Source organism: Coptis chinensis, chromosome 2, assembly GCF_015680905.1.
Source record: "Coptis chinensis isolate HL-2020 chromosome 2, ASM1568090v1, whole genome shotgun sequence".
Lineage (NCBI taxonomy): Eukaryota > Viridiplantae > Streptophyta > Magnoliopsida > Ranunculales > Ranunculaceae > Coptis > Coptis chinensis.
In genome coordinates this window covers 78,423,036-78,567,214 of record NC_141457.1, presented here as the reverse complement: position 1 = coordinate 78,567,214, position 144,179 = coordinate 78,423,036, and the positions used below count along the sequence as shown (strand labels likewise).

General features: G+C 37.9%; 5 protein-coding genes, 3 long non-coding RNA genes and 1 pseudogene across 27 annotated transcripts; 4 read left to right on the top strand and 5 right to left on the bottom strand.

Moving 5' to 3' along the window:
* LOC147518036 (protein FAR1-RELATED SEQUENCE 3-like) overlaps positions 1-6,808 on the top strand; it is an 8,933-nt pseudogene extending 2,125 nt beyond the window's left edge.
* Positions 6,809-12,219: 5,411 nt separating this feature from the next.
* LOC147518035 (uncharacterized) lies at positions 12,220-16,586 on the bottom strand. The gene is made up of 4 exons (XR_015211704.1): positions 16,414-16,586; positions 16,222-16,300; positions 12,666-12,693; positions 12,220-12,572 (listed from the first exon to the last, which is right to left on the bottom strand). It is a non-coding gene; the product is annotated as an uncharacterized LOC147518035 (long non-coding RNA).
* A 2,153-nt stretch (positions 16,587-18,739) lies between these two features.
* LOC147518034 (uncharacterized) lies at positions 18,740-21,452 on the top strand. 2 transcript variants are annotated; one of them, XR_015211681.1, is made up of 5 exons: positions 18,740-18,970; positions 19,204-19,465; positions 19,617-19,712; positions 19,798-19,834; positions 20,009-21,452. It is a non-coding gene; the product is annotated as an uncharacterized LOC147518034 (long non-coding RNA). The 2 variants fall into 2 exon arrangements; XR_015211680.1 differs by having other exon boundaries at positions 18,749-18,970; positions 19,798-21,452.
* A 35,153-nt stretch (positions 21,453-56,605) lies between these two features.
* On the bottom strand, positions 56,606-57,547 carry LOC147518033 (uncharacterized). The gene has a single exon (XM_086593787.1). The coding sequence runs from the start codon at positions 57,545-57,547 to the stop codon at positions 56,606-56,608; it is 942 nt and encodes a 313-aa protein (XP_086449913.1).
* A 4,360-nt stretch (positions 57,548-61,907) lies between these two features.
* Positions 61,908-82,123, bottom strand: LOC147518032 (ribosome-recycling factor, chloroplastic-like). 8 transcript variants are annotated; one of them, XM_086590035.1, is made up of 9 exons: positions 75,973-76,338; positions 75,771-75,868; positions 75,560-75,676; positions 75,195-75,306; positions 74,404-74,445; positions 73,631-73,687; positions 73,469-73,519; positions 62,469-62,524; positions 61,908-62,148 (listed from the first exon to the last, which is right to left on the bottom strand). In XM_086590035.1, the coding sequence occupies exons 3-9, from the start codon at positions 75,571-75,573 to the stop codon at positions 62,139-62,141; spliced, it is 342 nt and encodes a 113-aa protein (XP_086446161.1). In that variant the 5' UTR covers positions 75,574-75,676; positions 75,771-75,868; positions 75,973-76,338; the 3' UTR covers positions 61,908-62,138. The 8 variants fall into 8 exon arrangements, 5 of the variants coding, with proteins under 5 accessions (XP_086446161.1, XP_086446160.1, XP_086446157.1 ...); XM_086590034.1 differs by having other exon boundaries at positions 76,018-76,338; XM_086590031.1 differs by lacking the exons at positions 75,560-75,676; positions 75,973-76,338 and adding an exon at positions 82,014-82,123.
* Positions 82,124-96,829: 14,706 nt separating this feature from the next.
* Positions 96,830-103,092, bottom strand: LOC147518031 (uncharacterized). 12 transcript variants are annotated; one of them, XR_015211669.1, is made up of 13 exons: positions 102,967-103,082; positions 102,842-102,877; positions 102,733-102,809; positions 102,548-102,650; positions 102,400-102,479; positions 101,987-102,316; positions 101,640-101,716; positions 101,511-101,553; positions 101,333-101,401; positions 100,954-101,026; positions 100,721-100,773; positions 99,889-100,000; positions 96,830-98,216 (listed from the first exon to the last, which is right to left on the bottom strand). XR_015211669.1 is itself a non-coding variant. In XM_086590029.1 (10 exons), exons 2-9 carry the CDS (start codon positions 102,787-102,789, stop codon positions 100,738-100,740), a joined length of 795 nt encoding a protein of 264 aa, XP_086446155.1. In that variant the 5' UTR covers positions 102,790-102,877; positions 102,967-103,090; the 3' UTR covers positions 96,939-98,216; positions 100,721-100,737. The 12 variants fall into 12 exon arrangements, 3 of the variants coding, with proteins under 3 accessions (XP_086446153.1, XP_086446152.1, XP_086446155.1); XR_015211671.1 differs by having other exon boundaries at positions 102,400-102,470; positions 102,733-102,877; positions 102,967-103,092; XR_015211668.1 differs by having other exon boundaries at positions 102,733-102,877; positions 102,967-103,091.
* A 2,494-nt stretch (positions 103,093-105,586) lies between these two features.
* LOC147518030 (uncharacterized) lies at positions 105,587-108,161 on the top strand. Its single transcript, XR_015211667.1, has 2 exons — positions 105,587-106,744; positions 107,391-108,161. It is a non-coding gene; the product is annotated as an uncharacterized LOC147518030 (long non-coding RNA).
* Positions 108,162-111,656: 3,495 nt separating this feature from the next.
* On the bottom strand, positions 111,657-113,505 carry LOC147518029 (F-box protein At5g49610-like). The gene is made up of 2 exons (XM_086590025.1): positions 113,359-113,505; positions 111,657-113,157 (listed from the first exon to the last, which is right to left on the bottom strand). Exon 2 carries the CDS (start codon positions 113,152-113,154, stop codon positions 111,982-111,984), a length of 1,173 nt encoding a protein of 390 aa, XP_086446151.1. The 5' UTR covers positions 113,155-113,157; positions 113,359-113,505; the 3' UTR covers positions 111,657-111,981.
* A 19,700-nt stretch (positions 113,506-133,205) lies between these two features.
* Positions 133,206-134,575, top strand: LOC147518028 (uncharacterized). Its single transcript, XM_086593785.1, has 4 exons — positions 133,206-133,276; positions 133,389-133,469; positions 133,570-133,996; positions 134,234-134,575. The coding sequence occupies exons 1-4, from the start codon at positions 133,206-133,208 to the stop codon at positions 134,573-134,575; spliced, it is 921 nt and encodes a 306-aa protein (XP_086449911.1).
* The last annotated feature ends 9,604 nt before the right edge of the window (positions 134,576-144,179 follow it).

Below are 144,179 nucleotides of genomic sequence, written 5' to 3'. Positions count from 1 at the left end.
CCTAGCTTAGTTAAGATGGTTGTCACTTACACTCTTCTTGTTTCACTGGTATATAGATTGCGTTAGCATTACTTGATTTTGTCTTATCTCTATAGTTGGGTAGTATTATTTCTCGTATCTCTATAGTTTCGCTTATGAATTATTGAGTCATATATTGTCGTTTTCTGAATATCATTTCTTAGATGACGCTGCATGCAGCTTCAGCTCACTTGGTTGCAGATAAATGCTCGGTTTCCAACCATGTAAGTGTAGCACCTTCATCTTTTCTGTATATTATTTTTCTTCTTTTCATTTTCACTATTAACTGTTATTATAGAAAAGAATGATATTTGTGTGTGGGAGACTCAATGTTACTTGTGTTTCTATGATGTGCACATAAGCTCTTGTGGAAAAATAATACTTGCAACACCATTACTTGTATAATGTGTCATAAATGTTACCTCTTTCTTATATGCATTGTTGGTTTTAATTAGCTACTTGAGTATAAGCTTTTTTTTAGTAATCTATTTATTAGCTATCATTGCTTTCTTGGTTTCAAATATATTGTCATTGTTAGTGAAAGAAATATGCATATGTTTTGAATCTGGCTAGTAGTTATCTAGTGGTAGCTTTGGTTGGTACCAATTTTGAATCAATCCTTAGTGGTATGGTCTCTGACTGCTTCTAACCTTAAATAAGGTATGTCTTTGTTAGTGTGAGTTGCCCTTAAATATTATGCTAAATGTATGCCCTATGGTGTCAAGGTACTTGGTTTAGAGTGTGGGAAGTAATTACTCATGAGCAATCAAGAATACCCTAGACAGTTTTTCCAGAAATTATTCAAGTGACCCCCTTGTCTCGATTTTCTTCCTTTTATGGGTTTTTATATCAACAAAAAAAAGATAGTTTTATTGATTGTGTTTGTGCGATTGAAGGTATGATCTATTCTAATCAAATCACAATCTATGGTCAGGTATCAATATATTCCCTTTAGTTTCTTCAAATCCGACGTTCTCTTTTCGTTTGCTAGAAGTAGTGAGCTTTTTTTTTTCATCACCTCATTTCAGCGATTAACTCCTCATTTCAGTGATTAACTCCTCATAAACCCTACAATCTCTAAGGTTAGAATCCAAAAGCTTTAATTATGATTTTTTCAGTTTTCTTTGTAGATTATTACTTTTGATTACTCTTCTATCAATTTACAGGTTCGATTCATCAGTCAAGCTTCAGGATACAATTGATTTGACAAGTTCAATTCAATATACATGTTTTCATTTTTGTTGAAATTCGTCCATCTATTTTCCAAATGGATTGTTGTTATTTCGAATCAAATATATTGATTTTTCTTTTCGAATCACAAATTTACTTGGGATTTTTGAACTTGTATTTGTTGATTGGATTCTTAGCTTATTTGATATGTTGTTTATTGTATGAATATTGTTCATAATGTATTGTGTCGGTTAAATGAATGAGAGTTTGTTGTTTGAGCGAGATCTTCTAGTAATTTAGACATTGAGTGCTTTATAAGTGTGAACGTAACTCATGTAGTGTGCGGTAATGGCTCGGTTGTGATCTTTTTAGTTGTACACGGACAACTTATGGGTGACTTGACCATTTTAGTATGTTACTAGTTTGGTATTCGGAATGAATTTAGCAAGCAATGGGATTGTATCATTTGTCGTAGATCTGTAGTGTCGGAGTTCGGGACTATCACTAGGTTGGCGCAATCGTGTAATCTGGATTAAACTAGTATTTTGTTTGGGCAAGACAATAAGAAATGAAGTCTAATGTGATTAATAGTTTAACTCTACTTATAAGAAAGTGCCATTCGTTATAGAGAATGTGCATTTTTGAAGACTTGGGATAATCTCAATAATAAAGTCTGTAAAGCTCTTGAGGTTGGTTTTACTCTATCTATCTATTTTACTAGTGTTTCAGTGTGTTCATCTGGAGAATGCAGAATTTATTTTATCCGATGATTGTTTCTTGCTCTGGCATTGCGCATTACTTTTTAGTGACCCAAGTTGAGTTGTTTCGCAGGCTGTAAATCTAAAGAGTTCTGAATTGTTGGATCACCCAAGCTCTGAGGTTAGACGCCATTGTATTCTAAATACTTATTTTCCTCTCTGCAACTACTACTCACAGGTATATGCATTAAAAGCAGATCTGCAATGGTGTGCGTCAAAATGCCCTTGTGGAACTGTTTCAAATATTGACCACGGTATGCGAGAGCCATAAATTAGCTTTAGCTCAAACCTGGGTTCCATGCAAGCATCGCAGGGTTGTAGCCGACGGTGGTGGTGGTGTGAAGAAGAGCTGCAGAAGCTTTGATGGAAGCTGTATGGGGCAAGTTTGCATGTGAACAACTGATGTAGCATTCTATGTAGTAGATGCTGACACGTGGGGTTTTGGCGACGCCTGGTCAGAGCATCACTTACAGAAGGGGCAGGGGGTTGGTGGGAGGGCATTTTCATCAAAAAGCTCGTGTTAATTCTCTAGTGATATGACACAGTTGAGCAAAAGTGAGTATCCCTTGGTACACTACGCACGCATGTTTGGGTTAAGTAGCTGCTTTGCTATCTGTTTACGTAGCACTTACACTGGGTTGTCTGGATGTGATGATTATATTCTAGAGTTGTTCCTGCCACCAGGCACGACGGCCTTAAGCAAACATCTGATATTTCTGGACTCCGTCTTGGTGACAATGAAGGCGAGCAACATTACCGAAAGAACCTCCATTGCTATCCATTCAAGTAAGATATTCCCCCTCTACCACCTTCCACCAACCTCCATTGCTAAGTCTTGGTTGCTGACAAATCTAGGTAGTTTTATGTTGCAACAGGACAATAATTATTAGTTTTGTTTTTTTTTTGGTTTGCATGGTGAATTTGGGTCAGCAGCAATTCGTTGTGTCATTTAATCGATCCTCATTTTCATCTGCAGCTGCCGCTCTTTCTCTTTCCAATAACAATAATAATAATAACACCGACAAAGAGCAGAAAATGGCTTCCATTTGAACAATTGGTTTTGAATTGAGTAATCCGATCTTTCGTGAAAATGCTCTTCTTGATTTATCCAAGGTTCTTTATTTAATTTAATTACTTACTTCTTTTTTATTTAATTATATATAATATTAATTGATTTCATCCTTTTGTTGAAGAGAGATTTTCCAGGATTTGGCTCCCTTTACCTTATATAATATTAAAGTGCATTACCTTAGACCTCGTAGTAGGGGTGGGCAATGGGCCGGGTCGGGCTAGCCCGGCCCTAAACATTTAAAGCCCTTCAAATATTAGGGCCGGGTCGACCCGGCCCTAAAGTCAGCATAGGGCCGGGTCGGGCCGGGTCACAAGTCTAAACCTCAAGCCTTTACCCTACCCTAAGCCCTCTTTAAAGGCTTTAGGGCCAGGCCTATATATATATATATATATATATTTTTTTTTACTACATCAGTTTTAAAACTCATTTATATTACAAAAATGTACAATAATCTACAAACTCAAAGTCCAACCAATCTAGTAATAATCTTGTATAAGTCCAAAAATTTAAAATGCACATCCACAATCTAATGAACTGAAGTACATCGAGAGTTCGGAATTTGTTCTTCCTTGTACTCAAACCTCACTAAAATTACATTTTAAATTGAAATACATAGACAAATAATTATATTATCATTTTAAAGGAAGAAGTAATAGATATAAAGAAGAAACATAATAGTTTTGGTTAAGGGTCATGAAAGTTGTTAAACTATTTGTAATATCATAAATTATTTCTATAATAGATTCAAACAAATATAATATTACCTTTCTTCTAATTTAAAAGTGATTCAAGCTTTGTATATGGAAATGAAAATATTGGCTTTTGAACAAGTGATGGAGAAAGGTTTGAGATTACAAATGTCATTTTTTTGACAAAGGTTGTTTTTGGTTTCTATGTTACAAAATGTCCGCTCTGTATTTTGCTTTAATGGTGTGGAAGGAAATCTTTAGTTTTAGACTTGGCTTGGATGTGAATAAAAATATAATTTATAAGAAATAAGTGAGAAAAGAAATTGAGAATAATAAGTTATGGACTTTGACTTGATGATCAAAGGAATAAAGTCTTATTTTTATTAGGCTAGTGCTCATTGTTCTTCATGGCTATTAAGTTGACAAGTTTTTGTTATATAAGACAAGTTATTGGAAGTACCCTTGGGTGTAAGTGATAAATTACAAAGGACAATGTTATTTTAATTGAAAATATTTAACAAAGAGTTGGACAATTATGGTATGTGTATTTATAGTGAAAGTGTGAAACAGGGCCGGTTAGGGCTTGGTTAGGGTCGGGCTAATGAGGGCTGAATTAGGGTCGGGCCTATGTTTTAGAATCTTAGCCCTAGCCCTGCCCTAGAAGGCATTAGGGCCGGGACGGCCCGGCCCTAAACTCTGTGAGGGCTTTAGTTGTGAGGGCTTTATAGGGCTTAGGGTCGGGTCGGTCAGGGCCGGGTTAAGGTCGTTAGGGCCAAATTCCCACCCCTACCTCGTAGGCATTTTGCAGGGGCAGCAAAGACCATTGCTGAAACTTATCAGGGGGTGGGAGTTTCCTCCGATGGGGTCATGTTTATGTCCATGGATGGAAACCGCGTCTCTGTCGAACCAAATCGCATCGCCAGAATGTTCCCCCCAGAAGCTAAATCGCGCAAATGAGAAATGTTGGGTCCTCAAGTTATGGTAGATCTTCTAATGAAAGGAAACCATTAGGAGAGACGCTTAGAATCTTCTGGATTATTTCAAGCGTATGCGGTGAGAATCGGCTTCTTTTACGCAATGCAACTCAACGACGCGAGGGCCATATGACTAATGTTTTTGGGCAGATGCAAGGTCAAGAAATGCTTACATTCACTCTGGGGATGTTGTTACTTTTGACACTATGTACGACCTAACCAAGATCGGGTTCCATATGGCGCCATTCATCGGTATGAACCATCACGGGCGATGGTCTTTGTTTTGGTGTGCTCTAATCTTTGATGAGTCCGAGTCTTCCTTTTTGTGGCTCTTCAAGACTTGGCTTGAAGCAATGTTTGGTCGTGCTCTGTTTCTCTAACAACAGATCAAGATAGGGCTATCTGAGGCGTGATTGCTCAAGTTTTTTCTGGAACTTCCACTTTGTATTTGTAAATGGCACATTTTAAGGGAAGGTCGGGAAAGACTTGGTCATGTCTCCGCCATACCCATCCAACTTTCCAAGGGAACTTTATAAGTGCATCAACTTGACCGAGACGATTGAGGAGTTTGAATCATCTTGGAGTTCTTTAGTTGACAAATATGATCTTAGGAAAAATGATTGGCTTCGGGCCTTGTATAATGCTCGTAGACCTTTGGGCCCCTGTGATATTTCCGTGATACTTTCTTTGCCGCTTAATCTCCATGAATCAAGGGTATGAAAGTGTTAGTTCATTTTTGATGGTTACGCTTAACCAACGGACCCACGCCCGTGTTCTTTTTCATTATATGAAAGAGCTTTAGAAAATTGGTTTGAGAAAGAAATTGAAGCGGATTTCGAGACAATCTGCACCACACAAGTACTGAAGACTCCTTCCCCAATGGAGAAACAAGCCGCAAACTTGTACACGAGGAAAATATTTGCAAAATTTCAAGATGAATTAGTTGAAACGTTTGTTTATACTGCAAATAAAATTGAAGGGGATGGTGCAATTAGCACTTTTCGGGTAGCAAAGTTTGAGGATGACGACAAGGCATACATTGTCACCTTAAATGTTCCTGAAATGAGAGCAAGTTGCAGCTGTTGGATGTTTGAATTTTCAGGCATTCTCTGTAGGCATATATTGATAGTTTTCACTGCAACAAATGTACTTACTCTCCCATCTCATTACATACTGAAGCGTTGGACAAGAAATGCCAAGACAGTCACTGGATCAGATGAGCGTAATGGGGAGCTCCAGGTTCAAGAGTCCATGACCTTGAGATACAACAATCTATGTAGGGAAGCTATTAAGTATGCTTTGAGGAAAGGGCAATAGCTACGAGACTTATCACGTGGCAATGAATGCCCTCGAGAGGGTACAAAGAAGATTGCTGTTGTGAAAAAAAAGTGTTGCAGTGGTCACGCGCCTCCTAGGTCTCACAGAGTAAGCAATCACGAAGATGGTAACAATAAAACCCCTACTTCTACCGGATATGACTCCTTTCGTGGCCTCGGCAAGATGAAATCCTGCGTAGATTCAATCTTAATGATTCGGAGCTTCCACACCGCCCGATTCTTGATTTGAATTTGCCTCGCGATGGCCCCTGTTTCTCTTCATCGGGATGATGGCCCTTCCGATAATATGGTATGGAAGGGAAATGCTTAACAAGTTCTTCATTCTATCTTTGGGAAGTTAATTTCATTGACCCATAGTTGATGGTTTTCTTTCAAGACATATTTGTCGATAAGTTTTGAAGAAGTTGAAATGAATTTGGACACCCGGACAACGTGGTAACTCTTTGTTTATTTGTTTCTTTCAATTTATGCGGTCGTTTTGCCTTGCCTCAAATCCATGACTTGGGTCATGGAGAATAAGAACTCACCGCGAATCGAAGTTCTTGTAATCAATTTGAAGGCACAAATTCTCTACCCTTGACTTCATTTCATTATTGCGTATCGGTATCATGACCATTAACCTATGTTTTAATTGCATAGCTATAGTCAACATGCTTATCTAGTTACGCTCATTTTGTTTCTCATTCCAAATTTGCAAGATTATAGCAAGAACCCTTCGAGGAGAATCGAGGTGAAGTTCCAGCTTTCAAGACTCACACTGGAGCCTATGTTATTACTACAGTACCTTTGAGGGATGAGTTTCTTGAAAATGCCCGTCTTTTCATATTTGAAACTTAGTGCAAATACATCAGTGCATTGATATAGGGTAATTAAATGCGACTTGAAGAATCAGTTTTATATGTAAATTAGTTTCACTTTGTTTCGCCTAGTAATTTGTGACGTCGCAGAAATTTAGTGTCCATTCATCTGTCTTTTCATTTATATCGTGAGAACACACCAAGGAAAAGTTGAATATGACTTATGACGAAATTTGAAAGATGGATAGTGAATCTTGTGCGAAATTCAAAGCTTGACGCAAAGATTGATTCCAAGTCGGGGGCTGTTGTCATGGAACCCAATCATGTGAATGTGTAAGTGTTCATTTGGTGTTCCTCCCGCTAAGCATTCATTTGCGTCTTTGTCGGCTAGCCCTTTCCAACTTACTCCCTTTCTTTCTCGATCCGACTTTGCAGTGTACGAACAGATTATTGAAAACACCAAGGCACTCTCTTTCCGTTACTTACAAATACGCTTAATCTCGTTCTAGAATCTGCTTCAAGTACAAAGCTAGTATAAGGTGTCGTGTTTGCAAAAATTTCTTGAAAGCTCCAAAGAATTGTTGTGAATGATTTTGTTTGTTTTTGTTTACTTTATTTAGCTATTTAACCTTAAAGAATTGTTGCAAATAGTATGATCATACCCGTAGATACACACTAGTAGTGGTCAGTAATCTTCAGCATATAGCTTTTTTTGGACTCCATGAGCTTCTTTAGTAATAATCAATAGAACTGTTCTCTTACTCTTCCCATGGATTTTATAGAGTCTGTAGGGTTGTATATGAGACGAGAGAACACCTCTTTGCGTTAAATATTTTTCTGGAAGGCACAAAAAAAGCGATTGTCAAAAGTAGGATCTTTGAAGGCGCTCAAGTGGAACAGTTTATTGGAGTTTGAATTGCTCATATTGTTAGGAGTATGAGACCCTGTTGCCACATTTTTGTGAGTTTGGTTATTGGACCCGGTGAAAATAAATCTTGAACTTTCCGATCTCTTGGAAGGGACAAAACATATCGCTACTTAAGAATTATGCTACCATACTCTGTTTTTCTGAATTCGTAGTTTGAGTATAAGGAGCTACTACTTAAGAATATGATATAAGTATATATCTATATATACATATTTGTTTTCTCTTGCTTTCGACTCCTTTTATTTATTTCTATTGGTGTATAGGATGAAAGGGACTTTTTCGATGATACCATCCCAAAGTCATCCCCCGATGCTTACAACTATTGAAGGTGCTAGTTTTGTACAAATGATATGAGAGCTTGAGTTTAAGGACAAGTCCCATTGATTTGGAAAAGCGATTGTGTATTTCATTTCGTGGCAAGTCCTATTTATGAAAGACGCGTTTTGGTGATGTTATTTTAATAAAAGATTATGTGATTGGATGTACTTGTAAGATTTCTTGTTTATATTATGGACGATTGTAAAATACCCAATAAGTGGGGGCATCTTTATGCAGGTTAAGTAGTCTCCCAAAAAGGGGGTGATTTTGGGGGATTTTTTTTACATATGAAATAGTTTTGTAACGGTTCTTCACCGTTACTAAGCTTTGCAATAAGTAACACAAAAAAGCGTTACTAATTTTATAAAAGCGTTACTAATGTTAGAAAAGAGTAACACAAAAAAGCGTTACTAACTTTATAAAAGCGTTACTAATGTTAGAAAAGAGTAACATAAAAAAGCGTTACTAACTTTATAAAACCGTTACCAATGTTAGAAAAGAGTAACACAAAAAAGCGTTACTATTTTTATAAAACCGTTATTGATGTTAAAAAAGAGTAACACAAAAAAGCGTTACTAATGTTATAAAACCGTTACTGATGTTAAAAAAGAGTAACACCAAAAAGCATTACTAATTTTATAAAACCATTGCTAAAGAGTAATACAATTGAGCAAAGAAAACCGTTAGTAAATATTTTAGTAACGGTTAGAAACCGTTACAATAAATAATTATGTAACGGTTATAAACCGTTCTGAATATTAATAACTAATTAGCAACATTTGTGACGCATAAAACCGTTACAAATATTTTTAGTAACGGTTTCGACATTAGGGATGTCCTATTTTGGTATAGTGTCGAAAGTGAAAACTTATCAAATGCACGCCATCATTATTTCATCAAGTTTTTCATTCTTACATCCCTTGACTCTCTATCGTTAAGTTCTTTTGCAATCAACTCTTTCAACTGTTGTTATGTTAGAGTTAAAATATTGGCTCGAACAACTGGACGCCCCCGGTCGTGCCCATATGGAGAAGGATACCTTCCATTATCTCTTATTGGAGTTAGAGATCTTTGGCGGTATGCACGATCAGCTCCAACCGGTGATTGTCTTTGTCTATCCCTGTAACCAGCCTGTCTAGGCCGGTAGTCACCCTTGGCCGGGTGGTCGGTATAATTATACCACTTCTCCATATTTTGTTGCTCTTGTCTGGGATGCCCGCCTTCCCAGTCATGTCGGACATATCTCGGATGGCGGTCTTCCATGATATTGCTTCTCAGAGATAAATCTTCCATTTGAGATCAGACATGTCTAGGGTTGTAGTTATCCCTACCAATCCGATTCTCCCCATAAGTACGGGTAATAGGGTTATTACTCTTAGAGTGTGCACTGATTGATTGTGTTTGAGAAATAACACGTTGTTGAGGACGATGAAGTGGATCTTCAAGACGGTCTCATACACTGGAATGGCATGCGTCCCTTCGTGGTCGCCTGATGTTGTTGAATTTGTAGCCTAGTCCACCGACCTTTGCCTCTTTGCCATCTTCCTTCTCAAGTTCCTATTTTAAATTTTTGACTTGTCGTAACTCACGCTCAACCGTATTAGGAGTGGCGGTAGCGGAGGCGGTGGTGGTGGCGGTGGCACTGCTACGGTTGGATGTTGAGAATTGATCTTACCACTAGGAGCAACTTGATTGTTCAACGGTTCTTGCATTGGCGATTTGAATTTCGAGGGTTGCAATTCCTATTAGCGGGGAGGAATATGTTATTTGTTTGGTCTAAGCTTCTTGTGCTTACCATCTTGATTGTTTCACGTGATAATGAATTCTAAATTCCCCACAGACGGCGCCAATTATGTTTCGGCAGTAAACTGCTTCAACACAACGAGAGCAATGGTAAAGAACGCACTAAGAAACAAAAGAATTTGATATTGGGGGAGATGAAACTGAACCAAACAATGGCTGCCTACGTACCCAAGATCTATTATCTAGGGATCAAGTTTCCACGTAGTTCCTTATGAAAAATAATGTGGTATTTATATAGGTAGAGTAGAGAGTCCTTGTAGCTCAAGTAATCTTGTTGCTTGAGTAGTTGTGATAGAATATAACTCTCAACTGATAATTATCTCTTTTGATAAGAAACGAATCTGGACATAAATCAATGTACATTAGTGGCAAGCCATGTGGCTAAGGTTCAGCCTTAGACACATGAGTTAATGGGCCTGTACATTGATCCATGATATTGCGAATTGGGCTTTAGCCCTGTCGATTAAATGAATAAAATAGAGACCCCTAGTAATGGATGTTTGCCACGTAGGTGGGGGTCGAAACATATACATTTTAAAATACATTAGTATTTTAAAATAAGTTTACTATGCTGGTGGTTTATATTTGTGCATATGCATTTAAAAATGCAAAATAGGTGGTTATAAACTTATAATTGATTATTTGTAAACTTTTCTAAAAGAGGTTCCCTGACCCAATTTCTTGATTGTTAATCTGCTTTTGTTATTCTTCCCTAGTCTAACTAACTGATTGAATTTACAGGGAAATAAAGTGATCAAGTTGGTTAACAAACATCGCAGTAAAGAAGGCAAAAAATTGTGGCCTACTGATTTGCCGATTCAAGTTATGGACTGCCCCCAACAAGAATCATCATATGCCCATAGTCCCAATACTTTTAAAGTTTCTGTAAATTATTGACTCATTATGAGGACTCTAATATCAATTATGATTTAAGGGTGGACTGTGCAATTTATGTATGCAAGTTCGTGCAATGGTCGTATAAAAAAAACAATGCCTTCTTATTCACAGCAAGCAATTGTGGAGAAAAAATTCAAAAAACTTGTGCAAAGTTGACATACAAGATCTTGTCTGACAAGAAAAGAAGTTGGAGCTTAAAGCTTGAATAAAATGCAGTGATTGGAAAGGAAGAATGAATCACTTGAAACTGAGTGTTTCGATTTTGGATTTCAAGTTTAGTTTATAATGTATGTGAACTTGAAAGTTTGGAATTACTGTAAATTGTTCCACTAGAAATTTGATTCCTATATCGATGCTTTTGACAAACACACACTTTGTTGTTATACTAGGGAATCATTTCAATCTGTCGCGGACTTTGTCATTGTTTATATAGGATCTGCTGCATTTCTTTGCAATTAAAAGATAATTGTTGGCATTCTTGAATAATCTATAAGTTACCAACATATAGCTAGCTAATATACACAAATAAGACAATTAACTCAATGAGAAAATAAACTACATTCCAATGCTACGTTAAAACTATAAATGTTTACTTACAAATATCGTTGCAGTACTTTGAAAAGCTTCACATTTATTTTTCTTTATCTCAGCATGAATTCAAACTATAAATCAAAAGTAATGGAGGTCAAAAACAAGCTATGCATTTCAAAATGCTAAGCAACATGACAGAGCCATTACTAATCCCCAAACCCACTAAACACCCATAAATCCTAAACACTAAACCATAAACCAACTAAAACCTATACCCTAAACTCTAAACCTAGTAAACAATAAACCCTTCAGCACCTAGACAATGCTCTTCAATTCACATTTTTTGCTGCACATTTTAAAATGCATTCACAGTAAACCCAGAAATCATTTACTTTGAACCCTACACCCTAAATACCTAAACCATATACTTCAATTCACAAATTTTGCTATGCATTTTAAGATGCAAACTACAGTATTTGTACTGCATTTTAAAATGCATCATGCTTGAGGTCTTGGTGCAAATAATTCGTAATTCAAAATTAACATCGTCAAGAGTAACCAAAATTTGACAGCTCTCGCAATTTTCTTAAAGTATATGAACATAAACAAGTGTATCCATACTGTATGAAACCACTGAACAACAAGCGTATCCATACTGTATGAAACCACTGACAACTCAATTATCCCATTGAACTGCAACACAAACAAAAAAATATGAATAAATAATTTGTTGTGTAATGTTGATTTAATGCATAAATAAAAAAATCTATAGTGTACTGACGTTAATATAATGCATTTTAAAATGAGAAAAGAGTTTGACCTCAATAATACCGGAGTACTGACGGAATTTGTGTACATTGAGATTGTGGAAGAAATAAATTTGAATAAATTCAGATCAAGCAGACTTTGTATAGAGAGCAATATAGTTCTGACATCATAAGCAGATGACCATTTATCTTACAAGAAATTCAGTTAAACATTAGATTCACCAGGAGGGGCTATCAGAACTAACGTCTAAGCTGTAATAGATTATCTCATAAACCTAAAGAATGTCTAAGCAGATGTTTCCATAGACGTCCACATTTGGATGAAAACAGGCAATGTCAAATTTAACTTTCGGAGACTTGAATGGATAATCTGTTGGAAAGGTTAGCGAGAGCTTGTACTCAGTTCCTTCGAACACGGTTTCTTTGCTACCAGTGATTGTTCCTTTCCAGCAAAATATGTTGTACTCTTCTGGAAAAGCCGATGTGCCAGGATCGCCACTCATCAGCAATAAACTAAGAAAATGGTATCCAATAAAGATCATTAAATCACCACTAGTACCAAAAGAAAATTGTTAAAAATGGGCAAAAAAAGTAATCCATTCTTACTATTAAAGACATGAGTTCAGATTGCAACCTGTTCCAAATAGCAAAAAACATCACAATTACAATCAAGACTCAAACTTAAATTTTGTGCTGATTCCGACCAAAATTTTATACCAAACAACTAGAAATGAGTGACAATGAATCAAACTCAAGAAACTATGCAACCCCAAAGAAAGCCTCGAAACATATAATTAAAGAAACCCCAAAAGAGTAATTTATACAAACAATTTATCCACATTGAAAAGTTAAATATACCTTTTAAGAACAGATTGAGTGTCAACAGTTTTCACAACTTGGGTAGGTTGTTTTGCGGATATTACTGACAGACCCATTGAAACAGGTGAAGAATATGAATCACAGAAACTGTGAAGTGATTTTTTTTTCTATGAAAAATGGTTAAAGGGTAAAAAGAGAAGTAAAAAAAGTTTGAAAAAAAAGGTTTCGCTGGTGGCCTCGAGTCATATCCCCAAATTCATAAATATTTTAAAAAATAACGACTTTTAGCAATGAAAATAACCAAAATGGTATTAAAACCCAAAAATAATACTTCCGGGTCTTTAAAAGTAATTTTATTTTTGAAGTAGCTTTGTAGCCCAATTTCTTGGATTTACAACCCCATTAGTATGGTGATTTAATCGGGCACTCATCAAATTGCATTGGGCAGCCTCTGGCCCAATCTCGACAACTAAGTCCAACAACAATAGCCCAATACACCCCCCACCTTAGCTCATACCGGCTACTCTTTTTTTCAAACCTTTTGTAGCCGGTATCATCTCTTGCAGATAGAAAGCAAAAAAAAAAAAAAAAAAACTTCGAGTTTTCTATCGTGTTCATACTTCGAGTGTTGAGTTGTGAATCAACAATGGAAATTGAAGTTGGCGACTTTACCCAATTCGAGTTGTGTCCCATTTGATTATATACTCAAACTTGGTTGGGTTGATTAAACTTGATTAGGTTGATTAAATTTGATTGGGTGGAAGATTGGATTGATTAAACTTGATTGGGGGTGGAAGATTGGGTTGATTAAACTTGATGATTTCAAACTTGATGTTTTTTTGGAGTTTGGGTGGAAGATTGGGTTGATTAAACTTGAGTTCGAGTTTTCCCAAGCTTGATGAAGTCATTTTCGAGTTTGAGTTCGAGTTTGGGTTGATTAAGTGGAAGTTGATTTTTAAAATGAACATCGTGACAAACAACCCGAATTTTTTATGTTCAAACGACCCAGCCATGTCGCCTAAGAAAGTCCCCAAATGACCTCGCCATGTCGCCCAAGAGAGTCTCCAAACGACCCCGCCATGTCGCCCAAGAGAGTCCCCAAACGACTTTGCCATGTAGTTTAGCAAAAAACTAAAATTTGTGTCTCAAATGACACGCGCAGACCACTTGAGTGTACACTCAAACTACGCGGTGAGGTCGTTTAAGTGTACACTCAAACTACGTGGTGAGGTCGTTTCAGTGTACACTCAAACGACCCGAGGGGTTCGTTATGGGGAGACCGGTTGGATTGGTGGTTGGGCTTGGGTTTTGATGGAAAACTTGTAATATGGCAAATTTGTAATATTTCTTTTTTTGGGGGGTTGCCCAATCCAATTTGATGAGTGCCCAATACAGGACTCATCAAATTGTTAGCTACTACTTTTCGATGAGTTTTTTTGGCAATACTAATGTTAGCTGCGCTACTACTAATTGTTAGCTAACAATACTAATGTTTCTTTTTCCAACAAACATTAGCTAACAATGGGGTCGAGTGTTTGTTGGAAACTCATCAAACGACCCCGCCATAGTATTAGTATGTTCTTTTTCCAACAAACACTCGACCCGTTGTTAGCTACTACTTCTCCTCAACAACTACAATCATATACCATTTTTTCATTTGCTAGATATACGCACTCCTTTTTTCCAACCAAAGGATCCTATCATGTCTTCCTCTTCCCTTAAATAAAATATTTCAAGTCTAAATTGGTAGGCTAGCTCTTGTTGTTGAAATGATATAAAAATAAGTTAAATTGATTGCTACTTGAAAAATATAGAAAAAAATATGAAAAGGTCCAAATCAAACCAAAGTCAATATGAAATGGAAACTGTTGAAAAGTCAACCAAACTTCAAACGAGTATATCTTTGGATTTAGGACTCTGATTTAGGCTCATTTTCTATCAAAAGTACTGACTCGGAAAGAGCTTTCTAGTAGTTCAGGCCTCGATCCATTTGGAATAGTAAAAGTTGACAAAAATGGCGTAACAGTAAAATGCTACAGATTTGGCCTAAGTTAAATTATTAAATACATTGGACCCTAGTATGTTTTTGAAGCCCATAAGCCTAGGTAGAGATAGAATTTCAACCACAACATGTAAAACCCTACTTGTTCTCTATAAAAGTAGAGATTAACTTCATCCGTAACCATCCATTGTACTATCCATCTTTAGTTTAGTTTTTTGGGTTAGAAAATTAAGATATTGTAGCCACCATTAATAAAACTTCCACGTTTCTTTTTCTATATAGCATAATGTCTTATTATTATTATTATCTTGATGATAATCTGATGATGCAAGACTAATTCTCCCATTAGGAAGAGTTATAATGAAGTCAAAGTGAGGATTTGAAGTGTTCAGTGTTAATTTATATTGTTTGTGCTTAAAATTTAATTATTGCATATTTCTAGAGATAAAAAGTGTTTGAATTAGGCTAGGGATTTGTGAGTTCATCAAGAGATTGATGAATAAAATTTTCTCTCATTCTAGTTAATCGATGACATAGAGATAGAGATTGTTAACCTTTTTTTTTTTTGCTAACCGGGTGTCTTGGCTAGCTTACGCGCACCTCGACTAATCTCGGGGCCTGGTTGGAAATTCGATCGGATACTGCCTCGCCATTGGCCTTGAGGGGAATCGAACTAGTGACCATTGGAGAGCAAACCCAAGGTCGGACCAGTTGTGCTACCCCTTCCAAGGTTAGAGATTGTTAACTAGGGATGATAAAATTTGAATATTTGTGTTATAACATTGTGGACATCACAAATGTAAGAACTTTGCAATAGTTTACATTAAACATATCAATTATTTGAAAAAGTAGATTTAAAACTCTCTTCAAACTTCTCTTCCATTAAAACTCTATTTTTATTAGATTTATTTATTTAGTTTTATTTGAATCAAGTAGTTTAATTAAAAAGAGTCAAAATCCTTCTATCTTCCCTACTGATTTGTTTCTAATTTTATTTCTTTTCCACATGTTTTGAGGTAGGTACGAAACCCTTACTTAAGCTATAACACAACATTTTTATTAGAGAGACGTAAGGTATTTACTTTAATAATATAATTCGTTTGTGTGTATTTTGTATTTCATCTTATATACATCAAATTAGGTTATATTAGTTACAAAACTTCAAATCTCCATAATCACGAAGAAACATCAAGCTTCAAATGAGAAAATTGAGGCCGCATTAAGCACAAAACAATCTTATCTTCAACTTAGACAAAACCACCAACTCCCTAGATCACCATCGAGAAATTACAAAGAAATACAAAAGAGTTTAAGGATGCTATAAGAAACCATAATGTGTACCTGATTCAAGGCGCAATCAGCTTGTACTACATATAGAAACAACAATTTCTCTTCTGCTACTACATCTCTAGGATTATAGCTACATAAACAAGGAAAACACATTAGAAAAAGTAAAATCAACAAAGTGGAATATATTGCACGATTATTAGTTTTTAAATACTGAATTGCAACCCTACAAAATACATTCCCTACCTTATAATAGCAAAATGAACGCTCTTGAGATAGCTCTCTGGAGAACCCATGCACAGTGTCAAGTCACCCACAATCCCACATCAAGGTTAGAAGACAAACCAAACTTCAAATAAGGTAACTGGATATTTTGGTTTATCTTGAGGACAACAATATCCATATAACGGTCCAAGTGTATTAACTTCGCAGGGCAATACAAAACCTTATTCAGCATCACGTACTATAACTTGCAATAAATCATAATAATAATAACAATAAGGGTTTTTTAGACATACCCCCCACTTTAACACCTTGATGCCGGTCAACAAGGTTTGACTGTTAAGGTTTTTTTTTTTTTTTTTTTTTAAATTTTTTTTTATTTTATTATTATTATTATTTTTTTTAAGTAAGAAAGTAAAGAATTGTTTATGTTTTTTTTTAAAGAAAACAAAGAATTGTTTATGTTTTTTATTTTTTTAAAAAACTTAATTAATAATTTTTTATTTTTTATTATTTATTTTTAAGAAGTGAAAATTTTATTGATAATGATAACGAGTTTTATAAATAATTAGGACAAGCGTGCAACAAACTGCGCCGCAAGTCCTTTCTGAATGGCAAATCTTATCCTCATAAATACAAATTCGTTAGAACCAACTAGGGGTGTAATACGGGGCTGGCCGGGTCAACTGCGGGTCAAATAGTAATGGGTCGGGGCAGAACGGGTCTAGGGGATACAAATCCAGTGGTCCCCGATGAGGCGGGGTGGGGCGGGTTGAAGTGTCATGTCTTAGTACCATCACCCGACCTGTTGGGTCAGCTTACGGGGTGGGTTTTGGGCGGGTCATCTGGGTCGGTGGAAATTATCATTTTAACCCAATTTCACCTAGGGGTGCAAGTGGATATCCAAATATTCGAATCCGATTCGAATTCGTATTCGAAAAATTGGATATTATCCGAAAATTTCGGATTCGGATATTTTTTTTATGTCCGAACTGGTTTCGGATACGGATTCGGATACTGCCATATCCGCATCCGATAATATCCGATCCGATTTAAAAAATTAATAGTTATTATATATAATTAATTTATTCATTTTTTATTGTATAAAATATTATATAAAATTATAAACTAATAATATAAAACTATAATAACAAAATAATAATAATAAATAACAAATATATATATTTATACTAGTTTTTATAGTGGTAAAATGAATTATTTAAAGCAAATAAAATTTCAATTAATTTTAATTTTCGGATCGGATATTATCCGATATCCATTTCGGATATCCAAAATCAGATTCGGATAAATTTTTTAATATCCATCGGATTCGGATTCGGATATCGGTATAAATTTTCGGATTCGGATATAGGCATATCCGCATCCGAACCTATCCGTTTGCACCCCTAATTTCACCAAAAAAAAAAACTTTCTAATTCTGCAAGTAATATATTTCCAATTCACAACATAGAGAAAAAAATGGAATCAATCAATAAAAAATAAACAAAAATAAAAAAAACTTGAACTTGAACCAAAATCTGTAATTTTGAAATTTTTTTCTCGTGATTTACCATTTGTAAATTGATTATTTTCCATACCATAATAAAATGAAGATGGGAGCGAGGATCTATGGTACAAAACAATAAAATATAAACTAAAAGAATTCGAAATTAATACAAGGATGAATGATTCATCTTCTCCAAAATTCGAAAGTTGAATTTGAACTTTTGATATTTGCCCAATGTTCAAACTTGAATATGTGAAATTGATGCTGAACTCGTAAGTTTATATTAATATCTCTCAAATTCCTACAAAAGTAAAAAGAAAATATAAACAAAATACAAAAATATTAGAGTTAGAGTCTTGAAATTGTGCGGGTCAATGGAGTTGGGTCAATGACTTTTGATACGGTATGTGTCGGGCGGCTTGACGGGTCGGGTTTGAGCATATAACCTACACCCATAGCTCGACCGCGTAAAAATAGTGGCGGGGCGGGCCGGGTCTATTTTCGGGTTGGTGCGGGTTTGGGTGGTGGGTGAAGATCGGGTCTCCTACTGGATGATGGGTCAACGGTTTTTTTTTACATTCCTAGAACCAACTGTCATTACGTTGCAGTTCATAACTTTCTGCAATCTCTTAAAGAGCTCAACCGACTATTATACAAAGAAACCAAAAGTGTTGAAACTAAACGGAATGAAACAATGCTGATTAGCCCTACAAGTCTCCTCGTGTTTCTCAATCTTTCCTGCCGTTACTCTATTTGCTGCGTAACACTAACAATTGCGTTTGTACGGAAAATGCAATAAAATCAATTGCGTTTTCTCGTTAGTGCTATAAATGACATGCCTTTGTCGGACTTCAGCCCAAAATTTCAGCCCACTTCAACTGAAATTCCCAAAAGCTGGAAGAGGCCCGCTTCTTTTTCTCTCTTTTCCCTCTTTCCCCAAACAACGACCACCATCTCTATCTCTAAGGCAAAACCCTCTCTTCACCACCACGTCCAAAATCTGAGAATGGAACTTAGAATTTTTTGGAGATTGAATTTTGAAACCATGGAATCAATCTTGTTGCTACAAGAAAAGTAAGTATCTCTTTTCGAACCCTTATCTATTTCTAACCCCTTCTGTATTTTAGATTTATATACATGACCATGTCAAGATTTCCAAATCGAACTACGCCTCATTCTTTAAAGTTTCACATTTATGTTTTAAATTCTAGATCCAATTCCACCTTCTGAAAAATGGGTAAAGAGAAATCTGTTAAAAAATTATGGAATTTATTTAAGTTTTTTTGTTAAAATTTGGGTGTTTGTAGGGTATTTTCTACTGGTTGAACTCCTGTATAAAGGATCTACGAAGGAGCGTGACAGTTAAGAGCTAAACAATTTATAATGACAACCAATATTATTCCTGTGATTTGAATGAAATTAATACATACCAGAAGAATGGTCAATAGCTGCAGAGAAAATAGCTTATGACTCAATAACTTCACCACCTCCTATTACTGTTATCTGTGGTCCTAAAAACAGTGGCAAGACTACTTTCTCTCACCATCTTGTTACTACTCTTATACCAAGGTATATAACTATTCTCAAGTGCCCCATCTTTATTTTTTTGCTTAAAGTGTTTTTTTTTTAATCTTGTTATGGTGCATTTAAATTGTCTTTGCTGAAAAGGGGCTTGTTGATATGTTTATGCTTATTTGGTTGTTGGTTTGTTCGTTTTTAGATATGATAAAGTTGCTTACTTGGATACTGATGTGGCAACCAGAGTTTACTTCTCATGGTTGTCTATCTCTATGTGTTATTGACAAACAAGATCCAGGTTTTTGTTTTTTTTTTTTTTTTTTTTTTAGTGAGGTAGCTTGGATTGTTTGGCTATGTATCTGATTAAATTTTATTGTTATTAGATGATTTGACAATTTTAACTCTGAAAGACCCAAAGAGGTACGTTTAACATGCCAAATTGTGTTACGACTATGGTTGTTGTTGGCATAATGCTACTGATGGTTTAGCAAGGGTTGATTAATTTTGTTATATAATGGGTTTTTAAGTCTTAGGAATGTGTTCACGTCTTTATATGAATTTCGGTCTAGTGATGGATGCCAAATTCAATCACAGCTTTGTAGCTTGCTAGACACAACCTGTTTGATTTGAAGTATAAAATCAATTTCATTTAATAGCACTTATAAAGGTACGTGACAGTTATCGTTTCATCTTTTGTACCCATCACTCTTGTCAATGATTTGAACTCTTTGAATCTAAACAATAATTTTGTAATTTGGATGGGTAGTTACTCCTGTGTAAAGATAATAAAAACTTTCGCCATCAAATATTATAACTTATTTGTTTAAGTGTCAATGCCTTGACTGTTCACTTGCTATTACTAAGTGTTGTAATCCTTTTTTTTAGGGTAAGAGTTGTAGTCCTTTTTGTCTTAAACTGTTAAAGTCTCAGTATTTGCATTTGCTTGCAACATTGTATAATTCGGAGGAACAACTTGTATGTGACTTTAGTAGATCCATTGCTTAGTTATATTCTTTTGGTTCTAACAGTTATTTTTAGAATAGTTGTTTTCACATGGCAATACATGCGTTGCTATGGCTTGATATCGTTTTGTCAAATATTATGTGTCCTTGTATAGTTTGCTGTGAAAATTTCTACTATTAGTGGGGCCATTTAAAGAATCAGTACAAGGCTAGCTCAAAAGCTTTGTGAAAGAGCATTGACCGTGGGCTTGAAAACTATGTTGCTGCCTATATTACGGAGATTTCTCAAGGACATTTCGGTAATATCGATATGGCAATGTAATTTATAGGGTGTAATTATTAGTATTTACTTGTTTAATTTATTTGGTTAGTTACACAAATACTTTAGACTATATTACTATTTGATTTATGTACCACCTGTTATGTTAGTGGGCTTATTCAACTGTATTGGGCCTTGTCTATTGTTTTGGTCTTTTGGTCCTGTTAATTATGTTGGGCCCTTTTATTGAATTATGGTTTTGGGCTTACTCTATTAATAATGGGCATGTTCTATTATTGGGCTTGCTTTGGTATTTTGGGCCTATTACATTATTGGGTATGTTTTAAATTTTTGGGGGCCTGTGTTATTAGTGAAGGAAGGATGGCTTCTTTTGGGGGGAAGGAATATCGTAAGTGGCTAGGAGGTTAGCTGTCACAGGGGGAGAGTGAGAAGTACACCTCCTGCTCAAACAAAAAATCTAAGTGTTCGGAATAAAATGAAAAAGGGGGGACTTTGGGGGTTTGCGTTGTATATAGATATGTTTTGGTTTTCAAATTATCTAAAGTTATATATAACTTAGAAGGGTTGATATATGAATATTAGGTTATATTGATTTTCAAGGTTATAACAGGTTTTAGGTATATTTTTGTTAAAGATACAAAGGAAGCTCTACCGGATTTTATTTTATTTTATTATTTTATTATTTTTTTAGAAAAAAAAAATATATGATGGTTTATTAACGTCTCGAAATCTTTATTAGATTTTGGAGTGTTACATTACATCTTTGTGATTTTTTATGTGAACTAAGGTTACTTTTTACTGGTTTCTTGAGTTCATTAAAATACTTAAGAACTTGTTCAAGTGATTCTTTTTATAGAAAAGTTAGGCCTGATTCTTATTAGTGTAATCATTTTATGAAGTGCACATAGTGTGATCAGTTTTTGTTTACTTCTTTGTTCTATTTTCAGTGACTTGTTTGTTATTTAGTTTTGGCGTTGGTTTATTTTTCAAGTGGCTCAAGTTCAACTAACCAAACGATACTCTGTTAGCTATAGTATGGTTTGTTCTTTAACAAAAGATAAGCACACTCAAGTGGTCGGTCGCTCAACTGAATTTTGCCTTGGTGTTTTTTAAGTTGTCATTTCATATATAAGAAGATATATTATATTGAGTACTTTTTTACATTTTGTGTGGTAAATATTTTTCATTCCTATGTACTAGTTCCTTATGTAATTTATATTGTGTACATGTATAGAATTACCTTATATTATTTTGAGTATAATTATATAACTACTTTTAAATCAAATGTATGTCGTGTTTTTTTTTTTCCATGGATCTATAAGCTCAATATGGGAAAGAGTGCTCACTCAATGAGAGGGAGAGGCTGATGTTTTGAATCTATCTGGATCCCAATAAAAATAAAAATTAATCGTGTTTCTGAGATAAAAAAGCGAAATTCATTACAAATGTATGTGATTAGGAAATGCTTTAAAATGGATAGCGCACAACTTAAAATGATATAGAATTGATAGCGCTAAAAAGAAAACGCTATTAATAAATAGATAGCAATACAAACAAATGCAATAAAATAGCATACCATTTCCATATTAAACGCTATTGTTATGTAATCAAATGTATGTCGTGTGTATTTTTTTCATGGATCTATAGGCTCAAAATGGGAAAGAGTGCTCACTCAATGAGAGGGAGAGGTTGATGGTTCGAATCCATCTGGATCCAAATTAAAATAAAAATTAATCGTGTTTCCGAGATAAAAAAGCAAAATTCATTACAAATGTAATGCTTTAAAATGGATAGTGCACAATTTAAAATGATATAGAACTGATAGCACTAAAGAGAAAATGCTATTAACAAATAAATAGTAATAAAATAGCATAGCGCTTCCATATTAAATGCTATCGTCCAATAGCTTTAAAATGCTATAAATATAATAGCAATTTTTTAAGAAAAATGCTATAAATTCAATAGCGTTTTTTCAGAAAACACTATCAATAAAAACATAGTACTATCATTAATAGCGTTTTGGAAAACGCTATTACTGACAATATCCATAACATTTTTCACATGTTATCTTAAGACTTTTCTGTAGTAGTGCGACCCTTGTTGCTGCTGGAATATATAGTTCAGCAGTACAACCTCTAACATGATCAAAATGAACTAACCACCGTACTGCGAGCATATATAACTTTTTTTTGCAGTTTTCCCAAACTCATCAAACACATCAATAAATCCATGAATCCGCCGCCTAATAAACAAAAAACCAACCTGTAAACCAACTCGTGCTACTCTCATCAATATAAAAACGTGGAAAGAAATAACAAACATAATAAATTTGTGGACACGCAACTGTTTGCTGTCCACAAGACATCAACTGCTAATTGGTGGAGTAGCTGCCCGAAAAAATTATTTAACTGCCCCTAAAAACTATTTAGCTGCCCAAAAGTTAAACTGACCAATAAAAATGTGATGTTTGTGAACAAGTCTGTCTACAAATTCGTTTTCAATAACAAAACGTAAATTGTTTGGGTTTGATTTGCGTAGGGCCCATATGAGAGAAAAAAAAAATGTCACCAACTGTTGTTTCGAGTTGAGTGTGCCACAATCATAACAAAGTATAAAATTACAAAAACAGCCTCTATTAGGTGGAGATATTACTCATATAAAACTTTATAATAGTCATAATAGAATATATTAATAAAGGGCAAAATTGGAAAAAAAAAAGTGTCGAACAACACCTATTCGGCTGGAATGGAGTAGATTTTCAAAAAAAATTCAAAAATTCTATAGCAACACACGCTTGTGAACCGAATTAGTGAACTTACTAACGTGGCTAAACAATTCACGTGATAGTCTTTTTGTTTTTTTTATCTTTTTTTTTCCTTATTTGTTTTAAACTTTTAAGTAACGTGGTTTATGAAAACTGTTTAACTTCTCTTTTCTCCACTCTCCCGTGAGAACAAAATGTCTTCTCTCTCTCACCATCTAAGTAGTTAGTTTTATTTTTACTCTCAATTTTGAACCCATTCCTTCTTGCTTTTCTATGATCAGAAATGGATAATGAACCTCTTTGCTTCGACTTGAATAGATATCATGAGGATGTTGAGGGAGATGCAAATGGAGGATATAGAATTTCAGCGGGACAATAAAAGAGATGAAAATGATGAAGTTACTCAAGAGAACTTGAATAAACCAGAAAGTGATGGTGACTGATTGTTCGAGAGAGCGAAACTGAAAGCGATTCCTCTTTCGGTCTTTGCGTTCTCTTTCTAGAAAGGAAAGAAACACAAAAAGAAAAAAAGAAAAGAAATGCAGGTTTATTTTATTTTACTAAAAAAAAAGGAAAATAAAAATAAAAATTATGAACATGCGTTTCTTTTCTTTAAGAGATTGTAGAAAGTTATGAACTGCAACGTAATGACAGCTGGTTCTAACGAGTTTGTATTTAGAAGGATATGATTTGTCATTCAGAAAGGACTTGCGGCGTAGCTTGTTGCACATTTGTCCTAATTATTTGTAAAACTAGTTATCATTATCAATAAAATTTCAACTTCTTAAAAAAAAAAAAAAATACTAGAGGGACTTGAACTTAAGTGCCACGTTAGTGTGTTCACAAGTTTCGGTTCATTTTTTATGTTGTTGTAGAAAAACTCATTTTTTTTTAGAACATCAATGACGAAGCCTATATTTTCAATTTATATTCTATACAAGTAAATATATAAATATAAATATATTTTATATTTTCAATTTATATAAATATAAATATTTAAATCGTATATTTTCGATCAATTTATATTTTATACGGTTAAATATAAATATATTAATGACGAATTCTATATTTATATATATTTATATTTCAATTACAATTTTCAATTTAGATTGTTACTAGATTTTGGACTCGGGCATACGCCCGGGATCTATTAAATATTTTGTGTGCTGAAAAGGCTTTACAAAATGTCTAACACAAATTTTCGAATCAGAATATATTTTTATTAAAAATAAACAGAAATACGTTAATGATCAGCGATTATGGTGCATAAGTACTTGGAAACTAAATGATCAAATTGAGATAGCCTCTTCACTCTGTGATTTAGGATATTAATCCGTAATTTTCAAATAGAATTATCTTAAACTCGATCTAGCTTGTATAATAGTTTTCTTAGATTTATGGTGATTTAGCGGCAATTTTTTGAATAAGAATATATTTTTATTGAAAATAAACCGAAATACGTTAATGAGTAGCGATTATGGTGCATAAGTATTTGGAAACTAAGGGATCAAATTGAGATAGCCTCTTCATATTGTGGTTTAGAATATTAATCCGTAATTTTCAAATAAAATTATCTTAAACTCGATCTAGCTTGTATAATAGTTTTATTAGATTTATGGTGATTTAGTGGTAAATCATCACCATTCAGCTTACGTAATGTGTACAAATTACTAAAACAAATTGATTGTTTCCATATCTTCAAAGAATACACTACTCCCACTTGAAAAGATTTATCATATGAACGTGTCCTACGAACGAGTGTCATTATATTAAATTATTCAAAAAAATATTAGCAACTATGCATAGCTATGAGATATGAAAATTATATTAATTACTCATTTAAATTTTTTGCACCACTCTCTATAAAAAGGAAGCACCAAACCTTGATAAAACTCATTGACTTATTTTTATTGTTAGGTTTAATAATAGAAGTTTGATTGAAGTTTTGTGAGAATGGCCAATGTGACGAAGATAATATTGAAACTACTTGAATAGCAAGGCATTCCCAATCACAATAAAAGAATTAGAATAAACACTAGTTAAAATGCAAAATTATATTTGTCGAGACATTTATTCCCCCTACATATAATACAAATATGTTTTAGGGTTATTAGTTCAATGCATTTGCATCAAGTTTCTGATTTTTCATTAATTATTCTTTGAGGTTAGTTTAATGTAGTACATTGCATCTAGTTTCCAATTTCTCATTAATTATTCTTCAGTTTTCTAGCTTTACCCCTCCAGTTCTTTCATCTAGAGGTTTACCCCCCCTAAGATCATACCAAATCCAAGTCAACCATGCTTGACTGTTATCTTTTTGGTCAATGCATGTAAAAAGACTTCATTGACCTTTGCTCTTTTAATAGTTTTCTAGTTTTACCCTTCCCAGAACTTAGGCCAATTAGCTTTACCCCAGTTTTTTAATAGTATTTTCTACCACATAAAAAGACTTCATTGCCCTTTCACAGTTGGTTTTCTCCTAGTATACATATAATTTTTAACAACCGTGAGGGTAGTGGTGTAATTTTATAATGTTAAGGGTGTGGATGCCATTTGATAAAGATTGGTGGTAGTAGTCGGATAGAGTTCACAAGATCATGACATGTGTCCTAGATGATTTGAATTCCAATTTTATATTTGCCAAAGTCACAGGGTATTTATGTAATTATACCTAGAAAAAGGCATTAGAGTCTTTTAATTTGTCTTGACCAAAAACATCATGGTCAAACTCAATTGACTTGGATGTGTTGTGGTCTTGGGGGTGGGGGTAAACCTCTAGATGAAATTGGGGGATAAGTTTTGGGAAGGGTAAAGATAGAAAACTATTAAAAGAGCAAAGGGCAATGAAGTCTTTTTACATGCATTGACCAAAAAGATAACAGGCAAGCATGGTTGACTTGGATTTGGTGTGACCTTAGGGGGGGTAAACCTCTAGATGAAAGAACGGGGGAGGTAAAGCTAGAAAACTGATTATTCTTTTAGGTTAGTTCAATGCAGTTGCATCAAGTTTTCGATTTCTCGTTAATTATTATTTGAGGTTAGTTCAGTGCAATTGCATCTACTTATTTATGATTTTCCGTTAGTTATCCATTAAAATTAATTCAGTACAGCTGTATCCAGTTTTCGATGTTTCGTTAATTAGTCTTTAAGATTAGTTCATTGCATTTGCATCTAGGTTCCAATCTCCCGTTAATTACTCTTTAAGGTTAGTTCAATACATCTGCATCCCGTTTCTGATTTCCCGTTAATTGTTTTTCTAGGTTAGTTCGATACTTTACAATTTGTTTGCATACATATAAGAGCCTATTTTTATAAACTCACTTTCGTTTTGGGTTCCTAATTACTCGTAATTACTCATGTGATAAGGCTAAAAAAGTGGACATTTATGCTTTGAAATCAGTGCGATACAGTTACATCCGACTTTCGATTTCTAGTTAACTATTTTTTGAGGTTATTTCAATGCATTTACATCCAATTTTTGATTTTCCATTAGTTAATTTCTGATTTTAGTTTAATGCAGTTGCATCCAGTTTTTGGTTTTTTGTTAATTATTCTTTGAGGTTAGTTCAAAGCAGTTGAATCCAATTTCCGATTTTATGTTAATTGTTCTTTGAGGTTAGTTCAATGCATTTGCATCAAGTTTTCGATTTCCCGTTAATTATTTTTTGAGGTTAGTTCAATGCGGTTACATCAAATTTATAATTTCCCGTTAATTATTCATTTAGGTTAGTTCAGTGCAGTTTCATCCATTTTTCAATGTTTCGTTAATTAGTCTTTAAGATTAGTTTATTGTATTTGGATCCAGTTTTCGATTTCTTGTTAATAACTCTTTAAGGTTAGTCCAATACATCTGCATCTAGTTTTTAATTATTTATGCTTTGAGGTTAGTTCGTTACAATTATATCCGTTTTTTTTTTTTTTTTTATTTCCCGTTAACTATTCTTTGAGGTTATTTCAATGTATTTGCATTTAGTTTACGATTTCCCACCATTATTCTATGAGGTTATTTCAATGCAATTGCATTCAGTTTTTGATTTTCTGTTAATTATTTTTTGAATTAAGTTCAATGTATTTGCATCTAGTTTCTGGTTTCCCATTAATTATTATTTGAGGTTTGTTTGATGTATTTGCATACCATTTCCGATTTTCCGTTAAATATTTTTCAAAGATTTGCATCCAATTTCTAATTTCCCGTTAGTTATTCTTTGTCATTAGTTTAATGCAATTTGTATAAAGTTTCCGATTTCCCGTTAATTACTCTTTGAGCTCAGTTATGTATTTGAATCCAGTTTCTGATTTCCTTATAATTATCCAATGTGGTGTGTAATACCAACTTATACTGATCCATCTGTAGTGTCCTTGCAAACATGACATAAAAAATAAATTATGTTTAATTTACTATGTGGGATCATCTAAGATTATCCAGTTCCCGATTTCCCTTTAATTATTCTTTAAATTATGCATGACTCACTATGTAGAATCTTCAAAGATTATCTACGAATGGGTGCTGTTATATTAATTATTCTGAAAAATATTTGCAAATATGCAAAACTATTATATATTGATCACTCAACCAAATTTCTTATAACGTGAAAACCTCACTCTCCATTAAAAAAAAAGAACTCGCCTTCGATAAAACCTCACTCTCCATTAAAAAAAAAGAACTCGCCTTCGATAAAACCCTTCAACTTCATTTTGTTGTTTAATAATAGAAGTTTGATTAAAGTTTTGTGAGATTGCCTAATAAGGAGAAGTTTATATATATTGAAGCTACTTAAATAGCAAGGAGTTCTCAATCATACAGAAAGATAGAAGATAAACACCATTTTAAATGCAAAACTATACTTATCGAGACATTCCCACAATATATAACCCAACTATGTTTTGAAGTTAGTTTAATGTATTTGTATTCAGTTTCTGATTTTCCGTTATTTATATTTTGAGGTTAGTTCAATACAGTTGCATCCAATTTCCAATTCCCGTTATTTATTTTTTGAGATCAGTTCAATGCAGTTGCATCTAATTTCTGATTTCTCGTTAATTATTCTTTTTCGGTTAGTTCAATACATTTGCATCCAATTTCCAATTTTCTGTTAATTTTTATTTGAGGTCAGTTCAATGTATTTGACCTAGTTTCTGATTTCCCGTTAATTATTCTGTGAGATTAGTTTAATGCATTTGCATCCAGTTTCCGATTTCTCGTTTATTATTTGATAAAGTTGCATTTGTATCTAGTTTCCGATTTCCCATTAATTATTGTTTGAGGTTAGTTTAATGAATTTGTAACTAATTTCCGATTTTCCGTTAATTATTTCTTGAGGTTTTGCATCCAGTGTATTTTTTGAGATTAGTTCAGTGTAGTTGCATCCGGTTTCTGATTTCCCATTAATTATTTCTTAAGATTATTTCCACTCATTTGCATTATGTTTCCAATTTATAATTAATTTTTCTTTGAAGTTAGTTCAATGCAGTTGCATCTAGTTTCCAATTTTCCGTTAATTTAATCTTTGAGGGTTAGCTCAATGCATTTGCATCCAGTTTCCGATTTTCCGACAATTATTTTTTAATGTTAGTTTGATGTATTTGCATCCAAGTTTTGATTTTCCGTTAATTATTATTTGAGGTTAGTTTAATGCAATTGTATCCATATTCCGATTTTCTATTAATTACTTTTTAAGATTAGTTTAATGCTTGCATTTGAATCCAGTTTTTGATTTCCCGTTAAATATTATTTAAGGTTAGTTCAATACATTTACATCCAGTTTTCGGTTCCCCATTAATTGTTTTTTGACGTTAGTTTTATTCAGTATTATACATATTTTAAAATATTTGTCATTATTGCTTTGTTTTTTTTTTTTTTTTTTTTTTTTTCCATTTTCTATTATATATTTTGTGATGTTATTTTTTGTATAATTGTTTTTAACTATGTTTTGAGGCTGTGTTAATGATATATTCGAAATAAGTCAGTGTTTTATCATAGACACTAAAATTGTATGATTTGTAATAGAGAATTAGTTTTTACAAATCACCTATTTTTTAGCATTTTTTTTTTATTTGATCAAATATATGAGAATTGGAACACTAAAAGTATTTGAGTCGTTATAGGAAATTATTTTCTACAAATCACTAGTTTTTTATCAATTTTTTTATTTGATCAAATATATAAGAATTGAAAATACACACAAATTCTCCAAATATAAGAATTAGAAATACACTCAAACTCTCCAAAGAGGTTCTATGTACGTGGGATTATAGGTTATTAGAAAATAATATATTTCATATTAGAGTGCCACATAGGATAGAGAAAAGGCTAACTCTCATATTAAAGTGCCACATTGGAGAGAGAAAATCCTCCTTTAAAGGTCTCTGCTTTAGTATATAGATAGTAGATGTAAAAAAAAAAAACACAATAACGAAGTCTATTGTATATATTTAGAGTTTAAGGGTGATGATGACATGGTGGAATCAGGGTGGGGAATTGGGGTTAAAGGGGTGAGTGGTTTTGAAGACTGAGTCATCAAATTCTTCTTCTTCACTACAACACCCCATATTTTTAAAAGGAGAGAGAGAAAAATCTGGTGGGAGATTTTTCTAGCTTGTGGTTGGGACTTGGGTTGGAGGAGAGGGTGAGGGTCTGATGTGTACTTGAAATACAATGGCAATAGTATCCTTACTTTTGGGTGAGCGTGCGGACTTATTTCTAGCTTATACGGTTTACACACCATTGGATGCCCATAGAAGTGTAAACTTTACATCTTATATTGTTATTTACACCCCCATTATTGGAGATACCTAGGGGTGTCTCTTTTTGCCGAATTTCCAATTTTGCCGAATTTCGGTCGGAAGTTGGTCCGGCTTTGTGTCTATTTTTCACGGTCCTATAACCGATTTTTCGATTTCTGAAAAATAATCGGATCGGATTCAGATATAACTTTCAAATCCGATCCGATCCGATCCGAAAGTTCTGAAATGTAGTCGATCCGAAATTTTCGATTTTTTGTGAAACCATGTACTTATAATATAACAAAACTCCATTGTCCATTTGATAAGATCATGACCATTCATTCATTTTCTAGTTTTCTACACTACCAAAACAAAACAAACAACTAAACAAATCTTAATAGCTACTTCACTCCCTCTCTCTCCCACTCCTCTCCCTCACCATGGTAAATAGGGTTTTTAAATTAGCTTTTCATAAGAACATTTCCTATAATCTTTCTTTTTTAGTTTTCTGACATGTAAAGTTTTGGTTTTTTGAAGTTCCAAATTGGTTTAGTCAAATTTTCTTTTCCAAAAATAGTAGAAAGTAAAGAGATCTATGAAATTTACCAAGAATTCTGAAATTTCTGAGTTATTCCAAAATTTTCGAAGTTTCTGAATTTGGACAAATATTTTGATTCTAAAAAAAATTGGATCGGATTTGGCTCGCATATTGGGTTCCGAAAATATTTGGAAAAATTTCTGAAAGAGGTCAATCAGATCCGATCCGAAGTCACCCCTAAAGATACCTTAGTATGTTCGATCTTTTTCCAACAACCCCTCAACCCCGTTGTTAGTTACTACTTTCCCTACACTTGATCTTAGCCAAAAGGCCAAGAAAGATATAGTCATGATCTCTCACCATACAAGGCACCTCATGAGCGTCTTTCATCGTGGAAACCTAGCTCTAGTAGTGCAAAAGGAAATTTTAACCTCAGAAATATCAAAAAGTCTCTATCAATAAGAATAAGATATGTCTACTGGCAAATGGACAAGAGAACATAGAATAATGGAGATTTACAACTTTAGGGAATGTTGTTTGGGTACTAACTCATCCAAACACACCAATGGTTTCGTTAGGGAGGTTGTTGTAATGAATTGTTGAGACTGTGCCACCAATGTGTTATAAAAACCTAACGTAGTTTTTATATATGTATGAATTTGGTTTTGGGTTTTGGTTTTAGGCTTTTTCTCTTACGTCACATTAGAAATAGTCAAACTACATTTTCTTCTCCACGACTCCACACACGATCTCCACACTACGTGAGAAGTGGATCTAGAGATTTTATCGTCTTACCTTCTTCTATAAAATCAGTTGAACTACACAAGAATCTTTATCTTTTGAACTCCGTCGTCCTTTACTTCTGTCTGTTTTACATAAACTATGGTTTTGCTTATATTGGAGTGCATCTGAGAGTTCTTAGAATCTGCATGAGTGTTGTCTTGCGGATCCTTAGTTGTTGTATCCTAGGAGGTGTGTGCCAGAGGCCATCAGCTTTCATACGGCGGCAATTTCACCTTTAGGGCATTATGTGGTCACAAGCCTCGACTACATTGCAATTGCTTTATTATATTGGTTCTTATTGATTACTGCTGCTGGACTTTAGGTAACACAATATTAGTTTTCCAACAATCTGAAGGTGAAATTCGTTTGTTGTACTCTTTTACTTCGTTACTAATCAATGGAAAAGCATGGTAAGTTGTCTGTCAAGCCTGAAACTTTCGATGGAAAGAATTTTAAGCGTTGGCAGATGAAAATGAAGTTTTATCTGACGACCTTGAAACTTGTTGAATGGACTACTGAAAGTAGACCAATTCCTGCTGAAAATGAACATGAGCATGCACGCTCTGATAGACTTGAAAAATGGGATAAGAAAGACTACTTATGCTGTAACTATATGCTTGATTGTTTAACTCCAGAATTGTATGATGTTTATACTGTATGTGCTTCTGCTAAATTATTGTGGGATGATTTGGATAAGAAATATGCAACTGAGGATGCTGGCTCTAAGAAATTTTTAGTAGCTAAGTTCTTGGAGTTTAAGATGGAATATAACAAACCTGTGGTTTCTCAAGTTGAGGAATTGCAGATTATCATTCATGAAATTATGCAAGAGGGTTACAATATCTGTAAGGGGTTTAAGGTTGCAGCTATTATTGAAAACTCCTTTCTTCATGGAAGGAATATAAGAATAGCCTGAAACACAAGAAAAAAGAGATGGCCATGGAAGACCTCATTGTGAATCTTCGCATTGAGGAAGATAACTGTATTTCTGAAACAAAAGAAGAGACTTCTGAACTGAAGTCTAAGGATAACCTTGTTACTGGAAAGGCTGGTAGTGCTAGTTCTTCTAAGAACAAAGCCCCGTATACCCAGACCAATAAGAAGAAATGGAACAAGAACAAGCAGTCCCAGTCTCAATTCAAGAAAAAGCCATATAATCCTGATATTTACTGTTATGTGTGTGGTACTCGTGGTCATACTGCGGTTGACTGTATGCACAAGAAACTTCCAAATGATGGAAATAAAAATAAGGATAAGGCACATGCCAATGTGGTTCAGGATGACAACTTCTCTGCTGTTGTTACTGAGGTGAACCTGGTTAGCAATATGACAGACTAGTGGGTAGACACTGGAGCTACCAAACATATTTGTGGCACTAAAAGTGCTTTCTCCACCTATACTGTTGGTGGAGACGATGATAGTCTGTTCATGGGGAATTCCTCTACTTCCAGAGTTGCTGGGAAAGGGACTGTTGTTCTGAAGTTCACTTCTGGGAATATTCTTATACTGAAAGATGTGCTGCATGTTCTTGATATCAGGAAAAACTTAGTGTCTGGTTCCATGTTGAGTAGGAAGAGGTTTAAACTTGTATTTGAGTCGGACAAGTTTATCCTGACTAAGGGGGGATCTTTTGTGGGAAAGGGTTATCTTGATGATGGTCTGTTTAAGCTGAATATAATTGAATCTGAGATTAATAAAGCTTCTATTTCTGCTTATATCGTTGACTCTTTTGATTTGTGGCATGATAGACTTGGGCATGTTAATAATGCATCTATTAAAAAGTTAATGCATATTGGTAGTATACCTAAGTCTATTGCTTTAGATAACAAGAAATGTGAAGTATGTGTAGAATCAAAATATGCTAGAAAACCTTTTAAAAAGGTAGATAGAACTTCTGAAGTGTTAGCATTGATTCATACTGATTTGTGTGACCTTCATGGAAATGTTACACGTGATGGCAATAAATATTTTGTTACTTTTATTGATGATGCTTCACGTTTATGTTATATTTAGCTTGTGAAAAGTAAGGATGAAAGTCTATCTAAATTTATATCTTTCAAAACTGAGGTTGAGAACCAGCTAGAAAGGAAAATTAAGATACTCAGATCTGACAGGTGAGGTGAATTTTCTAGACCTTTTACTAAATTTTGTGAAGATAATGGTATTATATATGAGACTACTGCCCCTTATGCTCCCCAGTCTAATGGGATAGCAGAAAGGAAAAATAGGACTCTCAAAGATATGGTTAATTCAATGATCAATGTCTCAGGAGCACCTAAGAAACTGTGGGGGGGAGGCATTACTCTCAGCATCTTATATCCTTAATAAGATACCTTTTAAAAACACAGACAAAACTCCATATGAGATGTGGAAAAAGAAGACACCTTCTTATAAATACTTGAAAGTGTGGGGGTGCTTGTCTAAGGTGTCTATTCTAGCACCCAAAAGGACCAAACTTGGCCCTAAAATAGTTGACTGTGTTTTTATTGGTTATGCTCAACACAGTAGTGCTTACATGTTTTTAGTTTTTAAATCTAAGAATCAGTTTATTGATGATAATACCATTATTGAATCTAGGGATGAAGTCTTTTTCGAAGACAAGTTCCCTTTTCTTGAGAGGTCTGAAAGAGCTTCATGCTCTATTAGACATGTTCCTAGAGTTAGAGAGGATTCTCCGTCAGGAGATGAATATGAACTCAGAAGGAGTAAAAGAGCCAGAACTGGAACCTCCTTTGGACCTGATTTCCTTACTTATATATTTAGTAGAGGATGACCCTCAGACTATTTCTGAGGCTATGTCCTCACCTGATGCTATATTTTGGAGATAGGCCATTCATAGTGAGTATGATTCCATTATGACTAATCACACTTGGGAGTTAGTGACCCTACCTCCTAGTTGTAAAACGATTGGTAATAAATGGTTGTTCAGAAAGAAACTAAAGGTTGATGGATCCATAGATAAGTTTAAAGCAAGGCTTGTAGCTAAAGGCTATAAACAAAGAGTAGGAGTTGATGTTTTTGACACCTACTCTCTTGTGACAAGAATAACTTCTATTAGAATGTTAATTGCCTTTGCTTCTTTACATAATCTTGTAATTCACCAAATGGATGTTAAAACAACATTCTTAAATGGTGACTTAGAAGAGGAGATTTATATGGATCAGCCTGAAAACTTTGTGATCAAAGGCCTAGAGCAAAAAGTTTGTAGACTAAAGAAATATCTTTATGGTCTAAAACAAGCTCCTAAACAGTGGCATGAGAAATTTGATTATGTGATGACTTCTAATGGTTATATTATTAATGAGGCAGATAAATGCATATATTGCAAGTTTGAGAAACAAATTATTGGTGTTATTATTTGTCTATATGTGGATGATATGTTAATCATCGGTACCAGCTTAGAAGTAGTCAATAAGACTAAACTTTTCTTGGAAAAGCACTTTGACATGAAAGATTTGGGTGTTGCCGATGTTATTCTTGGTATAAAAATTATTAATAGGTCAGATGGTATTACTTTTACCCAATCTCATTATGTGGAGAATGTGCTTAGAAAGTTTAATCAAGTTGACTGTATACCTGCTAAAACACCATATGACTCTAGTAAACACTTGAGAAAGTATACTGGACTTGGTGTATCTCCTTTAGAATATTCTAGAGTAATAGGCAGTCTCATGTATCTTATGAACTATACTAGACCAGATATTGCTTACGCGATAGGCAGACTAAGCAGATACACTATTAATCCCAGCTCTGAGCATTGGGAAGCTCTTATTAGGGTTTTGATGTATCTGAAATGTACTTCAGATTTTGATGTTTATTATGGCAGATATCCAGCTGTACTAGAGGGGTATAATGATAAAACATAAAATCGATAATTTACCTACGAAATGAACGATGAACTCAAAACGTAAGTAAACTAAAACTATCTTATGTGCCTATATATTTATCAAAGAATTCTACTATCAATCCTATGAGATATAGTGGAGTAGGAAGTTCGTTCCACTCCTAGTCCTTTCGCATGCTGTGTTTTCTAGTCTAATTACTCTACTTAAGGTCTAATGAGAGATTTTCGAAGTGGCAACTAGACTACGATGCAACTACCCACAAGATGCAATTAGTCGATTATCAAAATAACTATGGTTATGCTACGTTGATTCGATGATAAGGAGTTAGAGGGGGATTAATTCCACCTTAACTCCACTTAATCCTATTAACGACGAATCGTCGAAATCCGACTTGAACTGCTTCGCAGAACAATTAGTTCTTCCTAATCCCTAATTACATATGGCATTTCTACCAATTCATAATTAGCATGTGAACGATTAAACCCATTCTCATGGTGAACTAATCGTTTCTAGAGTGGAAAGGAAATTACGACAACTCTACGATAATCGGAATTAAGCTTTCATCAAGGCTTCTCAACCCCCTCTAATGGAGGTTTAGCCGAGAATCATTACGCAATCATTTCCAATTAAAATAAAACTAAACATAATATAAAGAATTGAAATTTTACTAATCTAAATTAAACAATAATTAAAATCTAATTAATAACTAAGAACTGAATAACAAGTAATAAATGAAATCAGATCTAACACAAATGTAAATGACAAGAATCGAAATTAACAAACTAGATATTTTATTAATCAAACTAATTAAGAGTAATGATTCTAAGAGTTTAATCTAAAACAAGGATTGGATTTGAAACTAAACTTAATTAAAACTAATTAAATCTAGATCTAGAAGCTATTCTAATGGCTACTTTCTATCTACTATTCTCTACCTCCTATCTACCATTAACAAAAAGCTAAGCTTTGGTTTTTATACTTTCAGATCCAAAAATCGTGCATGGGCTTGGAGCCATGTTTTGAGCCGGAAAATCGGGCCCAAAACCCAATTTTTTTAGTCAGAAAAGGGCTCTTCAGCTGGAGTTGGCTTTGACAAACTTTTCGTCCACTTCTACTCCTCTGATTGGGTCAAGGCTTAGACCATTGGAAATCTCTTTCCGAGCCGGTCGTTTTGACGTAAGGTAGGCCCAATTCCGAGGTCTGAGTCCAAAGATATGGTCTTAGGAAGTTCTCTGCGACTTTGTGCACTCATTTTACGCCCCGTGGACTTTGACTTTTCATCTTTTGACCGGGCTTTACAGAGGCTTTGTCTTCTTGAAAATTGGCCTTTCATCACAGAACTCCTTAGCAACCAACCTTTGCTCCTTTATATCATTTGAAGTGGCACATTTACGCGCATAATGGACTTTGAAGCTGAAATGCATAAAAACACGAATCGGTGTTAACTCTTAATTATTACTCACAATATTGGTCTAATAGTATGACTGTTACAGGGTTAAAACTACAGTTTTGGGCTCTTATCAAACCACCCCCAAACAGCATTTTGCTTGTCCTCAAGCAAAGATGAGAAATTAGAATAAGTGACCAAAAATGGAATTTTAACTACTCTCGTTTCGCTGAGTGCGATTGCATTGACCATATGCAACAAGGCCTTAAACTACTAGGAATTCTCTAGTGGACGAGTTATAGCCTCGTGAGAGTTTTCCAGTGAAGGTACTCACAAACTTCATCTATACTACAACGACTAAGAAATAAAACTATTGTTTCCTTATCCATGCTCTAAATTAAGTATACCTCTCACTAGCAATGCATATAGAGTAATCAAGTTGAAACCTAAGATAATATATGCATAATAATCAATCATCTACAATAAACATATATACAATGAGTAATACTATGAAATGCCTAGCAGGTCCGTTTCTGAAACTCGGAATAGCGTCCTTAAATAGGTTCTCACAATAATAGTCAAGATCTGACACACTCGATTTTTCCACTCAAGTTCATTTACTCCGATTAATGCGGTGGGCACACTTTACCTTACAATCTCAATGACAACAAGGAAGCCGGAGTCGATCAAACACATCTGCCACTTACTATCACACTAACATATTCCTAATTGAGCTAGAGGTCTTTATTAGGTCTTGCGGGGATTAGGAGATGGTTTAAGAAGGAAGGAAATTGATATTCAAAAAAGACAAGTCTGAGATAATAGAGTTTTCATATTATGTAACTTAGAGAAAACCTTGTTATTTTCTTTTGCTTCTATACTTTGTTTCCATCCTTAGCCATATTTTTCTTTTTCTTTTCTTTGGCTTTTGACTCCCTTTTATTCTATTTTTGGAGTTTTTATTTATTTCTACTTTTTTTTTTTCTTTTCCTTGGATGGAAACTTCTTTTCTTTTTCTAAAGCAACTAACTAATTTTTGTTTACACAGGTTTTTCTCTTCTTCTTTCTTCACTTATTCTATTCTCAGACTTATTCTAGATTGGGTAAGTTGAATTTTTTATTTTGTTTTGTTTTGTAGCGAGGGTAAAGGATTTGTGGTTTTATGGAAGGCTAAAGAAAGGCTCGGAGAGGCGACTAGCGGAAAATAATTCATAGGGTTGAATTTTCGGCTATATCGATCCAAAGAGGGCCTAAATTCTCGCTTAGGATGTGGTTTAGTGATCAAGCAAGTGGGCGTGTGATTTCTCTATCAGATTTTACTTCTCCCTTGTGTCATTTCTCAAATGTTTTAGCTCATATAAGGCTTTTTAGGCTATATTCTCACAGGATTTGTAGAATAAGTACTCTAGCCTAGATTTGAAACTTATCGCTAACAATCATAGATACTCATGTAATATATTTATAGATAGATGCAAAGATTATTACCTACATATTAACCTAAGTTTCTAACAATTATTACGATGCAAAAGCTCATTGAGACTTCTAGATTGTTAAGAGCATAGAAAGAAAACAATACCACTATTCCTAAAGTGTATAGCATAACTTATTTATTTATATTTTTGAATTTTTGAAATTTTAACTAGAAGACAAATGCATATTATACATATCTATATCCTAACAGATGCCTTAATTACCGTGTTTCTATGCCCCCAAACAAGAAGCATGTTTTGTCCTCAAAGTATTGTAAATAAAAGGGTAGGAAAAATACCATTGAAAGCGTGTGAAATTCGGGAACATCGCAAAACAAAGTTAGAACGCGTACTAATATAGGAAATAAAAATTGACACAACTCTATACGAGTTCTACCCATTATGGGGTTAACAAGAATGAAATTGCTTGGGACATAAGCAGACACTAGCTAGAATGAAAACTTACCTTATCTCCCGCATTACTCATCATCTTCCTCATCCTCTTCTTCCATAAAGAAGTGAGGTTCCTTTGCGTCCTGCCATGCTATGATAATTTGCCAGGCTTCCCGCCATTTATCATCTATTATTGCTAACCTATTAAGAGCCACTTGGTCTGACGGGGTGTAGGGTGCAACCTGATAAGGTTGTATCCTCCACCTTTGCCAAGTCATTGCACGGAAGGATCGAATAATACTATTGGTGGGTCGCATGCGATTAATCGGGCCGTAATCCAATCGTGAAGCGTGTACAAAAAACAGGAAAGAAACATAGCATAATACGGGAAACTAGAACAGGCATAAGAAGGAACTTATGCCTCATGCTATGGGATCGAGCTAAACTAGACATCAAGGTTCGGGGAAGGTCATGACACATACGTCCCGTGGCTAAAGCAAGGAAAACGCTGCAAGTGGCATCATTCACAGAAGAAAAACGCCATTCCCCTAAAATGTTTAGCATGATCCAAAACATAACAGTTCCTATGTTCATGGACAGGCTACCAAAAGCGACGTTATAGTCCCCTTGGTCCTCGATACGGAAAATGCCCGCCCCATACGACTCATGCAAAAACTCATAAGTGTAGACATACATATTATCTACCCAATAACACCATAGGTCTTGTATTTCAGCGGGCATAGGAAGTCCAAGAACAAATGCTAGCAAGAACCTGGTAATTTCCATTGGTTCATTATCAATGTTGATGGAGAACACTTGTTCTCCATCTGGTCTTTCAAAGAAAATGTAGTTATCGTCAAAATAAGATGCTAGTGTTGGAGAATAAAGTGCATCAGGTCTTACCATAAGCGGCTCCCAACCAGCGTATGTGATGACCCTTGTGAAACCAAGCACCATAAGTAGTGCTTTGGAACAAATCTTGAAAAGACTGTTCGGTATCAATGTTGGAGATGTCATCTCAAAATTACGATCTAGAATAGCTGCGAATGATCCGGAAACTACCCGCAGAAAACTGGAATTTTTCAGGTCCACGGAAGTCAGGGCATGAGTGCACTCTCTTAGGGCGCGAGTGCGCTCTGAAGAATTGGAAATCCAGTGTGTTTGGCTGGTCGCTCACTTTGTAAGCTTGAAAGCAGCGCTCGACAAAAAAACTGAAAAAATTGCGAGGCCTGAAAGTGCTTTCGGAGTTCTTGAAACTTCGGAAAATGAGCCGAAACGAGGGAATCGCGGGAGTGAAAGGTGAGTGATGGAGGTTAGGTGTAGTGTGAGTTGTGAGTGTAGAATGTATGAAGTTTATATAGGTTTTAAGTTGCTAAAGCGGATCGGAAATTGCCAAAAGTATTTCTGGCGGTTTAGGAAATCCTAAAATTTCCAAACTCGAAAACGAAACAAATCATTTTCTTGATTCTAAATCAAACCTAGTATCTTTTAGGTTGAATTTATGATAGAATCTACCTATTTAATCGATATTTCATCCTACTATGATACTTATTCATAGATATGCCTAAACGGCCATATTTTCACCTTGACTCCGTAATAAATTCTAAGACGAGGGTCATATAAAAATCATCTTTGGAATAGATAAAACCACCCCAAACAATTTGGGAAGGTGGGATCAATATTAAACAACCACGATAATGAAAATAACCGCATTATATTAAAAATTTCATTCGAAGTACATTTCACTACAAAATTCAAATTAGGGAAATAAAACTTACATTAAAATAAATGACAATAATGAAACTACAAATAAACATAGAGCATCAAACTATACTATCCCTAATCACTCCTCAGATTGGTAGCGGAGGGCCTGCGGTCGGAGATGGCTCCGAGCTCCCGATGGGCCAAAGCACCATCCGATCCCGGCGGCGGCGACGCTTCGTGCCTCGATAGTGTGTCCTCGGACGGAGAATCCCGTGAGGAGGTGGGAATCGTGTAAGCATCTCGCCTCGGCGGCGCCGAGCTTTTAGCTCGGCCCTCATCTGTTCCCACCTCTCATCCTCTCTCTGGTATGCGGATCTCGGTTATGATGCATCGTTGCCTGTCGAGTCCGGAGGTCTTCGCAGATAGTGTTGAGCGAACGCATGCCACGATGAATCACAGCCATGCGTTCTGCATCTGACCAGCACCTCTCCAAGGCATCCGCATCAAAACACGTCAAGTCCTCCTCATCCTCCGAGGCATTCTCATTTCCCCCATCATACTCATCGTCCTCTACCCGATCCTCAGGCAACCTCCAAACCCGTTGGACACACTCCTTATAGATGCGAGGGTTACGGTGTAGGGTGATGTAAGTCCTATCAGTCGCCTGAGCTGCTCTCAACTTCAGCATGATCTTGGTTATCAACACAGGGAGAGGTGCAATAGACTTCCCTACTCCCCTAATCATGCTAAGGAAGAACTCCAAGATACAGAACTCGTACTTCTACTCCTGGAGTATCCATAAGATGTGGACGCTTGATTCAGGCCGATGTCGTGACGACCTTCTCCTTCCCGGACGCGTTAGACCAATCCATCGAGCTGCAACCCGGTGGTTGGTCCTAAAGGGATGCTCGACGAACACAACGCGATCTCGCATTGTAGTTCCCTTTTCAGAACGGCCACGTTCATCAATGACTCTACCCCATTATATTGGGACTCCTGCAACGCGTGACATCGGATGGATTCTAGGCGGAATGCCTAGAATCTCAATAACAACCCCGTCGTCACTTCCTTCCTCCTCTTCGCCACCACAACAAAAATCCTAGTCCCTTCCAACTCCCTCAGATTGTAGAACCGTCGGACTAAGTCCTCGTGGTAATAGGCTTTAGTCGAAAGTACCACAAGCTATTCCGATCTCTTACTGATCATTTTCGTCACCGAAAAAAGCGGCAAAGTGGTCGCCGGTAAAAGCTTGCTCGCAAAATTCGGCGTTGTTGAGCCATTTTAGTGTTTGGAATGTAGTGGGGGTTTAAATGGGGATGTGGTGGTGGAATTTGTATCGACCGATTGGAAACAAAGCGGTGGTGGTGGCGCGACGGGATTAGCGACAACACCAAAATTTTTAATTTAATTTGATTTTCCGGTGGTTTTTGTTGATGTAAATCGGTGTAGGGTGTGGGGCGGTGCGGTTGGAGTCGATTTGGGTTGGGTTTTGATTGTGGGCGTGGGTAAATTTAGTTTTCTTTTTAATTTTATTTTGTTTTAGGTTTTTGGAGCTTTGGTGGCGTTAATGGCGGTTTTGAGAAGATGATCGCGACTGTTGGGCTAAGGTAAAGGCTGAGTCGAGTCGCGTGCAATGGGCGGGTTGGGCCCAAGCCCAAATCGAAATTTGTGAATTTTTCGATTTTTTTGCGAAACTTCAAATCAAAATTGTCGCTTCGTTACCGGTCCGATTTTTGCGAATGAGATATGAAAATGATCAGGAGAGAATTTCCAATCCAATGATCCATAAAATACTCTATTCCGACTGTAGATGACATATAAGATAGTGTAAAATGCCTCAAAGTGCGTGCATGATGTACGTTATGCGAACGACTGAACTCTAAATTCATAGATTATGTCAACCCGAATCGGAATACAATTAAACGGCCTAAGCAATTCTAATGGGACATAAAACATTTTAGGACGGAAACACGAACACCCCACCCCCAAACAAATTTTTTACACGAACAGCCACACACTCCGTAGGGAGGGCCCGGTTACCTTAATGGTGCACTCACCAATATATGGAAATGAAAGGAAATGCACCAAACACAAAAGTTGAATCGTTTATAGTCAGATACTCGAGACTTTATCTAAACATATGTATGAACATGCAGTTTATCATATATCAACAACCGAAATAGTTGTGGATCATTCCATAAATAAATATCACAGAAAACATATCCAAACACAATCAAGCACCAAGATTTCCTATGACGCAACCTAGTAAAATGAAAGCGAAGTCGGATAACCCTATTACTTAACCTTGCATGCACCTTCTTTTTCATTTTTGAACGAGAGGGTGTCCTAGTGAATAAGTGTGGAAGAGTGAATGGTTGTGTAGAATATGGTGGATATGGGTAAGTTGTAGAAGGAAAGCATGGAAAAAATAAGGATGTGGGTTTAGCACAAAACTCATTCATAGTGTAGGTAGGGACTGTCTCAAGTCTGAAAATGAAGGTGTTAAACGCTTTTGTCTTCTGAAGTATTTGTTTTCTAGGTGAATTTAAAAAATTATGAAGCACAGAAGAAACAACCGGATCGAGTGCAAACTTGAGATTCCTTTGAAAGGGTGGAAGGAGGGGAGTCGAGGTGGATGTTGTGCAAAGTAGTTCTTGATAGGGTGAATCATCACCTGCTCTAAGAAACTCATCGAATTGCTCATCTAGATTGGTCATATCCTCGTTACTATGATAGTCCTCTACATCTTTGAGAAAGTCATCTATCTCATCCTCATCCGTAATATGTGTATCGACTAGTGTAGGGATGGAAATGTTGGAGTATGAACTTCCAAAGGAAAGAAATTTGGGCATATGATTATCAGGGAACGTGTTGTTGAAATAATCTCGAGCAAAGCTCTCGATCATGCTAACCTCTCCATCCATAGGCGTTAATCGAAAGTAAGCGTGGTGTCTTTGTTTTAAAACATTGACTTCAACAACAAGATGGCCAAAAGACATGGACATTGAACCATCGCGGCAATTAATGGCGCATTGGCGGTTGCCGAGGAAAGGGCGCTCTAAGATGATGGGGACAGAGTCGTTAGCGACTTCACGATCGAGGATGACAAAATCAGGTAGGATAGTAAAAATCCTGAATTTTTACGAGAACATTTTCGACGACACCCCTTAGGATACTTAATAGACCGATCGACTAATTGCAACATCATTTTAGTGGGTTGCATCTCGCCTAGACCTATTTGTCTATACAAATAAAATGGGAGTAAGTTAACACTAGCCCCCAAGTCTAATAACGCCGGGTCGTCAGATAAGAATCTCCTAAAGTGCATTGTATGATGGGGCGACCGTGGTCCTTGTACTTAACAATTCCATTATGTTGGATAGAGTTGGGAATTGTTACGTTAAAAAGGCGTCTTTTGGTATATTGGTCTTACGCCTAGTAGTACACAATTCCTTAAGAAACTTAGCATGGTGTGGTAGCTTTTTAATAGCTTCAAGGAAGGGAAGGTTTATAGTTAGATTCTTGAAAACATCCCTAATCTCCTCATAATTTGTATCCCTAGTTAACACGGCTAATTTTTGTGGAAATGGTGGTTTCTGTCTATATTTAGCAATGGTATCACCTGGATGTTTAACCGTGGCTTTCTGTTTCTTAGGTTGTGTTGTAACTGGTACCTCTACAGTGGTAGGCTCTTCAGTTTCTATTTTAGTATCTAGTAAAATAGCAGGTGTAGGGGCTACTGGTGAGGTAACTATAGGCATAGTTACTTTGTTATCAACCACTCTGCCAGAACGGAGAGTGGTGATGGCCTTTAGCTCACCTACATTTCCATATTCATTACTAGTATTATCGGTTACCTCAAAGGCTGTGTTTGTTGTTTTAGGATTAGGTATTCCGTGACCGAAACACACCTTTGGGTTGGGCTTTATCTTGAGCCATTTGTTGGGTTAAATTATTAACGGATTGTAGAAGTTTGTTGGTTAGATTGAGCCATGGTTTGGAAAAGTTTTTGGCTCACTTGTATGAAGGTGTCAAGACGATCCGGTTGTGTGGGTGTAGTAGTCACGGGTGGTGTGTATTTGGAACTATTTCACGTGAATTATTTATGGGTGGATTTTGATAGTTATTATTTGGGAACGATACCTCTATTAGCATTATAATTATTATAACTACCTTGACTTTGTGCTTGACCTTGTCGAGGTTGCATTTGGTTGTTATAATTATTAAGATTACCCCGACCCATCCTTGTCGTGGTGGAGCTTGGTTAAAACTTTGTGTTGGCCTAACATATTGATTATTGTACCACGGAGGTGTGGCGTGTTAGTTATTTCTCCAACGAAGTTGGGATTTTGTCTCCAAGGGCGTTAGGTTCACTATTAATGGAACAAGCATGTTCATAGGCAATAGGGGCCGGTGGGAGTCGGGATGCTTTCGAGGGCTCCAATGAAACTACATGGATTTGAATTTACGTTCATGACGGGGGATATGCTTTTGTTGAGCGAAATGGCCTCTACCTTTTAGTGAGTGATTCGATTAGAGTTTTAAGCTCGGGATCGTGTTTAATTTCAAACATACCGCGGCCTTAAGCTGTATTAGAAGAACTAGCGGAGAGGTGGATATCATCACTACCCCCAGTTGTTATTTTTCGCTTAGTTTGATCCTCTAAAAATTTATAAGCCTCAGAGGCTCCTTTGCTTAAGAAACTACCCCATTCATTATGTCTAGGACTTCTTTATGGTGGTGTAGAAGTCCTTTGAAAAGGCACGAACTAACGTGTCTTTCGCTAAGTTATGATGTGGACACTCTATAAGGAGATCGGTGAACGATTACAAGCCTCCGAAAATGATTCATGAGGATTTTGTCGAAAAGAAATGAATCTTGGAAAGCATCTCATCCGTCTTTAGGGGTGGTAAAAATGTTCCATAAACAATTTGAACAAGTTTAGCCCACGAGTCCCGAATTAAAAGCGTTTGGACAGTTAACCAAGATGTCGCCTTATTGGCTAAGGTGAAAGGGAATACCACGAAGTTTAATTTGTTACGCACCAACCGTAGGATGGTGGAATGTTGTTAGGACTTGTTCAATCCTACGCGACATGTGCTGATAAGGTTTTTCATGGTCTAATCCATAAAAAGCGGGTAACAAATTAAAATATTTGGGGATTCGAAATCCCCCAGATCGCTAGAAGCGATGCATGCAAGATTTGGGGCTATCGCTCAAGGCTTTGTAGAAGTCGAGAGAGAGAGTCTCTTCTTCATTCGGGCATTGTGTCGGTGATGTGTGTGAAATAGTAGCTAGAGGTGTAGTGGGTGGTATACTAGATAGACTTGTTTGTTGGCGTTGTTGTGTAATTACGTTCGGTGTTTTTGTTCGCCGGACCTTAATCTCATACAAGGCTAAAACCAAACTTAGCTAAACACATAAACACTCCAAACAATTCGATATACTAGTATAAACCCTAACGAGGAGATCGCGAGGTGTGGAAGAAAGGAATACCGATTCGTCCTTGCTTCGCTTTTATGAATAGCGACTTGTTTCGCGTGTTCGAGTGTATATAACAAGTTAGAACACTGAAAAACTTGAAAAATCAAAGTTCGAAGTCAAAAGCATTTGAATTCGGAAAAATTAGCAAAGGGCACGGGTGTGCTCTCATATAGTATGATCGGCTCCGTGTAGTTTTCAAATTACAGTGTTTTAGGTATGGTCGCGCTTTTAGTGTTCAGGTATAGTAGCGAAGGCCGCTCCTTCCGACGGGTGCGCCGGTGTAATTTCTGCAAAAAATTTTCAACGATGAAACGGAAAACCACAGTATGAATTAAACACGGGTGGGTGGGTGAAATGGGACTTTAAGAAAAGTACTTACACTATGAAAACAATGCGAAAGTGCAACTAAAATGGCAGCGGCGCCATTTGATAAAACATAAAATTGATAATTTACCTACGAAATGAACGATGAACTCAAAACGTAAGTAAACTAAAACTATTTATGTGCCTATATGTTTATCAAAGAAATTTACTCTCAATCCTATGAGATATAGTGGAGTAGGAAGTTTGTTCCACTCCTAGTCCTTCCGCATGTTAATGTTCTCTAAGTATAAGTACTTTTGACACTAAAGTCTAATGAGAGATTTACGAAGTGGCAACTAGACTACGATGCAACTACCCACAAGATGCAATTAGTCGATTATCAAAATAACTATGGTTATGCTACGTTGATTCGATGATAAGGAGTTAGAGGGGGATTGATTCCACCTTAACTCCACTTAATCCTATTAACGACGAATCGTCGAAATCCGACTTGAACTGCTTCGCAGAACAATTAGTTCTTCCTAATCCCTAATTACACATGGCATTTCTACCAATTCATAATTAGCATGTGAACGATTAAACCCATTCTCATGGTGAACTAATCGTTTCTAGAGTGGAAAGGAAATTACGACGACTCTACGATAATCGGAATTAAGCTTTCATCAAGGCTTCTCAACCCCCTCTAATGGAGGTTTAGTCGAGAATCATTACGCAATCATTTCCGATTAAAATAAAACTAAACATAATATAAAGAATTGAAAATTTACTAATCTAAATTAAACAATAATTAAAATCTAATTAATAACTAAGAATTGAATAACAAGTAATAAATGAAATCAGATCTAACACAAATGTAAATGACAAGAATCGAAATTAACAAACTAGCTATTTTATTAATCAAACTAATTAAGAGTAATGATTCTAAGAGTTTAATCTAAAACAAGGATTGGATTTGAAACTAAACTTAATTAAAACTAATTAAATCTAGATCTAGAAGCTATTCTAATGGCTACTTTTTATCTACTATTCTCTACCTCCTATCTACCATTAACAAAAAGCTAAGCTTTGGTTTTTATACTTTCAGATCCAAAAATCGTGCATGGGCTTGGAGCCATGGTTTGGCCAGAGAATCAGGCCCAAAACCCAATTCTTTCAGTCCAAAAAGGCCTGTTCAGCTGCAGTTGGCTTCAATAGACTTTTCGTCCACTTCTGCTCCTCTGATTGGATCACGGCTTAGAGCATTGGAAAGCTCTTTCCGAGCCGGTCGTTTTGACATAAGATAGGCCCCATTCTGAGGTCTGAGTCAAAAGATACGGCCTTCGGAAGTTCTACTTACTTGTGTGCTGTTTCTGCCCGCGTCGACTTTTCAGCTTTTGACCGGGCTTTAGAAAGGCTTTGTCTTCTTGAAACTTGGCCTTTAATCATGGAACTCCTTAGTAACCGACCTTTGCTCCTTTATCTCGCTAAAGTGGCACATTTCTGCACATAATGGACTTTGAAGCCTGAAATGCATAAAAACACGTAATCAGTGTTAACTCTTAATTATTACTCACGATATTGGTCTAATAGTATGACTATTACAGGGTTAAAACTACAGTTTTGGGCTCTTATCATATAACAATGCTAACTGGATTGCTGATTCTACGAAAACAAAGTCCACAAATGGGTATGTGTTTACCTTAGCAGAAGGTGCAGTGTCTTGGAAATCTACCAAGCAAACCTACATTGCTCGTTCCACTATGGAATTTGAGTTTATAGCTTTAGATAAAACTTGTGAGGAGGCAGAGTGGCTCAGGAACTTGTTGTTGGATATCCCTATTTGGCCTAAGCCTGTTCCACCTGTTTCTATTCACTGTGATAGCCAAGCAGCTATTATGAGGGCCCAAAATAATTCATATAATGGAAAGTCTCGACATATACATCGTAGACATAACACTGTACGACAGATGTTACACGATTGGATCATAGCTTTTGACTTTGTGAGGTCAAAAGATAACATGGTTGATCCACTAACTAAAGGCCTAGCTAGAGAGCTTGTCTTTAGTACATCGAGGGGGATGGGGTTAAAGTTTATTAAAGAATGAAGCCTATTTGTTAAAATCACCGATAACTGTCACCCAACCTTATAGTGAATGGAGATCTCATAAACAAGGTTCAATGGGAAAACAAGTTATTCGAGTGATTTGTAGGGGTACTACAACCTAGAGTGAAAACTTTGTACCCATCCCTATGATGTAGTAGTATCTTCTGTATCTTCTTAAGGATGAGTTTTAACTCTTAATGTTTTCTATAGCTGGGATCCAGTAGGGTGTAGTTATACAGTACACTCCTGATAGAAGCACATTAGATATAGTCAAACCACGTTTTCTTCTCCACGACTCCACACACGATCTCCACACTACGTGAGAAGTGGATCTAGAGATTTTATTGTTTTACCTTCTTCTATAAAATCAGTCGAACTACACGAGAATCTTTATCTTTTGAACTCCGTCATTTACTTCTATCTGTTTTACATTTATTGCATTGATTACTGCTGCTGGACTTTAGGTAATACAGTATTAGTTTTCCAACACAATGCTGCCTACGTACCCAAATCGTTCTCCGGAATCCAATGTCTCAAATAAATGTAGTTCTTTGTTGTAATGAAATGAAGTATTTATAGATGAGAAATAAGTTAAGTTTTCTTTTTTGCTAAAAGTCATTTCCTTACTTGGTTGGATATTTCCCTCCTTGAATAAAGATTTCTCCAAATGCTTTATATGGAAAAAAAAATCCTTTGATATATTTTAAATTTCTCCTATAGACTATATATAACTTGTTATACCATTTTAGTGGGCAACGCATGTAGCCACCTTAATAGGCACTCAAGCAGGCCATGCTAGTGAGCGGGGTTATTGTGGTGCCCAATGATGCATGGTCATATGCAGGGGTACATACACCGCCCTCTCTTCGTAATTGGGTGGAATGTGTTCCTTGCGGCGAAGAATAATAATAAAAAGAACATGAAAGCAATAGAAAGATATATGGTGGGTGTATAAACCTAAATTACAACCTTCAGTCTCCGTCCTCTTTTTTCTCTCTGCCTCTCTTTTTTTCTTCTCCTCCACTTTTTCTCTCTCCAGCACTATTCTTTTTATACTCCCCCCCCCCCTCATCGCAGCCGTCCACCTCTCTTCCCATCTCTCGTCTCTCGCTCTTCCACATGTAGGGTTTTTACTATTCCCCTGTGCTCCGCGGTGTGATACCATGCTCTCGAATCTGACTCCGCTTATTTAGCGTTGGGTCCATTCTTCCCAACTATCCTCTACTTCCCGATGCTGGCTACTTCGGCCCCTTGACCTTTGACCCCAATAGTCGTGGACCACACCACTACAGATGCCCCTTCTCGACACCACGGCCTTCGGTGACAGGCCCGGGGTCGAGAACCTTCTCCCCTTTTTCTTTCATCGGCCTTTTTGGTCTTGCGTTGGGTTTAGGTAATGCGCCGTGGGCTACTTTCATTCGCAAGCACCATTTCGCCCTCCTCGAGTTCCACACTTCTACGTGTCCTGCCGGTTCCTCTGTCGTCCCTTCGATTTCCGCACCTATGTAATTACTATTTTACCCCCCAGCACTATTTGAACTCCCGCTCCCACTCTCTCCCTCACTTTCTTCTTCCAGTTTCTCTTCATCTGCCTCTCTCTCCATTGCCCAACCTTGTTGGCTCTCCCTTCCCCTGAATCCTTCCCTATCAGCGCTTGCTCCGGTCGGATTTCGTCGTCGTCGGTCTCCGGTGCAGGTTCGTTTCTCTTGGTTCCTGTTTTTCTTATCTTATTGTTAGCATTATCATTCTTTCTCTCCCTCTATCTTGCGTCTGTTAACATCTCTTCCTCCCTTCAAGTCTATTCATCTTTTTCTCGATGTCGACGACGGCCTCCGAGAACCCTTCCCCCTCTCACTCCGATGGTTCTTCATCTTCTAGGTCTACCGAGGTGGCCTCTCCACCTCCTGTGGCTGCGATGGCGGCCCCATCCACTTCTGGTTGTTTTCTTACCCCCTTATCGCCGCCGTCCCGATATCGTAAACCTAATTTAGGTGCAATTAGGGCTGCCTATGGAATCCCAGCAGACATTCTGATAGAGCACGTGCCTTCGGTCACCCATTATCCTCATTTAGTACATCCACGGCCTGGGTGTTTAATCGCGACAGTAGGCCAGATTGTTGCTGGGTTGCAGCTCCCTCTCACCTTATTGGATGTGGAGGTGTGTAACCATTTCAACATCCCCCCTTGCCAAGGCATCGGCAATTTCTGGAGAGTCATGTATGCCGCAAACTATTACAACAGGACCGGCGATCCCCAGATAACGAGCCGCGATATTATCTCCCAGTATTTCCTAAAGAAAAGTACCAAGGATGTTGGTGTGGGATACCAATCCTTCTGTGTCCGTCCCCAAAATAAAACTTTCTTACTCCGCATCACATCTTCAGATAAACAGTGTCACCATTACCCGCTGTAGATTTCCGGCAACTTCCTGCCCGTGGACGTCCCTGCTGGGATGATGCTCAATCACCTCATTTTTCAGTCTAGCGGTGAGTTTCGTTGTTGTCTCCCCCTTTTGTTTTTCTTTTCGCAGACTAATACTCTCTTGTTGGTATTCCCTTGCAGGTTGGCGACCCGATTCTAAATCAAGGATATACGCCGGCTACATCTGTCCAATCTTTGATAGACTCCGTGATCTGGGTACTGCCCAAGCTGACCGTTTAAACATCCACCCCTCCACTGGCACCCCTCTGCTCGAGGCTCCGCGGCTTCGTGACTTCTTAGGGTTTTCTGCACCCTTTTACCGTCTGCCCCCTCCCAAAGAACGTAGGCCACGAGCCTCTCCTCCTCCTTAGAACCGTTCCTGTTCTCGCTCACACCGCCGCCAACCGACCCAAGGTTCCTACCCTTCTTCCACAGTTCCTCCACCTTGTGTTCCCCGTCGTCCCTTGGCTCCGGCACCCTTGCCTTCCTACAGAACCATCTCCGCCTGGGAAGATCAATACACTCCTCCACCCTCTCCCTCCGCGAACATGGATCTTTCTCAAATGAAGTTGTTCGATAGTGATGATGAAGTAACGGAAATCTCGCCTTCCGCAGTGGCTATTCCCGCCGATGGGCTACCGAACAAACGTCAGAGGACCGTAGTGTCCGAAGACCCGATTCCCGTCATCCAGACGTCTGAAGAAGAAACTCCCTCTGTCCCCACCCGTCGGCCAGGCAAGGAGGTCGCTGTCTCTACTGACCCCTGTATCACCCCTGCTGATTTTGCCCCAGTCTTCAAGGTGTGCCACCGTCGGGTCAATATCACTGACTCAGCCCTCGAAAACCCAGCCGTGGCCTCCTCCATCTTTAATGACCCTCATTTACCGAAGGACATGGCTTACGCAGAAACTGGCACCTTCGAACATCATTGCACCTCCTTGTACACCAACTGGGAGAAGGTACTTACCCTCCTTTCTACTCTGGCTCCATTTTCTTTCATTTTTGATTTGCTTGCTCCTTTCTTGCTTAGGTGAGCCTGGACATATCATACTTGATCTGCGGCCTATTCAGTGCTCGGTCCAAGGTGGATTCATTGGACAAAGAAGTCAGCGGTCCATACGGCTTGCGAGCTACTTGTGTCAGACTCCAGCAAGAGTTAGAAGCTGCTGACTTAGCTAAAACCCGAGCCTAAGATGAACTACGGGTCGCGGAAGAGAATCATCAGGAGTATATGGATTATGTTAATGACCGTTTGAGTCAGCAACGCGCCTCTCTCCTCCAGCAACACCAACAGGATACCGCAGCACTTCTTGCTCAGCATAAGATAGACATGGCGACCCCTTCAAACCCATTACCGGTCCCTGGCTGAAAAGAGGGTGGCCAGGAAGATCCAGGAGGAGCATGCGTGACTTCTCAAAGAGGGTCGCCTCCTCCCTAAGGTGCCGCTGATCACTGCCACTGCTGACGAGGAAATGCACATCGATGACCTGTCCAATCTTGGAGAGGTGGCTGAAGCTGGGGAGGTTGTTGAAGAAACTGTGGAGGAGGCCCGTGTTGAGGCCACTACTCCTTCTGCTGAAGAAGTAAACACCGAGGACCCCGTCGATATCATTTCAGAAATCCGTTTAGCTCCCCCTTGAATCTGTATTTTCGTTGACTTGGTATTTTGATTATGTGTATTGGTTTTAGTTAAACATTATTTTATACTTTCCTGCTGGCGTGTTATGACATTACCCTTGAGGTGTGCCTTCTATGTGAAATGCTCTCTTTAATCATGTTAAGTTCAAATATGAATTTTACCATCTCTAGTCCTGTGCTTACTCTTTGATCTCCTGATCATGGGTGGATGATCCGGCCGGGGAACCGCCTTGCCCCCACCATTTGATTCAGATGTATCGTCCGCGAAGAGCTCTACCCCTGCTCTCCCTCTGCGCCCGCTGAGCCTCTGGGCATTGCCTCGCCCGAAGTTTGATAAGCTTGATGGGGCACTGCGTCGCCCCTAAGTTTGATTTGGACATGACGTCCGCGAATGGCTCTTCCCCCCCGCTCTCTCTTCATGGCTGCTATGCCCGATGGGGCACTGCCTTGCCCCTAAGTTTGATTCGAACATAACGTCCGTGAAGGGCTCTTCCACCCCCCCCGCTCTCTCTTCATGGCTGATAAGCCCGATGGGGCACTGCCTTGCCCCCCCCTGCTCCATCTGCGGCTGATAAGCTTGATAGGGCATTGCCTTTGCCCTCGGCTTTGATTCGACGTGGCGTCCGTGGAAGGGCTCTCCCACTTTTTCTTTGACACAGATTGCCCAAATATAGCAATAGTGGCTGATTTTTCAAAAGTGCCATTGTATTATATATGTGCAAACAGCCCAAGTCCCTTACCCCGGATTGGTAGTACATTTAAACATAAAACTTTTTCAACATTCTTACATTCCAAGGTCTTTCTACCAATTTTCCTTCCACGGTCCACAGCCTGTAGGTACCAGCTCCTCCAACCTCCACCACAGTGTAGGGTCCTTCCCAGTTAGGCCCCAACTTTCCTTCACTTGCCTTTTTAGTGCTTGGAGTCGCTCTTCTGAGAACCAAATCCCCCACTTGAAATTGACGGGGCTTCAATCGCTTGCCATATTGTCTTTGTAGACGTCGGTGGTATTCTTCTAACCTGATGTGCGCGGTATCTCGCTTCTCCTCTATCAAGTTCATCTCTCTGACCAGTATGCCCCAGTTCAGTCCGCCGTTAACCGCCTTTGTGCGTGTCGTAGCTGCTACCAACTCCGAAGGGATCACGACTTCTATACCATATGTCAGTGAGAAAGGGGTCTCTTCCGTGGAGGTCCGTGGCATGGTACGATACGCCCACAATACATGACTCAGCTCCTCCGCCCATGCTCCCTTCCGATCCTCCAATTTTCTCTTGAGATTGTTCATGATCATCTTGTTAGAGGATTCGGCCTGCCCATTACCTTCTGGGTTGTACGGAGCCGAGAATCCTTGTTTCACATTGTAGACCTGCAATAACTCTCTCACTTTTGACCCCGTGAACTGTGTCCCATTGTCCACGATGATGGTATGCGGCAATCCAAACCTACAGATAATGTTCTCCCATAAAAACTTAATCACTTGCTCCTCCTTGACTTGCTGCAAGGCCACGGCCTCTATCCATTTAGTGAAATAATCAGTAGCGGCCAGCATGAACCTTCTCTTACCCTTTGTCATTGGTAATGGACCCACGATATCCATGGCCCACATGGCAAACGGCCACGGGCTGGACACATTGTGCAACGGTTCCGCTGGTGCAAATATTCTACCGCGTCCCTCTTCATGTGAGGCCAGAAATAGCCTTGCGTTAACAATCGGTGTGCCGTTGTTCTCCCCGCCGAATGGCTCCCACAGTCTCCAGCGTGAAGTTCCGCTAACACTTCTTGTGCCAGGTCCGGCCCCAGGCACCTTAACAGCGGCCCATCAAAGTTCTTTCGATACATCTCTCCTTCTACTAGAGTGTATCTTCACGCCATTTGTTCTAGTCTTTTTCTCTCCTTCTCATCGGTCACCTCCCCTCCCAACAGGAAATGCTTGATAGGGCTCATCCACCCTGCTGCGCCTTCCGCAGCCTGGCACACTTCGACCACGCCCTCGATTCTTGACCTCTCTAACTTTTTTACGCTTATGACTCTCTGTTCAGACCCCGACATCGCGGTTGCGACGTATGCCAGAGTGTCCGCGTGCCGGTTCTCTCCCCGGGCCAAATGTATGGATCTGATTGTCTTGAACTTGGTTGCCCTGCGATGCACTACCTCTAAGTATTTGGCCATTCGGGCACACCTAGCAACGAATCCTCCGTTCACCTGACATACCACTAAGTTGGAATCCAAATAAACCGTCAACTCCTCCACCCCCAAATCCTCTGCCATTCTCAACCCTGCTATCACGCCTCAGACTCGACTTCGTTGTTGGTAGCCACTTAACCCGAAGCCTTATAGGACGGCTCGACTTCGGTCATTATCCGAGTGACCAAGATTACACGCCTATTCCATCTGCATCTGCATGTTGCGACACCCATCCGAACACTCTCCACCCATTCCTTTTATCCCAGGGATCTAACCCATCTGGCCCCCCATCCTGTTCAGGCTTCATGAGCATTTCTTCCCCCCAATTGGGATCCTCTGCTGGGAACTCTGCTAGAAACTCCGCTACTGCTTGAGCCTTTTCCGTGGTTCATGCTTGATATTGTATTTCATATAGGAGCTCAGCATCACCACCCATTTGAGCATTCTTTCAGACTTCTCCGCTTTTAGCGCCTGCTTAAGGGGCAGATTTGTCACCACCACCACTGAATGTGCCTCAAAGTATGGTTTCAACTTCAATGCCGAGAATATCAGTGCCAATGCATACTTCTCCACTTTGCTGTACCGTGTCTCTGCATCCAACAATGTTTTGCTCTGGAAGTATACCGGTCTTTCAACCTTGTCTACCACCCGGATGAGAACCGAGCTTACCGCGTACTCGGTCACTCCCAAGTACAAGTACAATCTCTCCCCTTGTTTGGGCCGCGATAGCAAAGGCGCCCGGCCCAAATACCTCTTCAATTCTTGAAAAGCCTCCTCGCATTCCGGTGTCCACACAAAGTCCGGTGTCCTCCTCAACAGTCGATACAACAGCCTATATTTGTTAGACGATTTAGATATGAAACGGTTTAATGCCGCGACCCGTCCTGCTAACCTTTGTACTTCTTTAACGTCCTGAGGCTACGAAATCTCCACTAGTGCTCTAATTTGCTCTAGATTGGCTTCTATTCCCCGGTGAGTCACTATGTAACCCAGAAATTTCCCTGTGGTCACTCCAAACGTACATTTCTCGGGGTTCAGTTTCAAATTGTGTGCCCGCAATATGCTGAACGTTTTTCTTCAGCCCTTCCAAATGTTCCTCTTCGGACATGCTTTTCTCCACCATATCATCGATGTATATCTCAATACCCTTACATATCTTGCTCGTGAACATCTTCTCCCTCACTCGCTGGAAGGTGGCCCCTGCGTTCTTCAACCCAAACGACATCCTTGTGTAGCAATAAGTACCTCCCTCCACTATGAGCGATGTCTTATCCTGATCCGGTCCATACATCGCGACCTGGTTATATCCCATAGAGGCGTCCATGAAAGAGAAAATCTTGAACCCCACTATCCGATCCACTAGCTCATCCACCCGCGGCATTGGGTAACTATCCTTAGGGCACTCGGAGTTGACATCCGTGAAGTCCACACACATACGCAACTTTCCATTCTTTTTAGGTACCGCGACTATGTTGGACAACCAGTCAGTGAACTCCACTTCCCGAATTATGCCTGCTCCTTTTAACCTTGCAACCTCTTCGCGGATTCCCTCCGCATACTTCGGCCTGACACCGCGCATTTTCTGTCTCACCGGTTTGGCATCTTCCCTCATGTGTAACCTGTGACATGCGAACTCCGAGTCCAGGCCAATCCCGTGACCTCCTCAATCGTCCAAGCAAAGACATCTTTATTCTCTGAAAGAAACTGTATCAATTCATTTTTCCACTTTTCTGGCAAATTAGATCCCACCGATGTGAACTTCTCCTCTTCCCCCGTTCCCACGTTTACTGTTTCAATCTCGTCCAGCGTTTTTGGTATTGCCGGCGTCTCCACCTCTTTTTCCACGGAGGCGCACTGTAATTGCTACGCCTGTCTCTTCCTCGGTTTCGAGGTCTCTCCCTCGTCTCCTCAGATCAACCTTTTCACCGTTCCCTGATGGCTGTTCCTCGCTGTCACCTGATCTCCGCGAACTTCATGCATCCCTGTGGGGGTGGGAAATCTGATCACCTGGTAATATGTGGATGGTACTGCCTTCATCTCATGGATCCATCTTCTCCCAAGGATGGCGTTGTACTGTGAATTCGCGTCTATCACCTTAAACCAAGAGAACACCGTCACTGGACCGGTGGTCACGGGCAGCAGGAGCTCCCCCAATGGTTCAGTCATACTCCCATTGAACCCGTACAAGTTGGTCTGCGAAGGCCTCAACTATCTCCTATCTATCCTCATTTCTTCCATCGTCCCCACGAACAACAGGTCCACAGCACTGTTGCAATCGACCAACACCCTTTTCACCATGTAATTTCCCATGACCACAGTGATCACCAAAGCATCCTCATGTGGAGAGTCGACCGTCTTCAAGTCTACATTTGTAAACACTATGCTTCCTTTTCCTGCCGCGAGCCAGGGGAATGACCGCGAATAACCTGCCACCTCGTTAACTTGCTGTATGCTAGCTGTTTGCCGTATCCTAACTCGGTGAGCGTTGTGACACAAAATTTCTCCACTGAATATGACATTTATGGTACCCAGTATTCTCCCCTGGTTTGGCAGCTGCTCCTCCTTCCCTTTCTCTTTGGTAAAATCTTTCAGTAGCCCCCTCCATATCATCCTTTGTACCAACCATCTGAGGGCGTAGCATTCATTCGTTTCATGATTCTGTACCCGATGATAGGCACAGTATGGCTTACCCGGTATTTCGTCTGGCTTGCTTCGCGGACTCTCATAGCCCTTTAAATCCTGAATCAGTGGCAACAATTCACTCAACGGCCGATCTATTGGTATCGGCTCCATTTCTCGATAAGGCTTCCGTTCTCTATTTTCCCTTCGAGCTTCGACTCTTCCCCTTTCTGGCCACGAAACTTCGCTATGGCATCCACCGTTTCCTCTGTCTGATGACTCGTATCTTCCGCGACCATCGTTTCGATCCAAAGCCAACATGGCCTTCCCCGGCCTCCTTGTTTCTTTCTGCAACGTATCCTCATACCTTATATATTTCTCCACCCTCGGATATAAGTCCTGCAATGTCGCGATCTCATTCTTAGCCACGGATTCGTGTACTCTGGTTCTTGGTCGCAGCCCTCTCTCAAAGGCACCGCAGTCCTCTCGTCCAGGTTCTCCACCTTTAGTGTTTCCGCCTTGAATCTGCATAGGAATTCTCTAACTGACTTCACCGTCCTCTATCTCACATTGAATAGGGTCGCTATGTCCACCACTCGCCTTTTCTGATGTATGAAATGGTCCACGAAGGCTTGCTCTAGCTCGAGGAAGTTGTTTATACTCTTCGAGGGTAGCCTATAATACCAATCCGAGGCTCCTCCCTTCAAACTCGCTGGAAACATCATACACCGTAGTCCATCGTACTTGGGTTCTTACCACAGCGGCGGCATCTGCTGCCGAAAATGGTGGATGTGGTCCGCCGGATCTCCCATCCCATCATACCTCTCAAATCTAGGCTGGTTAAACCGCTTTGGGACCTCCGCCCTCCAAATTGCATCGGCCAATGGGTTGCGGTTCAATCCGGCCACCACATGGTTCGCAGCCCCACCTGTGCTTTTCGCTTGCTCCAAGTTTGCTTTCAAATCATTGGCGATCATCTCCTTCACCTGCTCTCTAGTGAGTCCTGGCTCCCCGTTCTCCCCCACAGCGGGTCTCCTTTCCTCCTCTCTCACCGTCTTTGACATTTCCCTTTCCAATTCCTCTACGGTCTCCCTCTCCCTTCTCAACTCCTCATTTTCTTCCCTCAACTTCGCCACTTTTTCCCTCAGCTGTCTCGTTTCCTCCGACGACGATCGCGGGCGTCTCTTTCGCCTCCCCGTTCTCCCCATCGCCCCCATCGACTCGCCTCCTCCTCTACAACCGGCAACTTCCTCGGACGTCCTACGCCCCTCTTTGCTTTCGTTGCCATACTTACTACTGTTCAGATCGTTCCCCACAGACGGCGCCAAATGTATAAACCTAAATTACAACCTTCAGCCTCCATCCTCTTTTTTCTCTCTGCCTCTCTTTTTTTCTTCTCCTCTACTTTTTCTCTCTACATCACTATTCTTTTTATACTCCCCCCCCCCCCTCATCGCAGCCGTCCACCTCTCTTCCCATCTCTCGTCTCTCGCTCTTCCACGTGTAGAGTTTTTACTATTTCCCTGTGCTCCGCGGTGCGATACCATGCTCTCGAATCTAACTCCACTTATTTAGCGTTGGGCCCATTCTTCCCAACTATCCTCTACTTCCCGACGTTGGCTACTTTGGCTTGCTTCGGCCCCTTGGACTTTGACCCAATAGTCGCGGACTACACCGCTAAAGTGGGTGAGATACCAGTAATGCGAAATAACACTCATGTTCCGTAATATGGTCGTTGGTGGTAGAGATGGAGAAATGAAGGCAAGGCCTAAAGTTAACTTAGTTAAGGTTAATTTAGCCAGAACCCAATGTTTGCCAAATGAAAGAGCTTAATATATGGTTACTTCGACCATGTGATATAAAATAAATTTTAATTTAGTTAATTTAGTGAATGAAAGCAGAAGGTTGCCATGTGAACCTATGGAAATATAGATGGCGGCATATCAATTTATGGAAAATGCACTCCTACTGATAAGCTTGGTATTCGCTTGTTTAAATAAGAAGGAATTAATCTATAGAAGTTTGTGACTTTAAAAGAAGGTGTGGCGAGAGTATGGGTTTGGAAACATAAAAATCCAAGTCTGGATATTTGCATGATTTGGAATTTTGATATAGAAAGATATGTATGTGAAAATAGAAATATATATACCGACCTTTGAATTGTGAAAACCGTGGCTGCCTATAATAAGGTGCTGTTGTCGTGTACTTCTGTGCTAACCAAATTGAGGACGTGATACAGGGGCAAAATACAAAAACATTTCCTAGTAGGCTAGTAGTGAAGTTTCGTACGCCACAAGGCAATATGGGGAATGAGAAAGAAAACGCTTGGGAGATGAAAGCTAAAGTGGTGGCAATGCACGATTGACGATGACGAGTTTCTCTGGCAAGATGTTGCAAACGTAGGTGGATAGAGCGTACGACCTTACCAACAAACAAATTTGCTCGTAATACTACCGCTGATGAACTGAAAAGATTGAATATTCCACTTGAAGAACTTTAAATTGAGCAGCTTTCTGAATTTGACTAAGAACACTCATTTAAGGAGGTGGAATTAGTGGTGACTTTTGCACACCTGAAATACGGTTTGGTGATACCTCTTGCCAAGGAGGTGGCTGGTGCCCTTTCGGTGCAGATGAATTATTTCTCTTGGTACGTCCCCAATGCTATGAATAAGAAGATGGATCCATAATGTTTCATGTGGAATGGGCAAATCCAGATATGAAATTTAAAGGATTAACAAAAGGGCATCGAAACTGGGATAAGGATGGTTTCTTAGTACGTGGAGATTGGAACCCTTATGGACCTTGTGAAGCTTTGGACCATCTCAGATTTTACTTTAGCAGTTCCGGAACCCTTATGGACCTTGTGAAGCTTTGGACCATCTCAGATTTTACTTTAGCAGTTCCAATCTCTACGTACTAAGAAACCGTTCTTATCTCAGTTTCGATACCCTTTTGGTAATCCTTTAAACTTCATATATGGATTTCCCCATTCCACATAGCGTTGCGGACGTACCAAGAGAAATAATTCATATGCACTGATATACTTTAGTCAAAGTACGTGCCGGCGCAAATACCAACCATAATATGTACACTTGAATCGGTGCAATTCGCCATACAGATAGCACTCGAGCCACCTCCTTGTCAAGAGGTATTACCAAACCGTACTCCAGGTGTGCAAATTCCACCTCCTTAACCGGGTGTCCTTTGTCAAATTCAGAAAGCTACTTAATGTAAAAGTTCTTCAAGTGGGAACATTCTTGTCAGTTCATCAGCGGTCCGTATTAAGAGCAAATTTGTTTGTTGGTAAAGCCATACGCTCCCCAGAGAAACTCGTTATCGTCAATCGTGTATTGTATTGCCACCACCTTTAGCCTTCATCTCCGCAATGTTTTCTTTCTAATTCACCATATTGACTTGTGGCGTTCAAAACTTCACTACTAGTAAAGGTTTTTGTATTTTGCCCTTCTATCACGTCCTCACTTTGGTTAGCACCTTAATATTTAGGAAGTACAAGATAACAGCACCTTATTATAGGCAGCCACGGTTCTCACAATTCGAAGGTCGGTATATAAATATTTCTATTTTCACGAACATATCTTTCTATATCAAAATGCCAAATCTTGCAAATATCCACAATAGATTCTCGCCGCACCTTCTTTTAAGGTCCCAAACTTCTATAGATTAATTCCTTCTTAGTTAAACAAGCGAATACCAAGCTTATCAGTAGGAGTGCACGTCCCATAAATTGATATGCCGCTATCTATATTTCCATAGGTTCACATGGCAGATGTGTTTTGAGTTAAAAGCAAGAAATGTCGGGAGCGTGTTACTTGAAAAGTTGGAAAAGGTTTTTCCTTTGAAAAAATCGTGGTAGAGTTGACTAATTTTTCGTTTCTTACTTTTTATTTACGGGTTTTTTTAACCCCCCCCGCCACCCCACCCCCCACCGACCCACCACGGATGTACCTTTTTTTGAGATAACTTTCTATTTTAAAAATCATTACTGATTCCCCTATTTCAGAGTTAATTTTGCATATTGACAATTTTACTCTTATGTCAAATTTGTAAAAATCTCTCATTTTTAACATATTTCTTTGAAAAATTCAAAAATAAATAAAAATATGAAAACTCAAAAAATCAGGAAAATTGGAAAAAAAAAAAATGACAAAAATAACAAAAGCTCGAAAACAAATTAAAAAATATTCAATAAAAGGAAAATTCAAAAAAAAAATCCGAAATTTTCCAAAAATTGAAAAAAAACAAATCGGGAAAAAAATTTGAAAAAATAATAAAACAACTCAAAATTTTTGAAAAAATAATAAAATTCATTTGTTTTCCTATATTTTGAGTTGTTTTATTATTTTTTTCAAATTTTTACGCATTTTTTTTATGTTATTTTATTTTGCCAAAAAAAATTCGAATTTTTTTTCTGATTTGTTTTTTCAATTTTTGGAAAATTTCGGATTTTTTTTTAGATTTTCCTTTTATCGAATATTTTTTAATTTGTTTTCGAGTTTTTGTTATTTTTTTCAATTTTTTTTTTCAATTTTCCTGATTTTTTTGAGTTTTCAGATTTTTATTTATTTATTTTTTTTTAATTTTTAAAATTTTCAAAAACACATATTAAAAATGAAAGGTTTTTACAAATTTGACATAAGGGCAAAATTGTCAATTTGAAAAATTAACTCTGAAATGGGAGGCAATTAGTAATGATTCTCAAAATGGGGGGTTATCTCAAAAAGGGGTACATCCGTAGGGGGCTAAGTAAAAAAAACCCCTTTTATTTATTATTTGTTTGTTATATATATGATATATCAATTGGAAGAAACTATTAGGTTAATACTATTTTTGGTTTTGCAGTGTGGCAAGCCATGGCCTAGTGGCTAGTACATCCTCAAACCTTGATATTTCTTTCACTCGTTTTCTGATTGTAACTACAGTATGTGCAATTTTTTACAACAAGAAATAAAGTGTTGTTGAAGCAGTGCATGTTTCACAACTAATTGCTTGAAAGAAAGGAAAATAAGCGAATAGTAACTCAGCGTTGCAGTCAAAAGTTGGATTTGCCTATCTATATCTGTTTACAAAAGTGTTTCTAGACCGAGTACTCTTCTAGACTTTCAGCAACTCCTGAACATCAGACACAAGATGAGAGCATGTCAGAAAAAGAAATTAAAATTGAGAAGACCTTCAACAGAAAATCCAATGAGATCGCTAATATGTGAAAATGTGGAGCATATCAGAACAATACGAGTGACAATTGACTTGAAAACAAGCTAATGTCTAGAAGGCCATACATGACCGACTGAGTTGTAACGTTCTTTGTGCTATGAAGTGTTGTTATCGTTAGAGTTAATTTTTTAAATTAGTATACAGTAACACCCGATTTGTACCCTTTGTTGTGAGTCTTAAATAGTCAGTTTTAGAATTAGATATTAAGTATGGTTTACCTTCTCTTCTGTCTGACGATTGAATCAATCTTTTTCATGTATTCATCTGTCATTTTCTGCACAGAAAACCAGTATAAAATGTGAGGGAGGTGTTTCGACCAAATATGATCAAAACACCAAGTGTTGATGAAAAAGACGAAGAACGTAGAAAAGTAATTAGAAAAATGATGGTGATCGGGGGAATGATGAGACTGTACCTTGCGGTTGCCTACGTACCCAAATTATCGATGGGATCAAGTCTCAAGAACGTAGTTCTGAATGAAAAATAGTTTGGTATTTATATAGGTAGAGTAGAGAGTCCTTGTAGCTCAAGTAATCTTGTCAGAAGCTTGAGTAATTGTGATAGAATATAAATCTCAACTGATAATTATCTCTTTTGATAAGAAATGAATCTGGACATAAATCAACGACATTAGTGGCAAGCCATGCGCAAATTTTACCTTTAGCCACATGAGTTAATGGGCCCATACATTGATCTATGATATTGCGAATCGGGCTTTAGCCTTGTCGATTAAACGAATAAAGTGGAGACTCCTACCAATGGGCGTTTGCCACGTAGGTGGGGTCGAACACGCCTCTCTTTGGCATGCGAACAAAGTTCATATGGCAAAAGAAGATAAAAAATGAACGGAATTATAACGGCGTCGCGGCGAAAAGGAAATGATAGGAAAATTGACTGTCGAAAAAAATCGTGAATTATCGGGAACGAAAAAATGTCAAACTAACGGATACGAAACGCAATGTAATTAAATAAAAGATGGCCGAAAATGCATAGAAAAAAATAAAAATAAAAAATAAAATATGCACAGACATAATTTCAAAAGAAATTGATTGCCGAAAACTGTACCGAACGCATTACGTAAAAATACGAAATTTGAATACGACGATGCGTGCCAGCGGAATATCGATACGCGGATTATATCGTTAAAAATTAAATGGAGGGGCAGTTTAGTAATAATAGTAATAAAAGGAAGTTAAATACTAATTGGACTCAAAGTGTGCGGATGAGATAAGAATGTGGAGGAGATAAGAATTGAGATTAGAGATGGAGTTGGATTAGTAAAGAATCATATCGGAACTGAAAAACAGCTCGACCTTATATAAGTGCTGATGCTTATCAAAACAGTCGTGGTTAAGAAAAAGGTTTGAAGTCACAAAATACTCGCCCTCTTCCGCGACATCGCCGCTCGTAAGCGTTGTGTGCCGTCATCGCTAGACTAGTAGGTACGCGTTTCCTTACCATCAAGCTCTTCTCATATATAAAGTTGTATCGGTTTCGGGGGAAGGCGCAGGGTATCGGGCCGACAAAGCAACAGGCCATGATAGAAACACCGATGAGAGAAGAAGAGGACCTCATCCGAGAAGGTCGATACCGGCCCTATAGTCATAGAGTAGTGTCCGGCTCTTTCAATGATCCGCCTTCACCGTGTAAGCCTTTGCCATAGAGTTATGAAGTTTGGTCTTGGCATGACCATGCAAAGTCGTTCTTGACTTCCAGGCATGAAATCATTGCCGTTTCTAAAAAAGAGGCACTCTGAGCAGATAGATCCAAGTCACGCATGTATGCCTTATCCTTTGGAGTGTGGCAGCCAGAAGAACCTGTAGACTCCGGTCTTTTCCGTTGTTGTGCCTTTGGAATTTCGGGGTAGTTATTCACAGGAGTTGTAGTGGCAGTCCTATCGGAACTCAAAAGATGGGATTCCTCAACAATTTCGTTAATCTCAGTTGCAAGTTCCTGAGTTGGTAGTTTACCACGTCCCTATAATGGATATCCGAATTTTGTACTGGTGGTAGCATGTTTGAGTTATGGAAATCCGGATTTTGAATTTGTGGTTGAACGTCCTCACGCATTGGTGGTGTGACCATAGTCTCTTCCTTAATGAAAACTGGGACACATCTCTTTGAGTTGACAAAACAAAAAAGGAGTGAACTTTATCAAAAACTGGTGTAGAAGACGCTGATATGGCGAAACTGATGGCGCCACTTATTCAAAAACTTGTTTCAACAAAAACATGATAACGTGCACTGCCCGTAAAGGAGGGGTATCGTAACCGCTGTTATATAAACTGGTTTGGTGCATCCGGAATTGAAATAACAAATATAATACGGTGCAACACCAGCGAAAGAAGGGCACCGTACCTGTGTGACACCGATATGGCCCAGTGAACCCGGTTTTTGAGCTTTCTGACCCGATTTTTGTTGTTTTTCCGCAGGTAGAAACGACTCTATTACACGGGCGAAATATAATCGAGAAGAAGAAGATGCGTTGACGATCGTAGATTTGATAAGGTGGAAAGAAGGTGACAGATATAACGAATACATACACGAGGCCACGGCATAATCTAGCTCAGGCTCGAGCAGCTTCAAATTGGATCGGCTAGGATATTAAACTTAAATTATTGAGTTTCGATAAAACTTAAATTTGGCCTGTCGAAGAAGACGAAGAAACGGAGAAAAGGGCGGAGAATATGACAAAGCAGTGTGGGAAACAGATATGTTAGTATTTTTTATCAGTTATCGTAAAATTTTGGTTAAGTCTAAAAAACTTACGAAAAGTTTATTCTTGTCGTCGCAGGTAGAAACGACGACATTACAGGCAAAAAATATCGAGGAAAAAGTCGACAAAGAAAAGATTTCGAGCGGAAAGATCTCAATGCCTTATAAAAAAGAAAGAAGCTGGAGAAAATTTTCGCTCAGAAAATTTGACATTTGACGTAATGCGAAGTTTCGCCACACGTAAAAACGGTGGTTTTACAAGTCAAATATATTTACAAATAGTCAACGTAGAAAAGTTTCGTGCAGAAAGGTGTCAGTTAATGCCGTTGAAGAATTAAAGAAGCTGACAGAAGTTTCGTCGAGAAAGATCAGCTAAATGTCTTAGAAAAAATAATGAAGCTGTCGGAAAAAATTTAACCGAAAGCGCTAAGCGAAGCGAATGAAGATTTCGAAGAAGAAAACGAAGATTGAATCAAGCGACCGTAAGAAAATTGTATGAGTTGTATAAGTGAAAACTGATAAGAAACCATTAGATTTTCCCAAACCAATGATTATGTGATTACGTGAATGTAATACCATAGAGCTAAAAATTCTTTTTTAATAAAACAAAGTATGTGTTGGCTATTAAATATCATTGTGTTGTCAGATAACATACCTGTGGAAAACTGACAATGTTGTGGAATTATATAGATGACACGAAATAGAATGAAACGCCCCCAATGCTAACTTTAAGCTTGCAAAATTAGATGGAGCTTAAAAATGCTCCGACGCAGAACTGACGAAACGAAACGGGGTAACGTCATCAGATGATGACATAACGTGAGTAACTGACTAAGCGAGCGTAAAATCGTTCAATTTAGATTGACGAAATTAAACGTGGTAATTTCGCCATATTTTGTCAGAGCGATATTAACGACCAAGCGAGCGTAAAAGCGTTCGACTTAGACTGACGAAATTAAACGTGGTAATTTCGCCAGAATTTGTTGTAGCGATAATACGACTAAGCGAGCGTAAAAGCGTTCGACTTTTAGGACCGGATTTAAATTAAACGTGGTAATTTCGCCCGATTTTGTTATAGCGATAGTAACGACTAAGCGGCGTAAAAGCGTTCAACTTAGATCGAATTTAAATTAAACGTGGTAATTTCGCCGGATTTTGTTATAGCGATAGTAATGACTGCTTGGCGTAAAAGCGTTCAACTTAGGGGGCGAATTTAAATTAAACGTGGTAATATCGCCGATTTTGTTGTAGCGATAGTAACGACTAAGCGGCGTAAAAGCGTTCAACTTAGACTGACGAAATTAAACGTTGTAATTTAGCGGATTTTGTTATAGCGATAGTAACGACTAAGCGGCGTAAAAGCGTTCGACTTAGATCGACGAAATTAAACGTGGTAATTTCGCCATTTTTTGTGAAAGCGATATTAACGACTAAGCGAGCGTAAAAGCGTTCAACTTAGACTGACGAAATTAAACGTGGTAATTTCGCCAGATTATGTTGTAGTGATTATAAGGTTCGCTAAAACCAAAATCATACCATTGAAACTGAAGTGAAATAACTGCTTCTTTATTGATTACCGAGTCTTAAAAAATGCAAAGATAACAACGGAAAATACATGCCTGAACTGGAAACAAACTAAATATTGTATTATTTTATTTCTCCAGGATAACGGAAAAACACAACTAAAATCTACTTATAGAACTTGCGCAGATGAAACGCATTCCACGGCTTTTCGAGAACATTCCCATCTAAATCTCGGAGAAAATAAGATCCTTTGGTGGCAGGGCGATCTATGATGTATGGACCTGTCCAATTTTCTCCAAATTTACCGGAATCTATCAACCTCGTCTTTCGACAGAGTACCCAGTCATCTTTCTCAAATACTTTAAGTCGAACTTTCTTATCATATTTTCGTTTCATATCGCCTTTGATAACGATTAATTAAGCTGTTGAAGACCAACATCTCTTGTCTCATCTATCAAGGCTTTGGCTTGAGCAAGTGCTTGATCATTCGACTCAATTCCACGTTAGAAGTTCGTGTGGTTGGTGTCATCAACTCTGTAGGCAAAACCGCTTCGCATCGTAAAAGCAAGATTAAACGGAGAAAATCGGTTGAATGCTTAGGGTGTGGTTCGATAAGCCCACATAACCATGAGGAAGTTCCTTAACCCAATTTCCTTTGGCCTGTTGAAGTCGTCGCTTGAGCATTGCAAGAATGGATTTGTTAGTAGCTTCAGCTTGTCCATTAGCTTGAGGATGGTATGGTGCCGAGAAATTGTGATTAATCTTCAAGTCAGAACAAAATTGTCGAATTTCTTCAGCATCAAATTGTTTGCCATTGTCGGAAGTCAATGATGTTGGAATACCGAAACGACAAACAATGTCTCGCCATAAGAATTTTTAACATCCGAAGCATGGATCCGGGCTAAGGGCATAGCTTGACCCATTTGGTAAAATAATCGGTTCGCGACAGTAAGAAACTAACACCGCGGGAGCTTTCGGGAAGAGGACCGGCGATGTCAAGACCCCACTTTGCAAACGCCAAGGGCTCAAGATTGGATGAAGTTCCGTTCTTTGGAAGATTTCCCATGTTAGCATATTTCGACAAGGAACACACTTCTCGGACAAACGCTTTAGCATCCTTTTGCATGTACGGCCACCAAAGTATCCTTGTGTCATTGCTTCTATGAGCGAGACTTCCGCCCGGGAGTGGTTCCTACATAAGCCTCGAATGAATTTCCGCCGGATCGAGCAAACCTTCGACTCTGGAGACAACGGCATATAGGGTTAAGACTTGTGCCTTTGCGATAAAGTTGCAAATGCACCGTTGAAGTCGATATGAGACAATATTTCCAAGCATCGCGTTTGACACGATCACCCACTTTATGACCGGGAGGCAAGATGTGATCATGTAAATATGTGATATAAGGAAGACGCCAATCATCTTCGTCACAAGGTGTAAGTGGAAAACTTAGCTCTATATCAGGAACCTCTGGAGCATTGTCAGCTTCATGATCGTCGTCGGTATGGACCGAGACAATATCATTGATAGGATCATTATGGTCATCTGATAGCATAAGTTGTGGATCAAGCGTTTTCTCTGCAATGATAGCTTGATTATCAAGATCACGCTTGCGCTTCCGAGTCAGCACAGGAGATATCAAATTAGCATAACGTGATTCCTCAGAAAATGTCTTGATGAAAAAACAACTCTGAGTGATGTACATATCGCGCACATCCTCGATGGACAGATCGATACTCGGTTCCTTTTGAAATTCAATGGTAATCTGCCGAGGCTTATCTGACTTAACTGCCGCGGATAAATAAGCGAGAGAATCCGCGATGTCGTCGACGCCATGACGCTGGACGCCGCAATCTTGATAGAATCAAAATTTCGAAAGCAATCCGATGAATTAAGTCCACATAAGCGGCCATTCTATCGTCCACGAAGCTGCATAACGATCCACCAAATTGGCTAGCGACTAACTTAGAATCGTGAATAATTGTAGTTTAGTCGCCCCAAGTGAAGAGCGAAGACGCCAAACCGCAAATGATGAAAATTTTCGGCCTCATTATTTGAAGCGTCAAAACCCAAACGACCGACTTCTCAATTTTTTCTCCATTCGGTTGCAAGATTACACACCGATACCGAGCCATACTTATTATGCGAACCATCGGTGTAAATAATCCAACAATCGCCAGATACATCGATAAGTTTGGCAAATCATCGTCCCCCGAGGTAATGGCGTGTTGTCGGCGACATTCTCTTCGCCTAGTAATCGTCGGACATAAGAATATCCTCAATTGGAAAATCAGCCATTAGCGAAGCCAAAGCTTGTCCTTTTTCTCGGTTGGCGAAGTTTCAAACACAATGCTATAAGCGCTTAAGGTAACTTTCCCATTACGCAAGACGACTTGATTCCCGAAAGCATTACGAAAAAGCTTTTCGCGATGGATATTCCAGATAAACTTTGACGACTTCGCCCACGGAAATAAGGTTTAAAGGCGTCGGGCAAAGATGAACCAAAGCCAATGCAATTTTTCTCCACTCGAGAAAATCTTGTTTCAAAGCAGATTGTAAAGAGTCTTGCTAACAAAGAATATATGACGCCCATCGCCACCGTTGACAAATAAGGCGGCACTTACGGCATGATCGATTGGCGGCTAAATACTGAACCTATAGGCTTCCCCGTTCTTTGGATGGCAAGAACCGGAGGTTGGACTAAGTATGCTTTCAAATGACGAAATGCAACTTCACAGTCCTCCGCGTCAAATTGCTGCGTCTTTCAATGTTTGGAAAAAAGGACGGCATCGATCAGAATACCGAGAGATAAAGCGATTTAGGGCAGCCAAGCGTCCTGTAAGTCGTTGAATTTCTTTCTTTGACGTCGGAGAAGGCATTTCAAGGACAGCTCGAATCTGATCCGGATTTGCTTCAATTCCGCGTCTAGTCATCATGTATCCTAAGAATTTACCAGATGATAAACCGAAAGAACACTTAGCCGGATTCAAACGCATGTTGACATTGGAGAGTCTGTCGAAAACAGCTTGCAAATCAGTAAGATGATCAGGTGCTTTTGTAGATTTGACAACCATGTCATCGATGTATGCTTCGACTGTCTTTCCAAGTAGGTCAGAAAAAATAGTGTTGACTAGCTTTTGATATGTGGCTCCAGCATTTTTCAGACCGAAAGGCATTACCTGGTAACAGTAAATGCCTTGGTGCTCAGTAATGAATGATGAACTCTTGGTTCTCAATGAATAACGGAATCCGATGATAACCAGAATAAGCATCCAAAAAAGACAAACGCTGAAAACCAGATGTTGCATCGACCATTTCAGATATACGAGGCAATGGATATGGATGAACCGGACAAGCCTTATTGAGATTTGTGAAATCGATACAAACACGTAATTTGCCGTTCTTTTTAGGCACTGCGACAACATTTGACATCCATGTTGGATAAGTCACAGGCCTTATAAAGTTAACAGACAAGAGACGGTCGATTTCGTCTTTCACTTTCATCTTTCTATCGGGGGCCATCCTTCGGGGCTTTTGTCGAACTGGTTTTGCATTAGGATCAATGTCGAGTTTATGACAAGCCACCGAAGGATCTATACCAGGCATTTGCTCTATTCGCCAAGCAAACACATGATTATTCTTCCATGATAACAAAATAAGCTCTTGTCTCTCCCTCTTACGGAAGTTCTACTGAAATAAAAGTAGTCTCTTCAGGGAGTTGGCCAATTTGAACTTCTAAAAGTGGATCGATTGTCGGGGGTCCTTCAACATTTCTATTGGCAGAGTAAACTGAAGGTCCCGGATGCTGTAATTGCTATTTGACGGCGTTGGAACTCGAATAGTTCGATCCAACAACCCGGACTTCTTATAATCATCGAGAACATTGTCGTGGCAAATTAGAGATGCCGGTTGATCATTCGCAAGACCTTACATACTTTTTATTGAATGGGAACTTGATGGCTTGATGATATGTTGAGACGACGGCTTCCATATAATGAATCAATCTCTACCAAGGATGACATTGTAAAGGGGATTTACAATCCATCAATAAGAAATCAATATTGACTTCCATCGCATAAGAGTGACCGGAGAGACACCTTTCCAACGAATGAGTAGCGGTACCATCAAAACCAACGATAGGCGATTTTCAGGGTGACCAAGTTATCAATAAAAGGAATACTTTGCGATAACACCGGAAAACATGACGCTTAGCTGAACTACCGATTGTCGATCATTATATCGTTGTACACGATACAACCGATATAATGCAGATTATCACGACAAACATCATAATGAGGAACATGCACGCCCATTAGATCTTGGTCGCTGAAACATAATGGTTCATCTTCAATAGTCTCCGTCGAAAACCTTCCACGAAATTGATCCCGTTAACCGTACCAATTAGACCGGATATTTAACTTTAGAACGACGGCGGTTTTTCGAGTATTGGACAATGAATCAATGATGGCATGTCCAACCTTAATGACATTGTGATCGGTGATAGTTAAAGCTTGAGTTGTTACTTTCTTACGACATATTGATCAAGCTTTCCATTCTACGCACAAGCTTTTCAATTCTTCCCATAAAGACCGACAATTCTCCGTCTCATGACCATAATCATTATGAAATTTGCACCATAATGATTTATCACGAGAGTTGATTTAGTGTCGCCGCTAAGGGAAACGGCGGAGTGAAGCGGACTCTTATCCTTGATTTTGTCGTAAACTACCGCGATATTTGGTATTAAAGCGGAGTTAATTCAAAATCGGTAAAAGGCTTTCGATCCCGCCGTGGAGTCTTTTTTTTATACGAAGGCTTCCGACCGGGTTCTTTGTTGATCAAAAGTCGGATTCTTCGTTTTATTTATTTGATCATTGAAATCTTTTCCTTTATTATCTTTGTCACGAGAAGTTCGAGCGGTACCGTGTCGTCTTCAACATTGATAAATTGTTGAACTTCATTTGGTATAACGACGCGTCGGGGAAGATGGAATATCGAACAAGAGAGTTGTATAACCCATCTTTATCAAACAAGATAGCTTCTTTAAAAGCGTAAACCACCATTAGATCGGATTGCTCGTAAATCTCATTTGCGGCTTGGCGGAAACGCGATAAAACTACGGAGTTTTCCTCGCGTTGTTGCTTGATGTTGAAAAGAACTTCGGACTCCATTTGGACGTTTGAGATTATGATGAAAACGTCTTGAAAACTTTTCGGTTAAGTCCTTGAATCGACGAATAGAAGCGGAGAGGTAATTCGCTAAACCATACCAACGCTTCCCCTTTTAATGTAGAAGGAAAAGTTTGCATTTTAAAAGCGTCATCACCTCCGATAAAACCGGTTTGTTTGTGAAATTAATCACATGAAGCATAGGGCAAACCTCGACATCATCATATTGATCAAACTCGGTTGTTTGAAGTCTTTGTTATGAGTAGCCCTTTGGGCGAGAGAAAATTTGTCTAAAATACCATCTTCAACCGCCGGATTTTCTAGTGTCGATTCAAAAGGATCATTTGGCCCGTAAGAGCTTTTTAATCATTTCTCGACACGTTGAGGAGTCATCGATCCATTATCGTTTGATCGTGATCATAGTCACGATGGCGCTATGGGAGCGAAACGAACGAGAAGAAAACGGCGAAGATTCATCGTTTCCATGTCGAGATGATTGTGGATGGCGTTGGGCTTTTCGATGACGATAATGTTGAATGATAAGAACAGCGTTCTTTGAAGTGTTTCACCATACCGATGGTTACGATCATGAATGCGATCATTATTACGTTTCGCCATTTGAATTCCTCGGGACTTGCCGAAAATTTGTAGGACCGTGGGGTGCGGTCGGACGATTATGAAGCCTTTACCTTGCCCGAGAACGTGACCAAGTGGGTGGAGATTTTCGGTGGAGGTCGGGAATTAAATTCGCCCATTACTCTTAACTTGTTGATGGTCATTTGCGAATATTGCGAATCTCATCCTCACCACTTAAACGATCCCACACACTATTATGTCGTTGGCGTGTGTGACGTTGTGGTGAATGATACAACATCATCTACAAGTGGATAGCGTCGTTTAAGATGGCGCTGTAGTAGTAATTATTCCGTTTTGCGGACGATCTTTAACTTTTGAAGAAGTGCTTCTCGAGACATATGACTTACATTATCCGCGATCGATAATCTTGGAGAATCGTCGAAGCAATAACCTCATTAATCAATAATTTGGCGCATTGGTGGAACGACGGTATTTGAAGGTATTATCTTTGTCGGCCAAGTTGTCCTTGACCATCATGTTCGTGATGATCGCCGAATCACATCGGGACCTTGAGCTCTTCGGTATCGTCATAACTTTCGCTGAGCGTGATCGAGGGTGTAGTATAAGAACCGCAGACGGCGCCAATTATGTTTCGACCAAATATGATCAAAACACCAAGTGTTGATGAAAAGGCGAAGAACGTAGAAAAGTAATTAGAAAAATGATGGTGATCGGGGAATGATGAGATCAGACCTTGCGGTTGCCTACGTACCCAAATTATCGATGGGATCAAGTCTCAAGAACGTAGTTCTGAATGAAAAATAGTTTGGTATTTATATAGGTAGAGTAGAGAGTCCTTGTAGCTCAAGTAATCTTGTAGCTTGAGTAATTGTGATAGAATATAAATCTCAACTGATAATTATCTCTTTTGATAAGAAATGAATCTGGACATAAATCAACGTACATTAGTGGCCACATGAGTTAATGGGCCTGTACATTGATCTATGATATTGCGAATTGGGCTTTAGCATTGTCGATTAAACGAATAAAGTGGAGACTCCTACCAATGGACGTTTGCCACGTAGGTGGGGGTCGAAACAGGAGGCAATTGCAGCAAAGAGGAACACAATCAAACTTATTGGCAAGTTAAAGCTGAGACAGATGGAGAGAGATGGCGTGTCACCAAACCTACGACAAAAAGTTTTGAACAATAATAGAGTCAAAAGTTGCAAGCATACCTGCAAGTCACCTGACAAGTCTTTAACAATGTCTTCAGATAGTTTTTTCTCCTGGTGGATAATTTTATTAGAGTAGAAGTCATTTAATCATCAATACGATCTCAAAATAATATAGAATGAAAGTGACTTTCTATACTTTCAAGTAGTATTAGAAATGCAAACCTTCTCGAGTTTCTCGTAGGATTTTATGGCATCTCTTCTGATATTCCTTATTGCAACCTGCATAGATTAGATATGTGTCGAAATACAGTTGCAAAGATACGACGACTTCTCAGAAAGAACCATTCCCTTCAAGCTACCAGCGGAGTGTATCATATGGCACATATATGGAAAAATATAGAACCTTATAATATATATTCCTCACTTTATTATAAAAGGACTCTACCTAACAAAGTTAACACTTTGGGAATGGGAACTACCAAATAGCCACTTGCTGTGGCCCAAACTTTGAGAATTTTGGCAAAGATTTCATACCCAAGCAGCAGCTATGGCCTGATTCTCCATACCAGATTCCCAAGCACATAGCCGGCTGGGACTAAGCAGCAGAATACCTATGTGGTTGGGACCAAGCAACAGAATTCCTACGTTGAGCCAAAAAAAAGGTTGAGCACCACTGTCAACCTTATTAAATTAAATGTTGGTCAGACTGTAACAACGGTAGGAACTATAATAGCTCTTTCATGGGCTGCCACCTTGAAGCATGTATTACTCCTTCTTTCTTTCCCTTTTTTTAAAAAATAAATTAAAAATCTGGTAAAACAAGATTTAAATATATAATAATCTACCATGCTCATCCTGGGCAAATGCAATTCAAAGCCGAAACACTCACCAGACCCAAGGCTTATTTATTTGGGTCAGAATACACCCAAGACTCATGGGTGATGCAGATTACATTGTAAAGTTGATTACTGAAAATCGCCAAGAACCATACATACCTTTCCTTCTTCAGCCTGTTTAGCCACGACCTTTGACAACTCCTATATCTATATAGAAGAACAAGGGATTAGAAATGCATGATGGCTTTCACGAGTATTAATCAATAAATATGTGTTCGTAAGGAAAATCTATTCATCACATTTGTTTATGACGCATAAAATCTCTCTCATATGATTATCCAAAAGTATCATTAGAAATAGTGTATCAATAAATTACGGCAGTACTATTTAACCAATATAACATAGGAATGAAACACATGAAGATGAAAGTACCAGATCAGAGATGATTTTTCCATTCAAAGAGGCATAAATAAAGGGCATTTGAGTGGTCGAGGAAGGAAAATAAACCAAAAGGTAAAATCTTTTCCATTTCTTTCATTGTGCATTTCTTGTCACAGTTGAACAAAGTTCTAATAGCCAAATCATATAATTACAATATATTCAGAAGGCTAATATGAAAGAAGGAATTAATAAGAGATAAAGATACAAAACACGCTGCATCTTCCATGCTTGGCATTAATTCTGCATGGACACTGATATCTTCATATTTACCCCTAAACAAGAACGGTCGAAAGAAACTGCAGTCATTATAGGGGTGAGATTTATTCTGGATATGGGTACACTTCAGATAATCAATCAGTGTACCGCGTGTAGCATATAATAAACAGCAACTGCAAGCTATGTGGCAAATGAACCACAAAAGATGGGTTTAAAATTAAGATTTTCCTGTTACTAAATTCTTAAAAATTTATCGAGAATTCTTGAAGCATGTGATTGATAATATTACACACCTTCCTTCTATCTGATGTCAACTGGGGACCAGATAACGGGATAACTTCTCCATCATTGTTGGGATTTAAACTAAGATCAGAACTGACTATGGCCTTCTCAATGGATTTTAAGCTGAAAACAAGTGAAATGTGTCAGGGAAAAAATACATACAAAACAAAAAGATGTCTTACCAGGCTTAATGTGTTAATCATAAAATTCAAAATTATTCTCGAGATGCCTGAATGAGTCTCCAGTCTCCCCAATTCCCACTCCGTAGACTTGGCACCACAAAAATAAAAGGTCCTAACAGGGAGTTTTGTGAATAAAATATGATAGGAATTTCAACATATCATGCCTTTGGATAGAATAGATGTGATTAACAAACCAGAAAAATGACATCCGAGTTATTGTGTCTTCAAACAGGTGACTTCCGCCCCTCCCAATTCAAATTATGTAAAATGAATTCAAACATCAAATTCCCAGTCTTCAGTCACCCACATCTCTGTATGCAATATTCACCTTGGGTGTAAAGGGAACAGACAGAAAGTCACATCTCATAAGTACCTAGCATTTCAACCGTGTCACAAAGTTTGTACCTAGATTTGTCGTATGGCTGAATGAGGAGAGAGCTTGCGTCTGGAGAACTGATCTGTGCAATGCTCTTTAAGCTGACTGGTGTTCCGTAATACTCAACCTAAAATTTTGTGGAACATACGAGAAAATTCAATGAATTTAATAATTGACTAAAAAACTATGAAAACCGGATAAGAACAGTAAGGGATAAAAATAATCGCGTACCAACAAACTATCAATTTCAACCTACTTAATTGTTGAATAACACACCTAATAAAGCCTAGCTGAAAGTTAAAATAAAGCCTAACAGGCTGACGCCAATGAGATCAAAAACCATAAACTCTGATAAATCCTTCTAACCAAAATCGGATTGAATTTCATTGGTCCATGAAAAAATCCTGAATCTACTTAGCTGGAAGTAGTTCCAATTAAATTTCTAAGATCCTTCAGCATAAAACAAAACAATGAAATCCCTAGTAAAAGAATTTTCAGTTTCAACAATTCTTCAATGCAAAGCAGTAACAAGAACTTCAGGGACATCATATATAACACCCCTATTTTTATTCTCCTTTTTAATTAAATATATATATAATTAAATAATAATAATAATAAAAATAATAATAGATAAAAATAAAAAAGATAAATATTTGAAAGAGATAAGTTAAATAGGATAAACCCTATTCCCTATTTTAAAGGGTTTTTGGAAAAAAAAATGTTTACACAGGAGTTTACACGGGAGAGTTTTAAACAGTGGAGAGAGAGAGTTTTACTCAAACAAGAAAAGAGAGGGGATTTGCTGGCAACAGGAGCGTATCACATGTGAGTAGATTTTTACTATTTACTGAACTATTGGATTTTCCGGTGGCTTACAACCTATACTACACTATACTAGACTTTTGTCGAGAATACAAGTTTTATATTCTGTTTTGTTATGTTTATTTTCAAACCATGCCGCATATTCTTGAAACGCTAATCAAAACTTTAGTGATAAAAGATTTCGAATATAATTAATTAACCTAACCATTTAGTTATTCGTATATACTGTTAAGATACACGGATGTCATTAGAATTGTTGATTCTCTGTTTGAGTGTGGGTGTGTTAAATTTATTGTTTGGATCGGACTGTTGGTGGTTGAATTGGGTTCTGGTTGAACTGTGGTTGGTGTCTGTTGGTGGTTGAATTGGGTTCTGGTTGAACTGTGGTTGGTGTCTGTCGGGTTAATTTGTGTGGATGTTTGAATGGGATATGTTGGTTAATGTTTGGGGGGCTGTCGAAGCTTTGAAAAACGTTGTAATGGCGTCGAGACCAATTGGTAAGGAGTGAGGATGTTTGAGGTTTGATTAAGGTTAGGTTTTTGGTGGAGATCAAAAGTGGAAACCGATTGGTGGTGGTTGGAGGTTGGTAGTGGTGCGGGTGAAGCTTTGACAGACGTTAATGGCGGTCGAGATCTCGACAATTGATAAAAGGGTGTGGTGTGTTAATTAAAGGTTGTTGGTTTTTTATGAGGAATGAAACCGATGTGATGAGGAAGGGAGAAGTGGTGGCCGGAAACCGAGCTGGTGTGGTGGAGGGGATGACTGTGATTTTGATCCAGTGCTCCCATCTCACCATTTTAGTTTCTTTTCGGTTGGGCTTGGGCTTTAGACTTGTTTTGTTTGGGCCAAAAAGAATCTATTCTTTTGTTTTGTATGGGCCGAACCCATTAGTTGATTTGGGCCAGTTTATTTTCATTTGTTTTTGGGCTTAATCTATTTATCGATCCATAAGTAGCTTGGTCCACCTGTATTCCATTTCATATACGCTTGATGCCTTGTCTCTGCCGCAAACTGGGATAATTAATGAACCATCATTTATAGACTTTGCACATGACATGATCAATCCGGCTAGAAAGAGATTTTTTCCCAAATCTAAAGAATAGGCTGAAGTGTTTATGGGCTGGGTTAAGACTTAAGTTATTTAACTGAGTCAGGCTAGCCAAGTTGGTTTAGGACTTATAAGTTCACTGTTTAGTTAATGGGTTATGGGATGAGTTTTGGATTAACTGATTTTGGGAAATAACCCTTTGACTGTTGAGTATTGGGCTTGACCCTTGACCAGAGTTGACTTTGACTAGTTGACTAGAGTTGACTTTTAACTCGGATGATGATTTGGTCTATTAGGATAGGTCTAGGGCTATTAGCATGTTTGGATTTAGGCTAAGACATTTCTATATATATGTGTGTACTAGGGGTGGGAATTTGGCCCTAACGACCTAACCCTACCGACCGACCTCGACCTAAAGCCCCTATAAAGCCCCTCACAACTAAAGCCCTCACAGAGTTTAGGGTAGGCCCGGCCCTAATCTTTCTAGAGGTATGGGCTAGGGCTAAGATTCTAAAACATAGGCCCGACCTAACCAAGCCCTAACCGCCCCTGTTTCATACTTTCACTATAAATACACATACCATAATTGTCCAACTCTTTTGTTAAATATTTTCAATTAAAATAACATTGTCCTTTGTAATTTATCACTTACACCCAAGGGTACTTCCAATAACTTGTTTTATATAACAAAAACTTGTCAACTTAGCGACCATGAAGAACAATGAGCACTAGCCTAATAAAAAAAAAGACTTTATTCCTTTGATCATCAAGTCAAAGTCCATAACTTATTATTCTCAATTTCTTTTCTCACTTATTTCTTATAAATTATATTTTTATTCACATCCAAGCCAAGTCTAAAACTAAAGGTTTCCTTCCACACCATTAAAGCAAAAATACTGAGCGGACATTTGTAACATAGAAACCAAAAACACCCTTTGTCAGAAAAATGACATTTATAATCTCAAACCTTTCTCCATCACTTGTTCAAAAGCCAATATTTTCATTTCCATATACAAAGCTTGAATCACTTTTAAATTAGAAGAAAGGTAATATTATATTTGTTTGAATCTATTATAGAAATAATTTATGATATTACAAATAGTTTAACAACTTCCATGACCCTTAACCAAAACTATTATGTTTCTTCTTTATATCTATTACTTCTTCCTTTAAAATGATAATATAATTATTTGTCTATGTATTTCAATGTTAAATGTAATTTTAGTGAGGTTTGAGTACAAGGAAGAACAAATTCGAACTCTCGATGTACTTGAGTTCATTAGATTGTGGATGTGCATTTTAAATTTTGGACTTATCTGATTATTACTAGATTGGTTGGACTTTGAGTTTGTAGATTATTGTACATTTTGTAATATAAATGAGTTTTAAAACTGATGTAGTAAAAAAGAAAATATATAGGCCGCCCTAAAGCCCGACCCTAAAGCCCTTAAAGAGGGCTAGGGTCGTGGTCGGCTTGAGATTTAGACTTGTGACCGGCTGACCCATTACTATATGTCGACTTTTAGTAGGGGCCTAAACCCTAATATCTGAAGGGCTTTAAATGTTTAGGGCCGGGCTAGCCCGACCCGGCCCATTGCCCACCCCTAGTGTGTACATGTATTAACTACTATGTGATATTTCAGTCTTTTATGATATACGACGTTATAACACTTAGACATCATAAAAATGAATAACGAGTGAATAATGAAATACGAACAAGATACTTCTCTTTACGTGGAAAGAATATAAGAAATACAATTCAATAATGTTGCCATGACCTTAACTATGAACCATGACTGACCATGAGTCTATTGACCATGAAAATGATAAGTTGACAGTCGACTTTGACTGTTGACCATTGACTTTTCAGACTTTTGACATATTGAACTTTGTGGACAAATCCAATAATAGGATGTTGTTGAAACTTGTATAAACATGTTTGTAATTATCTAATAAAGATTTGACGTGGTTTTATGCAATTATATATATTGGCATTGATGGACTTTGATTTTGACTATATGGCTGATAAGAACTACGAAGGCTTGATTCCAATCTTAAAAGATTTGGATATGTAGACAGCTTTGAGCAAAAGTGCAGCCACTACACTATATTATATATTATATATTAGTTATTAGTTATTGTGATAATTAACTATATGTGTATAATGTTAGTACTTAATTGTGTACGTGATTGTAGTAGTTTAAAATGTATTCACGAGACATTTAACTAATGCGTTATTCCTGATTGAACATTTTGATATTTATGATTTATATAATGGATAATGAGGTGAGTTGATTGGCTATTGTGTTTAGAATCTTTATTAATGATTCTATTGCTTGAGACGATGTTTATTTTATAATATAATAAAAATATTATAATAAATGATAACTTTTGAGTGTTAAAATCCGGTATAAAAATGTCTGGTGAAAATTTAATGTGTCGCCCACATCTTTAGATCTCTCCACGCCTCTGTGATGAAAAGAAATGTTTATGACTAATGATGTCATGTGAAAAGCCGCCTTAGAGAAGAACTAAGGCATTCGTCTTGCGGGTGGGCTGTATTCCTTGATTGTACGAGAATGTAGGTCTGTATTCCTTGAATGTGGCAGGAATGACCTAAGGTATTCATTGAATGTGCCATGAATGACCTGTTAGTATTATGATGGGTATTCCTTGAATGTGGCGGGAATGACCCAAGGTATTCATTGAATGTGTCATGAATGACCTGTTAGTATTATGATGGGTATTTCTTGAATGTGGCGGGAATGACCTAAGGTATTCATTGAATGTGCCATGAATGACCTGATATTTTGTTATGCCCAAAAGAGATTTTGTGATTATGTGTATGGAAAGCCCAGAGATGGCTGTGACTCACAAGTTACGAGTTTACAAGATGAAAGTATGTTTTCTAGAGGCGATATCCCACTTGGGACATATGTCTTGTAGTGGTACTCAGTGTGAGTGAGGCACACGGATATGTGTGATTTGGCAAATGTGTGTAGTGCAAATCGTGGAGTAGGAACTAAAGGTTGGGCCGTGTCTTTTATTAAATGAGTCAACGAGATAATTAATAAGTAAAGTAAAATATTGATTTTACGTGTGATGGAGTTATTGCATATGATTTATATGATTTCTTATGAGAATGTTTATGTGGTTTGTGTGAGTTAATACTCACGAGGGATGAATGTACTCCCTGGTTGTGATTTTTCCTCGTTCTCATAAGTAGACGAGTGATATTAAAGTAAAATATTAATTTTACGTGTGACTGAGTTATTGCATATGAATATTTATGTATTATGATGTACATGATTTCTTATGAGAAATGTATACGTGGTTTGTGTGAGTTAATACTCACGAGGGATGAATGTACTCCCTAGTTGTGATATCGTTTCTCGTTCTCATCAGTAGACGAGTGGTTTTTAAGAAAAATATTGGCTTTAAGTATGAGCGAGTTGTTGGATATGATTGGTGATATATTATGATATGATGCATATAATTTCTTACGAAGGAATGTGAATATGGTTAGCGTGATATGATTGATATGGTGGTGTGATATGAATGTTAGTTAATATTGGCGATATATTATGCCAGATTATATATACCCATGATGGTTACAGTGAGAATGAAATAAATGTATACTATAAATGATTACGTTTGGGAATCTAACTTTGTTTTGTAAGAGGATAGGACTTATTGACTTTTATGCAGAGACGTTGTCCTACCCTAAGACGACGTGCTGGCTTAAAGGTAAAGTGTATCAAACTCATATTTAAATAAGTTATCATATGTGTATGTAATAAGTTAAATGTAAGTGAAAATTATATTGTGAGTTATTTTGGAAAGTGAGCATGATGAATACTATTGTCAGAGATTTCTTGGAAATGTATATTGGGGGTTGAAATTTTACTTGAGAAGAAACTGCATACCGTTTTAAGAATACGGAACTAACTTGTCTTCCAAGTTGAAATGATTGAATAGTATATTTATTTATTCAAAAGATATGAACATATTGCTATTTTATATTTAGTCTTACTCATACCAGCAAATTCAATTTGCTAACCCATGTTTGCTTTGTTTTGCAACGTGAGTGTGTTTTTGGAAACATAGATGGTGGAGTGCAGTGGATGAGGACACGTGATTTGGAGTTGCTCTTGGAGTCTTCTGGTTTAAGTTTTTCTGAAGTGTACGGTTTTGTTTTGAGACAGATGTAATAGAGTTGGTTAGTTTCTTTGTAGTTTAATAATGTGATGAAGAGTTGTTTCTTTTAGTTTTCTTTTGATTTTAGTTTTTTTTATATCGTGTTTGATAATAGGGTATTGGGTTTTGTTTCACCCCGGGTTTCCAGATGATTGAATATTATTGTTTTTAATATTGTCTGGAAATTTGGGGTGTGACATCATACCTCGACCCGATCAAGCATGGAAGGGTTTGCTCTTCCCGTTCTGCCAGCATTGAAATTTTCTCGAACTGATTCAATTGTCTTTTCCATCCTTGTTTTCTAAAGAATAATGAAAATGATGAATGTTTACACATAGTTAGAACTTAGAGCACCTTTTAAAACACTTACTAGCATTGATCATAATAGGAGTATCTACTTCAAATTTATGCAGAAAGTTTGGATTTACAACATCTTTCTCGATACTAGACTTCTCAGCTTCTATTTGGTCAATTGGTCAATTGTTGCACGCTTCCAAATTCCTCTTGAAACAAAACGTAAAACTCGATTTATGGGGATAAAAGTCCAGGTGTGCATAATGATGAACTTGCTGCACTTAGAAGTTGCAAACAACAAGAGCATCTTACAAAATTAATTTATGCAGTTAGACTCATAGTACAAAATATCAGGATATGGGTATTTATTGATATTCAATTTCTGGATATGTATCGTAGATATATCCCCCTCTTTAGAGATATTTGACATTGTTTCATATGTAAATATCGATAAATATCGTGGATATTGTGGATATTTATTGATATATCATGATACATTATTTATATTTATTTGAAATATAATGGTAAATATTAAATAAAATTGTTATATATACAAAATATTATTAAATATCACCAAATATCGTTAAAATATCACTGATATTTGCAGTCGTATATATCTCTGAACATATTATGATATTTATATATCTTTCTCTGAAATCTAGATAAATATCTCTAAATATCGCGATATATTGAGATATTTTGTACTATGATTAGACTTACCTTTTATGCACCAATGGCTCTGTGCCAAAGGGCTTATTAGAAAATTGGATGGCTCCAACCGTAAGTCTCACATAATTTGAAGCCGAGCTCCATGTGTACGCATTCTTAGAAATGGGAAAGCAGTTCGCCGTACTCACTCCTCGTTTATAAGAATCTGAAAATGTCATCCATCACCCATTGCTGCTTTGCAAGCATATTTGTCCAAAATTGACAAAGAAAGCCAAAGAAGACATACTAAACCCAAATCAAAAGCAGGCAGTGTTTTCGATGCAAGCACGTGTTAGCACTATGAAAGGCAATAAAAAGCCCCGAAGTTGAACATATCCCACCTATGCATACAAACTTCGCCCAAATGACTATACACATTCGCAGCTACACACTTTTCAACCTAATAACTTGATTCAATGAAAGTTTATTACTTGTTGTACTTAGGGTGTGTTTGTTAAATTTTAACTCGTGGAAAGGAAAGGAAATAAAATGGGTGGTCCACTATGGAATGGAATGGAATGGAAAAGAAATAATTTTAAATGGTATGTGTTTGGTAAACTGGGGAAAGGAATAATCATGTTTGTTTGCAAAAGCTATGGAAAGGAATAATTGTATTATTGGGTCATGAGTGTATTAGTAGTAAGTCCCTATCTATTTATTTCCTTTCCTTTCCTTTCCTTTCCACAAAAATTTCAGGGGTTAGCTAAGGACACAAAACCTTTTCCATTTCAATAATTTTGTTTCCATATGGAAAAGCCCATTTCCTTTCCATGGGTAAACAAACACCTTATAAACTATGGAAAAGGTGGACCACTCTTATTTTCCTTTCCTTTCCATAGTGTTTCCATCATAACAAACACACCCTTAAGCATGTTTTCAAGTACAACCAAGTGATAATATGTTTTCTAGCCTAGTTTATATTCTTTTTAACGACTCTATAACAATGCTTGATTCACCACTACTGTTCATTCTCATTATCATACAATAAACATAAAGTAACATTTTCAAGTGTGTGTGTACTCACCTTGAATTGGTTTGTAGAGTGAGACTGCTGACGACAGCGAAATAGCCATTTAAGCTTACAAGAAAATTATGGAACCGAACTCAACTTCCTTTTTAAGGTGGCGAAGTCCCGAGCAGGCCTTCTCTAATGTCTCTAATAAATTATACACAAAACGAACGAACGAAGGAGGAAATTTGGATAAGGTGGACTACTGGGGGAACTTTACCTCAATGTTACTTTTTTAAGGTGATTCCATTGGGCACTCATCAAATTGGATTGGGCAACCCCTAAAAAAAAAAAAAATTTTTACAAATTTGCCATATTACAAGTTTGCCATCAAAGCCCAAGCCCAGCAACCAATTCAACCGGTATCGCCAAAACGAACCCTCCGGGTCGTTTCTGTTTACACTCAAACGACAACTTGTCGTTTGAGTGTAAACAGAAACGACATGACCTTGTTGTTTGAGTGTAAACAGAAACGACTTGGCCAAGTCGTTTGAGTGTACACTCAAATGTACACTCAAACTACATGGCCAAGTCGTTTGAGTGTATACTCAAACGATATGGACAAGTCATTTGAGTGTTACTCACACTAACACTGAAACTACGCGGCCATGTCGTTCGAGTTTACACTCAAACTACGCGGCCATGTCGTTTGAGTGTACACTCAAACTACGTGGCCTTGTCGTTTGAGTGTGCACTCAAACTACATGACCACATCGTTTGAGTGTGCACTCAAACTACATGACCAAGTCGTTTGAGTGTATACTCAAACTACATGGACCCATCGTTTGAGTGTTACAACACACTAACACTCAAACGACATGGCCGCGTAGTTTGAGTGTTAGTGTGAGTAACACTCAAATGACGTGTCCATGTAGTTTGAGTGTACACTCAAACGACATGGCCGCGTAGTTTGAGTGTACACTCAAACGATATGGCCTTGTAACGATATATGGCGTAGAAGTTTGTGTGTTAGTGTGAGTAACACTCAAACGACTTGTCCATGTAGTTTGAGTATACACTCAAACGACTTGGTCACGTGTTTGAGTGTACACTCAAACGACGTGGACACGCACTCAAACGATTCCAAACGCACTCAAACGATTTCAATTGAATTAGAAAAATTGAAATCCGATTTAAAAAATTGGGTTAGAAACAACACAATTACATCAATAAAACTACATGCACTCTGCACTCTTTATCTGTTATGACATAATATCTTTATAACCAAGTTAAAACATGTAATCAAACATGCTACATGTAATCAAACATGCTAAAATCTAAAATAATAATTTGTTTTATATCTAAACTTGTTATTATTATTATTTTTTCAATTGTTAATCATAAACTAGTTTGGGGTTTGGAGTTCAGGGTTTAGAAATTTCGTGACATAGTATCTTTATAACCAAGTTAAAACATGTAATCAAACATGCTATAAAATCTAAAATAATAATTTGTTTTATATCTAAACTTGTTATTATTATTATTTTTTCAATTGTGAATCATAAACTAGTTTGGGGTTTGGAGTTGAGTTGGGGTTTAGAAATTTAGCATACCAACATATTTCACTTAATTATTTGAAATAATAATTTGTTTTATATCTAAACTTGTTATTTTTTATTTTATTTTTAAAATTGTGAATCATAAACTAGGTTGAGATTTAGGGTTTAGGGTTTAGAGTTGTTTACAAATTTCGTGCTAACATATTTTACTTAATTATTCAAAATAATAATTTGTTTTATTTATAAACTTATTATTTTTTATTTTCTTTTCAAATTTTGAATCATAAACTAGTTTGGGGGTTTGGGGTTTGGGTTTAGGGTTTAGGGTTTACAAAATTTTAAATTGACAAAAAAAAAATTTAATTTCAAACATATTTCACTCAATTATCCAAATCTAAAATAATAATTTGTTTTATATCTAAACTTGTTATTTTCCATTTTTTTTATTCAATTATAAATAATAAACTAGTTTGGGGGGTTTACAAATATATTTCACTCAATTATTCCAAATATATCAAAATTTCAAATATATATAGAATACTCATTCACTCAGTTTAGAGTTTAGGGTTTACATAGAATACTCAAGTTTCTCTAAATGGAACATGAAGATGAAGAAGAAGTATTTGAGGTAATGTTTGAGGTACAACAACAAATTAGAGAAGAACAACAAATTAGAGAAGGAGAAAATAGAAGATATGTTGAAAGTGAAGAAGTGGAACAAAATGTTGAAGGTCAAGGTGAAGAATTTGAAGATGCGACAAGTCGAGCAAATGAAATGCCGAGAAATCGTCGACGATAAAGTGCAAGCCTAAATAATGAGGTAACACTTGATTAAAATGAATACAAAACACTTGATTGATTGAATGAATGAATGAATGAATGGATGCAAAATGAATGAATGCAAAACCCGAGCCCAAACGACATGGCTGGGTCGTTTGGGAACACTATCAAATGACATGGTCGTGTACTTTGAGAACACTACAGAACGACATGGCGGTGTAGTTTGAGAACACTACAGAACGACATGTCCGGGTCGTTTGATTACACTATAGGACTACATGGCTGGGTCGTTTGGTAAAACTATAGAACGACTTCTCCAGGTCGTTTGGGGACACTATAGAACTACATGGCCGGGTCGTTTGGACCCTCTATGAAACTACATGGCTGGGTCGTTTGGACTAAATTTAATTAAAAGTTTTTTTTTGTGACTTTGAAACTAAATGCAAATTGTTTGAGATTCTTATTTTATTCTTCTATATATAGAATTCTTTGCCGCTATCCGGGAACCGATCCTCTGCAAACTCGAATGATGTGGATTGCCAACCGATTTTAAGTGATACAATAGAAATTTTTACTACGGAAGAGGTATGATTGAGTAGGCATTGATTTCATTTTTTTTTTAAATTTTCTAAATATAATTTTATTAGTCTATTAATAATAGTTGTTGTTTTTTATGTGTTTAGGTCTTTCATACACGTAGCGAGTCAATCGGTTGGGCAACCGCTAGAGGAAGACAAGTTAATGTTGTTATGGTCATTGAAAAGTCGGAGTGTGCCAAAGGAAACCGAGTAGCAAGATTGAATTTGGCTTGCGAGTGCTCGGGTGTGTATCGGTCACACAAGAAGGAAGGCGAAGAGAGGGCTAATAAGAGAAGGTCGGGAACCAATAAATCGGGATGTCCATTTAAGTTAAAAGGTGTTTTCCAACGCGGCACTGTCGATAGTTGGAAAATTGTCGTTCTTAATGGTGTTCACAACCATCCATTGGCAAAGACCCTTGAAGGACATGCATTTGCTACTCGACTAACCGTTCCAGAGTTCGAGTATTTGTCAGAGATGAGTAAGTGTGGAATAAAACCTAAACAAATATTGGATTCCATCAAGAATATGTATCATGATAACATCTCTAGTATATCCCAAGTCTACACTGCAAGGCAGAAGGTGAGGAAATTGGATATGAACGATCTCACACAATTGCAGAGATTGCGTGAGTTGTTAGCAAAAGAACATTATTTTGAGGAGTTGAGACAGGATGAGAATACCGAGGAGATAACGGGATTGTTATGGGCCCATCCAGAAGGTGTTAAGTTGGCTCGGACTTTTCAACAGATTTTTCATGTTAGACGCTACCTACAAAACTAACGGTATCGGTGGCTTTTTTTATGCGGTTTGTTGGGGTGACTTTAACGTGGAAATCTTTTCACCGTGTGTCGGTCTTTGCCTTGATCAAAAACAACGGTCGACTATGAGTGGGCCTGCATCATTTTAGTGGCTTGCTTGGTGACATAAGCCCATCTCGTGATCGTCGGTGTCGGCGGGGGACTTATACGATGAGTGGCCTTGTGAGTTTTCCCTAACGCACACAAGCATCTATGTAGATGGCATATCGCCACGTCGTCCTTTCAAAATGTTACGATATTTTTCCAACTCTGAGAACTTGTAGAAGACCCAGTTCTCGTGGAACACTTTAGTCAAATCGAAAGGAGAGGTTATTTTCAGTAGATGGGATGCTTTGGAAAAATATTACAAGGTTGAGTACTCAATTTTGTTTGTTATTTCGCGAGAGACTTGGTTTCCTCATATGTGGGGGATCGATTCAGTATGTTGTTGGGTGACCAACACATTCACTTTGGGGAGTACAACGACCAATAGAGTTGAAGGGTCTCATGCTTTCGGTGAAGCGTGTACTAGGAAATGCAAACTGTCATGATTTTTTGAGTATGTTTAGCTTAATCCACCCGATTCTAGAGATCTAGATGTCGAGATTAGAGCTACAGCCGAGAAGTATGATTGTAACTCAGCACCACCACCGGATTCCTTTGTTTTGTGAACTCAGAGGCCTTGTCTCACGCAAGTGGTTAGACTTGTTATTTGAAGAAATAGATACCCGTGTAAAGCGTGTTAAAGATGGAGAGATAAGGTGTTGGTGTTATTTGCGTACGAGCCATGGACTGCCATGTGCTCATGAATTAATTGAGTTTGAAGAGCAAGAGCGGTCCATCCCTTTGACTGCTATCGACCCTTTTTGGAAAACATTGTCTGCTTCTCCCAATGTGTCAATGGGTGTTGGTCCCGATGTTGCACCTTCGATGGACTTGTTCATGAATATGTTTGCAATGGTTTCTGAAGAAGAGCAGAGGGTTATGATTAGGAAGCTTATGGAGATTGTTGTACCAGAAAGTACATGGCTAGTACCGCCTTGTGAGGAAGCAAAAACCAAAGGTCGGCCGAAGGTAGGCTGCGGTGAAAGCTTCAAACTGGAGATGATAACTCTTCAAAGGGAGATCCATCTCATTTTGAACATTCTCAACGTGACCATGAAGAGTGGGTCTCGTCACAACCAAACACTACGCCCACCCAAAACACCCACACTACACCAAGAAAGAAGTCTTCTCCAAAACTACCAACCCAAAACATCCACACCACACCAACAAATAAATAAGCTTCTCCAAAAACACCAAAACAACCACACCAAGAAATAAACCTTCTCCCAAAACACCAAAAAACAACCACACCACGAAATAAGCCTTCTCCAAAACAATCACACCACCTAAATGTGAGAGATGGCTTAGACTTTGGAAAGACGGGGTCCTAAGGATTACGGGTTGGATATTCTGAAGAAATGCATAAATACATTGTTAGAGTCCATGACCACCATTGGCATGGCAAGCTGCGGTTATAGAGCTTTCTGCATTGCATTAGGAAGAAGTCAAGAAGAATGGTTACAGATGAGAAGGGAGTTGTACGAAGAGCTTATTGACAACCTCCCCCTTTATTGTACTTTGTACAATCAAAGTGAGGTTTTTTATTTGATGAAGGAAATCCTACATGAAGAAGGTTACGCACCCTTAAATAAGTGGATGAGCATGTCTTTTGCTGGATACTTATTTGCTTCAAGATTTAATGTTGTCCTTATGCATTTAGGAGCTCGTCAGTGCTTCCTTCTCATGCCGCTGAGAACCCAAGCAAATCCTGAGAGAGTGACCCAAGTGTTGGGTAGCGCACATGTTGGTGGAAATCATTTTCTCAATGTTGAACTTGTTGAAGATTGTCCGGTTCCTCCAGTAATGCGCCAATGGCTTAGAGCTCGATATGATATTGCTGACAGTTGAAATTTGGCCTTGACAGCAAGCCAATTGCAATTTATGGCATTGAACATTCCCAATTTAATATGGGAAAAGGAGCTCGTTGAAGACCTAACAGTACATGTTATTGACTAAGTTGTTTGTATGTTGTCGATATGATATTTTGATGTAATTTGTATTTTGATGTAATTTGGAACAAGTGTAATTTGATTTGATTTTTATGTTATCAATGTTAGGGCTTTTATTTGATTTGATTTGGAAATCGAGTAATCGACTAAGTTGATTCGGACGGCAATCGAGTGATTTTGAAATCGAGCGATCGACGAAGTGATATATTGATGTAATTTGATATTTTGATGTAATTTGGAACAAGTGTAATTTGATTTTATTTTTATGTTATTTGGAAATAATGTTAGGGCTTTTATTTGATTTGATTTGGAAATCGAGTGATCGATTAAGTTGATTCGGACGGCAATCAAGTGATTTGGAAATAGAGCGATCGACTAAGTTGATTCGGACGTCGATCGAGTGATTTGGAAATAGAGCGATCGACTAAGTTGATTCGGACGTCAATCGAGTGATTTTGAAATCGAATGATCGACTAAGTTGATTCGGATGGCAATCGAGTGATCGACTAGTTGATTCGGACGGCAATCGAAAGTGATTTGAAATAATGTTAAGTATGTTGTCAATAATGACCCGAAACTACAACTGTCAAGTCGTTTGGCTTTAATCCCAAACGACCCAGCCACATCGTTTGGGATTAAAGAAAAACGACATGAACAAGTCGTTTGGCCTTTAGACCAAACGATGTGGTCATGTCGTTTGGCCTTTAGACCAAACGATGTGGCCATGTCATTTGGCCTTTAGACCAAACGATGTGGGTGGGTCGTTTGAGATTAAAAGAAAACGATCTACCGTGGTCGTTTGGTATAAAGGAAAAACGATCTGCTGAGGTCGTTTGGCCTTTATGCCAAATGATGCGGCTGGGTCGTTTGGAAATTTTTTTTTTCAAAATTCATTTTGTTTTTACAACACTTTCATATTCATCAAATTCCACTTTTCCATTCAAACATCAAATATCAAATACTCTCATTCATCAAATTCATCCATTCATATTCATCAAATTCCACTTTTCCATTCAAACATCAGATATCAAACACTCTCATTCATCAAATTCATCCATTCATATTCATTAAATTCCATTCAAACATTAAACATCATTCATCCATTCAAACATCCAACATTCATGCAAACATCATATCCATCAATTCATTCGAAGTTAACAAAATTACAAACCTTAAACTGAAACAAATTACATCCATCAAACTAAATTACAAAGTTACAAACCCTAAACTGAAACAAATCAACTATAGCGCCCACCAATGTACTTGCACCTAGTCAAGTTGTACGCCTGTTGAAGGAGGACCTTGCTTCCTCGGCATATCATTCCCAGCCAATTGCAGACCTCTCTCTAGCAAACGACTGGTTTCATCGATGACGTCGTTCTGTCGAAAAAAGGAAAATCAAGATAAGTTACCAATCGAATGCAAAAAATCACAGTTAGAGAAAACTCAATTAAAAATCACAATACTTACAATCGGTGAACAGTTAGGCAGTGTCTCCAGGGAGGGATGAATAGGAAGAAGCTCAGGGTTCACCAAAACTACATGAGAATTCCTCGCATACCAAGTCATGTAGTTTTGATGACACTCCCATGGATAAGACGAAATAGGTCCTCGGTTGCGAGAATTGGATCCGTGATTACGCCACGACTCGATAAAGTGGCCCAATATTGGTCCAGCTCACCTCATACCCGCATCCTGCCACAGTTCTTGTTCTCCAATTTGGTATTGGAGGATCTTTAGGTATAAGTTGCACGTGACCCAACTGACGCATCACCCTTGCGACAACGTAAACCTCGACAATGTTGAAAAAACATAACAATCCCTCAAAAAATGCAATGTCATCGATCGGGTTTGTATCTCTGATATTTTTGTAGGGATGTCAAACAACCTGAAACAAAATCAAATGTGTCATTAACAACTCTAATGATCAATTACTAAAAAATAAATATAAACAAACTTAAATACCAAATTGTCATTGAATTTAATACTTACATTGAACTCATTCAAATCATCAATTATAATTTCGATAAAAGCGCAATGCATAACGTTGTGTCGTAATAGTGTGGAAGCGACTGGGATGTGTCTATGAGCACGCGGTGAGGCGAGATATAGTTGAAGTTTGGGATTTGTCATGAATACCGAAAATACTCATAGATCCATGCCTAGATATACACAAATAGTTAACATATTGATAGAGTAATAAAATTAACATTAAAAAAAAATAAACTCTAAAATACTCAAGTTTTACGTAGAAGAGTCATATAGCTGTAACCCCTTTCACCTTCGCAGCACATGTGGCGGCCGAGACCTCTATATAAAAACGCCAAAATTGTTGCACCCCATGCATACTCTTCTATCTCACTGAATTTCAACAACGGCCTCAGATAACATATAGGGCTATCATGAACCTTGTTCGCAAAATGCTTCCGGATGAATTCTAGCCTTACTTTTGAAGTGAACCTGCTAGCTTCCATCTCCGCCCTAATCAAATCAATAGGGAGCCCCAGACCAAGATGTAAGAGATTTATCGATTGTTGTAAGTTCAGCTCACTGTCCCCTTGCACCGCTCTTCCTCTAACTGTGACTCCACAGATTTGGACAACATCGTCTAAAGTCACAGTCATCTCCCCAACTGGCATATGGAAGGTGTTGGTCTCCGGATGCCATCTCTCCACAAACGCAGAGATCAATGGTGGATCCATATGCTCGTGATAACCTTCCACGAGATCAAACAACCCGATCCTTCTCAATCGCACCGCGGCAAATCTGGGAGACCTTTCACATTCATTTTGAAATTCCATTGGGATAACTTCGCTAAGTGTGAAACACACTTCAACGCTCCGTGATCCTCCGAAACAACCGAAAGCACGGATTAGATATATATGAGCGAAACAAAAGATTTTGTAAAAGAAAATCAAAGTACACAAGAAAAACAAAATATTACCCTTCTCTCCCAAACATCGCGAGCGACATGCACCGCATAGTCATACAACAACTCTGACTCATACGGGCCTCCCCTATACACACCTCTTTGAAACTCCAAATCATCATTGGATTTTCTTACGAAATCCAATACCGGAGGTGCTTCTTCCACTGGTGGTACGTCTTCTACCACATATTCTTCAACATCATCATCCTGCTCATCCTCCTCCTCACTTTCCTCACTCTCCTCTTCTACTATACTCTTCCCTTTGTCTATATTTACATCTAAACCTACATTAGTATCACTATCTACACTATCTACACTATCTTCACTAAACGAATCAACCTTAGGAACCTCAGGAACCTCTTTTTCCAAATGGTCCCCTCTCTGATCTTGGATTAAAGCCCCCGCCTCTATGTCTTTTTCTTCCAACTGCGTCACCGCTAGAGGAACCGCCACCAAACAATTTCTTAACACCCTTGAATGTAGTTTTCGCTACATTCTTCACATTCTTTGATCGAGGACCCATCGCTACAAAGAAAAATAAAACAAGTATTAGTAAACCATATTTAAATAAACAATGTACAAAGAAAACCACTAGAAAAAAGATATCATCCTAGTCGTAAAACTAATATACTTATAAGCTTGCTATGATAACTCCAAGTATTTATGAAGAAATAGAATGAGGCGTTACACTATCCAAATTCTATCGAATTTTGGGCAGAGTTTCCTTTGTTTAGTCAACATTTCGTATACTTAAACCTGTCATAACCTGGAAATCAATAATGACATCCTTCCAACAACCATATGTACATAACACCCTATAAAATATTCAACCCACAATACAATTTCTTAGTACCTGGTACTAGTAGAACTAAAAGTTTTTGAATCTATCCAGCATTCTTTTCATGATCCTAAACTTTACATAAACTGGTACCTGGTACTAGTAGATATAAAAGTTTTTGAATCTAGATTCTAAATCTTAAGCTAGATGTAGACCACGTCATTTAGATATGGTCCGTAGACATGGAGAGAAGTGAGAACTCACCCCTTCTTATAGTAAGATATTCACTATAAACTAAAAGGAACATTGCATATTTTTCTCCAGATACTAAGTATAGATAGTAGTCGTGGTATCGAAAAGCACATAATATGATATCTAAAGTACCTTTGTGAAAGTCTTTGAGAAAGTCCAACACACTCAGTTGAGCTGGTGTGTGCCAGCAGAGAATTTATAACCTGCAGAGGGTAATAATAATAAAAGAATAGTTTCAATAACAATATCGAATAAAAGTTAGAGTGCAGGGCAACAGAAAGTATCAGCAGCAAAAGACTAACAACTAAAGTTAATCAAGCTTTTTCTACTCTAAATGCGAGATCCAAGTACAAAGGGAAGTTTAAAGGGAAAAGGTTGATATCTTCAAACTTCGAAATTTTGGCCAATTTCCGACGTATAAACAAGGAATCAATGAAACAGGAAGCAATTAACAAGGAATCAATGAAACAGAAAGCAATGAAAACTTGTGAGAACACAAAAACCATAAAAATAACAAACCAAGAAAAACGAATAAATAAATAAGAGTAGAGAAAGCAAATGATAGGTGTAGAAAGCAAATCATCCCCACCGTGCATTCTACATGTCCTTATTACTTGTTTTGCAACATGACATTTATCAAAAAACAAAAACAAAGTTACATGTACCAAAATAAACACTCATAACTATATGATTACCCTACCACAATGGCTTGCAAAAAATATATATATATATATTCTATTTGAAACCTTTGGAGCATCATATTCTAAAGAGTCCTATTATCAAACGAGTTGAGAATACCCTCTGGATTGATAAACCTGCTACCTCAACTTCTCCCACCATTGTTTATGATTCACAGCCATGGTTTTTTTTATATTGAGTAGTTAGAATTTTAGACAAGTCAGAGATTTACATTATCTGTTGAAAAGTAAATAATAACTTGATAGTTGACTGTTTTCGTTATTATTACGTACAACAATCATGCAGCAATTATAAATAATGTAAATGAAGTGGGACAAGAAAGTGATATAAAGAAAGTATAGCGAAGAATGTAAAACCTCAAAAGAGAAAGCACCTACACAAATCATGCAGGTTAAAAACTACTCAGCAAAATGAAAGTGAATAGGCAGAACTGAGTGAAACACAACAACACAAACATAGCAACGAGTGAAATAGTCAATGACGAATAGAAAGAGAGATAAAACTAAGGGTGCTACACTACTACCTAATGTTTTCTATAGCTAGCATCAAGGACCACACCAAAACTCAAACTGTACATAACACTCAAACATTAAGGTGATGTGAACGACCTGAGGTCATCACCTTTTGAATTGTTGCTACAATAACCTTCAACGACTCGACCTGTATTGAATATTTCAAAACATGAAAGCGACCTTAAATCTAACCAATGATGAAATGGATCAATACACTTGGGTGAACCGTGACTGATCTAACCAAGAGAGGGTTCTCTACTTTATATTCCTAAGTCCATTACAGATTATAAGAGAACAATTAGTCAATAGGCTCTTGCTCTGTATCATAAAATATGCTTTACTAACTCATCCGAGTAACATACGAGCAAACCAATTATACTGTGATTCTTGACCTACCATCTTTGTCATTCTCTATCTCAGGGGATAGAACCGAAAATGAGATGATCCCCCCGTTAACTTCAAGTAGGAGGTGTATTTCTAACTCTCTTCTTGAGACACCTAGCTAGTAGCTTGATCTTCTATCCTGATCAAAACTATAAGCCGCCTTATGTAAACACCAAGTAGGAGGTATATTGGCCACTTTACCAAGTGACACTTGAATTAAGCCAAACCATAAAACAAATTCAATCTTTCAAAATCAAGAAAGAAACAGAGTATCTGAACTCAATCTTTTAGGCATCGCAATACCATTAAAAACTCTCACCGAATCCCAAACACACCCACAACTTGCATACATACTCGCAACTCGCAACTTGCATACACACCCACAACTCGCAATACATACTCACAAGTGCATTTTCAACTAAGAACATGAACATGAACAACTCAAGATATATACCAAGAACTTAACAGACTAAGAACTCAAGATTTTTTGATGGTTCCAAACATACTAATCTAAAAAAGAAACACACAAAACACAAAAACAAACATGATTTCGAGTCTGTTGTAGATGCTCAGGAAATTCAAAATCACTAAAATATTGTGATCAAAATTCAAAAGGGCTACCTCGGAGGGCTAACAATGGCAAAATTTGGAGAGTTAGGGAACCAAGTCAAAACAAGCCCCGACAATCGCCAGGCGTGTTGTAGATGCTCGGAAATTCAATACTCCATTGATGACCAATTCGTCTACCCAATTTTCAATATGTGTCTACCCAATTTTCGATTAGATTCGATTAGATTGAAAACCGATCTAATTTGGTTAGATTGAAAACCGATCCTGTATGTGTCTACCCAACGAACGAATCGAATCTAGTTTTCAATGGCAACTTTCAACTTTCAATTTGGGGTTTTTTAACGGTGAGAAACTCGATTGTTGGAGATTTGTGGTAATTCAATCGGGCACTCGAAGGTTTGCACACGAATTGAAGTTCGAATTTGGAGTTTTTTTGTTAGGGTTTCGAAGGGTTTGGGTGAAAGAGATGACCGGTAAAGATAGGTTTTTCCGGTTTCAATTTTGGGGGGGGGGGGGGTATTGGGCTTTGTTGTTTGGACTTGGGCTGGAGGCTGCCCGATGTAATTTGAGTGGCGCCCAATACAGCACCCTTTTTTTAATGGTAATGGGAAATTATAGTGCAACACAATGTGTTACCCTTCTAGTATGACAGAAGGCAATGGGAAGAATTGGTAAACCACTAAAAAATAAAAAAAAAACCATCTTCCTCTCCACACTGCCACCACAGCTACTGGTCAAATACAAGTGCCTCCATTCTCTCTCTCTGCCTCTCACCAGTCACCACCGCCTCAAAGTTTCTTAATTTGGGTAACATTGCATCAAAATAAGAAATTTCAGAATTCTTTGGGTCTTAATGTAAGATGCTAAACCCAACATGAAAAACATGTTTTAACCTTCTTTGGAAACCGGATGTGGCAAAACATTATTTGCTCGTGTTACATGCTAGTGTAACACACTGTGTTACCCTAGAACGACTCTTGATTGAAATACCTTTCGATATGGTTATGCCCAAAAACTAAAGAGGACGGCGTACGGTCAGTCAGTCGACAATGAAAATGAGATTGAAGAGTCTAAGGAGGAAGGTTGGGTAGTGCAAGCACGACTTCTGTCTCACAGTTCTAAGATTGTAGCACGAGCTGACACATCTACACATGTATTTATGAATGGTCAGAAGATGCAGTGCAAGATAAATGATGATCATCAGAAAGCTTAACAATTCGACTACCACGTAGTCACGTACATAATCAAAAAGTGGAGTCCCTACAAGTTTGAGACTGACAGAGGTGCACGAGTCAACGAACTCTTAAATATATCAAAATCTAAAGCATAAGATTACATCCCAAAATGTGGCAACAGTTGCTGACATTCAATAGTTTTCAGTGTCACTTGAGCAGATCCCAGAGGTGCCAAACTCATGCAATAAGGAACTGTTCTCAAGAAGCCAGTGCAGGATCCCAGTTTGTCAATGTTGAAGAGCTCCTCCATCTTTCTCGTATCAAAGTTATACAAATACATCTTGGTGCCAGTCTCGAGCTTTTCATTTTCAAAACTAAAATGATGACGCAATTTAATAAGCAAAATCTCATCCTTGTAAACTACAGGCTCAATCCATGTTGGAATAACAATATTAGTGGGAGCCAGACTAGCAGTTATTTTGGCGTCAGTATAAAGGAAATGTGGGTACTCTTCCTCTATCCTGGACAGTGATACCCAGTGTTTGACTACCCATTTCTGTCCATCGCCCAGGATCCAAACTCGGAGACCAGCCTTAGGTATGACAATCAAAAGAAGACGGCCTTCAGACTCTCCGATGCAAACTTCACAAAGACCATAATTTTTGTGTATCCTTTCAACCGGTAAACTAATGAAGTAAGGTTGCTCTGTTTCCACATCAAAGGCAAGGACGTTCCCATTAGTCAACCAGTGTAACACTCCGCTAGCAAAAACCACTTGGCCATCGGGCCAACTAATGCGATTATCATAGCCAAATTTGTAAACATCCAATTTTCTCCATTCTTTCGATTTAGATGAGTAAACTTGAAACAAACAGCTAAGCATATCTTCCTTACTCATGCAAACCAGTTTGAAACTTGACAAATCGTCCATAGGATAGTGAAACGGATTGAAAGCCAATGCAAAGTATTGATGCTTATCACTGCCATTAGGCCACTCTATTTGGACATACTCCTGATTGGCGGGGTTGCAAACATAGATAAGATTGTCAACACGAACCCCAAGTTTTTGAGAGTGATGACAACAAAGAAGTCCATTGCTTGAGGCAATAACCTCGACCTTCTCCGGAAGGAAATCCAATATTTTGTCTTGCACAACAGCCTGATCACTATTCATGATAACATATTTGACCGGAGTGGGACGGGAAACTGCCATAGTAGCCTGGAAGAAGAAACCAGAAATGACAGCCTTTACCCTATGACATTGAAGTCTTCGAAGTGTGTCATCAGAAATAAGGTCACGCCACCCTTTTGAAACAGACTCAAACCTGAGTAGAGACTTAGCTGGCAATCGAGATAAGAGTTCACTTACAGCTTCCCCCTCCATTTCCTACAATGTGAAAAAAAAAATTAAAAAAAAAAAAACATATAAAAATAAATAATGATATACAAATAAATAAAAATCTCACAAAAAGGTAAGTAAAAAAATAAAATAAAATTAGCCACCCATTTGAACGGTCCATTGAAATAACTTATCCATTTTGATTATAATATACATGAAGTCCTGACCTAACGTTTCAAGCTCAGCACAACCCTTCTCAAAACTTGGAATGTATATAGCTAATTAAACAACTGTCAAACTATTTTTAGTTCAGTTTCTTTTTCCCTACCTTCATCAACCCTTATAATTTCATTTTTACTTTTATTTTTATTCTTTAAAATTCCACAAGAAAATGGAAAACACATTCTGCATAAAATAACAAATTTCACAAGTTTTTCTTTTTGAAACAATTATGAGGTTAGGCAGACCTCAACCAGTATTGATCATTGATACAGTCATTTGCATCCTCCTCCACAATACATAACAACCTATCATCTAGGGGAGGCTACATCGTAATAACATTGTTGGAGATATACACCTAAACTTAAACAAACGGAAAGGACATGACTACCCTTAAATATATCTAACACTCTTAACCCATAGTGTACTAAACAAGGCCGAAGAGCTTGAAGCTTGCTTCTTATTGAATTCACCATATTCATACAGTACCTAAATTTTATTTGTACGTATTTTTATCCAGTACTCCCCATAACTTCAATTTCAACTTGACCAGTAAAAGTTGAAAAAACAAAGGTACCAGAGAGAGAGATAAGAGAATGCTTACTAACTGTGTAATCCAATGTTGCACAGACGAAGTTGTACGGTACAACTGCTCACTTTCCCTACTATAATGTTTTTCAGGTGAGTCGGGCTTTAATGCCTTTATGAGATGGTCGAGTGTTTTCTTGGGTTGTACACCTTGGGTCAAGTTTGGGCTGGACTCGGGTTAAACCAATAAACCCCAACCCAAAACTTAAACTGGGCACAGCAAACAAAACCGACAAAACCAACCTAAACATAAATTTTCCCACTTGAAAAAAAAAACTCAATTTTGGTTTCAAAACAATGTTAAAAAAAGAGAGTAGCAGCTGCTCTGCCCTTAAACTTAACCAACAACTACCACGCATGTAACAACGACCCACTAAGGGCATCTCCAATGGGGGGTGTAAAATTACACCTCCACGTAGATGCCATTAGGATTTTACAACTCTAATTGCATACTATTGTATAGCCTATAAAAAGTAAAGTGTCTACCAAATGATATGCGCTTTATTCACATTACATATGTAATACTCCTAACTTGTCACCTAAAATTTTATTGTATGAATAGAAATAGTAACTGAACTGTTTTTCTTTTTCAATTCCTAGTTGGTGCAAGTCCGGTGAACTATTGTCCTTCAAAGTTGTAATGATTTGGAAGATGACATGTCAGAAACTAAGTTATCTGTGTCTCTGTTCTGCCTATGTAGTGCAACCTTGATCAATAAATTTAATGACCAATTCTGTATACACATACTCTCTCTCTCTCTGTGTCTCTCTCAAACCCCACACACGAGAGAGATAGAGAGCATTGTGTTTCAGATATTTAATGGTCTCTGTAAAAGTAAGTGTAAACATTGTGTTTCTGCCCTGTTTAGCCAGAACTTCGTTATATGCAACATTTGGAAAATTAAGAACTCACCTAAAGTTGTTAAATTGCTATAATGCAGTTAAAGCGCAAAGACAAGGCGAGAGTCTAGGCGGCCTTAGAAGTGAGGTGCTAGGACGAGCATAGAGCCATGGCGTGCTTTTCACTGCATAGTAAATTGAATCAACTCAAATAACATAATGGTTTACATGATGTCAATCTCAAGTAACTTAAAATGAAAAGGGTCTAAAAGGTTCTGTTTTATATGTGGATGAAAAAATAGTCTTTAAATTAGATCATGAGTTCATAATCCCATATGTGCTAACACTCTATTGACCAATTCTTCATGTTGACCCATCAATTCAAGCCCAAATTCAAGGGATACCAACTCAATTCGACTCGGATATGTCCTGAATTAACGAATTCGATGTTTACTATACCCGCTGTGAATATGATATGTCATGCAACTCAAATTTTCAATAACAATGTCTCTAAAAAAAAATTCCTTCTAATATCCATGAATGCTAAGAGGTAACCCCCTAATAGTGTTTTGAAGTACCAGTCTTAGGAACTGTGAGACCGTGCCAAGCAATAAATCATATAAGTATTCACAAAAATTATCATCTATTTCATTTTTATGCAAAGGGCTTTACATACATAATACATTAGCATAAAAGTGCTCCTAAAAAATGCCACAAAGTAGAGTTGCAAGATGCAAGCTACAATGCTGAATGAGATAGCACTTGCAAGTTGTTATTGCATTTAAAATAAAAAATATGAATCAGAAATTAGAGAATCATACATTGGTATTCAACAATATCATAACATTTATAAACCTTTTGCTCAATAAGAAACTCATGTAATAAGTTGGAATGGGATAATGAACCTTGGAAACTAGTTGAATCAGAAGACCGAACCATCGTTTTCCAGTTTTCCTTCCTGGATAGATCAACAGAGGCAGAAATATAAGAAGCACCGAAGGTAGAGTTTCAATCTATTTCCTTTAAGTAACAAAAGTTTTAAGCCAAGTTCATACGGCACATGTAAAATTCTCCCTAAGAATAATATCGCTTATCAGTACGTAGTAGCTGTTTATTTTTGGGAATATAGCACAGTTACCTGTTTCTATTTAACAGCATGCGTTTGGACCTTGGGCAGTGTTTAGTACGATGCAAAGATTACAGAGAAGAATCTGTGTAAGAACAGACTAAGAAGATTTAGTTGTGTTTTGGCAGAATGCTTCTACTACTGAATTAAGGTTTGTAAGGCAAGATTCTTCCAAATTTTGCAGTCTCTTTTCTAGCCAAGAGATTGTGGACGCCCCCCATGAATATATATGCTATCTGCCAATACACAGCTAAACACCTTGTCACCCTTTAAAACGTTTATATTGTGACACATTAGATGGCATGTATGGCTAATGCGAATCCTCCAACAAAGTATCCTCAGTCGTCACTCATCCTTACAAACATAGAAATAGATGATAACGAGAGCATACCATCAATTTGACTTTCGATGCATGATCAAATGTCTTACATAGTATCTCATAACTCTTCTCCACAGCAAGCTGCAAAGACATGGTAAATTATTATCCTTACAGAAAGAGAACGAAAATAAAACAAAAACTAGTAAGGTATGAATTTCATTGATGTTCAGAATATGCAGAAATATCATACCAAGGGCTCAACTTTTGATGGTGATATAGTCGATATCACGTATCTACAACAAAAATGACCACTCTCAAACAGTTTGAAGGATTGGATAGAAAGTCTTGGCATAAAATTTAAACCAAGTCCATTACTCACCTTAGTTTATTCATATAGAAATCCATAGCTAAGATATTGACTTTTTGAACGGTTAGCATCACAGCTCCCATACGACACTGCCAAATAGGTAAAACTTCATATAAAAAGTCATTTCCATTCATGAGAGGACTACTTAATCTTCAGAGCAGAAACCGTCTTTTATTGTAAACAATATAAGGCAAAGAATGTGGAGTTTTTCGACAGCATCAAAGGATAAGGACACAAAGCGTACTAGAGCGTACAAAGACGGTAAATATATGGGGAAAAAAAATAAAAAATAAAACATATCGTACTAATAAGAGTATGTTGCCAATTTCGTAGACGTTTTATTATCTAAAAAAGCCAACCTTGCAAGCAATGAGCTCAATCAGTTGCATTAAAAATTTCCCCAGTCCCTTCCCTTGCACATGACATTCGAGCTGTAATTCATAAACATAACAAACAGGTACATCTTCTTCCACAACAAAGCGGTAGTGTACAAAACCAACAACAGGATCCCCATCCCCCGTCCAGCTACTAAAGTTTACATCCTTTTCTGACGCTGAAGAAATATTTTCAGCACTCACATTGGGAGCATCCCTTGCAAATATATAACGTGCTTCTGAAGCTACCATTTCCCTGCGTTTGATTTTCTCTTGGGTTGCCCATTCTTGTCCATATGGCCCCTCCATATTGACCTACAAGTTTTAGACTAGTATATTAGTGCGAAATGATCACATAAAGTTGTGCAAGTATATACATACTCTAAACAAGTTAGTACCTTGAGAAGGGTTTGAATGTAGGCTTTCATAGGTGAAGAAAGTTTTTCCCCCGATCCTGACTCCAAATACACTGACAGGCCTGGTAATAAATAAGATGAATAGAGAGACGTGACTTATCAAAAAATATGGCGAATAAGTAAGTCGTACCGTTTCGATTGTAGTTACGGAAAGGTGGAAATGAAGCAAGGTGGTCTTTCTGAATTGATGCTGTTTTTATGAGTGCATCGATTGCTTTCTTCTTTTCCAATACCTATTTCACAAATTATTATTACTTTAATTGATAATATTATTAATTAGGGTTTAATGATAAAATGGAAAAGTGTAGTGAGTACCTCTTTTCTTTTCAGCTTCTTGCCCCCTTTGCTGTTGCTCTCAATGCTCACTTCCATCTACTCGCTCTCTCTCTGGAAATCTGGAATATACTGATATATTCATTCTGGAGCGAAATTCGTAGTCGAAAAGAATGCCGAAAACCACCTAATCGATGATATATATCAAAAACTTGACCAGTAAAAGTTGAAAAAACAAAGGTACCAGAGAGAGAGATAAGGGAAATGCTTACTAACCGTGTAATCCAATGTTGCACAGACGAAGTTGTACGTTACAGCTGCTCACTTTCCTTACTATAATGTTTGAGCTATGAGTTTGTTTAATGAGATGTTGAAGAATAAAGTTACGCCGGATGTTGTGACGTATAATGTTCTTGTTGATGCTCTTTGTAAAGAGGGGAGGACAGATGACGCGTTTAAGGTTTTTGAGTTATGTTACAAAGAGGTGAGCATCCTCATGTTGTTATATATAATGCTATGATTAATGGTTCTTGCAAATGAGGCTATGCAACTTTTTGAAGAGATTGATGCCTGATAATTTTACATATAGCACCGTTATTGCTGGGTTATGCATGGTTGGGAGACTTAAGGATGCACATAAACTTTTTAGGGATATCCGAGTTTGTGGGAATAGTCCAAATGTGATCTCATATGTGCTGGATTGTTTGCTAATGATTGTTTTTCAGAAGCTATAGAACTATTTCATAAGATGGAGAAGAATGGATTGAAAACCAATGTTGTGATTCTTAATAACATTGTCGACAATATGTGCAGAGCAGGGAAACTCGACGAGGCAAAGGAGCTCTTTTGCAGCTTATCTACCCAAAATGTGCAGCCTGACACCATAACTTTTAACTCATTGATCAATGGTTTCTGCAAGAGAGGGTTGCTAGATGAGGCTCAAAATTTGTTTGTATTGATGGGTGAAGATGATACCAGAGGTCTGGGGCTCAAACCACGCCAGCATCAAAGAGTTACTGATCTCATTTAAAACAGGCTTGCCAATCAAAAAAAAAAAAGGGGGTATTGCTCTAGACGTTCTCACATATAATATTATTCAAGGATTACTCAAGGAAAATGATTTTCCTAAAGCAGTGCAATATCTAAATGAAATGGTTGGGAGGTGATTTTCAGTTAGAGGAGCTTCTTGCAAAAGAGCAACCAAATTATGAAGGTGCAGAGATGCTTCGCGAGTTCTTGCTAGAAGACTAACGCAAAGGTAAATCATTCCCATTGTGATCCTGTATTTGAATATGTGATACTATCAAGTACCAACCACATCAATTAGTCAATTGTGTTGTGTGTGTGGATAGTGTGGATAGTGTGGAGTTGAGGGTAAGTAAAATCCTTAAGAAAAATTAGAATTTTGTGTATGATTCATTTGAGTTCAAGAATACTTCTCAGGTACAAAAAACTGTGCGCAAAACACCTTCTTCAGGTGGCATTGCCTACATGGTTTTGATATTATCTATTAATAATATCGCTGACCTTAGTTAATTGAGTAGGAAAGCTTACAAGCACGCCATGAGTATTACTTAGATTTTATGAACAGGTTGAATTGCCCACATTGCATATATGTGAATGTTGAATGAGAAGCTTTAATAATACAAATGAGTAATTGATGCATTCAGACGAATATAGGAATGACACACCATTGATAGCTACAGTAATGAAAGTCCATTTGTATGGTTTGGTCTATTTAATGAAGATATAGTTGTGAATGCTTTGAAAGGTTAGATACTAAAACTTCTGCAGCAATTTAGTAGTAAGTCTGAAGTGATTATTGACATCCTGAATGATGTCCGTTCAAAAGTGCTCTTCCGCAACGCTTCGACAGTGGGTTTCATTCATTTAAGATTCTGCTACGCAGCTTCATCTTTTCCACCTTCATTTTTTTTCAATTTTCATTTTTCATTTTTCATTTTTCATTTTTCATTTTTCATTTTTCATTTTTCTGTTTTCTGTTTTCTGTTTTCTGTTTTCTGTTTTCTGTTTTCTGTAACTCTGTAAGTTACATTCAGATCTGAAAGAATGATATATAACATACATGGTTTATACATTTCCATCTTATTTTCATGATAGTTAGGCATGAATCATGGATTATTTCTGTTTGTTCCCCTCTTTGAGGTTGTTCACTTACTTCTCAAGTTCTCAGTAATTTGATTCTTTTTCTATTTGCCAGCCCAGCTTACGAGCTGCTCAAGTTTTAGATTTATTTTGTAGGTTCAAGATTTGTTGTTGAACTAATTTGTGGTTGTTGTTCCTTTAAGAGGTGGCCTGATTATGAATTTTGATTTACCAAATTATGAATTCAGTTTAACTTGGGATATATTGTGAACGGTGACCCTCATTTAAAATAAAATGCTATAGTTGAGTTAGTTGAGTGACTACACTAGCTTTGAAAATTGAAAGTTCTTGACACTCGCGGGATTTACTTAACATCTGGTTTGTTTTTTGTTTGAATGAACCTCTAGATTCTTGTTTTGAACTCATCTAGGTTAATTTTTTTAAATGATAGATTCAACTGCTCAATTTGTTCTCGTGTATTGTATTTTGGGTTAACTAGTATTACCCCCCACTAGATGACCCCCCCCCCCACTAGATGGGAAATTAGGGTCAACTAAACGGTCAACTTGGTTTGATTTGTTAACTTCAAAGTCAAACAATTGAAAATTACACAAATGCTCTCATTGTTTTCAAAAAGAAAATGTTCAATTTTAATTAGGTGGGGACATTTGTGTAATTTTCAGTTGTTTGACTTGAAAGTTAACGGTCAAACCAAGTCAATTTTCGTGTGTTTAGGGGGGAGACCCTAATTTCCCATCTAGGGGGGGGGGGGGGGGGATTAACCTTGTATTTTTAGTTGTTTTCCTTATGTTTTTTTTTTTTTTTCCATGTGTTCTCCTTCTCCTTGTGTTCTAGGTAAGACTGTGTGTTCACCTACTCTTGATCAAGACTCACATGTTCCACCATCCACCAAGTTGTCTTTTGAAGAAAATAAATAAAGGAAGCATTGCACTTGGAAGCGTGTGTACTGATGTGTGACACCGTCTGCAAATTCATATATATATCATCACAGTTCATGTTGAAACATAGATGAAGGAGAAAGCTTACAAAATTATGTATAAGGACGAATCAGACTTTGGGAAGAAGAGGTTTACTGAGAAAATTGGAGAAAAAAATTCTGTAGAGGGGGGATTTGCTTGGAAAGAAGGAAGAAGGTTATGCGCTGCTGGAGAAGAAGGAAGCTGGAATTTAGAAAACTGAAGATACAGAGAAAGATGATAAGAAATCTGAAGTGAAGAAAGAAGAAGGCACAAGTGGTTTGATGACTAAACAAGGGTTCGTGGTAGTTGTCCCAATACAGCTGCCTCAAGGTATATAATGCTGTCAGGGAATTGCAGGGGAACAGGTACCTCTACGGTTTAGAATCTAATGGGCCTCTTTCGTGAACACAATCCGGACATGATCTTTTTGTCTGAAACGAACGCAATAATGGTAAAGATGGAGAAAATAAAGAGATGGTGTAGGTATCGGGTATCCTAATGTGCATATTGTTGATCCTGTTGGAAAATCTGGTGGTCTCAGCACTGTTTTTCAAAGACAATGTGGATCTGGAGATATTAGGCTCGTCATCAATACTATTACAGATAAATCTAAAAATTTCTTGCATCATGGAGATTGGTTTATTTCATTTATTGATGGTCATCCTGTTCCATCTAAGAGGAAAGTTGTCAGGGATCATATAAGAACAGTAGGTAGTGCTATTGCTCAACCATGGCTTTTGTGGGGAGACTTCAATGCAATTTTAAAATATTATGAGAAATATGGGGGTTCTGGTATGTATTGGAAGATAATGGTGGAAGAAAATTGTTTGTGGGCAAGGGCCATGAAAGCAGAATGCAGTAAATGTCTTAGATTGTATTCTCCTGATGATTCTTCTTATATGCTCGAGGGTATTGTCAAAGCTAGGAATATTATCAAGGAATTACTGTTATATATAAAGTTCTTTCCGGTATGATCCTTGGCCTTCTGTTATATATAAAATAGTGTTGCTAGCTGAAACTACTGAAATTAGAGGTCAATATGATAACGTGGCTGAGCTCATTAGAATTGGAGGATTTTGGAATATATAAAAACTGATTTATACTCCTACCTGATCTTTCAAATTGTTAAAAATGTCAGAGTTAGTTTGGGAGTTCAAAACAGAATTCCTTGGAGGGTTAACTAGCATTACCCCCCACTAGATGGGAAATTAGGGTCTCCCCCTTAAATACACACCAAAAAAAAAAGTCAAATTGAGTTGACCGTGTGTATTTGGGAGGGGTGGGGGGAGACCCTAATTTCCCATCTAGTGGGGGGCGGGGGGAGGGGGGTTGGATTAATACTAGTTAACCCTTCTTTGGAATAAAACTATGAAGTAATGGTGAGGAAGGGGATGTTCACAGTCAAATATGCTTTTCATGTAGTGTCACAAAGTAATGGTGAGGAAGGTCAGTCCTCTAATGAAGTTTCTTTACAGAACAATAAAAGATTCTGGAATTTGAATGTGCCCCTAGGATCACACTTATTGTGTGGAAGATTGCTAAAAATATTTTAGCTATTACTGACAATTTGATTAAGCTTAAACTGAATATTGACTATGCTTGTCAAATGTGTAGAATGCATGAGGAGAATATGTCGCGCACTTTCTTTACTTGCACCTGGTCTACCCAAATATGGTTTGTAAGATTTGATTCCGAACTGCTACAGTCTCATCACTGGTTAAACTTGATCATGGATGTATATAATGAAGATAATACTGCTAGAAACATTGCTTGCTTGATATTGATTGATGTTGGAATGGTGCAATTCAAAGATGAAATGAATGGTGTGATGTTGCTGTTAGAAATATGTCCTCAATATGTTCGAGTACAGAGTTTAATACATAGGGATGAAAGATGGCATGCTCCACCACCAGGGTGGATTAATCTGAATTCAGATGCTGCATTTTTCAGTGACAAGGGGAGTTGTGCATTGTCTGTGGTTGTCAGACAAAGCACACAACTCAGTGCATTGGAGGGTATACAAAGAAGGACAAAGCTGCTTATGTGGGTGAAGCTGAGATGCTGGGAGCTGAACTTGCAGTAAACAAAGCTATTCAAGATGGCTGGACAAAGATATTCGTAGGAGGAGATTCTACTCAAGTCACCAAAGTGCTACAGGAGGATCATCATCATGCAAACCGAAACTGGGTTTTGATCACTACTAGTATAAAAGCAAAACTTGATTGCTTTAGTACTTTTTGGTTTATAAGTACACCTAGAGATTGTAATACTCTAGCCCATAACTTAGCTAGATGGTCATCGGTCTTCACAGATCATTCAGGATCTTTTGTATCTTCTTTTGCTCATGACTGAATAAAATTTTAGTCTTTATTCCAAAAAAAAAAATGTTCATGGCACTTGGGTTGTCTGCCAGACTTGTTTGTTGTGGAAGGAACTCCTTTACAATTTTATACCATAACTTGGCTAGGCCCTAGAGTTTTGTTTTGTTTATTTCTTGTATGTCCCAAGACTTTATACCAACGTCTTCCCCCTCGAGGCCTAGGCTATATAAAATTTGATACTGTTTCACAAAATCTTGCGAATCCACGTTCTAATAAGACTAAATCAATCTAGTTTGTTATCTAAGATTCCCGTAGAACTCACGTTCAATGTTATGCATAATGAAGCAAAGAAACTCTAAGCTCAGGGCAACTTAGGAAAAACTTGATAGCTTAACTGAACTAGTAATTACTGGGGCACTACAGACAAACAAGCTGCGCAAGAAGAATATCTGATAACTTCTCCATGAGGAAGTGATGCGCAACCACCTGAGACATACTTGATGTGTCATTTCTTCAGTTATTGAAGACCACTATTCTGGTTTTGATTGGATACTACTTGTCGTTATCATCTACAAGAGAAGGGATTTGCCTTTCTTTTGAACCTGATTCGCTTTGAAGTTTAAGAGTTCCAGTGAAGCAGCAATACTGAAGATGCATTCTCTTTCGTTGCCTTGTTCTTTGGTTGTTTGTTTGGTTTCTTGTTCTATTGGGTGGTGGATATTGTAAGTATTCGTTAAAGAGTCTCAGAGCAAAGATTTTTTTTTTTTGGTAGGCAAGCGGGGTTTTTAACGAGGTCCCCTACCCCATTCCATTAAAATAAAAGTAAAGGTAGCTTGTTACAATCTCACATATTCCATGCCTATAGCATCCTCATATACAATTTTCCTAATATCCTCTGAAAAAGAACTAGGAATTATATCAATCTTCCTTACATTGGGTACATTTTTAGCTAAAGCATCCGCCAGTTTGTTTGCTTCTCGGTACACATGAAGAAGTTTAAATTTTTCGAGCTGCCCTACCAGACTTTCAATATTTCTAACAAGCTTTCTTGCCTGCCACGGGTACTGCCCCTTACCCTTCAAATAGGACACCACAGTTGTTGAGTCTGTTCTTGCTTCAATTAGTCGATGCCTGCTTCTATAGTCATTTCCAGCCCTTTTTCCAGCCCTTGTAACTCTATCATCGCGATCTCTCCATACTCAGTCTTACCTTTCCTTGCCGCCAAAACCTCCCCCTTATCAGTTCGAATTACCGCAGCCCATCCTCCAAAGTCCCCTTGTAAAGTGCCATCCGTATTCAAAACCCACCACTCTGTATCAGCTTGTTCCCATCTACATTTCTGTGGAATCGACACTCTTTCTTCTATATTCACTCTCCGATAATCGTTCATTGCTTGTAACTCACTTCTGGTTCCATCTTGGCTCGCGAATGAAATCAATTTGGTTCTCGTGATCATTGAAAATCGGATCGGTTAGCTTTTGTATTTGTTATTTGCTTGTTTTAAAAAATCCTCGATTTTCGTTCTCGCCAAACCCAATAGATCATTCCATTCCATACAAGCTTTAGTGCATCTTGCTTTATCCCCTTCCCTTTTGTTTTCTGACTGACCCATTCCAATTCAGCTTCCCACGTAGCTTCTCTGCCTCTGTTATACCCAGCTCTCTGAAGCAGTGAAGCCCAAACAAATTGACCGTAACTGCATCCAAAAAACAGGTGCTCCTCATCCTCCACATCATGCCAACAAAGAATGCAAATATTTGATGTTACCTTCTTCCACTCCCAAAGCTTGCTAAGTGTTTTAAGTGCACCTTGTAACGCCATCCAACTGATAAAAGAATGCCTGGGTATTCGATTCGCATACCATACTAGTTGACTCCACTGGGTCCTCGATTTTGCATTCCGGACATGCTGAAATGTGTCCTTCATATTATAGTCCCCTCGTGTTGAGACCGACCATACTATGTTGTCTTCCCCCCCTGTGATAGCCACGACTGTCTCCATTTGTAGAATAATGTCAGGAAGTTGCACTTTGACGTCATGCGGCAGCTGCCACTCACCATTCTCTATGACTTGTGAAACAGGAGAGTTCAGATTGCATGTAGATCTATGCAATAAGGCTTGAGGAAAGAATGCTTTAAGAATCCCAGCTGGGTGCCACGGATCAAGCCAGAACCTTGTATTCACCCCATTCCCTATTTGATGCAGCACAATATCCTTTCCTTCCTTTCTATTCTTCAGTATACCTCTCCAGCTCCAGGAGCAATCATTAGGGATTGCCATATGCCAGAAGTCCTTTTGCTTTACAAGATTCAGCTTCACCCATCGCACCCATAATGTTTTCTTATTACTCACCAGATTCCAGAGATGTTTCAGATTAGCTGCCATATTCACTGCTGCAATATCTCGCACTCCCAATCCCCCTTCCTCATAAGGGTAACACACATTTGCCCATGACACCAATGCATGAGATGTTGCACAATCCGGTCCAGTCCAGAGGAAATTTCTGCATAGTCTATTGATGTCCTCAATAGTACTCTTTGGGAGCATAAAACATGACGCCCAATACATACTAATGTTGTTCAATACAGCCTTCACTAGTTGTAGCCTTCCCGCATAAGATAAAGACCTTCCTTTCCATGATTGAATTCTGTTTGCCACCCTAGATATCAAGGGAGCACAATCAGTCGCCGTGAGTCTTGTTGTGATCAGTGGTAGCCCCAGATACTTCACAGGCAGACTTCCTTTCTGAAACTGTATGACGTTTTGTATATCGTCACGAAGGTTATCTTCCAGCCCAGCAAAGAAGAGTGCACTCTTTTCTATATTGACTTCCAGCCCCGTACACTTCTTAAAGATGGCCAGTGTACTTCTCAAAGAATTTGCAGTTCCAATATCTCCATGCATGAAGGCTATAAGATCATCCGCAAAGGATAAATGAGTGATAATAGGGTCTTTGCATCTGTAATGAAGTTTAAACTCTCCCACTTGAACTGTTTGCAGCATGAGTTCATGGAATAAATCCATAACTAGTACAAACAAGTATGGTGACATGGGGTCCCCCTGCCTGATACCTCTCTTGCTCTTAAAATAGCCATAAGGAGCGCCATTAAGCATTATAGAGAACACTGGAGTGGCAATGCATACCTTGATCCAATCAATAAATTTAGCTGGAACTCCAATTCTTTGCAGAGAGAAACTCACAGCTTCCCATCTAATAGAATCGTAAGCCTTCCTGAGATCAATTTTTGCCGCACATCTTGGGGGCCCTCCCCTTCGATGATAATCTCAGAGCAAAGATTGAAATACCTTTTGATATGATAGTTGTTTACATTTCTAAGATTGTGGCAGTCAGAAAATATCATCACAGTGAGCTCAGACACATCAATATTTGCATTTCTAAATGTCAGAAGATAGAAGATCATTCTCATAGCCAACTTACTAAGTCAAGGATTGTAGTATATATATGCTTAGAGTTTCGATCACAATCTCAAATCCTTCCAAATGACTTAAATTGAAAGTACAAAAAAAAGGAGTAAAGTGGCACTGTGGCAGATGTTAGTTTTGAGTGAATCAAATTCAGAAAACCTGAAATGTGATTATATATATCAGAATCAACGTGTAAGCTGAGTGAACATAACTATAATACAGTGCAAGATAATTATCAGAAAGCATAGTAATACGACTACCACACACATGTTCACAAAACGGAGGACACAAGTTGGATTTTAGACAGAAAGGTTTCTAGGTCTCCAACCGATTACATCCCAAAATGTGGCAACAGTTGCCGGTGAATTTTCAGCGACATAGGCCGGTAGAAAATAGGCGTCAGTGCCACTTACACAGATCCAAGAGGTGCAAAAGTAGTGCTATAAGGTCAGTGCCACTTAAGCAGATCCTAGAGGTGCCAAACTCATGCTATAAGGAACTGCATTCAAGAAGCCAGTGCAGGATCCCAGTTTGTCAATGTTGAAGAGCTCCTCCATCTTTCTAGTATCAAAGTTATACAAATACATCTTGGTGCCAGTCTCGAGTTCTTTATTTTCAAAACTAAAATAATGACGCAATTTAATAAGCAAAATCTCATCCTTGTAAACTACAGGCTCAATCCATGTTGGAATAACAATATTAGTGGGAACCAGACTAGCATTTATTTTGGCGTCAGTATAAAGGAAATGTGGGTACTCTTTTTCTATCCTGGACAGTGATACCCAGTGTTTGACTACCCATTTCTGTCCATCGCCCAGGATCCAAACTCGGAGACCAGCCTTACATATGACAATCAAATGAAGACGGCCTTCAGACTCTCCGATGCAAACTTCACAAAGACCAGAATTTTTATGTATCCTTTCAACTGGTAAACTAATGAAATAAGGTTGCTCTGTTTCCACATCAAAGCCAAGGATGTTTCCATTAGTCAACCAGTATAACACTCCGCTAGCAAAAACCACTTGGCCATCGGGCCAACTAATGCGATTATCATAGCCAAATTTGTAAACATCCAATTTTCTCCATTCTTTTGATTTAGAAGAGTAAACATGAAACAAACAGGTAAGCATACCTTCCTTACTCATGGAAACCACTTTGAAATTTGCCAGATCGTCCACAGGATAACGAAACGGATTGAAAGCTAATGCAACGTATTGATGATTATCGTTGCCATCAGGCCACTCTATTTGGACATACTCCTTCTTGGAGGGATTGCAAACATAGATAAGATTGTCAACACGTTCCCCAAGTTCCTGATTACGATGACAACAAAGAAGTCCATTGCTTGAGGCAACAATCTCGACCTTCTCAGGAAGGAAATCCAAGATTGTGTCTTGCACGACGGCCTGATCATTATTGATGTTAACATATTTGACAGGAGTGGGACAGGGAAAAGCCATAGTAGTCTGGAAGAAGAAACCAGAAATGACAGCTTTTACCCTATGACATTGAAGTCTTCGAAGTGTGTCATCAGAAATAAGGTCACGCCACCCTTTTGAAACAGACTCAAACCTCAGTAGAGATTTAGCAGGCAATCTAGATAGGAGTTCACTTACAGCTTCGCTCTCCATTTTCTATAATATGAAAAATAAAATTAAAAATCTCACAGAAAGGCATAATTATAATGTCTAAACAGTAAATAAGGTACAGTAGGTTAAACGTGTAAACCCCATAATTATAAGCCAAGAAGAAAAGGAAATTACAGCTAAAGTGTTGAACACCTATTCAAGTATAGAAGCTAATAATAAAAAGTAATAAGAGAGAGAAATGCTTACGGACGGTGTAACTAAACGGTGCAACCAAACGGTGCAGACATGAATGAAGCTGAATGGTACATCAGCTAAAAATCAGCCTCGATATCTCGGCATACGTCGACATTTCAAAGATTTTCACATATATGTCGGTATTTTCAAAGATGCAACATAAATTGTTGTTTGTCCCACTAACTCCCACATCACATGGGCTAGATATTTGGATTCACCGCTTTTACATATATGTCGGTATTTTCAAAGATGCAACATAAATTGTTGTTTGTCCCATTAACTCCCACATCACATGGGCTAGATATTTGGATTCACCGCTTTTACATATATGTCGGTATTTTCAAAGATGCAACATAAATTGTTGTTTGTCCCATTAACTCCCACATCACATGGGCTAGATATTTGGATTCACCGCTTTTAATTTGCTATAAATCTCTACACTATATGATAGCCGGGTCATTCTGAAGTCTCCTCAACTTTCGAGTAGGCAAATTTAAATCTCCTTATTTACTTAATTTATAAATACCTCCCTCACTAAATTTAGAATAAGTTCTACTTTTATTAATATAATTTGAATAAAGTCTTTTTGTTTATTAATAATTTAAAAACACCTCTCTAATGTCCCTTAAATTAAATAATTACCCCATTTTCCACATTGAAATGAAAACAAATCCTATTTTATTATTGATAATTTAAAAGAACCTTCCTAATCTCACTCAAATAACATAATTATCTCCCATTTTGTTTCAAATAAATAAATAAATGAGTCTCTCATATATAATTACAATTAGAATCCAAAGAAACCATGCTAACTAGGGACGGGCCCTATTTTCCACATTGAAATTAAAACAAGCCCTATTTTATTATTGATAATTTAAAAGAACCTTCCTAATCTCACTCAAATAACATAATTATCTCCCATTTTGTTTCAAATAAATAAATAAATGAGTCTCTCCTATATAATTACAATTACCATTTACAATTAGAATCCAAATAAATCATGCTAACTATCGATCTGGAGGGACGGGTTTCAAGACTTAAAAAAACTGATGCGTAGTAAGGTTTGCATACTTGTAAATAATAGAGACAGAGGACATTGCAGGTTCTAAGGCGGAGGACGGGGAATACCAAACTGTTGAGTCCAGTGAGGTTATAGACCGAGGCAGTTTCAGGTACTAATTTCCCAGCCCGATGCCTTCCCTAGACTACGTAAATTTTGAATCCAAGTAGAAAATGCTGAAATGACATTAACGTTATATTGAATATATTTTATTCAATGGCCCTAAGTCATAACAACTCAGGTATTTTGGTGTTAGCTGTTAGCTCTTCTTGTCTAGTAAAAGTAGCGCTAGGCTGTCTTCTCTTTGAAGTTGGGAGAGCTATGTATATATACTATTTCTAAATGCTTAAATTGTTTCATAATTTTTCTTTTTTCTTTTTTCCTTTTTGCATAAATGTTACCATGATAAGTAGGTAACAAAGCTCAAAGTGGTTACAATCTTCTGGTTGATCGAATGGGGAAAAAGAATGAAGAGCAAAAACTGAAGAAATTAAAACAACATTAAATATATATAATAGAAGCCACAAATTTCAAACTAACACAGGTTTTGGTTTGCATTAGTGTTCTAAAAAACGCTAGGCGGTGGGAGAGCGCCTAGGCCTTCTAGGCAGTGTCTACACGGGTTAGGCGCTAAGCGGTTTTTTCCCCTAATATATATAGTAATACACACATATACTATAAGAAATGAAGAAAATCATTTACCATAACTCAAAAAATAAACACAAACAAAAATACTTACAAAAATGCGTAATAGTTGAGGAATATTGATTTCATATAAAAACATACTCTTTATTATAGTGGTATATAATTTATATTAGACTTAAGTCTTTTAAACTCATTCAAATCTTAAGCCTACACGGACTTTTATTTTTCGATATTTAATCATTCAAAAAAAAAACAAAAAACTTGATTGGACCGCCTAGCCCACCTAATCGGTTCGCCTAGTTGGTCCACCAATTTTTTAAACAACTAGGGCCTAGGCGAGTCAGTTGGGCACCGCCTAGCGCCTAGAGACCGCCTAGGCTGCCGCCTAGACCGATTTTTAGAACAATGGTTTGCATGCTCTAATCATCTCCTACTTAGAACAATATTTGTAGCCCAAAAAGATGCACCATAGATCACAACATTCTCATCGCCTTGAATAATCAAGCGATAGTCATTGGTGTTGGATAACTACTACCGTGTTACCTGTTGTCCAACAACAGTAATGTATAAAGAACCAATAAAATAGAGCAGTTGCAACGAACACTCAAGACTTGTGAAATCATAATGCCCTGAAGGTGAAATTTCCGCCAGTATAGATGTTGACGGCCTCTGGCACACCTCCTAGGATACAACGACCAATGATCCACAAGACAACACTCAAGTGGATACTAAGAAACTCTCAGACACACTCCAGTATTAGTAAAACCATTGTTTGTTGATTAGAGAAGAAAAGAAAGTAGTCAAAAAGTGTTTGTTGATCTTATAGAAGATAAAGAAGATCATTGGCCATATCCAGCCACTAATCACGCAATAGTGATTGTGTGTGGAGTAAAAATGTCGCCCATTCCCGCACCCACGTCGATGCCCAATTGGGTGGATTTCACATGCGCATCAGGGTTTTTTGGGGCTCTCCCGGGTTTGGGAGGCTCCAGACACTACACCATAGCAGGTTTTTTGTGACACTGTGGTTTTTTCATTAGTGACGCCAAATTGGCATTAGGAATGTTGTGACACCATTTTGGTGTCACTAAATTGCTAAAGCCGTCACCAATAATTTGATAATTTTGTTAATTAAATTTTGAAGAGTTTTAAAAATTATAGTGACGGCAAGAATAAATTATAAAAAATTACAACTTAAGGGACCGTGTCTTCTCTCGAATAAATTATAACTCAAAAATCAGTTCCCATCTCTCCCAAATACTTTGTCTCATCTTCACCACTCTCCAGTTCCCATTACTAAACCAAATTCGCCTTCGATTAAAACATTTAAATCTAGAAATGAAGTTTGAACAAACTGCATAAATGATTGAAGTAAGTCTCGAAGGCAAATAAGACGCTGAAGAAGAAGGATATGTGCCCCCTAGAATAACACTCGAAGATGCGACTGATTTAATTGAGAAAGGGACGATAGCCGTGAAAGTTCGTAATTAATCTGAGACTTCCGATTGTTCCAGCCTTATGTTGAAATCAGGTTAGGTATTTGAAATTTCCCTTTTCTTATTTTCTTTCTTGTGTTATATATGGAAGGGTCGGGTGGAAGAGAAAGGACTCTCTCTCTCTCTCTCTCTCTCTCTCTCTTTGTTTGAAGTTTTGAAGGTGGAATCATCTCAAAGAACTGATTTTTAACAATGGGTGCTTCAGGGAAATGCCTAAAATCAATAGTTGGTGTGAAAAAACCAGAAAAAGATGACCAAGTAAGCTGGAAAAAAAAACTCTCATTTAGTTTCATTTCTTCTTGTTTTTGTTTGTTTACTGAGTTTTGAGGTTTGGATATTTTGTTTTGTGAAGGAGAAGGTTAGTGGTAAAAAGAACAAGAAGTGGAAACTATGGAGAAGCTCATCAAGAGATTTGAGTACAGGGTGGAAAAGGTTTTCAAAAAGGAAGTCATCATAGAGTCGCTTTTAGAGGCTTCGAAAGTGTTCTTCAACCGGCCGATGCTTTTAATGCCTTTGTTGTTCTCTGTAGTTCGTGCTCCACCTAAAAATTTCAGGGTTGTGAGGCAAGAATGGGCTGCTATCCGGATTCAAACTGCTTTTCGTGGGTTTCTGGTAATCGAGTTTCTTTTGTTTTAATGTTTTGCTATGTTTTTAGTTTGAATTGCTTAAGCTTGTTTTTTAGATTGATGGATGGTTAGATTATGATGGAATGTGTGTTGTTGAGGTACATCGATCTCGATTTACTGTTAGTGTTGATGTGTTGTTGGTTTCTGTTACGAAGTGTTCACTTATTGGGGAAAAAATTGAAACTAGAGAGAATTTGAAGAATAGTTGGTATTTGTTCTGATTTTCAGCTCATCGATGTTCATGCAATTGAGCTTTTCTCTTTAGTTGATTAATTGGTCCTAGACTCCTAGAGTTTGTGTCCACTATTAATACTTGAATGGATGGACCATTTCTAATTTTCGAGAGATGGGGACTCTGGCTAGTGAATATCATTGCTCATTGGAATGGTTGAAAATACTAAGTTTATTTTGAGTACTAAACTTTTTTAAGTTTATTTTTTTAAAAAAATATTTTTGAGTGAACTGTAATGAAGCAAAACGTTGGACTTGTATCTAGGGCTGTCAATGGATCGGTTTGGATCGGGTTTTGGAAAATCCGAACCCGAACCGATAAAAAAATTAGGAACCTGAAACCGAACCAAACCGATAATACTACGTTTAATCCGAAACCGAACCGATATATTGCGAACCGACCTGAATCAAAAACTATAAAATCAATTAAATTTTAAATTTAATTAATTAATTTTAACTACATAATTGATAAACATATACAAAATTAATCATAAATATTACTAAAATGCTATCTTATCGGTTCGGGTTCATATCGGTTCGGTGGAGGGCAAACTCAAAACCAAACCAATATCTTATTGGTTCGGTTCGGGTCAGTAGAGGGCAAACTAAATTATCAAAACCCAAACTGTTTTTTATCGGTTTGGTTCGGATCGGTTATCAGGTTATCGAAACCCATTGACAGACCTACTTGTATCTAGGATTGTATGTAGGATTGGTATGAATCTGCATAGCAAAGTGAACTAGTTAATTCTAACGTGGCAGTGCGTTTGGCATCTATGCTGATGTCAGGCACCAGTCAGGCCAAGGCGCTCAAGATGCCAATTTAGTGAAAGTTGGTGTGGCTTGTCGTCAGATGCATTGCATTGGTGCTCCAAGTTTTATTGTGTAATGTTTGTTGTGTTTGTGGAACCGACAGAAAGTTTCTTGTGCTTTTACAAGGTAATGTATAGCCAAATACTGATTTGCCTAAGGGTCTGGGCTGTTATATTTTATTATTTTATAGAATTCATCATTTAAAAACTTGGATATCCTATGGTTGAGTTGGATAAGTGTGGTAATTCTATGAAGAAGGCAATGAAAATCTGGTTTCATTTGGTGCTAGGGAGAGGATAATTCTTGATAAATGTGGTTGGCTACTTAATTAGGATAATGGTGGGATGAGAAATGTCCTTTGGTATGGAACATTGAAAGCATTGTATGACTGCTGAACCCCTAATGGCGTATAGTTTAATTTTGTTTTCATATCCATTGTTTTTTCTGTCCCTCTTTGCAGTAGCCGTTTAAATTGTCTCTCCTTGTCTTTGATTCATTGTAGAAGCAGAAACATAGAAGCAAGATGGCTTATATTGTGTACAACTGGTTTGGGGTTTTTATTGCAACTGTTTAAGTTGTTTGGATTAGTTTCAACTTTGATTTGTTGGTCTAAATTGGAGCATATTGTTTAGGTCATTCTAGAGCTGGGGAAACTTTGGAAAGAGGTTGGTTTCAGGTTAAAGGATCGAGTTGCTACTTTGTCACTAGATGAAACTGAGCTTAATGAAATGAAAGCAAGAAGTCAACATGACATTAAGAAGACTCTAAATTGGTGGGATCTCATTTGGTTCGGTATTGGTGTTGTTATTGGTTCTGAAATCTTTGCCCTTATTGGTTAGGAAGCAAAGGGTGTCGTTGGCCCTGCAGTGGTTCTGTCCTATGCAATTTTTGTTCTCTCTGTCATGCTCTATGTGTTCTGTTACACCGAATTCACAATTGAAATCCCTGCTGCAGGTACATTTCTAATAGAAACACAATTTATACATGCCATATTTCCTAAAGTTTCAGTTGATTATAAATTCAGTGTTTGCTTTCTTGCTTGTTGAGTTGGTAATGACTAATCTTATATCCATATATCTTGTACTATTTCCTTATCATTTAGCGTATGTCCTTACGTAAACATTGTCAGTTGCATGAACTCATTTATTTCACCTTTAAACAAATATTTGAGCTGAGTTACACTAAAAAGTGTACTTAAAACCAAATACAGCTGAGTTACACTTTTCACCCTCCACTTATTTCACCTTTAAAGTTTAAACAAATATTTGAGCTAAGTTACACTAAAGAGTGTACTTAAACCAATTGACTGGCATTCAAAACAGGGCTGAAATTGTCGTGCTCTCCAAACTAACCATCTAAGTTACTACCAAGAAAAAAAGATGATTGAAATACTATCTTACAGAGTGAGTGGAGGTCCTGAACTATTGATGGACTAGTGTTTCTTTAATTGAAATGATTACGGATATTACTTGCACAATTACACTTCAACAAGTAAAAGATGGTATAAGGAAAACCTTGTGGCTTGTAGCATAGTTACCCCTTTTTTTAGGCTAGCCAATAATGCACTACACATACTGACTCTAACTTCTTTTTTGACTCACATCTTTAGAATTAATGTTATCTTCTTTTTTTTGCGGCTGTTGAGTATACTATACACCTTATTATCAATATGTATTGTAAATAGACTTGGTTAGCCTCATACTGTGTACTACTTCGATGGGCTTTTAACCTTACTAGATTACTGCTATGCAGTGGGGGGAGTGGAGGGTGGAGAAGATAGAACTGAGAGAGGGAGAAAGAGAGTAAGACCAAGGAGAGAGAGAGGGAGAAAAGCGGGGAGGACAGACTCATTTTTGAAGTGGGGTTGCTAAATGTTGCTGAAATGAGTTGTTTATCAAGACTCATTATCCGTTGTTAATTTTTTTCTTAAAAGATATGTATATCCGACTCATTAGTCATGGGAAACTTATTTTACTTTTTTTTTTTTTTTTTTTTTTTTTGAGACACGTTGTCCGCTACCGGAAAAATCCTTCATTAAGTGGGTTTTGCCAAAACCCAACCTCTATGCAGTTAAAAACTTGCATGTGTTCATCATCTTGGCTATGTATGGTCCTCGCATTTAAGGCATCCTTAGGTTCACGTCTAGAAGTGGCTAGTGTCGCCTGGCCCCATTAACCCCCACCTGTGCCTTTAACTCCGGGCTTCCTTACCCATAAAAAGACATTGCTATATATCAGATCAGTTGGAATAGGCGCTATATATAACACAGTACAAGTTTATGTTTTCAAATTTTATTCTGCTGATTTTGTGTTTCCTCTTTGTACTGATAGGTTACCTTAAAACAATATTTGTGTCTATTCACATTAACTCCTTTAACTAAACCAGGGGAAAATGTCATGTGTCTAGGGAGCAGGTGTTTGAAGTTGCTGCTAGACATCAACTACTTGTTGGCACTTAGCATGCCCAAAAGGTATAATCCAACTCATGGCAACTAGTTGCACTCGAATGCTAGCCTCAATAATACCTAGATGTTTACGTCAATATGTTTTACTTCTGTGTAGGTTATTGAGTGAATAAATAAGTATGACGTAGACATTAGAAGAGAACTATTTAGCAATATTTTGGTTAGTTGATTCCAAATCTTAATTTAGATTGTCTGCTGCGGTGGTCTTTGGGTGTGTGCGTCTTTCTTGCTTCTTTGGGGTGTTCTTCTTGCCGCTTTGGTGCCTTCTATTTGGGTGTTGCATTTGCGGTGCCTTTCTTTGTTGCTCTTGCACCGGTTCTGCTGCCATGGACCTTCATCTGCACGGAACTTCTTTTAGTAGGTTTGATTGTGTTTGAAGTCATTTATTATTACTTGGAACACTATATTTTCTCTATACTTTTACTGAATGATTGATATTATTGATTAGTCTCATTAACTACTTGATTGTGTTTATTTTGTTTTATTTCCATTAAGTTTCTCAATAGGTTTTCCTCACATTTTTTCCAAGTCCTGTTGATCTGCCACCAACCCTAGGTCTAAAAATTTGGTAGTAATCTTCTTTTCTATTTGGTTGATCTCAGGCCCACAAACCTCTTGTTGATGATTACTGTCCCGTGCAACTGATGCAAGTCAACTTGGTTTCTTTTGAACTTCATTTTCCAACACTTTTTGATATATTATTCATAAATAATATTAACCTTAGGGAAATTTCTTTATCAGGTTACCAGGCCATGGTGGTGCAACTCGAACATCAATTCCGACTTGGAGGACTTTCTATACAAGACTCTGGTTTTTCTGTCAGGTTAAGTTGGTTCGAAATTTACACCATGTGCATTTGTTTCCCAGCTAGCAGCTGATGCCCCTTTACCCCCTTGATGGGGTCTATGCAAGCTTTGTTTTACTGAATGGTGTATGACTTAAACAAATGAAGTTAATGTGTAGATGGGTCTACGAAGGTGTGATTGATGATCCTTATGACGAATTCTTCATTGCTGAAAACAAATCACTGCAAAAGGTATTCAAAGTTTACCTATTGTTGTGAGCCCCTGGAGCATGCATATTAGATGCTTATTTTGTTTATATTTTACCAGGAGGCTCTTGTTCAAGATTATGATGCCAAGTATTGGCAACAGAGATATAGCCTCGAGGATATTCCTAGCTTCCTTTCAAATGTTGTAGAGTCAATATTAATCACAGGCAAATATTTAAATGTCATGAGGGAATGTGGACATAATGCACAGGTATATACGCTTTCCTTTTTCTGTCCTCATTATGTAGTACTAAATTGTCAGATGACCTTTCTCAATCATTATACAAGTGTTTAAGTACATGTTACTGACAGGATCACTTTTGATAGGTTCCTGTGGTCGGACAATTCAAAGCTGACCAATTTTGGAACAAATCATCATTATCTTGAGTGCATAAAAGTTGCGCATGACTTTGCTAGTGGTGAACTCTTGAATCTAATAAAGGAAAAGGTATATCCAGTTTCTGTTTCCAACTTGTTTTCAATTCATTAGCATTTGTTAATTCTCCAGAAGAAAGAGAAGTGAGCGAGCGAGACCAAAGAGCAACAACAGTTATCATTCTCAATCTATCATCAGGTAGGAATTAAACCAGTGTGTTTTTATATCAATTGGTAGCTTTGATTTCTTAAAGGTTTTTTTGAAAGTGAATACTTGCTGTTGGTGCACCTCTGTTGGTTTCGAGAGTCTAGCTAGGGTTGGATATGCACAAGATACATACTGAACATAAAAGCTAAGTTACATTGACGTGGATCCACATGTGTCTAACATGGATACGTGGATCAATAAACACGGATTATTCTTATAAATATGGCGTGTCCACGTAACATATCATAAAGTTGTGAATTTCCTAGTCAAAAGTGTAGTACTTAATTATCATATTGAGTGTATGCTTGAAATATTGTTGTATATATCGCTCGTTACATTTTTAAGATAGAAGTCTATCTAAACTCTTTTGTTAAATGAAACAGGTAATGCATATGACATTTGTTTGTTGCCGACCTTGAAGGATGGAGGTGGTCGATATTGCTACTTGGACACTTTCTAATAAGAAGACTTTCTTTCTAACCAGTTGTAAGCATAATGTAATGTACCTTTTCACTTGGAAAATTGAAGCACTTGATGTTTACAAGTGACTTGATAATTTTGAGTGATGGAATGAATTTTTATTTTTGAATGGGATTGACGGTGTGATTGTGTATTTTATGGAATGGATTGTTTTTTAAAAGAGTTGTATTTTGGCTAGTTCATATAGCAACCGGTGGATGATGTATAGCAGCCAATTATTATTATTTTTTCTAAAATATATTTTGTGACGCCAAAACGATGTCACAAAATTTGTGACGCCAAAATGGCGTTACAAAAATAATTGACGTCAAAATGGTGTCACTAAAATTATTTGTGACGCCATTTTGGCATCACAAAAATGCTGTTTTGGTGTAGTGAGATCCATGTGGCTTTGTGAGCGTGTGAGCACCTTTATATCTCTCTACACAACTACACCTATGCAAATGCATAAGCCATATAAACATAAGAGCCTCAAGTTCTTTCTTGTAGGACTAAAGTCTCACACTTAAGTGTAGTAATGAGAAAATGTCATGGGTTCAAACCCAACTAAAGACAATTTTCATACCTAATAAACACTAAGTTATGTTTTTATAACAATTGGGACTGCGTGCACTCCCATTACTCCACACAACATCCGTACCAGATAAAATCGCAAGGTTGTCATTGTTCTATAAGGTATCCCGACATGATGTGCCGCTTCCATTAGTTGCAAAATTTTAGAGCGTCCTATTTCGGTTGACGTATAAGACAAGGTTACAATCTGATTGCATTATATGGACCATTCTCAATGAATTCATTAGAGTTCAATGTTGCACCATTGAGGAGAACATTTTCAGAAATTGCATTATTGATGGACAAGAAAACAAGAAGCAAAAGAGATGGTAATATGTTGAATATACGTGCCATAATTATGCGTAGATCAATGAACGTAGATTATGTATGTATTAGATACAATATTGGAAGAAGAAGGATGTTGTGAATTGTAACGTGCATGTAGTTCTACTTATAGGACCATTAAGAGGTGTGAACAATATTCTGACTTTGAAAATGTCGTACATAAAAATTAGAACTGACCGTGTCTTGCTTTGTTGCCAAGTCCATAGTATTCTTCAATAAGTTGATCAGAAATGTCACAGCCTTCTTTTTTTACTATCACAACTCGCTTGTAAGAATTAAAGGATGAAGCTCAAAGCCAGCCCATAACTAGTCCCCATCAGGATATGTGTCAGGTAGTCAGGCAAGGAGCTTGGCCTCCAAAAGGAAGTTTATGTGAACTTAACTAATATTGTTAATGTATTCTAAGTCATTCGATCAGCCTGTTGTTTGGTATGTAACCAACAGTTTGATAGAATATACAATTTAAATGTATTTACCCTTTACCAATCACCAAACAGTACAAACTTTTTGTTTCGTAAGTGTCTTGTATTCTTTGTTAAATCCGAGCCTAGTGTAGAAACACTATGTCCTTAAGACAAATTTTTCTCCTCACGGTACTTGAAGGTTGATGGAAAACTGTCTCCCAAGATAGAACGGATTTTCTTCTATAAAAAGCTAACACTTTAATTCTACAGAATTAGCGAACACAACATAATATTTGACTAAGAACAGAGGGAGAAGAGAAAGATTGGAAATGTGTGATCTGATGTGTCTTTCTCTCCAAATTCATCCACTATTTATAGGTGAGTAGTGTTTTTTCGAAATAGGACAGTGACTCTTTGAAAACGTAGTCATCTCTTTGAAAAGTCACATGTTTCGAAAGGACGCACCATTTCGACATAAAACACTATTTCGAAAGGTCGCATATTTCCGGCATAATACAACGTTTCGAACCGTTTCACTATTTTGGAAAGGTCTTTATCTCTTTATGTACTGTTTCAAGTAAAACCCATTTCATCTCAAGTGGGGTAATTTGGGAGACAAATTACTCATTCATTTCTTAATAGATTTGTACAAATCCAAGTTCCATGTTTTGAACTTTCAATTACACATCCATTTTTCTAACAATCCCCCACATGAATAAAGATTTGGCTTCTTCTATCATAAACTGTTACGTAAACGAATGCGGAAGCGTGACAATTGGACAAAGAAGATTGAATGTGGTGATAGAAATTGACAAAAAACAAATCAATTAAAACACTTACCAATGCAAAGCGAATAACCAATAGAAGTGGAGACGAGATTTACGTGGTTTGGCGTTAGCCTAATCCACCAAGCAAAAGAGGAGAATTTTACTAATCAAGAGATAAACAAATAGAGTACAATCACTCACAAACGAATCCCGAAGAATTCACAAACTCTCTCTCACAAATTGAACCTTACAAATCCCACCAAATGGTCTCGTATTTATAGAGGTGGGTATCAAATTAGAATCCTATTTAGAATAGGAAACCAAAACCTTAACTGTGTAGTTTATCCAAATCTGAGTCGTATACCAACAATTCTCCACCTCGGTGAAGATTTATCCAAATCTGAGCTGATCAACCGAATAGCAAATCCCCTCTTCAAAGCACAAATGTCCGAAGGACCAAACAAATAACAAAATGTCTCGAAGGACCAAACACGACTGTACCACATAGTGGCTGCCTACGTACCCTTATTAAAAGATCAAGCCGACCGTAGTTCACCAATGCCCTTAAGAGCCAAATCATCTCAAATGAAGGATATGAATCAAATTCAAACAATGTTGAAACTTGATTCCAGAAACCACTTTGGTTAACATATCAGCTGGGTTCTCCTTGGTGTCTATCTTAGTGAGTAAGATATCACCCTCCTCTAAAATTTCTCTGACAAAGTGAAAACGCACATCAATGTGTTCCGTACGGGCATGATGAACTTGGTTCTTGGCCAAATATATAACACTCATGCTATCACAGTGAATCTCGAGCTGACCCTGCACAATATCCAAGTCACCTAACAAACCCTGCAACCAAATAGCCTCTTTCATAGCCTCAGTCACCGCCATATATTTTGCCTCGTAAGTAGACAATGCCATCAGTAGGCGCAAAATAGACCTCCAACTTACCAAGGCAAATAAAGCTAAAGTAAATACATACCCGTGAGTGGTGGCTTATCCAAATCACCTGCATAGTCAGAGTCCACATAACCCACACAAAGCTTACTAGTATCCCTCTCAAACATCAAACCAACATCTACAGCACCAAGAATGTATCGTAGAATCCATTTCACAGCTTGCCAGTGTTTCTTCCCAAGGTTATGCATATATCTACTAACAACACTAACAACTTGTGAAATGTTTGGCCTAGTACACACCATCGCATACATCAAACTACCAACAACACTTGCATATGGAACATGAGTCATGTACTCACGCTCCTCATTGGAACTCGGAGACATAGTAGCACTAAGTTTAAAATGAGGGGCAAGAGGTGTACTCACAGACTTAGTGTTCCCATCAATACCAAAATTCTGTAGTACCTTCTTCAAATATGTCTTTTGAGACAAACAAACTATGCCTTTTGCTCTATCTCTCTTAATCTCCATGCCAAGAATCTTCTTAGCTTCACCCAAGTCCTTCATCTCAAATTCGAGGACAAAAGTCGTTTAAGCTTATCAATCTCGATCTTGCTTCTTGAGGTTATAAGCATATCATCAACATACAAGAGCAAGTAGATGAAAGAACCATCATATAGTTTCGCGAAAAAATAGACACAATGATCGTAGTGACTTCTTGTGTAGTTGAGCCCTAGCATAAACCGATCAAACCGCTTGTACCCTTTGCACGGAGATCTGTTTTCAAACCATATAGCGATTTTTTCAGTTTACACACCAAATCCTCTTTGCTTGCAACTTTAAACCCACTTGGCTGAGTCATATAGATCTCCTCTTCTAAATCACCATGTAAAAAAGCAGTTTTTACATCGAGCTGGGCTAGCTCCAAATCATACTGAGCTACCAAGGCCAAAAGGATGCGTATGGAGGAGTGCTTCAGAACCGGAGAAAACACCTCATTATAGTCAATCCCCTCCCTCTGAGTGTAGCCTTTAGCTACCCATCTTGCCTTGTAACGTAACTCATTACTTAGAGATCCTTCTTTCAATGCAAACACCCATTTCCAGCCAATCGCCTTCTTACCCGTAAGTAACTTTACAAGCACCCATGTATCATTCTTATGAAGAGATGGCATCTCCTCATCCATAGCTGTCTTCCACCTTTCTGACTTGGAGCACTGGATTGCTCCATAATATGAGGAAGGAACATCTTCATCAAGACTTTCAATAACAGGAAGTGCATAGGTAACGTAATTGTTTAGCCAATACAATGGGGGAACATTTCTCTTAGATTTACCAGTTGCAATAGGCTCATGAACCGGAGCCAAAGGACCAACATTCATCTGCTTCTCTAATGGAGCCATATCCTCTGCATCATCATTTGTTCCATCACCTGTACTCACTATTTCTGTGTCTTCTTCAACTGGAACATTAACTGACTGACTATCCATGGTTGCCAATCTACTAGATACAGAACCATCTGGACTAGGTGAAGACGCATCAATCTCCACCTGCTGCAATACCTCTTTGGCCATACTCTCCACCTGCTGAGAGTTAGCAGACTTTAACATAGAAGCCTCATCAAATGTCACATCTCTGCTCAAAATGAATTTCTTATCTTTCGGATCCCATAGCTTATAACCTTTAACTCCACTTTTCAGACCCACAAAGATAGCTTTCTTTGCTCTAGGATCCAACTTACCATCTTTGACATGAAAGTAAGCACGACACCCAAACACACGAAGAAAATCATAATCTTGAGCAGGTTTACCAGACCAAACCTCCATAGGAGTTTTACCTCCAATTGCAGCCGAAGGCAACCTGTTAACAAGGTAGCATGCATAACTCAGCCTCAAATTTCAAAACGCTTTGCCCAATCCAAAGATTGGACAACATACACGTGACTTTCTCCATTAGAGTACGGTTCATGCGGCTCAGCCTACCCCATTCTCGTTACCTTTCACTGTGAAGTGCCTCTCTATTCCCTCATTCTGACATACTTGCAAGAACGGATCACTCGTATATTCACCACCATTATTAGTTCGGAGTCTTTTGATCTTTCTGCCAGTTTGAGTTTCAATCAACTTCTTCCACTTCACAAAGATATCTAGGACTTCATCCTTGTTTCTCATGGTATATACCCACAAACGCTTAGAGTAATCATCAACAAAGGTCACATAATAATGTTTGTTCCCTCCAAGAGATGCATTCCTAGAAGGACCCCAAACATCCGAATGAACATAATCAAGGGTTCCACGCGTACGGTGGATAGCGGTGCCAAACTTTACCCTTGTCTGTTTGCCCAGAACACAATGCTCACAAAAATCCAACTTACAGGTCTTAGCACCTTTCAACAATCCTTATTTTATTAACGTTTGCATGGACTTCTCACCTGCATGTGCAAGACGCATATGCCATAATCTGGTGGCCTCCTTAGCAACTGCCGCCATTGAATACTCGAATGCTTGACTACTTCTCCACTAACCGTACCACCCTTCAAATAGTATAAGTTATTCTGACGTATGCCTTTCATGATAACCATTGCTCCAGAAACTATCTTTAGAACACCACTGTCAATGACTACCTTGTAGCCCTTAGCTTCTAATGTACCAACAGAGATAAGATTCTTCTTCAAAGCGGGGAACATATCAAAAGCGGCTTTTATTTCCTTAACTGTTTCATCATACATCTTGAGACGAATATTACCCATCCCCATAATGCGACAGGGTTGATCATTCCCCATCAACACATCACCACTTTCAAGCTCCTTGAAACTTGTAAACCACTCCCTTATGGGACAAACATGATAGGTAGCACCCGTATCCAAAATCCAATGACTGGAATCAATGAAACAAATACTCGATGTAACAGGAAAAGAGAAATTTGAACTATCAGAATCATTACCTCCTTGAGCAATGTTGACATTAGACTGTTTCTGCTCAGTATCTTTCTGCCTGTGTTTCAACTTCTTGCAGTCTTTCTTCCAATGTCCAACCTCATGACAAAAAGCACATTCATCACAGGCTAGATTTCGCCCTCTCGACTTGGAACAAGATTTACTTCTTCCACCACCAGAGTTTGGACGGTCATTAGACCTCCCTCTTACCACAAAAGTAGTGCTCGTCGACTCTCTTGACTCCTTTTCATTGTTGTTAATCATATCCCAACTTGTCAACGCAGACTGCACCTCAGAATAGTTCAAAGCTTTCTTCCCGAACATAATTGTGGTTTTTATATGCCCATACTCCTCCTTGGGAAGAGATCTCAACAAATGGAAAACTTTGTCTTCATCCTTCGTTTCTTCTTCAATGTTCAACAAGTCGGTAAGTAACTTATTAAACTCGTTCATATGCTGGGACAATGAAATACCTTCTTTCTTTCTCATATCATACAACTTTGATTTCATAAAGACACGACCTTCTATTGTCTTATCTAAGTACTTCTCTTCAAGGATTCTCCAGATTTCCTTGGCCGAAGTCTCATTGAGAACAAGGTACTTCACATCCCTAGCCAAACACGATCTTATGATACCACAAGCTCGTCTATTTTTCTTAACCCAAACACTCTCCTCTATATCCGATGGTTTTTCGGCTAACACATCATCTAAGTCTTGTTGGCATAGTGCATCTATAACTTCACAACGCCACATACTAAAATTGTTAGATCCATCAATTTCTCCACATCAATCCTTGCATGGTTAATATTCAAAGTCGTAGGAGGTGATTTCTCCTTAGACGTCATAGAAGTAGTACCCGATGGAGGATCCGTCGCCATACTTTCTCAAACTTTCATATACCACAAAACAATCAATAAACCAACAAAAGAAGCCCTAGGTAGAACCTTGGCTCTGATACCAATTTGTTACGTAAACGAATACGGAAGCGTGACAATTGGACAAAGAAGATTGAATGTGGTGATAAAAATCGACAAAAAACAAATCAATTAAAACACTTACCAATGCAAAGCGAATAACCAATAGAAGTGGAGACGAGATTTACGTGGTTTGGCGTTAGCCTAATCCACCAAGCAAAAGAGGAGAATTTTACTAATCAAGAGATAAACAAATAGAGTACAATCACTCACAAACGAATCCCGGAGAATTCACAAACTCTCTCTCACAAATTGAACCTTACAAATCCCACCAACTGGTCTCATATTTATAGAGGTGGGTATCAAATTAGAATCCTATTTAGAATAGGAAACCAAAACCTTAACTGTGTGGTTTATCCAAATCTGAGTCGTATACTAACATATATAAACATCATCATAAACATCGGATTTTTGTTCTATTTCAAATGAAAGTTACCACATCAATACTGGACATAAGGTTATCAAATTCCATAACTTGTGAAAAGTATATCAAATTCCATAACTTGGTTGGTTCAGTTAGGGTGCATGCAAAAGAAGTTGGACTTTGAAGCTTTTGTTGTCGCAAACAACTGGAAGGATCATATCATTAGGGGAATCAGTTACAGTCTATGACTATCCAGGTCTGGTCATGTATTGAAATCCAGTTTAAGATTTTATGCTGAAGTAATAGAATTAGAGGTTCCTGAGATTGTGAGAAAAGACAGCTCTGGATGGATAGGCATGTCGAGCTAGACAACCTTCACTCGGCCCTGACCTTCAGTAGTTTAATATGCATTGCTGAAATGACATTGGCAATATCGTTTAAAGCTTCAACCCTCCAAAATTAGCTAGATATAGGTGATATTTCGCCATCTGTACAAATCTATGTTGACTCTCGTACCTTGAAAGTTGAACTAGAGTTACTACCTAATAGTTCTCAAAGATAAAATGCTCTACTGCGGCTGAAAGCAGCTTCCCTCTATCTCTTCTTAAACTTCAAATCTACTAAGTCAAATTTAATTCCTTTTCTTTCTCTGTTGGCCGTAGGCTCTATTCCTTTTCCTAGATTATCTTGGTTTTCTTTTCTCCTTCTTGTTTTCTCCTCTTCTTTTTGTTCCTTTAGTTTCTTCTTGGGTTCCTTTAAACTTTTCTTTACTTGGTTGGTTACTGTTATATCGCCTTGGCTAGATCTGCAAATATCATGGACTCCCCTACAGGGGAGCCACCAACAAGAATGGAGTCAGATGAATCATCCAAAGATAAAGTTGAAATACTACAAGCTGAGATGCAAAATCTTTTTTGCAACAAGGAAAAACGAGTTATTGATATTGGTTGCAAGAATGTGGAGACCAATGAAGGGGGGTAGTACACCCTGTTGAGGAAGCTGTTTGGAGGTAAGAATATACCCCTTCAAGATCTGGCGGAAGAACTACATAGATGTTAGCAGACGAGGGGTAACACGAAGATACAAGTCGTGGCAAAAGGCTTGTTTAAACTGGAGTTCGAGAACCCTGAGGAATATGAACATGTAAGAAAGAATGGGACTTGGATGGCTCAGGTCCGCTCATTTAAAAAATGGAAGGCATCTGAACTAGTAGACGAGAACTGGAAGTTTGATCTGGTGGATTTCTAGGTTCAGATATATGGGCTACCAAGTAACCGGATCAATGAGGAAAATGTAAATAAGGTGGGGCAAAGCTTAGGCAAAGTTAAGGCGGTGGACCTGCTGTGCTCACCGGAGTTTAATAAACCAGTAGCTAGAGTCAGAGTGAGGATGGATATCAATGAAAGGTTGTTAAAAGGCATAGATCTCCGAACAGAAATGGGAGAAATCTTCCCAGTCACTTTCAAGTATGAAAAGTTAGATATTTTCTATTACTTTTGTGGTTGTATTGGGAATGATCTACACTATTGTTACCAGTATGAAAAGTACAGTATGGAGATGAGGAAATATGGGGGATCACCTAGGGATGTCAAGAACAATTTCTCATTCATGCTGCGCGCAAATGTGTTCCATAATGGGGCAGCACGATCAAGCCCAATGTCAGTCACGTTCTCTGGAACTCCACAAAAATTGAGGTATGATCAGATTCCAACAAGGAACAGAGGCTCATTGGCGAAACGGAACTGGTCTGGATCAGGGATTCTGGCCACACTACCAAGACGAAGAATGCACGTGGAACAACCCTCTGACAATAGACCAGTGACATCTGATGAGAGAGTATGAGATTTGGCAGATAGCATAACGACTCTTTTTGAAAGGGACTTGTCAGTAGCCGTTGCTGGATCTGGGCTAGGGGGCCCAAATCTTGATGAAACTGAAAGTAGGTTAGGAATAAAAAGACTGGCCCAAGAGGTACGGGCAGGTCACATCGGCCTTCCAGATTTGTCGGGTAATTATCATGGGGCTTTGGTGGTATGGAGCCCAGTCAGTACAGATTTGGATATGGATCTGGATGAGGAAAAAGGTACAGAATATGGAGTGATGGACTTGAAGAAGGGTCCAGGGTATGACCCAGCTTCTGGAAGTACAATAACTAACCCAGATTTGGTAGGTGTCACGGTGGGAACAGGATACCTAGGCTTGGGAATTGGAAAAGCAATAGGGAGTGATTATACCTCACCGAAAAACAGTGTTTCTCACCTTACCGAGGCAATTATTCCCCATCTTGATTATCATGACTCAGATGGGACTAAGTGTGCTTTCATCCAGCCTGGTGCTGATACACCAAGATTTTGTTTCATTGGGCAACCAACACGAGGCAAAGTGGGGAAAGCAGTGGTGGCTCAAAAAGGAAAACAGAAAAGAGGCTATTTCAGATGTGTTAGAAAGGATTCTTCAGAGTCTGGTGTGGGAAAAAAAAAGGAAAGTGTTTAACCTCTTAGAGAAAGGCTTAGAATCATAAGAGATGTGTGATAATGGGTGGCGTAGGATCAGTTGGAGGTTGGCAGTTTAGAAGTCAAAGAGGGCAAAACTTGAAGCTGATGACCTAAGGTCTAAGGGAATGGGGAACTTGCTAATACTAGAGAATTCCCCAGTCTACCCAGTTTCGAGTGGGTCGCTTGAGTCTAGTGTACCATCAGAAAGGATGCTGGACTCTAGTGAGCCTTCAGTGTATAAAGGAGGGGACATTCTAGAAGAAGACATTCCTTCAGATGCTTTTACAGAGGAGGAAGAAGATTACTCAACAGGTGAAAACGAAGAGGTTCAAACTGATGAAGAGGAGCAAAGTATGGTGGTATATAATGAGAATTATCAAGAGGAGTTATCAACTGGAAATGCCCCTACGGATTTGGTGTATGAGTCTGAAGAAAGTATCACACAACCTCAGCCTCTTGCTTTTGATGATTCAATGGTGGGGAAACGTCTCAATGCCAAGTTCAGAGAGAAATGGAAGAGCAAAAGACTAAAGAAGACAAGGGGTGGATGTAGTGGCTATGGTGGGAGTGCAAGAGTAAGAGAAAACAGTAGTGAGTCCAACAACAGTGGGGGTCTGTGTGGTCCTCCCCCAGGGTTCGAGGCGACTGTCCCCAAATAGCTGCCTCGCAAAAAATGATACAAGCCTGGAATTGCCGGGGAATGGGTTCCTCCACGACAATTCAAAATCTAAAGGATCTTGTGAGGTAGCATCAACCTGAGATTGTTTGTTTGTCTGAACCAAAGTAGGAGAGAATAGGATAAGTCAGTTAAGTAGGGAGATTAAGTATGGTAATTACTTTTGTGTTCCAGTTAGAGGGATGAGAGGTTGTCTGGCTATGTTATGGAAAGAGGGTGTGAATTTGGAGGTCCTTGGAGCAATGACATATCAGATAACAGGTAAACTTTCAAATTATTACAGTTCTACTTCTTGGTTTTTTAGTTTTGTATATGGGGAACCTATTGCTCATTTGAGACATAGATTCTAGTCTGAGATTAGAGATATTGCCCCCACCATACCTGGCCCTTGGATTATGTTTGGAGATTTTAATGCCATAAAATCTCTGGATGAGAAGGTAGGGGGCAGAACTGTTTTTACCAATTGCATGCTTGAGTTTAATAATCTTATAAATGATTTGAGTTTGATTGACCTGGGCTATAAAGGGCCCAAGTTTACTTGGAATAATAATAGAAAGGTGAAAGACAACATTCTGGAAAGGTTAAATCGTGCTTTTGCCACTGCTGGCTGGATGGATCTGTTCCCTGGTATGGTGGTCAGGAATGTGGCTAATGCTACATTTGATCACCTTGTTCTTATGATCAATCTCAAGCCATCAGTGGAGAAGGCAGAGAGGCCTTTCAGGTTCTTTGGTATGTGGTTAAAGGATGCCACTTGTAAACCGGTTATTGACAAGGCATGGCATGAGGTAGCTCATGATATGCCGGATTGGAGGGTTATACACAGGCTTAAAAATACTGAAACAAGGCTGTCCCAGTGGAATAAAAAAGTCTTTGGAAATATCTTTTACAATATTAAGAGAATCCAAAAAGATTTGGATAGAGTTCTTCAAAAGGCCTTCAACCTTACCAACCATGAGAAAGCAAAATAGTTGAAAGCTAGTCTTTTTGAGTGGTATGAAAGGGAGGAAGACTTCTGGAAACAGAAGTCGAGTCAACACTGGATCAAAGAAGGTGGCAGGAACACCAAGTTCTTCCACCTATCCACTGTGTATAGAAGGAGAAAAAACCACATTGATAAGATAAAAGACAATGAAGGAAGGTGGAGGGAAGGTAGGCAGGAAGTGGGATATGTAGCAAAAGAATACTTTGATGGTAATTATACCTCTGATGAGCCTAATGCCAATGAAGATATTCTAACCTTGTTTTCCCCATGCATAACGGATAGAGAGAATGAAATTCTCATAGCATGTCCTACTGGGGATGCCATTTGGAATGTGGTAAAGAAGATGGGAGCTCTTAAAGCACCTGGACCTGATGGGTTCTAGGGGTACTTCTATCAACAGTGTTGGGATGTGATTGGACCCTTTATTATTGATTGTGTTAAGAATTTTTTTATCCAAGGGAGATTGAACCTTAGTTTCAATGAGACTTTTATTGTTCTTATTCCAAAGATCTCTAATCCGGATCATATGGCAAAATTCAGACCTATTAGCCTCTGCAACTTCTGCTACAAGATTATAGCAAAGATTCTGGCTAATAAGCTCAAAGTACATATCAATAAGATTGTTTTGCCTTTTCAAGGAGCCTTTATTAAAAGTAGAAGTATTGGAGACAATATTGGCTTAGCCAGTGAGATCTTTCATAATATGAATCATATGAAAACCAAAAAAGGGTTTTTGGCCCTTAAGATGGATATGGCTAAAGCTTATGACAGAGTAGAATGGTCCTTCATTGATAATATCTTTCAAAGGCTGGGATTCAGTGATAAGTGGAGACTTTTCATCTCCCAATGCATCACAACAGTTTCCTATAGGGTACTGCTGAATGGGTTTCCTTTTGAGCAATTTAATCCAGATAGAGGCCTGAGACAGGGACATCCTCTCTCCCCATATCTATTTATCCTGGTGTCAAAAGCTTTCTCAAGAATGATAGCAAAGGCAGAGAGTAATGGAGATATACATGGGATTAAAATTAGAAGGAATGCTCCTCCTATTACTTATCTGCTGTATGCTGATGATCTTATCCTTTTCACTAAAGCTAATCTAGCTGAGAGTGGAAAGCTTAAGAACATCCTTGAGGACTACTGCAAAGCTTCTGGCCAGAAAATAAACTTTGATAAGTCTAACATCTTCTGCAGTAAAAATGTGCACAGAATGCACTATAAGATGCTAAAAAGATTTTGGAAGATGAGATTTTTTGATAGAAAAGACAAATATTTGGGGGTTCCTATAGCCCTATCCTAAAAGAAAAAAGAAGACTTTGACTTCCTGGTTGACAAAGTACACAATAAGATTAAAGGTTGGAGGGCAACAGTCCTCTCCCAAGCTGGAAGGACAACCCTCATGTGCTACACCTCTTTTTGCTATGGCCACCTACAAACTACCTCGATCTACTTGTCAAAAGATTGACAAAGTTTGTAGGAATTTCTGGTGGCATGGGCAGGAAGACAACAAAAGTATCCACACCATAGGGTGGGATAGTATATGCAAACCTAAGGCCTTGGGAGGCCTAGGGCTGAGAAAAGCAGGGGACATGAATAGGGCTATGCTTGCAAAGCTGGCCTGGAAAGCTTTCATTGATAACACTTCTATATGGGCACAAACCTTCCTAGCTGCCTATGGGAAATCGTGGTTTGATGTTAAAGCTGAACCCCCACCTTGGGACTCTTGGTTCTGGAAGGGAATCCATAAGACTGCTAGGGATATCCTACCAGGGGTGGTTTGGAGCATTGGCAAAGGGGACATGATCAATGTCATGAAACAACCTTGGATCCAGTTCAATGAGAAACCCATCAAACTGGTAGAGATATTACCTGACAAACTAGACCTTGAGAGCCTAAAGGTGACGGATTTAATGCTTAGGGATGACTCTGGATGGGACAACCATAAGATTGACAGTTTGTTCCCATTAGAGATAGCTACCCTAATCAACCAAGTGGTGATAAGACCTTCTACTTTGGCAAGTGACTCAGCCAAATGGGGGGAAACCAGAAATGGTAGACTATCTATGAAGTCTACATATTACTTCTTGACCAACCTTGGAAGGCAAGGAGGCACATCCTCCTTTAACACTAAGAGCATCAAGACTCTCTGGAAAACTAAACTGCCAGCTAGTACTCAGCTATTCTTATGGAAGTTGTATATGGACATTCTCCCAACAGGGGATGTACTGACCAGACATAACCTACAGGGAGACTATGTATGTCCTCTCTGTTGGACATATTAAGAGGACCCAAACCATCTATTTTTCCAATGTGAATGGATAAAAGTGGTCTGGTTTGCCTCTGATTTGGGAGCAAGAGTGGATGAGAGGGCTGATTTGAACATAAGAGATTGGATGGATGAGTTTCTTGAGTGGACTAAGCACAAGGACCCTGGGGTGGCTAAAAAAGGGTCTGCTTGCTTGTATTCTCCTACAAGAAATATGGGAGATGAGAAATAAAACAAAGTTTGAGGGTAAAACACCTAATAGTGATGGTCTGCTGCGAAGGGCCTATGCTAAGAGGAGTAGATACATCAAAGCTTTTACAAATGATCAGGGAGTGAACACACATCCTTTTAACTCTTCTGAAATACATTATAATAAGGAATATATTGCTAATTTCCCACAAATAGAAGAAAACACATTGGTAATTAGATTTGATGCTGCATACTGCAGGTCTACGCAAAAGGCTAATGCAGGGGCTTTGGCTTGGGATGGGGAAGGCAAGCTGGTGGAGGCAGCTACACGTAGATTTGAAAGCCGATCTTTGAAGAAGATTTGAGATGGTGGCTTTGAAAGTAGCAGCAAAACTAGCAAGGACCACAGGCAAAACCTCGTTCCTTTTTGGAGGAGACTGTAGGCAAGTTGTACAGAGCCTACAGAACTCCTGTAACATAGCCACTCTCAATTGGAAATTAGACTCTATTCGGTGTATGATAATGGGCTTATGTCAGCCTTTCACCTTTTGTAAGTTTAACTGGATTAGCAGAGGCTCCAATGTTGAAGCTCACGACTTGGCTAAGTCGGCATCAAACAATATAGATGAGAGCCTGCTGCCTGAACATATGTTGCAATGTAGCATAATACCTTTGATGTTATAATATGACATGTTTCTACCAGAAAAAAAAGACTCCAGAAGTGCAGCTATATTGTTGTGCCTGTTATATAGACATAACTGACATTTCACGGATTGACACATGTCGGTATTGATACTTTGATATGCCGAAGAAGCCATGCAAGTGTTACACAACATAAATTGTTGTTTGTCCCACATAGGCTAGATATTTGGATCCACCGCTTTTAATTGTTATAAATAATGGAGACAGAGGACATTGAAGGTTCTAAGGTGGAAGACGGGAAAACCGAACCGAGTCTAGTGAGGTCATACACTGAGGCTGTTTCAGGTACTTCCCCGATGCCTTCCCTAGACTATGCAAATTTTGATTCTATTACTTAATAAATGCTGAGATCGTAATTAGGACTAAGGCAAAGAAACATCTAAGCTCAGGCAAATTTAACTTAATGGCTCATCAAAGAGGTTGCCAGAAAACTTAAGAGCTTAACTGAACTGTAAGTACATGGGTTTTATAGACAAACAATCTGCGCAATAAGTCTGGATACCGGTTAATGCACCTAAGTAAGATCCACGGGGTTATTTATTGTCAGGAACTGATGAAAGTGCTTTGTGTGTATTCCTCAAAATGTCTGATCAAATATGTGGAGTATGTATCCTTTCAACCGGTAAACTAATGAAATAAGGTTGCTCTGTTTCCACATCAAAGCCAATTCAAGGATGTTTCCATTAGTTAACCAATATAACACTCCACTAGCAAAAACCACTTGGCCATCGGGCCAACTAATGCGATCATCATAGCCAAATTTGTAAGCATCAAATTTTCTCCATTCTTTTGATTTAGAAGAGTAAACTTGGAACAAACAGCTAAGCATACCTTTCTTGCTCATGGAAACCACTTTGAAATTTGCTAGATCATCCACAGGATAACGAAACGGAATGAAAGCTAATGCAACGTACTGATGATTATTGTTGCCATCAGGCCACTCTATTTGGACATACTCCTTGGTGGGGTTGCAAACATGGATAAGATTGTCAACTATTGGGTTAATGGTAGAGACATAGAGATAGATTACCACTCAAAAGACTCTTTTTCATTCACTCTCAATAATCCCTTATATAGTGGGTACACTTTACGGGTAGATATGACATTATAACTGTCATACTTAAATGTTATGTCACTTCTTACGACATACATCGATTTGTAGACTACTTCTTCTGATTTTCCTATTAAGGTTCCTGATAAAGTTCCACCTATCTTACATGAATTTTCATGTGTTTTACCTTTGGTGGCCCTCCTTATTTGCCTCCCATAAGGAACATTCACTATCATATTGATTATGTTTCAGGTGCTAGTTTGCCTAACCATACTTTGGATCTTGTTACTTTGCCTTATTTGCCATATTTACATGCTAATGAAAATAAGTTGATTGATAATGTACAAACATTGCATGAAGATGTGAAAAAGAATCTCGAGTCTTTTAATGCTAGGTACAAAGCAGATGTAGATAGACATAGGCATATGAAAACTTTTGAAGAACGCGACATGGTTATGGTTTTTTCTTCGTATAAAGCGTTTTCCAGTTGTTATTTATGACAAGCTCAAGAGGAAGAAAAGTGATCCCCTACGGATTCTCAATAAAATAAGTGACAATGCTTATGTTGTCGACCTACCTAAAGACTTGCATATTTCTCCTACATTTAATATGCATGATATCTTTTCTTATCATGGAGATGAGTATGCTTCTTTACCTGAAGTAAACTCGAGGTCGAGTTCTTTTCAAGAACGGGGGACTGATGCAAGACAATAAACTAGTTTAGGTTTCTATTTTCCTCTTTAGTTCTAGAATTAGTATTTCTTTTCCTAAATAGATCGATTATGAGTTCTAGTTTAGGCATTATCATATTTTTAGTAGTATTTCTATTTCCATTAGCATTGTAAACTCTATAAATACAGAACAAGTTATGTATTCAAGTCATTCAATTATTGAATATCAAAACAATTTATTAAATTTTCTACTACCTTTTTCTTTTATATCGCTTCCGCTTCATCATGTCATATCTACCTGTAAGTTGTACCCACTATATAAGGGATTATTGAGAGTGAATGGAAAAGAGTCTTTTGAGTGGTAATCTATCTTCATGCATGTCTCTACCATTAACCTAACATCAACACGTTCCCCAAGTTCTTGAGAACAGATGACAACAAAGAAGTCCATTGCTTGAGGCAATAACCTCGACCTTCTCTGGAAGGAAATTCAATATTTTGGAAGAAGAAATTAAACCAGAAATGACAGATTTTACCTTGTGACATCGAAGTGTGTCATCGTATGAAAATTAAAAATTATAATCCACTCATTTTGTTTTTATAATGCTAAAGTAACTTTTCAATGAACCATTTCTCATTTCTTAATCGTACCCCTTTATTTATTTGTGTGTCTTTTCCATTAAATAAACTTCTATAGCTAAAGTGTTGAACACAAGTATAGAAGCTAATAAAAAGTAACTAAGAGTCTAAGGGGTCGTTTGTTTTTCTGAGCTTCTGACTGCTGAATACTGGATGCTAAATGGCCCATCTTCTGAATGCTGAATGTTGATTGCTGAACTCTGAAAAACATGTTTGTTTTCTATTAGAATAACTTGGCTCTGAATGCTGTATAAATCATTCAGACAAATTTACCCATGCTATCTATTTTAAACACTAACTTGATTTCTTGCATTGTAAAATAGAATATATATTAGATTGAGGAAGGGAGATGGATTATCGAATAAAAGAAATGATAAATAAACTTATTTTAAAATATGATTTCAAAAATATATTTTAACGGTTTATTTTCATATTTTGTTTACTTAAAAAAAAATATATGTAATTCTATTTTTAACAAAGTAGATATCATTTACCCTACAAAATGAAAAACCCGTGACGCCAGCATTAAATTTTGAAGAACCCATTTTGAAGCCATAAAGGTCAAGATAAGAAAGTAGATGGGTTCTTGAGATTATGTTCTTAAGAAAAGGCAAGAAGGGACTTCCTTGTTTCAAGTATTAGAATTCAGCATTTAGGAGGAACTTTGGTGTAGAATGCTGAAACTACGTACCACTAAATGCTTAAACTACTTAAAAAAAACAAACAAGTTTTTGAGCCCCTCTGAATGCTTAAAACTTAAGTTTAAGAGGCTCTGAATGCTGAATCCAAAAAAAAAAAAAAAAAACAACCTCTAAGAGAGAGAAATGCTTACAGACGGTGTAACTAAATGGTGCAACCAAATGTTGCAAACATGAATGAAGCTGTATGGTACAATAGCTAAAAATCAGCCTCGATATCTCAGCATATGTCTAAATTTCAAAGATTTTCACATATATGTCGGCATTTTCTCCGAAGAAGTCATGCAAGACGCAAGTTTTACACTGAAAACATTAATTGTTGTTTGTCCCACATAGGCTAGATACTTGGATTCACCACTTTTAATTTGCTATAAAAAATAGAGACATAGGACATTGCAGGTTCTAAGGCGGAGGATGGGGAATACCAAACCGAGTCCAGTGAGGTCATAGACCAAGGTAGTTTCAGGTACTAATTTCTCGGCCTAATGCTTTCCCTACTCTATGTAAATTTTGAACCCAAGCAGAAATGCTGAAATGACATTGGCGTTATATTGAATATATTATATTCAATGGCCTTAAGTCATAACAACTCAGGTATTTTGGTGCATGACAAGTGAAAAATGTTATGGCGCAGCCAACCATTACCACCCTCATCCTTGGGTGTGAAACAAACCCGACGCACAACTACGAGCTCTCCTTGATCACTGCGAACAACTTCTTCGGGTAAGTCTTCTTCACCAACATCAAACAAAGGATTGTCAAAGTCGTGAAGTAGCTCCTCTCTTTCATCTTCATTATCGACAAACAAATTCTTCTTTTTGCAATTAGAAGTGATATGACCTTTCTCACCACAGCTAAAACATGTTGTTTCCCTAAACCTTTGTTCCCCACCCTGCAGATTTGTAGGCCTATTAGAAGGCATAATGTTTGGACGAGCAGTCGTGGTATATGAAACTCCTCCCATGCGGTTAAGCTGCTTCTTTTAACACAAATAAGCCCTTTGATGGGCTTCCGAAACTGACCAAGGATCAAATAAATTCAACGTATCTTGGAAGTTCAGGCGCAAGCCTCTAATATAGGGATGCACAAGTTGTTCCTCAGACTCTATTAAATCCGCTCGAACCACCAGTTGATTGAATGAAGTCTTTGGTGTAGTTATCTATGGATCGGGCTCCTTGCCTTAAACTTTGGAGACGGTTATACAAATCCCTCTTGTAGTTATAAGGCAAAAAGGCAGCGCGCATGCATGTACTTCTTTAACTTCTCCCAATAAGTTTCAATCTTTTTCTTTCCCTCCCTCTAAATCTCTTGACCACAAGAGGAACCCGCTTGTTCTCAGGGACCTCTTTGAACTCGAGAATCTCCTCTACATTACGGATCTAGTTGATAAGTTCATCAGGGTGTAGATTGCCTTGGAACTCAGGAATCTCCACCTTTATCCCAGATTCCCAGCGTTTGGATTCTTGTTGTCTGGCTGCTCGAAACTCTAGTCGTTCTATATCATCACTACTTTCACCCTCATCATCAGCAAAAGGGTTTTCACCCTCATCATCATCACTACTTTCTTCAATCCTTGGAGAAAGAGAAATGATGGCGCTCTGGCTGCCGTTGCTGAACAACTGCCAATTAGGCGGTGAGCGCATCAACTTGCCATTGGAGATCGGCCACACGATCTCACTCATACACATCTGCAAGAAGATCCATTCTTTGAACTCCACGACCTGCTCCGCGTCTACCACGAGACATGATGTCAGGAAAGATTATGGGCTCCGATACCAGATTATGAAGGGTGATATACTCAAGTAGCACTCAACACTCACAACAATGAACAGAACAATCTCTATTCTGATTATAATTCAAAATTCATCAAAAACTAGTTTCTCAAAACCCTAGCTAGCCTTTATATAGGCAACCTAACAAACGTGTGAAATAACAACTACTGGACTACTCTGGACTATTGCTTTGCGGTGTGTACAAAGCCCAAACATACTGAAAGAAAATAGCAACGATTTAATTAAGACCAAGGGGTGGCCGCCAGCTATTTGTGCAGAGAATGAGGGCGCACGCCCTGTAAGCCTTCACACTTAACTCTGAGAGAACTCAGCACACATAACTCTGACAGAACTCAGACTGCGCGCCATCAACATTACAGTTGCAAGTTGCAGCCCCCAGCCTGTCCCTCTCTCACTTTACTGAATTACTGTCGTGTCTTCAATACTTGTCCATTTAAACTAAATAGATCAGTTTCATGAGAACACAAATTATTTTGCTTACTAAATTGTCAAGTTACTTTTAGTTCTAAGCCACAACACTAGCTGGCCGGTAAGTGATTCCCTGTGGTGTTGTTCTAATGGCTGGAATTCCATAAATTGCATACATCCAACCATCACCTTGACTCTGGCAACCACTGGATGCATGAATCGTGACATACACACCTACATGACTAATAGACATTCAGTGTAAACCGGTCAAAGGAAAAAAGGTGCATGGTTTTTAACTTCTAAAAGTTATAACAAGGATTTACAAGCAGGGCAAATTGGACGTAAACTCCCGAAGCTTGCACCCGTTTTCACTTATCCTATTAATATAAAGTTTAAGCCATTAGAGCGCAATGGCTTTTGAGTTTTGACCATATGAAAAACACCTAGCAATTGAATCGTAATAAGGTAACTGTATCAAGACTCAGAGGATTTGCCAAGTTGTAAAATTGAATGTTAATAATAATTTTGCTTTTAAATTTTTTCCTTCAAATGGAACCTATTTTCCTTCAAATGGAACCTTATGGAGAAAAATCTAAATAAAGCATTTGATAGAGTACGGTATCTTAGTATGGAAACTGTATCAAGAAAATTTGATTTCCGTAGCTGTCAAATTTAAGCGTGGACTGTTGTTGCGTGTCTATAACTCTATATAAACCTCAATCAATGCTGTGGTTTGAAATGTGAATCAGAGAAGAGTGAGTAACTCAGACATAATTTATTTTATTTTCTTTGTGGCCGCATATCTTCAATCTTATTCATATGTCGAGAAAAACAAGTCTTTTCCCAGGGTATCTTTTTGGTCTTATTATGCCTGCACCACCATGGTTTTGGGGCATTGATGCGCGCAAATTCCCGACCTTATTCATTGTTCTTGCCTTTTCAGACACAATTCATAAAGCCACCCCAGTCACCAGTTTTTTTCTAACCAAATTCCTTATGACAATGTTGTACAATCTTGGTGGGCAGCGCATGCAACAAAGTTGCAACGTGCAATGCTACCTATCTCTAGAACAACCTGGAGCTGTATTAGGGTTAGAAAGAAATCGTGGATGGCTTGATATTGTATAATCTTGCAAGTTTTTAATTAGTGTCACCGGCTAGTCGCTGGTGGTTCAAATTAAAATAACTAGAAACTAATGTACGGGGACGAGAAATATACGACTACATATGTATGGATTCGAGTTAGAAGGTCAAGCAATTACGTATTAAGTAAAATGGTCAAGATTCATTTAGTGTTTGTTCTTCCTTTAGATCTGAATGTAAAGACATTGAGTTGTTTGAGACCTTCAGTTAATTATCACTATTTGTTCTATATGTTTTTGCATTATTTATTTTCCAGTATGAGACTGCAGTACGCAGTTACTGATTAATTTAGAGAAACGATATTAATGAGTTTATTCAGAACACTATTCCATTATCAAAACTTTGAAGCCAGCAAGCTATAATTCAGTTTTCCAGAACCCAAAACTCAGTAGTTTTCACTCGTCCATCCTGCCACCCAAGAGGGTA

What these genes read in the sequence shown, in the direction of transcription:
- LOC147518033 (XM_086593787.1), bottom strand. Translation starts at nt 57,547, where the DNA reads ATGCAGATTCAAGGCGGAAACACTAAAGGTGGAGAACCTGGACGAGAG.
- LOC147518032 (XM_086590031.1), bottom strand. Translation starts at nt 82,100, where the DNA reads ATGGAAAAGACAATTGAATCAGTTCGAGAAAATTTCAATGCTGGCAGA. An exon ending in AACAGGCTGAAGAAGGAAAG is followed by an intron (nt 73,688 to 74,403) that starts GTATGTATGGTT and finishes TAATCTATGCAG; the next exon opens with GTTGCAATAAGGAATATCAG. An exon ending in ACTTGTCAGGTGACTTGCAG is followed by an intron (nt 62,525 to 73,468) that starts GTATGCTTGCAA and finishes TTTTCTGTGCAG; the next exon opens with AAAATGACAGATGAATACAT.
- LOC147518031 (XM_086590027.1), bottom strand. Translation starts at nt 98,213, where the DNA reads ATGGAGGGGGAAGCTGTAAGTGAACTCTTATCTCGATTGCCAGCTAAG.
- LOC147518029 (XM_086590025.1), bottom strand. Translation starts at nt 113,154, where the DNA reads ATGGAGAGCGAAGCTGTAAGTGAACTCCTATCTAGATTGCCTGCTAAA.
- LOC147518028 (XM_086593785.1), top strand. Translation starts at nt 133,206, where the DNA reads ATGATACAAGCCTGGAATTGCCGGGGAATGGGTTCCTCCACGACAATT. An exon ending in AATCTAAAGGATCTTGTGAG is followed by an intron (nt 133,277 to 133,388) that starts GTAGCATCAACC and finishes TTCCAGTTAGAG; the next exon opens with GGATGAGAGGTTGTCTGGCT. An exon ending in TTGACAAGGCATGGCATGAG is followed by an intron (nt 133,997 to 134,233) that starts GTAGCTCATGAT and finishes TTCTGGAAACAG; the next exon opens with AAGTCGAGTCAACACTGGAT.